Source organism: Trichoplax adhaerens, genomic scaffold (genome assembly GCF_000150275.1).
Source record: "Trichoplax adhaerens TRIADscaffold_15 genomic scaffold, whole genome shotgun sequence".
Classification (NCBI taxonomy): Eukaryota; Metazoa; Placozoa; class Uniplacotomia; order Trichoplacea; family Trichoplacidae; genus Trichoplax; species Trichoplax adhaerens.
In genome coordinates, this window is record NW_002060957.1 from 459,948 (window position 1) to 600,286 (window position 140,339).

The following is a 140,339-nucleotide window of genomic DNA, read 5'->3' on the forward strand; positions in this document are numbered from 1 at the left end:
TTTCGCCAGGTTTAGCTTTCATTGTTTAAAGAATCAATTCTGTTGGACTCATTGTTATTAAGTAGAGGTACACCACCTCCTACTTGATTTAGCGTTGTTAGACTCTTGGGCATTAACATACACATAAACTGATACAATTATTTCATATTTTAAGACTTGCTTATTATTGTCATAAAGGTAATAGAGGTTGTTTTTGTTCATTTACTTGTCTAACATAATCGTCCTATGCAGTAACACCTAATTATGTACTATTCGCTACTAGCCGCGCAACATATTTATTGCGTTAGTAATTATGGTAGAAATTGACTAATGTTAACACCCTTTCCTCACAGCAAAGTCAATATGGTCTATCGTAGTGTTATAAAAAAATATTTCTCCCTAAATTTAATTTCAATGGATGCCTATGGGTGGCATAAAACTGTTTACTTTTAATAAAATTCCACCTGCACAGTATGGGGTAATCATGTTATGCAGAAGACGGATGTTGAGGTTAAATTCTTCTTTATTATTATACAGTAATATAGACTGATGGTGAATTTTAATCTACTTGCGATCTATAGTTATTTCTACACCAATTTAGAATATCTTTATATAAAATATACGTATTAAATATTGTTGAAGTGATTTCAGCTAATTATAGTCATAAAAGGAGTCGAGGAGGAACTAACAGCTCATAAAAAGGCACTACAAGGCGTAGTAAATCGCTATGCTGAATAAAATAATTGTAGATGATGACTTAGTGTATATAGAGGGTTATAAACCTATTCATTACTATAACTGTATAAAGAAAACTTTGCAGTCGATAGGTGGATATTGATGCCTTTTAGAAAGTTAATATTATGCACGTACGAACGTTTAGTACAGACAGGGACTAAAGATATTTTTTATATTGTAGTTCTCGCTATAGGATACACAATTGCACATACTTGCTTTCGCTATGCCATTAATTCTAAAGCACCTATGGAAATAGTGTACCTTCATAATATCTTAAATAAGGAAATTCATACTAAGTGTAGAGGTTTTTCCTAGTTAAAAATCAGAAATTACTATTCTATCTTTTGCTTTTTGCCGGCATTTGGCAGTCTACCTTCTTGATTAATATAAGCTCAATTCTGTAGATCTTAAATATATGAGTTCATTTTACTGTAACCAAGTTGTCTAAAATCAGACTTGAGTCATTAAACAGAAGACTTCTCTTCGAATAGATCATTAATATGGTTTACCATACAATCCATTAGTAACCAGCAATTTCTAATACAGTAATTAGGCATCATCTAATGTTAGCATCACGATCATATTCAATCTTAGAAATCTGACTATGTTCGTTGTAGCTATTAATGCAATTAAATATGAGATACATCACTACGATACGGTGGCGGAAGGAACTTCAGTTGAAAGAAATTGTCAAAATAAAGTAATTGTTGAGCATGCTAATTGGCAGTTATACTTATTAATTGGATAATGCCACCAACTGGGTTAGAATGGATCAAATAGAATACGTATATGATAGGAGTACAATAGCTGTTAGTTTACTAATGTCTATTTTCAACGTCTAAACATCATTTACTCGTATGACTCTTTGTGCCCGTAAATAAAACTGTAGGAGTATATTATCTGGTTATGGAGCTCCATGAGGTCTGTTATGAAAGGCTTAAAATTGTTCTACTTGTTACTAGGACTGAATAGCTTCTAAAAAGCTTTCTGCTCTGGGAATTGAGCAAATTCCCAGAGCATTTACTTTAATCCAATTTTGGTAAATTAAAACAATAGGGTAAGGCTTTTCAAATTATTTGCGCTACAGGAAATTTTCCATAATTAATGGCTCTTTTATTCAATAAAATAAGATGCAAAGTCTAATCACGTAATGCATGAAGTGATGTGATTTGAATATATCTTTTGAGAAAAATACGATCCCTAGGGATAACGTACAGGAGGTACGATCGGTAGTAAGGATCATTTGAAGAAATGTCTAGAAAATAGAAACTAAAGCCTTAGATGTTTTAATAGTAATATAGGTAACTATATTCTTACTGTATGATACCATTACACATTAAAATTTTATTTCCTCTTGTATTTGGGTAGATACGGTAGTAAGTCGAATTTTTTTAACTGAGATGAATGTATTTAATTTTCTGCAGAGGTTTTTTAAAGTGCGTATAGCTCGCATGACCGTCACTAATGACATAAATAGGTTAATATTTTGAAAGATAAAGATATGATGGCAATTTAATTATCAAGAATAGTATTGATAAGATGACTCAGTGTCTTGGCCTTAATATGATATTCTAAAGATGGAATGCAGCAATTAACCAATTTTTTTACTTATAATATTAGAATTGCGTGTATTGAATAGTCACGATACGATAATTATGTAATAGTCTGGTAAAACGGTTAGAAACTACATGACCAGTTATCGAAAAACAGTAATCATTCTTCCTCTTGCGGAGAAATGAATAACTAAGGCAACTGACTTAAACTGCCAAGAAGGTATCAAGGATCTATTGTGACTACGTAGTTTTCAAGTGTTTTAAATAAACTGTCGGAATTATAGCGATTTCTGTTTACAAACTTAGTTTAGTGTTATTTATTATAATCATTGCAATCCATTAATATTGGAGTGAAGTATTTCGTGCATTAATTTGAGACTTTCCTTATAAAGAACAGACTGTAGGGTTAACGTGTATAGAAGTCACTAATTCTCACAGCTAGAGTCATATGAAGGATTATTGCTAGTACTAGTAAAAATTACCCATTCATTATCGCAGTCTAGGAAAACATAACAGTATATTATAATTTATCGATAATAAACGGTCACATTCCATCCTTCTTCTAACTTTCTTTACTCGGCGGTTCTTGTAACCTACTGCACATTTTGCACAATTCGCTCGAATACAGTAAGAGCTTACTTGAGTTTGCTATTTTTTACTTTTATAAATAAGCAAGCGAATGAAGGCTTAAATATAGACTTTAAGGTTAAGATCAGTGCTGATAATGTTGCAATCTATGTAATTATAGATCAGAGAGAACTTAAGTTTATTTTTTGGTACTAGTTGTAGTACGGATATTATTTGTAATTAGCACTATATGTTTCTTGTCATCCATTTTGTGATTTACGTTCCATAAGAACGTATTACTAAGCGTCTAGTTAGGGGTATTAATACTGTAAACCGCTACTGTCATAGGCGTATGTCCTTGAGACCTTGATAAACTTACGGTAAAGTAAATTCTTCAAGATACCTAATTAGTTAATAAATTGAACAAAGGGAACGTTATAATCGCTAAACCCTTATCTTAGGGATGATTGATTAGTCTACAAAATTAAGTTATCTAGGGTTAAGATACGATGTTATGATTATCTCCGTACGTTAAGTCAATATTTTCATTGATGTGTGTAATGGTTTACATAGAGTAAAGTATGTTAATGGGCCATAGCTGATGATGAAACGCTAAAGTACGCTATTCACTCGTATACTAAGCACTGAGAGTTGGGACTGATAGCTTATAAACTGTACCCAAAATTGTGCTAGCATCATAAGTTACGAACCTAACGCAGTAGCAGTGAAGCTGTTACCATATAGAATTGGAAGCATTGGTGGAAGTTATTAGCTATTTATCATCAAGTTTTCGATGTACACTTATTTTATTTCCAATAGAGGACTCTATTGGCGTGAATTTGATGAGTAATTTTCTTGGGGCAAAATTGGAAGATCTTAAGTTTAGACTACTACATTACACACGGAAATGATATTCAAACTCTTAAATTTTAGTGTTTACACGGAAAATTACTTTCAAATTCGAATATTGTGATCTTATTCAATAGGTCTCTAAGTGCACATTCTATTCCGTGTTTAAGAATTTTGGTTCGTATCTTACTATCTATGACGCTGTATGCAGATACTAAGTTGTAAATTTCAACTGCGGGCGACGTAGGGTAATTTATAGAGTTACACAAGCTAAGTGGGTAGAAGCCTTTTTGTTACTTTTTATAGCGTGTCAACAGGGTTGCTTTTGAGAATATTAAGAAGTTTCTTCGAAGCAGCGCTTGTAAACCTTTTCTTCAAATCTAATTTGATTTAATATAATTATACGATACTTTAAAGTAGCAATAATCCTGCAGTACCGAATTTGAATGTATGGCTTATATGATAAGACATACCGGTAGTTTACATCTAATTGCAATGTGATTTATTCCATTAACTTATGCTTTCCAGCATTACTATTAAGTTAGCTAAATTTTATTGACAATATTCTGGCTAATGACTAATTAAACATCTGATTAATCGTAGCTTTATATTTAGGATATGAATAATGATTATTGCAAGGTCTCAAAATTTCTGTCGGTTGCTAAGACTTGAATAATTCATTGTGTAGGCTCTAGACTTATTCAAATCACAAAGATAATCTTTAATTAAAGAGTGAACAGCAAAAATTATATTAATCGATAACAATAACTCTAAATTATGAATAATAATAGCATAAATAACTTGTTTTGATAAGTAATTTTTCCTATATAACTGCAGTCTTTCATGAAATAAAATGTTATTAAAAGTATACGAAATTGTCGTAGCGGTAACTATTGATCCTGAGTTTAAATTATCAGAAATTCTTTCTTTTTAATACTTTGAGTTTTGACATTCACACAGCATTAACTGCTAATCATTCTATACATAATAAAACTTGAAACAGCATCTTAGAATAGCGTTATCCCTCGTTCTTCAATCCAGTTTCTTTAGATGTTTTCAAAATGGATATGTTGTAGACCGGCTATAGCATATAGGCTATACAGATATATTATGGGATAATCGAAGATGGAATTGATAGCATTAGAGTTATACGAAGGAATATTGCTATTATTGTATTGGTAGATTAATTATCGCAGTCTAGGAAAGCATAATAGTTTAGTATAATTTATCTATAGTAAAAAATCCCTTCTTCTGTCTTCCTTATTTGGCGATTCTTGTTACTAGATTTCAAACAATTCGCTCGAATGCAGTAAGAGCGTATATATAAGATTTACTTCTATAAATGAGCAAGTGGATGAAGGCTTCTATGCAGGTTTTAGGGTTAGTGATAAACTTTTACTTCTTTATTCTTGAAGATTATCTATCTAGTACTCTCTCGAAAGATATACGTATACATAGAGCATGATTGTAGAATTTCTTATTAGGTGTTGATGAAGTAACTGCTTTACAGATTAATTATAATCTTGCGTTAAAGCAACTGTTTTAAGTCTTATAAAATTTTAGCAATAGGATACCATATCATCTATTAGGAAATAGAAGGAAAAATTTACTATCTGTACGCATGAATACAACTTATACAGTATAAATCAGTATATTGATTGTAATTTATCCAAGCTTATCAACGATTACCGTTTTCTGATTTTGTCGTAATAGCTACTATCAATTTGAAAAGTTGGGAAAAGGAACAAGTTTAATATACGATTATATAATAAAAATAGCTTCAGATATAGATTTTTATATGTGAAGTTTTAATTGCACTTACCGCTATAGGATTTAAAATGGATAATACAAGTGAAGTTTGGCAGCAGAATATCAATACAGTCAATATTGTCCGTAGTTTTGGAATAAACTTCTCATCGCTCGATTTTTGAGACTTTGGCTTTTATCGTATTGTTGCACAGCTGCTAAGCTTATTGTAATCTTCACTAGGCTAGCTTTCAAATATCTGAATATTACTGTCTATTAGATAAAGATTTGAATATAGCAGCTATTAGTGATTACAAAATGAATTATTCAGATCCTCATTCCTCGCTCATTTATCAAAATGAATATTAAAATGAATATTATATAGTACATGTTTGCTACTTCGTTATGAAATATACAAGCTTATCTGATAAATGCATTCTTGTCCTATGTACTGTAGATCTTTGAGGCTCAGTTATAATAGTCTTAAAATAATAAGAGTTATTGATGTTTTAACGTGTAATATGCACGCGTTAGACTCACCTTTGAAGGCTAATTTTTTGCAGTAGCCTCTGATTAACGTAGCTTAGAGTCTTGTATACTAGAGTTCGAAGTGATCTTTATCAGATTTTTGATTAAATCAGTTTTTCCAAACGGGTCGCTGTATAAAATGTCGGCATCATTATTATCGTCGATTCGGATTAGGAAACTTTCAATTTATGAAATTCTGGTTGTCATGATTATTATTAGTACGGATACGTATGTGCTTATTGCGATATTGTAGCTAGCAGTTATATAGATCATTATTATATAAGTGTAGTATCAAATAAATATTGGATAGTTTTTAAGGATCAGTCGCCTCGTGGAAAGGTACATTGATTTCAGTTTACAAATCTAAAGAAAAAATAAAGAATCTTCCTAAATTTAACGGCGGTTGAGTTTCAGTAAGTAGTGTTAACAAGCAAGGAACCGTAACTGGAGTACTTCTAGCAGAACGGCCGGATAGCGAGCCCTGCAGATTGTAACAGCTAGCAAAATAACTCTTTCAGACTACAAAAACTAATCCTGAATATTATATAATCAATTGAAAACTGTCAAAATGCAATGAAATCTAGAGAAAATTACTTAAGTATGAACTTAAGTTGTATCATAAATTTACAATAAAAAGTCTTAATTACTGGAACATAATATTTTTTTAAGTTCTTCAATTTGGTGCTGGCCATATGTAGTTTAAACTATATTCATTTGCATAGCTTTATCTTTGAAATTAGATAACAACTGGTTAAATTTACACTTTTTCTTAGAAACTCTCAGTTACAGTATCAGCTGATCCTGGTACTTCTATAATTAAAGTTGTAGCAATGTGATAATAGCGATTAACATTTAATTTGCTATAGTACAATATTTTTTGAAAACGTTGCACTATAGATACATACGCTCGTATATTATATCACATTTTATGTCACTGTATATGTATGAGTAACTTATTACAGAATACTAATGTAAAGTAATAATGAGCAAGTAATTATTAAATTAAAGACCACTTCAAATTATAATTAAAGCTAAGTTTAGGAGAAAGCAGCAGTTTATTATAGCTTTAACAGAAAAATTGCAAGAAGCACTTAAAAAAGTAAGGAAGGGCCGAAATACCGCCTTAACCTATCAAATAATGAAAAATAAAAATGAGGATTACTCATGATTTCCTTCATGTACCTCTAGTCTTGCTAACTTACTAACAGAATTATTCAAAAACTAAACCACAACACCTTTGTAGGTTGCACCAAGCAGATCGTTAGAGTATCAACCGATCTCCTAAAGTATTCTAAATTAGACTAGCTATAAATTACATATGTTACGATAAATCTAGCTTCGATTTCTATCTTTATAAAATTAATAGTAATGATAATTAAAACTAAAAATTACGTCTGTTTACTGTATGCGATAGCACATAATTAAAAAAAACATTAAGACTAACCCTTATCCTTTAATTAGAATTCAAATCAAATGTTTGGGTTTACACTGTACCTTAAGGCGAAGCAATATAATTCCTACTGCTTATTATGAAAGAAATCAGCTACAAATTCATCATTATTAAAGCGCAAATATTATACTTAGTACGAGTATATCGGTTAAATTACAATCTTTATAATGCATAATGTTTGACAAAAACTACTCTATAAAGTATTGCTGCATCATAATCCGTATAAAGTAGTCGAGTTAAAAATATATTAAGATATTAAATGAAATTTACAGTCATCAGATTAAAATTAGCTACTTTTGAATCTACGATACATAAAACAATAAAAAATTTCACGGAAAAGTTTTAAAAGATTGATCTTCATTGCAATAAGATATTACGCTTTTGCTGAGCTTGTACATTTCCTAATTAATTAATATATGCCAGCAGAAATGCATAAAAATTGAAAAATAAATGGACAGTATGATAATAGAAACAGCCGCTACATGATTAGCTTTACTGTCGTTCAAGGTATATCAGTTAGTACAATTACAGATAAGATGTGCAAATAAGCAATATAGTTGGTAAAAATGTAAAAGAATTAGCAATTCATTCGCATTTAGAAACGACAATGCTGCATACAATAACATCAATGGATATTATTTCTATCCTTAAGGTTTAGTAGTCTACATATCCGGAGTACTTAGGAAGTTTAATTTGAGATCATAAAATTTACCGAGTAGATAATTTTGAAAAAAATACTCTAGCTTCTATATCGATATTCGCTTTGTATAATAGTAAATATCAGATTTGATAGCATCTCATTCAATTCCTCTATATTTCATCATGTTAATCGAGCTAATTTAAACTCTCAGACTGTATCGGTTTTAATAGAAAGCTTTAAATGTTTCCTGCTTTAGGCACCATTTATAAGCATCTACTGCACCTCTGTAGGTGTCGTCGTCGTTACAATTTTGTAATATTCCGTCAAGAACTTCGAGAGAAGCCAACGCTTTTTGTCTATTATCTTTATACCAGCATGCTCTAGTTAGTAAGAAATCTGCAAATTTTTGATTGAAATATTTTCCTGTATAAGCGATTGCTTCAATACCGCCTTGAATTGGCCATTGTATACTTTTAATACGTTCTATAATGTTGATAAATGCTAATAATCTTTCAGCTACTTTAGCCTCAATCAACTCGTTATCATGATAAATTTTCAAAATATTAGCTACAATATGATAGTCTTTTACCACAATATCAATGAACGTCTCATCATGTAGTACGGAATTGTCTTTATTCTTTATCGCTGTTTCAACGAGGCGTTCATAAATGAAACATTTCCATCTTTTGGTATTAATCAACAGCAATGCTTTCTTGTCTTCGTCGGATTCTTCTGCTAACTCATTAATGACATTTTCTATAAGATTCCATACATGCACTTTATCCTGATCTATTTTTATTTTTTTGACTTTTTCTTCCTTAATGATAATTTCGTGAGTATCATTTGACTTGATTACCGCGTACGGCATCTTTATCGATATCCACAATGCAAAAGTAAATTTTAGTATAAATTGTTGATAGGGCCTACCATGGATTTCATTAGGTATAGAATATTCAGGCAGCTTCCGAATTTGATCTTCTAATTGAGAAAAAGACTCAAAAATTTCTGAACGTACAGCTTTTATTAGAGGGATTAAACGCCCTGGATCATCATAATCTAACGCATGCTTTGCTAAATACTCTATCACTTTGAAGCATTCAGCTTTTACACTTGGCTTTGTGCAGTCTTTTAGCAGTGATTCGATAGCTTTCAGAGCTGGATTCCAGCGATGTTCCGGGTAGTTATCTATTCTTTCTATAAAATACTTAGCATGACGATAATTAAAACTGTCGCCGAGCAATGCCATTGCTTCAAAGCCTCCATCCATTCCCCAATAGTTCGCAGACTTTACTTTTTCGCGGTCTGCCTCAATTATTTCTTCAGTAATTATTTCAAATATTTTTGCAACATAATCAGGTCCCTTGCATTTCAGTAAATCTTTTGTAGAACTAATCACTATCTCCTTTTTTAGCAATTTTTTTTTATCGCTATCTTGAATTTGTAATCTTTCATTTTTAAATTTTGAATCGTCAAAGATCAATGGGCTGCTACTTTGATCTGTTATACTGAATTCCTCCAATGCTCGAGAGGATTTTCCATGTTTATCAAGTTCTTTGAGTATCTTTGTAGAGAATCTTGTATCTTTTACAATCTTTTTTAAAGTTTTTTTCATCTTATTTGAAAATTCACACAAACAATTTTGAAGCAACTTACTTTCTGCTGCTCCTAAGATATCTGCCTCATCACATAACGCTTTCCAAAATAAAATTGCATGCTTGTCTGCAACATAACCTGGTATAAGTTCAATTTCACCTACACTTAATTGAGATGCTAATGACATTATCAGGGTATAACCAGGATTATACCGGTTGTCCATAATTTGGCTTTGTACCTCGCTTCTGAGTTTATCATCTAAAATAAGCCCGTATAGCAGGCATAGAGCGGCTAAATATTCTTGATAGGTTGAGTGGTGAAATTTGAGCCTCAGGAAATGATCCCCATATGCAGAGTCTTCATCTGGATAATCGCTTACGGTGACAAGCCCGGTATCGCCTAATTCAAGCACCATTTTGTTAGTGAAATAACTTCGAGCAAGAGCTAAATGTACAAATTTTGGAGGTAACTGAAAGGCTTGCTTAAATGCTAAAACGGCTAAAATCAAAATATAGTTAGATGATACGTTGTAAATTCTATGAGCAGATTCTGATTCGTTCTTAAATGATATTTTGAGATAACGTAAAGTAAAGTCTTTCAATTTCGTGAATAAAAATTCTTGATAGAGATTTGATGTATTTATTTTAGATCGTTTTTCATGGACTCCATAACCGTTATCTATGCAATCAGTACCATGAATTGCAATCTTTGAGGCTTTCGTTTCACAATATATATAGCATTCTAGAGGTATACCTATTAGGTGTTGTACCTTTTCGCTGAGCTCCTGATCAATAGATTCACATAAATTATTAGTTATTTCGGTTATTTTATGTTTAGGTATATCTTCAGTCTGCGATGTGTTGTCATCTGATTTCTTGTTTGCTTTTTCTAAAATTTTGGGAAACATCCTTTTAATATATTCATTGCGTAGTTGATCTGTGTACTTGCCGAGCGTTAAGTAGAGGCCTAGGTTTCGATTTCTAGGCTTATTTACTTTATGAACAGCGTGCGGTCTAGTAGCAATTACAACTGTAGTACTAGTTGGAATCAAGGCAAGTAATTTATTAAGGCTGTTAATTTTGTTTTCATCTTTAATTTCATCTAATCCATCAAGAAAAAATTCAACACGACCTTCTTTTTTCATATCATTTAATAGAGCCTTCAATTGCCAGTCTTTATTTATAAAATCCCTGACTAATGGCTTAATGGATGTCTCGAGATCTAGAGAGTTGTCAAATTTCTGGCTGGGTAAATGTATATATAATTTCCATGATATAATCGACTCCGAATTTTCATCTTCAGCCCATTCATTTAGTCTATTAATGAATAAGGCAGTTTTTCCATAACCAGCATTTGCAGACAAAATTACGAAATTATTGATTTTAGGGAATATCGCTGGAAGGGAGTACCGACGCTCTTCCCCCCCCCCGGATTGATATATTCACTTGGAGTTGGTAATATTACATTTTCTGAATTAGTTACAACTGAGATATTTTCAAGTTGGTCTGTATTAGGATCTTTCGGTTTAACGACGACATGTTTCAGCTTCCTATGTTCTTCGGATAAGGAGTTATATTCACCAACATAAATCATAATTTTATTCTCTTCAGGGGTAAATGGTATTCGATCAATGTCGGATTCTTTCGTCAGCAAAATGTAGATGATATCGGGATCAAGGGGTGTAACTATTTTAGCAGTAAACTGTGTTCTGTTCTCGGCCTTATTAAACCAGCCATCAAGCAAACTTTCCAAGGTATCAGATTTTTCTAGGCCTTCAAATATAAGGAGTGGAAAATTTTTCTCTTCTAATATATTTCGTAATTTATAGATTGGCATCATCTGTATAATTGGATTTTCTAAGTAGACCTTGCACGGTAGCTTAATAGCTAGTGGATGTTCAGTTTTACCTTCTTTTATATCATTTAGCACTATAGCAGTATTATCTACGTCTCCAACAAATTCATATAAACTGCTAGTTGTATCTTCAAGAATTTTGAATAGAGGATAACTTTTACCGGCCAAATTGATATACTTTTTATTATGATATTTATATAGCTTTTTTAACTTATCAGAAGATAATTTACCTAACTCTTTACAACGTATCTTAAAATGGTTTGAATCACGATCAGGTTTAATATTTCTATCCATCTCCGATATTTTTTTGTAGCATATCTCTTTATCGTCTGATTCTATTATTAAAATAACTTTTTTCTTATTTTCAATAGCTGCTTTGAGTACCGTTTGTGGCATTTCAAATGATGATTTATTTGGTAAACGACAATCAATAATTAAGAATTTTAAAGTATCACCTTCAAGGATTTTCAGTAACCTTTCTTGCATCTTCCATATCGATGCTATCTCTAAGAATGACCATTCGTCAATTGTATATTTATTGCTAAATTGGATAACGTTTGATATATTCTTAGTTGGATGCCAACGCCATAAAGCAACATGACTAAATTTTTATGATCGGTATCAATTAAAAATTTTTCTAAAGCTTCGATTTTGATCTCTTGAATGCTTACTTTATGATCTTGGATCAGTTCATGATATTCAGTCTTAAATGTTTCTGTGTGTTTTAGTAAATAAAAGCGACTTTCTTCATTTTTGGAGGCTTTCACAATTTTATCAAATTCATCCGATTGCAGCCAGCAGACTTTATTATCCGCTAGCCAGTCAATCATGCATGCTCGTAAGGTACTATAAACTTCTGTAGCGGCTAGCTCGGTCTTAGATCTAACCTCGTTGTAGGTCAAACGTTCTAATTGTGAGGTATCAGGTTGATCAAGTTTTACTATGAATTCTTCGAAAAACTGATAGATTTGCCTTAGCATAATATTGTTAATTTTGTCTTCTATTTCTCTACTACGTTCATCAAATAAAATTCTTTGACCTTTTTTCATTTTTTCTCTAAACTTACTTCGCATCGGATCTTTTGATGTAATTATGGCCATGTCCGATATCAAAATATAATGATGGCTGTTTTGTTCGTAAAAGTGATTCCTCGCCTTTTGTAGGTCATTTATAACATTCCTTAATATGCAACATGCATGATTCAAAGACTTTGTAAGGTTTTCTTTCGCTTTAGTTTTATCGGCAGCATCTAACAATTCTTCTAGCTTATTAGCTTGCTTCTTTACGTGAGTGAATATACATTTAACAAAATCGCTATCTTTAGGTAATTTTTTAAATCTGAAGCTACGTCCTTCAAGACCTTCAAATAAATAGCCTGGAGATATGGTTGCTTTTTCGTACAAGTAACTGGGAATTTCAACTTTACAATTCGAAAAAAATACAAATTGATGAGTTTTATTTTTGCAATTCTTCATATAATCATCAGAATTTTTTATCCTCAGCCAGTAATCAAAATACAACCACAATAAAGGACACTTCTTGGCTTCTGATTGATTTATTGAATAAAAATCTTTTTCTTTGTATGTATGATCCAATCGATGCTTGACTTGAATGTAAATTACACTTGTGCTAGTGTAAACAACTAAGTCATCAAATTTATCATATCCTTCTGCTTCGCTTGCTAAAGCAAATTGATCTCTCTTTGCATTAGCACGAACAGCTATCAATGCGATCAAGGCTATCTGATATATGGTACCGTGAAAAGTCCTTTTTAAACCTTTAGATGGTTTAGAACTTGATATGATATTTAAACGCTCATCAATTTCATTAGAATCACTAGGTGCTTCTTTAAACGACTGGCGAATCGGTTTAGTTATAGTGGCAGCGCTTTTACTTAGCGTCATTACGTAGGTTAGTAAATCTTTCAGATCTTGCAACATCTTCGGAGAGGTAATTGAATTTTGTGCGTTCAGAGTCTCAAATATTTCTTTAGCCTTTTCTGGATTAGGAATTTTAGCTGATCTATCTGATTGGGTTTTTTCTTTCTTCTCGTATTCACTGGTTGACGAGTTACTTTTCTCAATGGAAGGCTGCATATCATTTTTTGTTTCAAGCTTACCATATTTCTTTATCATTTCTGTATAAATTTTTATGTCATTCTCCTTTTTTTTTTTAATAGATGAACTTCCTGTTTTAGAAAACTCACGAATGGAATATTTCTCGTCGGATTGTAAATCTGAATTTGGAATTTCGATTTTCATGTAATCACGAATATTCGTAAAAGTAATAGGTCCACAATTCGAGCCATTGTTACCTTGTTGATTAAATGATTTAGAACTCTCCGTAAGCTTAATATTTTTACCGCAAAGTAAATTCAATGCCTCAGTAATTTTATTCCGTGTTTGACGATTCTTTTTCAGGTTTTTGATTAAATCAGTATTTCCAAATGGGTCGCTGTATAAAATGTCGGCACCATTATTATCGTCGATTCGGATTCGGAAACTGATCCAATGATTCTTAATGATTATTGGTATGATTATTAATTGCGGAATATTTGACCATCGGTTATTTCTAGCCGTTATGTCATTTCCATCTTCATCGCGGTCATGTTTTCCAGCGATAGTCTTTATATCGTCGATAAAGGAAATATTATTAAATTGCTCTATCGAAAATGGATCGGTTAGAAGTATCTTATTTGCGTTTTCTCTTGTAGGGGAGTATTCTTGCAGATCTTTTAGTGGAAAATTCTCGCCGTCGTTCATTCTATAATTTAAGCGTTTTTCACGTATCTTCATTAGCAGATATATCCCATCATTCAAACTATACCAGTAGCCTGGTTCATCGCCGTGCTCAGCCAGATTTTTGTCGCTTCCAGAAGCATTTAGCTCGGTCAGGTCAGTGTTATGAGCGCTAAAAGGTGCGTTGTCGCTCATCTTTTTAAAAATAAACGAAATAGAATAACGAAATCTTAGGATGTTCTAGCATAAGTTGTGCGTACACATAAATTAAAAAGTGATCAGAACTAGCCGTGTATTATCTGATTTTACGACACTTACCATTTAATAATTAAAAATCGTTATTAAGTAGGATAGCAAAGTTCGGGCTACAAGTTGTTCCAGAATGGCTGGCAATACAGGAAATTATTCGATTCTTTATCTTAGCCGTTAATATTGTTTTCAAGCAAGGTACTAATTCTGTGTCTTGATATGAAATTTATTGGCAAGACGCCGGCAGAATTACTTCATAGCAATTTTACTTAGTGCGATAACTCTTAGTTTATATTGATTTCAGCAACTATAAGAAAACCAGTGGCTAATGTAGATATATTCAGTACAAGAGCCGCAGGTAAATAATTGAAAGCATAAAACCAATTTGAGGCTAGCGCAGAGGTTATGAATTCTAACTTAATACCGAAAATGCGATAATTTATAGCGTATGAGCGTTGTTCTGTGATGGTACACAAGATTGGCTGAAAGCTATTACGAAAAAAATTGGGTTTATGCTTATGGGTTGAGCAAAAGTATTATAGAATTTATTAGATTAATAGTTTATTTAGAATTACTATACGAGATTATAAATCATTATATTTTCTTATACACCATAGTTTATGTTAATTTATGGTAATACTTGCTGATAAAATCATAAACTGGAATGTGCTTAAAGCAATTTAACAATCGAAAATGATCATGCCACTGGTAGCTTACTATATAAATAATTGTATGGATGGTGTTGTATCGAATACTTTCGGTAGCGCAATCACAAATAATTTACTGCAGTAACAATTAATATGTCATGATATTAAGTAATCTGGTTACAAGCTATTTCTACGGAAACCTACAATAATTAGTGTTGATAGAGGCGTGCCTCTTAATGTTTTCGATTCCGCTGGTATTTTCTTAAGATCATCAACGGCAATTATGTATGTACCTAAATATAAAAATATTTTTCTACCAGTTTGGCCTTTGTAATATTGAACAATTCGATGATGGGTAGTAAAATGTAAGGAATTTATTTGGAATTGAGTTAACCATTATTGTGTTTTAAATTCCGCAAGTGCGCTTTTGTATCCTATTGAGTTAATTCGGCTATCGTAAATATCCAGCTTTATTGACTTTTACGTTTGATACTATTGTTATAAATTGTTCTTGTAACTCTGTTGGATATGTATTGCATATTCGTGTTGACAAAAAGAGACGGAAGTAAATATATATTATGAATCCTTTGATCACAAACTATAATTCTAGGACTATTTAAGAAATAGATGCAGAAAATCATTCTTATTTGAAAGAAAGTATTAAATCTGGACATTGAAGATTCATTTCATAAACTAATATACTAATCTTGCTCAAATTGAAAGCATATATTATGACTGTACGACGCAATAAAGTATACGACATTATTAAATTATGGTCGTATAAAGATATGTTGGGACTTTATTACTTAATATAGCAATTAGTATTAGGGATATTCGGTAGGATTGAATATACAACACATAGTCTGATAATCTAGCAAAAATTGGAATGATTGTGGCGATATATAATGATTCGAGTTTGTAAACTATCTGCTAATAAGTGGATTATTAGTGTGGAATATCTGCATGTAATTACAGAACTATACTGAACAAATATTCTACAATGGATTGTGAAAAATAGATAGCTTGGGTGTTTTACCTCCCCAAATAATTGATATTCAAAATAAGCTAGATTTAATTGACTTGCTAAACTGGTAATAGATTGACGAACTAGTCAGCTTTCCTAATTGGTCTTTAAAATTTATGTCTGCAGTTATGAGCACCGCTCATCTCACAGAATATCTACCACGCTAGTCTAGCCAAGTAACATGATATTGCCCGTAAATAACTTAAATACAAGTAAGCATCAGAATGTAGCTAATTTATTGACGAAATGAACAAATCTGTTGCTTAAGTTAACTGTGATAATCGTTATCCTTGGACCGCTCGTACTTTAAAACGATAACTAACATTTATCTTGCTTCGTGTGTCAGTCCTAATAAGTATATTATATATTTATGTATATCTATCAAAATTTTCCTTTTAAGAATTTACTTTTGGTACACTGCCATAGCCAATTAAAAAAATTAAAATTAACCACGTCTCGAATTTTTTATTAATAAAAAGTTAGAAGACGACTATATGCCACTATTTTACTGATAACATTTTCTAATTGATTTATCAGTAAACTTCAAGGCTACCCTAGTTATTGCTCATCTTCATATTTTCTATACTTTCTAAACACTTTTTATAAGATTTACCTGTTTTTTATTTAAATAACACAATAATTTTAGCTTCAATTCGACAGTTATAAATGTTGGTAATATCAGATAAATATAAAACTTTTACCTCATTATCCTTTAAAGAACATTTGCCAAGGCTCTAGCTGGAGGAAATTGTGTGATATATTATTGTAGGACTTCAAATTGCAGAATTATTACAGAAGTACAGTAATTGTTTATAAATATCAATACAAGTCTCATAATATCTAACGTAGAAATAAATGTATAAAGTTGTATGAGAATTTTTAAAGTTGTATGATGTTGTCAACATTGAAAGACTATGAAAAATTACAGCGAATACTTATGAATCATCTCTTAGATCGTAAGCCTTCCAATCTTATTAACGACTGCCGCTTACTGATTTTATTCTAGCGTCTTCTAATAGTTTAAAAAGTTGAGAAAAGAAGAACGATGACTTGTACCTATGTAAGAAAAATTAGTATTCTCGATTCTAACATATAACGTTTTCTGCCAAACTAGCTTCTAAGACTAAAATAGGCATTATACACCTTTGGCTTCAAAATGTGAATTATCTATGAGGTATCTGTATATTTTTTATTAAAATGATGCTACTTTGCTAGCAATATCCTTTATGCAATCAGCATTGTCTGTATTACCCATAGAATTTATTTTTTCTCAATCTTTTAGCTTTTTGTTAATTCTACCCTTGCTCTTCTACCAATCTTGTTGAAATTCACTATTTCAGTAAATTGTGGAGGGAAACCAATCAGAATAGAAGCTACTACATCAGTTTTCGAATATCTAGTAAAAGAGTTCAAGAATAAATAAGCCTATGACTAAGGATATATTTGGTGAACACACCCGTAGAGTAGAATACATGATTTACATACTTTCCAAAATATTACATCTAAAGGGATATAAAGTTCTAGAAATATTTCATCAGCCAAGTCACTAAATCAAATTAATGCCTTCATTTAAGCAGCTCGTAAAGTTATTCCTCTGTCAGTTAATAGCAATTATAAGTACCTGATAGTTCCATCAAGACAGAAAAAATCGTATTAAGATGATTCTCTGTCAGTTTGATACTTCAGATAAGTTCCTTATTTCGACATCTACATTCGTAACATCGATTTCAGTTCTATAGCCTAAGACATTAGCTGCTATTCTTACTAGTTTCTAAAATCATTGATCAATACTAGAACAGTTAAATTGAATTGAGTCCTACATCTTACCTTCAAGCACGAAGTTTAAAATTTCCTAGTCTGGACGAACGGAGCAAAAAAATTAAGAAATAATCAGTCGTCGTCATAATAGATATTGTGGTTTCATATCATTCAAGCAGGAGATACGACGGTGAAACTCGGTAATTTTCTCTGCGAAAGAATTTGCTATTAGGTAATTGGAAAATATAAAAATGTTAAATAAGCCTAAACATAGTCTTTGGCAATAGTCCTTGAATTGAAATAAACAGTAATTGGCTACGCAATATTGCCTTATCAACTTTTATCAAGTTACTGTAGTGAACATTTGGTTTGCTGTATCTTGTCATAATGTCCATAATTCCAAATGAATGTACTATAACTAAAATTGAGCTATAAGAAGTATATTAAAATTAGGGAAATGCTGTCGATTTATGATGATTTCATGTTTACATGGGATTAATTACCGATGATCAAGGGTTATTAGTTATGTTTTGGTTACCGCACTCTACAAATAGATATTCTTCTGGCTAATAACGATATAAGAAGAATGGCAAATATTGAAAGACAACCTTGCTACTTTATTAAAAGCGGTCCCCATAAGACTTCCATTCAATGCTGCAAATTCATCTTTCATTGCATGAATGAGCAAATAAAATTATGAATAAAATACTTTTGATAAATATAACACCGATTGCATGAAGAATTCGACTTTTTTCCTAGTGACTTTTTGGTTATGGGGAGATCATAAAATGGTGGAACTCGTACTTGCTCAGCTTATATCAATTCAAGCAAGATTGAGTAGCTGATTTCGCCCTGAAACTTGTAGATAAATAGAAAAGAAAGGCAGCACTATTATTCTCATGATCAATTCTTCGTGGATTATGCATCTTTTAAATTAAAAGGGTGTGCTATGATAATAAGCTACTTTGAATCAGTATGTAAGCGTATATATGTTACGGCCAAAACCCGAAGTCCGGCCAATACGCGTATTGCCCTAATAAGCAAGTTAATAGTAAATTATAGTAAATAGACTTTATCTTGCCAACAATTACCCTCTTGGTTTACATTTCGGAAGTTTAGGAATAATTCAGACGTAGCTACATAACATAATCGTAGTTGGCTATTAATCGCTTCGAATGTCAACTGTATTACTTAATTTATTATTTCATTGATAATTTTTTATATAGTTCATATCATTCATGTGTTATCTGAAAATAAACGAGTTCTAATTGCGATTGCAAGAAGATAGTTACCAATCTCCAAGCTCCAGGTAGCTGGGCTATAAAAAAGACTATGGAATAACAACAGTATTTTTCAGCAAGTAACATATTGAAATCAGTTTTAGTATTTCAAAAGACTTCGTTACAGTGCCGCCATATCAGTACTAGTGAAAAATATCTGATGCATTTAGATCTACTTGTATAGTTAAATTTCGCTGTCACATTGCCTTATTCATTTTAGAATGAAAATCTCGACGAAATCCAAGGATTATTTTTATACTGGGCTTATTCAGGTAATGAAAAAAGAATAATTAAGGCTTGAAAATACGTATCTTAATAATGCTATACGCAGGCACGTATGATCCTCACAAAACACCTATCACTGGAACTAGCGTATCCATTTGAATTTAAAATACTTACATGCTGTAAATCTATCTTATCAATTAATAAAGCTGTTTTAATTATCATAGTCCATCTATACTCAATAAATATTGTATTTATTTCATATTCACAGTCAGAATGCGCTATTTTGGATTCAGTAATCCTATAGAGTTAATGCTATGTCTTGCTATTTATCCATTTCATAATCTGCATACATTAACAACGTATTGCAGAATATCTGATTAGGGGCTAGGTACTAATAATGCATATGCATTAATTTCACATCATGCGACATTTGAAAGTGAATAATTTTTGGGGCTAAATTTAAAGGAAAAAGTATCAAGTGTTTGCCTTGCTTCATATGGTGAACATAAGTACATTGCGTTACCTATCATGTGATGTAGTAGAAATAATAAATACTCTTTCGAACACTTCCGGGAAGGATGTAATTATTATGTATTGAACAAACATAAACTGCGCAAGACTTTCGAATTGCTTTCTGTAAATATACCTCGTGCTATAAACTTGACTGCTGGCTACATGGATAGATTCTATTCGTATAGATAGCCAAAATAGAGTAGCTAAAAGCTTAGAAAAGTAGGGCAAATGTACGTAACGAAATACTTTAATACAACGTTGGATTATTTCTAGAATTAAAATTAGTGGTAATGTAGAAAATAAAATTTTAACTTTACACATATCAGCAGAAGTTGTTAATTACATTATTAAACACAAAACATATTAAATAGCCCGCATGATATACTTTATCAGTTTAATTAATATTCTCTTCAAAGGATTATAGTCGATAATTTCTGTTGATATATTAACTCCTGTATTTCAAATAAGCTCTATTTTGTAATTAAAAATTTCGGTAAAGGTAATCCTAAGGCATGTTTTTAACCACGTTGCATACGAATGACGTATTTCCAGTTAGATTTTAGTCAAATATTATATGATTTAGTAGAAATAATAAATACTCTTTCGAGCACTCCCAGCAAGGATCCGTCCGATATATTATATTTATAAAAAACCCAATAAACTTCGCAAGACGTTTGAATTGTTTTTTTGTAAATATTACTAGTGCTAGAAATTTGACTATCAACTATATAGATACGTTTAATCGTATAGACAGTCAGTATATAGTAGTTTAATCCTTGAAGCTGACGTTAATGCCTATTTTTACAACGTTAGATTGTTTCTGGAATGCAATTAGTTGTAATGCACCAGCTTAACTTTTAATTGCTCATTTTCCCGACTACTTTCTGACTGGAAAGTGTTACTGCGTTTTGTCCTGCAGTGTGAAAGGAGACAGAAGTAAAATTTGTTGAAAATATCAGATATTGGTATAAGCTTGGTAATCTACGTCATATTTTCTCATTTTTCTAACTGAAACTCTGCTTACGCCTCGTAGAAGTAGTAAATGTTCTCTAACCAGCTAAATGTTCTTCACCTATACCAAGTATTAGAATTATAAAATGCAAAGAAATCGCTTTATCAGGACAATATCTAGTGCCTGTAGTTTTAATCGATGATGGTGTTGACATGATGGTAGGATCACTATGGGTCTAAGCCAGCGTGTTATCGACGTTATTACTAAATATTCAACAATAATTTGTGAAGAACTTCCTCTTTTGGACATTTTAGAGGACTTAAAATGTCAATGTGGCCTATCTGATCTTGAAATTTACCTTATAACAGCTGGTCCTACTCGAGAAGAACGAAATGATACCTTCATACAAGTGCTACAGTCTCATAATGATACCGATTTTTATCACTTTTGTCTGCTACTTCAAGATCATCCATACCAATGGATAAATGAATTGGGAATAAATTTAGCATGTGAAGGTTGTAGCGATGATCAAATAAGTAAGTAATCTATAGTAGAGGTTAATTATCATGATATATAAATACGCTTATACGGTGCTTTGTAATGAACGCAAACCACTGTCAAGAAAGGATTCTTCGACATATTATGCAGTAGCTAATATAATTTTTGATCTATTACGCTATTACACTATTACTTCTATTCCAATGGTCTTTAATCAAAATTGATAGGGGTAATGTAATTAGTGCATAGGCGGAATTTAGTGTTGGAGATGTATCGATGAAAGATTTGGCTATAGCATTATTTACTTTTGATATTTATAATCGTGATAAACAGACTTTAAAGTTCATTGATTATGTTTTATGCATTGAACAACGTTTCAATTGTGATCAAAGTTATTGCCTTATTGGTATCAATTAGTTAAGCTTGATTATTCTATTGATAGGCATAAATGATTCTAGGAAAGTACTACCAGTAGCGGTAGTACACGCTAGTGATGGTATTACCCCCAAATCCTCATGTCTAATTAATTCGTTCTTTTTGAATTTAAACTCAATTCAGGCACGGAATCTCAAGAAGTAAGAGCCAGTAGTGAAATTGATGACAGTGCTTTGGGCGCTGTTGCTTCCGGCAGAAGTTCAACCACTTCTTGTTAGTGTGTGATGGAGCTAGTATAGCTAAAACTGGCGAATATCTTCCATTGCTTAGCTACTGTATTGTAGAAATTATAAGAAATCATGATACTTGATATAAATTACCATCTTTGTATATTAATATTTGGTAGTCTTTTTATTATTATGCTATAGATATTTTTTAAAGTGCAACCGCTCCGTACTTTATGTCACTCAAAGTAATAGCCAAATTCAGTGAGATCTGCACCTATGACCTGCATTATGTATAGTCGAGCTATATACAGTTTGTACTGATTCTATAATAAAGCACGAAATTAAGCATTGCCTGTTCATTTTATTATTTAAAAGGTTTAAGGGATGCAAGTCTTGAAAGTTCGAAATCAAGTAGGATTAAGTTTTCAGACTTTTTCGAAGAACTTCAAGGCATCGACTCTTATGATGACGCAGATTTGTATGGTAAGTTGATCTTCAATTGCAATCTTTTTTGATTTCATTGCTGATACTGTACCAGGTATGTACTACAGTTTATTGGATAAACTAGGTTTTATATAATTATGATATGAAAATTAGACGTTGTTAGTTTATCATTCAGCAGTATTCCTTCCGCAGTGTAAGCTTATGCCTTAAACTTAGTGTAAAGATGATATGTAATGCATATGCGGTGCTGGTTATTTCACTGAACAGGGTTTTATATAATTATGACATACATTAGACTTTATTAATCTATCGTTCAGCAGTGTTTCTATTCCAATGTGAATCTTATTTTCTTAAACTTAGTTTAAGAATATTACGATAATGTATAGGTAGAACTGATAATTCCGTCAACTGAGAGTAACACTAATACAATTATTTGACATATAACACTGGCTTTTGATCTCTAGGATATATGACCGATAAATGATGCTTATGCATCTAAGGTTTATAGATAGGCCTAAGATAGCTAAATAAATGTTGAAATAGGCTATTCTAAAACTCTTTTATTGAGTATTTAATATTGAGATTTTAGCATGACCGATACTAAAGCTTAAGTAACATACCGTGAGCAAGCAGTATAAAGCTACAAATTAAGTCTGTGTTATCCACAATATTTATGCTTTCTGTTTTACTGCTATTAAACTTAGTTGTGCGAAATTAGTTGCGTTTGATAGCAATTGTAGCAACTTTACCGACGACTTGTAGGCTATGATAGCTGTATAAGTAATATTTCCTTACTGTCAGTTTGAAGAATGATAGCAATTAATAGTTTCATCGATATTGATCAATATGAAATAACGGTACTAATTTTAGTTTATATTTATAGGCCCTAGCCAAAGCCAAGAACAGGTTGATCCCTCCTTGGTCATCGTAGATACTAGCAATGGTAACGCAAATTTTCAATATTTTAGATTTACTAGTATTTGAGAAATAGAACCAAAAAGCAACAAACGATATGAAACGTCGATTTAATATGTCGTGCTACAAATGCTAATTTATAATATATGATTATAATTATAATATATTATCGACTTGATTCTGAATTTGTTTAGGTTTAAACAGTATTAGAAACTTAATTCTACTGTCTGAAAATCATAAAATGATTTTAGAAGACAACTATGAAAAAATTGTCGATCATTGTGCATCTATTTCTTTGCAAATATGCATAGAATTACGTACAGTAAATACCTTTAAGGAATTTGAAATGGAAACGATAGAAAATATGCCAAATGATTCTCTGTAAGATAGTTAAACTCTAGCTTTGTGGCTTTATTGTATATTGGAACACTTTGTTTAGATGTATGCACCTGTAGTGTAATACTTTCTTCTTCTTATAATGTATTCAATTCGTATTACAGGAGAATGAGTACATTATTAGATATACTAATTGCTGGCACCGAGGATAGCTTTGATAAATTCTGTAAATGTCTGCAATGTATGAAACCGGAAGTTGCAGAGCTTCTAAGAGCTAATAATATCGAGGATGATGTACTGCAAGTCCAAAGAAGGCCGAAAGATAGTGCTGAGACAATGAAAAAGTCTCAGTTCCATAGCATTGGTAATCAAGAAAGTTCAGAAAGACAAAGTGAGAACAAAAGTTATGGTGAGCGAACAAGTTATAGCCGTAATAGGAATGACGAAATAGATCCTTGTATCATTTTATAGATTCCTATATATCGTCGCCTCTAAAATCTAAATCCTTCTGACTAATGTAGGGTGTATTATTCACCTTGGGAACTTGATTCAACGCTGTACATATAAAAGTAATAGTAGAGTTTTATGCTAATTATTTGATACCAAGATTTTTTAATATACAATTTGCTATATGGCTGCTAATGATTAGGGAATTATTTCAAGTAATGACGTAGATGCATTCACATGTCCTATACTATTAGTAGTAAATGTTAGCTATACTAGATCTACAAGTTTGAAATCCTAGTGGATTTTGTAGCGGCTAATAAATCTTTACCAATTGTATATAAGTCAGTGTTAAAATTTATAAAATAAATTAATAAAATAGTGCGAAGCAGAATCGATCTGCTTGGACTTTTAATAAGCTGGATTAATAACTTTTGCTAACTTATAATTTTTAACATTGCTATGTTCTGGTATTTATTGGTTAATAAATATATGCAATATATTCAGGTAAGATATTATTTATTGCACTCTGTCTAGTGGTGTTCGAGCTACAGATTAACTTCTTCTACTCAATTAGAGGAATTAAATACTGTAAAACCTGTAAAAGCTATAAAAGTAGCTTCCATTTCGGACTGTAAGCAGTCAGAAAGTTAGCTCAGGCCGAGTGGAATTCTCATGTACAGCTCAACGGAAAATCATTAAATATTGTATGTAATGCAGCATTTAACTTTCACCCACTCTCGATAATAAATTATCGATTTACCATAATACTGATGCATGTGACCTAATAATTCTAATAGCTATTAAAATCCGGCATACTTAATTGCATACGAGTATGCTCGTTCAATTTTTAAATTGAATTTTAAAAGCCGTTATCAGCTAAAAATTTAAATTGCGTAAAAACTTCATACGTAAAGGATATTGTAGCGCAGCCCCCAAATTAGTTCTATGTTACAACTATAAAATTGTGTAAAAATAGGTCAATTGGGTATTAGATTGTAAGATAGAAATGGATTACACTAAGTATGAGAGAACTACCAGATTTGTATTGTGACGCTTTAATTAGAAGTAATAGTACGAATTATGAATTGATCCTACGATAAAAAACTTAAAACTGATCTTGCCACTTAATTGGTAGGGCAGGATTATGTTGCTAAATATATCACTCTGTAATTAGATGACTATTACCGTGATAATTTAGATAGTCTGATTGCAGGTAGGTAGTCTATGGTCGTTGTAAGATAAATCTAAATTTATGTCAGAAAGTGAAGAAGACAAGAAACTGTTGTTATTTTATTACTTTGAAGATAATTTATCGCATTTGGTTAAGCAAAAATTAATAATGGCCATTAAAGCCTGGCGTATGTCATTACATACGGTTGGGCTCGTCTACTTTCCCATTAAATTTTTAATAGCAACGAGTCCACGACCACCAATAATATTAAATTGTACAAAACTTTATTAAAAATAATGTAATGTGGTCCCAACTTAGATTAAGATTATAATTATAAGATTGTACAAAAATAGATCTATTGAATGTTAGATTTAAGATAGAAATAGGTTAGGCCAAGTATGATAGCATTGTCAGATTTATATCGCGACGTTTTAATTATATCTAGATAGAGGTACAAATTGTGAATAGATCTTTAGATAGAGAATTTAAAACTGATCTTGCAACTTAATTGGCAGAATAGGATTACGATGCTAAAAATCACGCAGTAACCGAAAGTATATAGACAATGAATTTTGCTGTAATAATTTAGATAGCCTGGTTACAGCTAGATAGTTCTTAGTAGATTATTATATACGAAGAACCGAACTAAATTGATGTGTAAGTTTGTAACCAATTGCAGTTGTTCTATTATCATGAAGAGAATTTTACACATTTCGTTAAACGAAAAAATAATAATGGCCTTTAAAACCCAGCATACGTCATAAAATACGGGTACACTTGTCAATTTTTCAATTAAATTTTAATAAACACGACCACCTATAATACTAAATCGCATAAAAGTCCATAAGCCAATACATCACAGTAGCTTGTTCTCCACTGATTCTTTCCTACATTCTATAAGAACTCATTCTCCTGTCCTTCCGACGGCGTAGTTGTACATTGTTCGGAGTATGATCAAACAGTTTAGTGTACATAGTATGTTCTAACTCTTCCTAATTGGATATGCAAGTAGATGAATAGCATTTCAACAACGACGTTATTTAAGTGATAATAATTAGATGTAGTAGAAAAATAATAAGCTATAGTTACTTTGATAAGCCTACTGTTTTTGCGAACGAGATGGGCAATAAAACAATTTTCTGTCCTTCTATAATACATTTTAATTAATGATTATTTAATATAGTATAATGCAGTTATGCCTTAGAGTAAAGTAAATTAACTAGGCACATTTGCGGATGGTACCAAATTAAGAGGCGTACACTTTTACATTACGATATAGGAGTCGAAATTTAGATAATATTTAATACTGGGTTGTCATGTAAATGGATACTATTAGATGAAATAGAGACTGAAAAGAACTTTTTGACTTCCCTTAACCCGTTACGCAGTAGTAGAACTTTCTGTTCTTCTATCCAGTATTACATATGATATAGGTTTAAATCGTATTCATTACACGTAAGGCCCAAGGCGAAGCAACTTCTGTTTCAAAATTCTTTATTCGTGGAAATAATAGATGCTGATCAAAGATTAACTATAACAGGATTATTATTAGGGAATTAAAATATGCATTTTTCTGAACATTTAGCATACAAATACTGCTTAAAATAGCATTTTTGAAAAACCTTTATGGTTGATATGATTATTCAGTCGAAGTAACTAATTAGCGATGAATGAAGCAATAGCTAAATATTAGTGAGAAATTATGTAATAATATACCATTCATTACTTGACCCCCCCCCCATTTTGCTGTAATTAAAATAAATATATCTTAAAAATATTCTCTATGAGTACAATAAATATTGAATTTATCGTAAATTAGTGTCTATTAAGAGGGACGTCCATCCGCATCTAAAATACAGATATTACTCTATGCATATAGTATCTAGTATGATCAGAAACAGCTGGGGAAAAGTCTGATTATTACAAATCAGTTATCAAGTATTTTATCTTGAATACTTGATTTATATGCGAAATTTATTCAGTTTTGACATCTAACGGGGAATTTGGAAATTAATTAAATAACCTTTAAATTCTAGTAATTTTAATAAATAAAGAAAACATTATCGACGCAGCCCAAGTGTGGCTTCACGTAGTATCGTCACAGTTACTCAGTCCAAAATAAAAGATATAAAAGCAAATCGGGAATCATCGTTGGATGATGAATTTAACGAGCAATAGAGAAATTTACTGAAACAAATAGAATTAGCCTTTGCAAAGTATTTTGCTAAATCTATCCTATTAATGGCATACGCGTATGATATTAAAGGTAGAAGCAACAGACAAATTTTTTACTCTATTTCTAATAATTCGTTTTATTCTATAACAGTTCACACGCTGATGTTAAAAGAAATCATAGAATCATATACTCAAAGCAGAGGACATATAGGTTATTGGCATTCTTTGGCATCAATCAAGAACTAGTCGATATCAGTCGATATGATGAAGATAGAGATTAATACAGAAAATTAATCTACTGTAATGGTGATTCGATTTTATTTGTTTTACCGACGTATTTGACAGGTTTATTTACCATTTCTCAATTTGAGTTTACTTTTATATTATCGCTTTAAACAGTCGTGGCCTTAAAATTTTATTTAATGTACAACTGATCGCTTTTTAAATTCAATTGCGGTCATTAACGTAAATAGCATATAAGTTAACGTCTTTCATTTGGAATACTCTTGCAAATTTAGTATATGGTATTGGATTGCTAGAATATCATTTAAATTACTACCTATAACAGTTGTGGATGAATGTGCCTTAAATTTTTCGAGTTAGATTAGATATCAATGCCATATTATTTTATACCTATTTAAAATTGTATCCTAGATGATAGGCACCAGAATTTTTCAGTCTGTTTCTGAGTAGACTTATTGATAAATATATGATAAATACATACGAATGAACAGATCTAGACTTTAAAGCTATCTTAAGTATACTTAAAAATATATCCAAACTAAACGAAAGCTAATTAATTTACGGATTATTTCTCAATCTTTTTCTGTTTTTAACTCTATTCGAATCTTAGTTTATAGTAACTAACCATAGAAAACTTAGTATAGAAGACAGACTTACAAATATCGATAATTTTATTGTAAGTTACTGTATAGTTATAAAATACGAAGATTCTACAAGTAGAAGAAATCTAAATCGGAGAATAGCAGCGTAAAGTAGATATAATAGAATAAAAACTCGAAGTGAAGCCACTTTTTATTCATGAAATTGCTCTCATGAAGACTCTTTATCTCAGACTTGTAATAAATAAAGACGGATAAAAATTGCCTATTTCCAAGTCTTCCACTGTTGATTATTGCAAAAATAAATTTCTTTCAAAACATAAATGATATCGAATGAGCTGCCTTTAAATTTTACTCTATTAACTCATTCCAAACTTCTAATCGTAATATATAATATTGACTGTGATATTTCGCAAGATTATGTATTCGTCATAACAGCAATCTATTACAAGGGATAAATTAAAGAAATGATAGTCTTTTTCAGCTTTTGCTAGAGAGAAACCGTGTAAAGTTACAGCATGAATGAAAGACATAACCTGGTAAAGTAGGAGAGGCTAAGCAAGCAGAACCAATTAACGATGTAGATTCTTAAAAATTACTTTTATAACGTAAAATATACAGTAAGAGTGAAAAATTTTAAAAGTAAAAGAGAGATAAGAATAATTTACTTCTATGTCGGGGTATTTCGTACGATCGAACTAGAGCCTAATTAGAATTGAATAGAATAAACCTTTTAAGTATAGATCGTACTTGTATGGAATTATGCTACGTTATAGAAAAAATTGACTGGAACTAATAAAGAAATATCCGGTTAATACTATGCGATCATACTAGAACATAATAGAATTGCACAGAGTAAATTTTTAAATACAGATTATACATGCTGTAGATAGAATAATGTCAGCAAGTAGTAGAAATCGACTTGAACCAAGAAAGGAATATATCGTACATAAAATCATACATTAAAACTAATAGTGCTTTAAATAAGTACTTTGATTAAAAACAGAATTAGGTCGATAAAATTGAATACAATTTTCCATAAGATATTGTTATTACTGTAAATGCAAATATATGAAATATTAGATTTAGTCTCTTTTGTTAATATTCGATTGAAACTACTACTAAATTAATTATCTATATTAATATTGGTTTTTTTACCTTGTACGTTATTGGTCATTAGAAGTGGAGAAATGTGAGAATTAATAAAGAAATCATTTAAATATTCCAATTAAAGCTATTAATTGATAAGAGTGTTTTCCTCTTGAATTTGCTACTAATAATTACTGCGCAATAATAAACGTTCAGTGACCTAATCAGATGCCAAATTTTGATTCAATTAAAGTGAATAATAGACAAAATTTATTTTTATTTAGATACAAAAACCATTTGTTGGATGTTACCGTAATTGATTAGGGAGTATCTTCTCTAATCATAAATCGAAAATCTGTAACTATTTTCGTATTGATAATCAATTAAAAATGGAATTGCAAATATTGATCGATAACATTATACTTTGTGTTTGCTTCTCCCTGAGAAATAAAGCATTTATCGAAATCACATCAATATTCTGCTGCTACTATTTGGACAATTTATTTATAATTTTTGATAATCATTTAAAATTGACGAGTGCTTAATACTGCTATATAATACACTTTACTAAAGCTTTATGTAAAAGGAGCAATGTATAAATTTAACAGATTTTAGCGATTCTTCACTTGATGCACTCGTTTGTTAACTTTTTCCGAGAATTTAGAAACTATTGATAATTTATTGTAGGCGTGAATTACGCAGCTTCATGTTTATAATGGGTTCCCCTCCATACATGAATTAGCCTATAAATTTATAAATACCGAGAAAAATAACCCTTCATCCGTTACTAATCCGAAGTTACTATGATACTTTGGAAATGGAACTCTTTATGTTGCTCCAGTCTCATAGCTTATTCTTAAGAACATATTGTAGAAAGAAATATATGCGTAATATTTAAATCTTCATCAATATTTTGTCGTTGCTATATTATATCTCGAGGTTGTATTATTCGCGTTAATACAAAAAAAAAGTAAGAAGTTTAGTTCATTAAATATCAGTTAACAAATAATTATTGAACTGATCTCCGATTGGACGTTGCCGTAATTTTGAATCACTTGCCTATTTCTATGATGGCTGATAAATGATCCAGCTTAGATTGAAATGAAAATTTAACCATATCCAGTAGGTCATAACCAGGAGCCAATTGAATAGCCTTCTAATGATGGGAGATATATTTATTGATGACTAGTAGGAGCCAGTCAATGAGTAAAGAGATAGACTAGCTATTATAATTATAATTACTTAGATACTGATTGGAAATTCTCAAAACAGTTAGGCATTTTGAATTAATTACTTTAGATAGATCCAGTTCAGATGTTGGAGATACATTTCGCATATTATACGATTATCAGAAAGTTTGTTGGACAATTTCACAATTGTTGCCTTTACATATATTCCTTTATCCCAGCTGAAAAGTGTACAAAGCATATGTTAAATAATGCTTGAAATTGAAATCATTTAGAGATTCTACTAAGAATTTATTTGATCACGGTAAAAAAGCCAAGTTAAAGAATTAAATCAGATTTCATAGTATTATATCACAAATTGAAGATCGATTAGATAATCTCATACTATTTATTAGCATCGGTACTATTTATTAGTATATTTTTCAATTACTCCAAAAGAAGAAAGAGCTCATTATTTTGTACATTACATCGATAGTTGAGTCAACATTCCTATTAATTTACATTAGCATATTTCATTGATTGATACGAAAGAGCCTGATTGAGAAATAAATCGTGGCTATACTATACCTCTTCATAGAATCTTGAATATTATGAGTAGAGTCAAAACTGGGCCAGCATTTTAAAATTGTATATGAAAGATATTCAATATCTAATTTTTATATACTGCTAGCCAATCTAGTTTAAAATTAGACTGTATTTGACTATTGGAAATCCCTAATAATATTAATTCTCGTAGCTTGCTCATATGCCTGTCTTGGTAACAAACGAATAAAGTTTATTCCAAATTATAATACTGCATATCCGTAAATATACTAGCCAAGCCTACATACTGTGATGTGCAAATAAGATTTCTGAAAACATCAATTGATGTTATACTTAGCATTCACAAATTAGTCATCTAATTCATTCTTGTGAAAAGTTCTATATCATTACATTTTACTAAAATGAAATGAGATTTTTCTCTTATATTAATAAGCTGCAGCATCGTATGCTAACAGAAATAGGTTAATAAATGTGGTATCGCTTTTCGCTTGATTATTCTTTACTTAGTGAAAATTTTGTCAACATCATCATCGAATGTACATGACACGACCAATCTTAAATATAATTAATATTCACACATTGTTTCAGTCATTCAGCTAGCTCTTCAGTTTAGTCTTTAATACTAAGTCAAAGGCATATAAATCGCCAAGATTGCTCAAAACTAGAGACAGCTATGTCCTGAACAGACTTTATTGTCCTGATATGTAGTCTAGAAGAAGATTTGTAGATTTGACCTTGCTGTTATCTTGTCACAGAGTTAGTTTATGACAGCATAATTAAGTTTATTGTTTCTCTTTCATCCTGTTTCTAATTTTACCCTCACGTAGGCGTTATCTACTTTATTTTGATCATTGTTTATTTGGAAAGAAAAAATTTCGTTTTCAAACATATCTTAAAAAATTGTTTTGATGCAATGACAAAGAATGAAAAATATTCGCTCAAATTAGATCTTGTAAGGTCTTTTTAACGCAAATTAATACCAAATGAAATAAGCTTCACCCTTATAATTCGATGAACGCCGCTACTTATGTAAAAAGTGAGCTCATAATCGAATGATTTGATAAGAAAAATATCATTTTATAAGTTTGACCTTGAAGGTAAGTCAAGGTAAGTGAATAATTAATTTAATTATAATCTATAAAGAAATTGTTGTCGAAAAAATTAACAATGTTCAAATGATAAATAAGCGTAGCGACACAAATAGTTGAAACTATAATCGTCATTATCAATAGCTGTATTGTTATGGCAGGAACACGTTATATTTTAATATTAACTATTGCGTTCTAGCTATAATAGAACGTTTCGAATGATTAGATAATTATTTCCTTTATAATAGATAGAATGGAACAATTTGTCCTGTTTTCAATAATTTTATTGGTGTCATAAATAATTTCATAGTATTAATGAGTATTGGAAATGATACTTAATCTTCAATTTTTGGCTTTGTCTTACTAAATATAATAGCGGCTAGATAATTGAAAAAATTATCTAGTGGTAGAATAGACTCTTCTTGAGTTATCAAATTTAATTGGATGTCTTTGCTTTTTAAAGTTTTTAATAATTTATGCGACCATTACACTACATTATCGGTAATTTTGGTTAGAATAATATTACAGGTAGAATATTTGAATTAAATTGATTAGCATAATTAGATCAATTATAGAATATTACTTAAATCTATGCTCACAAAGTTGGAGTGAATTAGATTTGTATAATCTAGAAAAGCAGTAAAATTAATATTGAAGTCCTTGGTAGACATTTCAGTAAATGATATCTTAATATTAAAGCAATAGAAATAAAGTATTTCGTATCCAAGTCAGTTAGAGAGAAAACATTTCATTCAGGAAGTAAAATTTTCACCATGGCCGTCAATTTATTGAATAAGTCTTCGATAAATCAAAGTCTTCTTAGTGATGAAGACCAATTTGGACGTGATTGGCATGTAAAACGTTTTATGCATATACTTTATGGCGTGTTAGCTTCTTTGGCCATTTTAGGTAATTTTATGGTATGTTTCGTTATCGTAACAACAAAAAATGGGAGAATGATGAAATCTGGATTAAATTTGCTAATTTTAAGCATGGCTATGATGGATGCAGCTACAGGAATAATGATGTTTGTTGTCCCTTCATTTGTTGTTCCAGCTGCAGATTACACCTATCCGAGTAATAATATCTCGGGAACAATATTTTGCCGCGTATTTGCTTCGCAATATGCAATTTTTTATTTTGGTTTTGGCTCAGTTTTTACCATTACCGCTATTGCTATCGAAAGGTGGATTGCTGTCGCTAGACCATATTCATACCGAAATATTGTAACTATAAAAAGAACTAAACGATTTTTAGTCGGTCTATGGGTATTCAATACTGTTATATCAATTGATATCCTGCTTCAACGAGATTATGATAGCAATGAGCAGCCTCCATGCAAATGGAATTCTTTCATTCGACATCCACCAGGGCAATATCTGTTCATTGTAATGGAAATTCTACGTTTATTTCTACCGTTTATCATCATTATAGCATGTTATATTGACATAATAAGGAGAATTATTACAGCGATACCTGGATTATCGGTGGCCAAGGCCAATTGGAACCGAGCCTCATCTATGTTGGTAATAGTCAGGAATCCCAGTTCAATCAGAGCTAGACGTAGAGTAACTATCATGGTAGCAATATCAGCTTTAGCTTTTATGATATGTTGGTTACCAAACGAATTCTATTTTACGCTATATGTTCTCAATGTTATACCTTATAATATTGATGTCATTCGATTTACCAAGACACTGATTGTAGTAAGCTCATGCTTGAGTCCTCTAATCTATTCTGCCACTAATGAAGACTATCGGCAAGGTATCTGGACGCTTGTAAGCAGTTGCGAATTTCGAAAATCACCGCGAATAGATACGAAATACCCCCAAAAAAGTATTTTAAATGTAGAAAATAGTAGGAATATTGTAACACAACAGACTCACGAAACTGAAGGAAGCAATTAAGTTTATGGCCCGATGTAATTGAATTATGCATGCAGTTCTTTTAAAAGCAGTGCTGGCGTAAGAATCAAATATAGAATATTGAAAAGAGAGAATCTTATCACATTGGTAGGTGTGAATCTGATCAATGATTGCTTTGCTGGCAAATTATGCAATAATCTAAAATAACTGATCTTTACTGTGCGATAGCACTATTATCCTTTGATAAATGCTTGCATAATAGACTCTCACAAGCACGAAGAAATTACTAATAGAAGTAGAAAGTGCTACTTGTTAATATTTACGGTAATTAAATTACAATGCGAAATTGATGCTTGAAACTGATTTCTGCTACTATTCGGAAAAGCTGGTCTGCTAATGCTATTAATTTTAAAGATTTCTAATGTATAAGTACATAAGGTAGATTACACTTTATATCTTCACATTTTAATTCAATCTCATTAGCCTTTAATTGTTAGTCAACTAATGATGTGAGATTGAAAATTTTGATGTTACTCTCCTGGTACTGGTAGTTTGAATATTTGGCAAATTTTACCAAAATAACATGAGCGATAGAAAGAATTTAGGTTATTACTGAAGTAAGTTAGCTCAGTTTTTGCATTTGGTGACCATCCATTTCTATAACAACGCCTCTTGTTTAAGGTTCTAAATGCTCTTACATGTAAGTCTATAATATCCTACCGAGGGTAAAATATACTTATCAGCTATACGTATATCGATATAGCTTTTGAGTTTTAATGATATTTCCTTGCATTAATTCTATTGGCAGCACTTGGAATTGACCAATGTGAATTATTTGTAATCTTTTCAAGGGCATCCTTCATATGTGATGATCGTATAATAAAACATTCTATACCTTATTCTACGCTATTATCTGGGCAGTCTTAAAAATTGTATTTTAAATATAAAATAATTCTTGTAGAACTATTTAACGTTATTTTACTTTGATTCCTACAGTTCAACGTGATATAACTAAATCTTGAAGGTGAAAAATGACAATAATAGTAAAAAATAGATGCTTGTGTTGATAGGGATTGATTCTGTTTATTTTTACTGCATCCTAGAAGTTCGCAATGTTCTATACAGAATTCATGAATTACAGTCGCTTTGATTTTAAGACGCTCTTTAGAATAAAGTTATCTGATGCAATATTTATAACTACATTAATAAAGGATGTCCTAAATTGATATTTACGAAATTGAAATTGATGCATTTGCGTAAAATCGACTTTATTATTATTCTTGATGGGGTTCATTTGCATAAGGTTCTAAGGTTGTTTTCTCTAAGCGGAAAATTGCTCTTCGGGTAAATCTCAATAAATTGTGGTAGAATTTATGCGGACACTTAACTATGAGATCGGGTAACTTTTATAAATCGCATTTCAGTCTATCTATAGTAATTACAGTAGCATCCGTTGTAGTTTTTGTAATTTCTACTGGATTCTTGATCCCAGTTTTTGAGGGCCAAATTATTCATTACAATTACTAACATATTGAAACAGATTCTAATTCAAAGATAGTATAAAGTTACCGTTTTGATCCACTGGCTTTATCCAAGTATCTATGAGCAAATATATATTTGATTAAATTTATCAAAATTATAGTCTAGTCTTAAAATTCTCATGCTTGTAGATTGATATAAATGGACAAAAAAATTCCATAGCAACTATGGATTTTATACGTTAAAATGCGTTCATGTTTAGCTTTACATGAGTGAAAGAAAATGCACAAATTGAACTTTACAGTAAAAGCTTTCAAGGCTTGATATCGAACCTCTGGCAGATGTAAATTATAATATTAACTAGCATTCCTTATTTCCAGCAATATTTTCAAAAGCAATTATTCGACGTAGAGATATCAAAACTATAAATAGCTGTAACATAATTAAAAAAGATACACACTATACAATGTGTGAATAGCCTGTTTTTGCTAATATTGCTAAATAACTATTACTTCCTCTCAACGGTAAAATTTCGGAAGTTATTTAGAGTAGCGTCTTTATTCTGTCCTTAGATGCTAAAATAAAATTAGATGCTTTTGATGTCTAGTATAGAAAGTACCATTAAAGGTTTAGACTCAATATTTATAATCTGTGTTGTATTTAGAAGGTAAAAGCTGATAAAATTAAAGATGATGTATAGATATATCGAGGGGAATTTACGAGATCAGTCATATTATGAAACGCCTAAGAGTTATCAGGCAGTGTGGCCTTTAAATTATGTATAAGTTATACACCCCTTAGTTACATTGTGGATCTAATAATTAGTTGTATAAGAGTATTGTAGATTGGATATCCCATATATTCCATTCTAAATCAAATACATGAGCTTACTTATTTCGAAGATTGGCAATAGTGGTAGCTAAAATTTTCACAATAGCTGCGTGATCTTTTAACTGTTCTTGAGATCTAAACAAAAAACCTACATCTGTTATTTTGCCTCGAAGGGGTGCTGCCTAATAGAACAGTAATACATTGCCACGAAATAATTTTAGTATCCATGAGTTTAGCCAATTTTTTTGCCTTCTATTGTCGGACAACATATGGCTTTAATGACCTTTAGATTAGTAATAATCGAATGATATTTATGGCTAAAATACCATATATTAAAAAAATTTATTACAAGGTTCAAATTTCTAGAGATTGTAATCTATTTTACGAGTATTTTAATACTATATCACAGAATAATTAGGTTCTATAAATGAAGTTTATTGCTATAGCAACGACTAGAGTATGACTTCTTTCATTAATTAAATTAATTTATAATATAGGAGGGAGTAGTATACCTATGATTTATCATTTTACATCAATTTTCATCATCTAGCGCGATCTACCTCAAATTTTCGTGGTATAATATATTGACTATGAAGAAAATGTGATTTTTTACGTAGATCTTCTTAAATTTCTATAGTTTGTGAAAATTATGCCATGTCATATCGTTTCTAACTTTCTATGATTCTATTTGAATTCTATTTGAATCTCTAAAGTTTTTACCGTTGTGTCATCGTATTTTATTTTACGATTGCATTTCAATACTTCTAGACAAGTAAAAGGTATTTTGAAATATGATTATAAATATATCACCACTCAAAATCTATATGTCGTCTAAATATGTAAATTATCCTAAAATGATGGGAGTCAATATTTGAATGCGATTATACCGTCGGTTTTTCTATTTTTAATTTGATATAAATGATCGAGAAGATTCAGATGATTAAATAATATTTGCGTAATTAGATCCTATTCATTGAGCTATTCGCTTAGACCGAATGATAAAGATTTATCTATTTGTTTAATTAAGATTTAGAATTAATAATCGTTCGTTTCCAATGCTTATTTGTATAATGTGTAAATTGTTTATTAAAATCGCCAGTTTGACACCGCTTAAAATAGTTTACTAGTATTAACAATAAATGAAAAAATGTAACTATACAGGCTAATTGATCAAAAATTCCCGTAAATAATAACCCCGAGTTACCGTTATTACCTCATTTTCTTATGATCACTTTTTTTCAAAGCAATCACTGTCTCCTAACCTTTATACAAGAATCTTTGCGCCCGTACAATAGCATGATATTTAATATTATTAATTAGAGAGATAGTTGGCTATTCTTATGTTATATCATTTCTATTTAAATTTATATATATGCACGGCACGATAGCTCACAAATGATGTCTTGGCTTCACCTTCTCGATAAAGTGATACAATACTTTCATATGATGGAATACCTCATCACAGATTAAGAAGCGACCAAACATAAGTTTCTTTGTAAAGGCGAGCATAAAATATTTTCCCATTTTTTAGCGAAATAAATTATATCTGTTCGCCAATGACGGCAAATTGAACTCGAAAATAGCTTGGATAATATAGCTTGCAAGGTGATAGACGTTTGCCATGATTGACTACATCTTCAGGCTAAAAACTAAGTAAGAATGTTAAGTTTTTCTGCTTGGAATAAGTTAAAGAAAAAAAAAGCTTATTAAAAATGTTAAGGGTAGAGAAGAAGCACTGAAATATATCGAGTTTTGTTTAGCCAGGCTAAATTCCGAAATTTACGATAGTACAGAATATTATTTATTGCAAAGAGATTGGAAAGGGAGAATAAAGGTAAACCACATTAATTAATTAAATATATTGGATACTAATGGTTATTTTATTTGTACAGAAAACAGCTAGAATATCTAGGCCAGTTCTCTAGTAGACGAAGTACTTAATATTACTATCTAGTTAGGTAATTTAACTTTAGACTTTTTAAAGTATCCTTTCTAGTGATAGAAACTGCCGTCATTCAATTGATTAAGGACAATAGTGACAGAAATAAAAATATTGGAAAATGCAAAGGCCGCATAACCATTGGCTTTTTAAAATATCTTTTATAGCTATACATTGCTTCTATTATTCAATTGCGATCTTGATGGAGATGACATTATTGTAATGCATATTAGTATTTTCCGGTTTCAATTATCCGCTGAGAGTATATTATTCAATAAATTCTATGCTGTAAGAGTTTCCTCTTCGAACACTTTATTCGATGTAGTATTTATTTTTTGCCCAAATGAAATGATCGAACGAATTTTCCAGCACAATAAATGACTATGGAAAAGGCAATGTAGCAAAATGAACTGAACACTTGCCTTGGCGCTATCTCACTATAGAGAACCACAATTTTAACAATTCTTAGTGACATAGTTTTATATAGATTAGGAGATACTGTAGTTCATACTGTGCTTTACAAAACTTATGCTGTAATATTTGATTGTGACTAATTTACATTGAATAACATATAAAATCTAGATATTTATGTTATTACGGGTTTTGTAAAATAACGGATTTTCATAATGACGGTAACAGTACTACCTGATTTTATAAGCGCTTTTGATACTTTTTCACAATACCATCATTATTTTAAAGTATAAATCTTATAATTTTGAACATTAAAACGTACTTAAGTAAAAATAGGCCTTAAAATAAGACTTTTATGCTTTTAGAAAATCGTTAGAAAAAGTGAGATATCGTAGGAAAATCTGTTTACATATTTATTAGAGTGATGAACACTAAATTAAGAAATAGAGATAGCAATAATATATTTACTCATAGACGTTTTCTATACAACCAGAGTTTCTCTTAAAATAAAGGTAACTGTTGGGAACGACTTTAGTTCAAAACTTGACTTTGTTTCTTAAGCTAACTTGTACTTTTCTTGATCCAACTACTGAGTTGAGACAATATTATTAAGAACCTTCTTGTTATTACTGTATAAAATAGGTCTATAAGGCCGGCGCTTTGTATAATAAAGTTAGTTCATAAGTGCAGAGCTTAACGTAAAAATCAAAGACGTACAAATCGCTAGAAATCGATAGGATTAGAGATAAGTGCTCTCAAGTGTTTCTTAGACAGATTTTAGTACCCTGATACATGGTCCAAAGGGAATATATGTAGAATTAGTTTCTTGTTATCTTATTAAAAATCTGGCTTGTGACTGCAACTTTACGCTATCATAAATCTTTAGTGAGATTGGTAGTTATTAGTCTTCAAATAGCGATATGGAAAGCTATGGAATTCAGGTACATTTATTATAATAATTTTTAAACCGATCTGTGAAACAAGATAAATCTGTACGTAATGCTAGATTAACCTATTTAGTTATTCTATGGCGTCGAAATATCTCGCTTGCATTATTGAAAACTCGGATAGCAACCATTACTCAAATTACTCAGATTGCTTACTATTCCGCAAGCATAGTGTGCAAATTAATGGTAACAGTAGGATATTTTAGGTCATAGTTTATAGGCTACCGATCATCATTTACGTATTTATTGTTCGCTAAAAAATTCGGTGTACAGGTTAAATAGATAGTGATCTATTAAATTTAGGAAATTGCTTCCATGAAGATCCTGTTGTTTCTGTTTTATGGTAAGCAGAATCATTTCAAATTAGCAATTTGCTTACCTGTTACTATAGATGATTGCATTTACAAATTTCTTTTCGACATACCAAGTACTGATTTCGCTGCTTTTGTAATGTTACTATATCATATCTGCTAAGCTTCTGATTGTCACTAATGATAGTAACAGAACATTAAATAATTACTTTAAAAATAGCACTAGATCAATAACAATATAATAAGAATTTCCTCGCAAGCTATTTTATTACTATAGATGCAAATTATGAGAAATTCATTAAACCTCTCTTATAAATATTGGGCTAAAATTAATTTTGAATGAATTCTTCCTATTTACAGCGTTTGCTTTGCCCTCTATAGCATTTTTTGGTAGATGTGAAATGACCAAAATTAATAAAAGCTTCATTTTGAATTGTTAGTCCAAATTATTTATTGAATATATTATTTTTATCTACATTGGTCGCTAAAAATTTTCGCTCGGTAGTTAATGTCCAGTAAGCAAATCAAATGCCAAATTTTGATGAGTTTAAACCGGTCATAGGCAAAATTCTTTTACTTCGATACGAAATGGCATTCGTCGAATAGTAGCTTATTAGGCATTGTAATAAAGTGTCTATCGAAACGCAACGACTTCCACAACTTGAAGGAAAATCACTTTATTACAATAATTACGTCTTCTACCAAGGACTAGATTATCTATGGCTACTCTGTCTTCGGAGATAAAATCTCCTGCTTATATACAATTGTGTACAGAGTATCTTCGTGACACATAAATCATTATCTACCTTAATAAGGCTAACATCACACCTCTAGCGTACCTGGAGGTGCCAAGCAGTATGACTAATAACTTTTACAATCCGTATTGCAATTACTAATACAAATCCTCACATATTTAATCTCACTCTACGATCTAGCACTTATACAAGGGTATCTATCTTAATTAGCCTAGTAATTACGTCATGCACGATATTCACACATACTGTATATAATCTTAAGCTATATTTGGGCTGCACTACAGGCATCAGTCTCATACCGCAAATCAAAATCTGTTGTTTCTTGCCATGCTGGTAAGCAATAGAAAATGGATTCCTAGAGACCTATCAATGTTATGAATCATATTCACTTCTCTACAGAAGCAAAAGTATTCATCAACACGGCTCTACTACATTTTGGATATCTTTATTTACAATCTTTAAAAATCGTTTCATGTTAGCTAGCATTTAGTACTGGCATATGATATCCTTCAATAAAGTGCTGTAGAATAGGAAGTATGTATCATTGAATAGATCCTAGCAATATTACACTTGCATGATTGTTCTGCTAATTTTTTTCCGAGAATTCAGATGCTATTTATAATCTGTTTGATATCTGAATTGCAATATTTCATGTTTACAATAGGTTCGATTTCTGTTAATAAATTAGCTTATAAGAATTAAAAATACGGAGAAAAGTAACCATTATCTGCTGTGATACATTTAAAATTGTGCCCTTCATATTCCGATGTCCTCAAAATTTTCTTTTAAGCATAAAATGTAGAGATATAAACCGGCGCAAGAATGAAATTTTTAACATTTATTCGATAATAGTATATTATTAAGACTCGAAGTTGCATAATTCGTATGATTACAAAAACAGTAACAAGTTCAATTCAATGCCAGTCGGGCAATCATTATTGAATGGGCCACTGATCGGATACAGCACTGTTGCAATTTTTAATCACTTTTGCATATTTTAAGGATAACTGATACATGATTCAGTTTAAATAAAGACGAGGATCTAACCGTATTATGTCGAAAACCGATTAGCCGACTAAGTATTCTGCTGGTTGCTAGAATATTTATTGACTGCTGGTTGGATCCAAGTAAGGAGTGAAAAGCGGTATGGGTACACTAGCCGTTGTGATATTCGCTGATCGAAAATTTTTACAGTTGTTAAACATAAATTAATTACAAACAACAGATCGGTCCATTTAAGAAAGTGAAGAATTATTTTATATAATGAAGGATAACTAGAAAATTTATGTAATAATGTTATAATTGCTACTGTTGCTACTCTCTATTTATCAGCTTCCACCAGCTAAAATAGTTCAGAAAAAAATATGTTAAACAATGCTTGAAATCGAAATCAGTTAGAGATTTTACCTAGAAAATGATTCGATCACCACAAATAGACCAAATTGCGGGTGGATTTGTTGTATTATACCATCATACTGAGAATCCATTTTATAATCTTTCGCTGTTTGTTGGTGCATTAATTCAATTACTCCGATAGAAGAGCGCACAAAGAGCTCATTTCTTTGCAAAAATAATTATATTGATAGTTCAATCGATATTTCTGATAATTGTCACCACCATATTTTTGCTGATCGCGATGAAATAGTCTGATTGAGAAATAAGCCAAAATTTTACTATATCTTATTATAAAATCTTGCATATTATGGATGAATTCTAAACTGAAATAGTATTTTAAAATCGCGTATAAAAGATATTTTAAATAATATCTTATTGTCTAAATATTGCCTATAGGCAATTAACTTGAATATCATCTTGAAATGTACTTTTAGGAACTTATAAAATATCAACCATGACTTGTTCACATACACGCCTCGGTGAGAAAGTTATATTTCATAATATACATAGAAAAATGTTCTTGCTAAATATTGATGCTAAGTTTATGATGCATCGATAATCCCTATCGATTAATTGCTTATACCCAAGGTAAATAAAACTATAGTATAAATTCGGTCTTTTAAAGCTAGAGAATTATATTTCTATTATCGAAATTTATAAATAACACAAGTTGCAGAAGGTGACTGTTGCTGTCTGTAATAGTAAAATTACGTATTTTGACTATTTACTTGCTGATACTATTATAAAAGTGGGCTATAGAAAATTCAGTAACGATGTGACTATGAAAGTTATAATATTACTTTTGCACACTCCATTACCCATGTTCACTTCCAATTTAATCTTTATTGAAAACTGTGACTACATAGAGTTATAAATGGTGGAATTTGCAATAATTGAGTAAATAAAGTTAAATACTAGGGAATATCTTAATCAATGCAATTGCATTTAATATTTTATTAACTGCAATATCTCTGGTCTATGGATTGTTGCAACAATACTTTATAGTGTAAATTACTAATTAGAGTCTAATTTCTAGAATTTAATTCGATTAGACAATTAATTTCTCTTTGTATTGTTATATTTCTACAGCTGTGATGAACTTGCGCCATTTGAAATTTATTTAAGATGATATATAATGGCACTAAATAGTGTATTTAGATCCAGTCGTGGGAATAAATGCTTTCCTTTTTGAACGAATGAAACTTGGCTTTAGTATTTGAAAGAAAGAAGTTTTCTTATTTTACATGGAAGAAATAAATAGTAGTAGGTTGTATACAGTACATTATCTTATATAGTTGTAATTTGATATACTTCGTATGATATAATGCACACTTAACTGAGCTTCCGAATCAACAATTTTCAATGAAAGCTTGATTAAGTTTATTCTTTCTCTTTTATCGAGCTTGTGATCTTAGTTCGAGCAGATGTTATGTACTTTATTATGATATCGAGTTGCTTTAAAAGGAGAAATTTGTTTCCTACAAATATTTTTAAGGGTAAGTCGTTCTACTATACGAATGAAATAATTGACGTTAAAATGTTATCCCTGACGGCCTTTATAATTAATATCAATAATTAACAACAAGGGAAATAAACTTCATCATTATAACTTCATTAAACCTATTTCTTACCCGTGCTAAATATTATTATAATATAATGATTCGATAAAGGATAAAGTCCTTCTTATATTCTAGCGATGAAGATAGTCTAATAATGCCAGTCACGACTCTAAGTACCTGAATAGTTAATTTAACAATAAAAGATTCCGTAACTGTGATTGGTGTCGAAAAAAATAACTAGCATTTAAGTGATAACTAAGCGTGACGATACAAATAATTAAATTCATGATCGTCATCGCAAATAGCTTTATTTTAGGGTGGGAAAAAGTTGTATTTAATGAATGTTAACTATTTTTTATAAGCAATAATAAAAAGTTTTGATAGACTGAATAACTATTTCCTGAATAATAGATGGAACAAAACAATTTGTTCTATTTTCAATAATTTTACTGATACTATTAAATGCTTTAATAATATTGAGTATTGAAATGATACTTAATCTTCAATTTCTGGCTTTATCTAACTAAATATATTAGTGATTCATTAGAGGTTGAATAATCCCTTCTTGAATTTAATAATTAAATTAAGTGCTATTGATTTTTTAAACTCTTAAATATTTTGTGCGGCCATTACATTGCAATAATAGTAATTTTGTAGAAAAGTGTTGCAGTTAGAATCTTTGATTTAAATTCTGTAGCATAATTAGGTCAATTATAGAATATTACGCACATTTTTACTCGCAAAAGCGAGGATAGATTAGACGTATATTATCTAAAATACAATAAAACTAATATTGAAGTCCTTCGCAGACTTTTCAGTAAATGATATCTTAGCAGTAAAGCGATCGAAAATTAAGTATTTCGCATCCAATTCAGTTGAAGAAAATTTTAATTCAGAAAGCAAAACTTTCACTATGGCGGTAAATATATTGAATAAGTCGATGAATCAGAGTCTTCTTGATGATGAAGATAAATTTGGTCGCGATTGGCATGTAAAACGTTTTATGCATATACTTTATGGCGTGTTAGCTTCTTTGGCCATTTTAGGTAATTTTATGGTATGTTTCGTAATCGTAACAACAAAAAATGGGAGAATGATGAAATCTGGATTAAATTTGCTAATTTTAAGCATGGCAGTGATGGATGCAGCTACAGGAATAATGATGTTTGCTGTCCCTTCATTTGTTGTTCCAGCTGCAAATTACACTTATCCGAAAAACAAAGTCTCGGGAACAATATTTTGCCGCGTATTTGCTTCGCAATATGCAATTTTTTATTTTGGTTTTGGCTCAGTTTTTACTATTACCGCTATTGCTATCGAAAGGTGGATTGCTGTCGCTAGACCATATACATACCGAAATATTGTAACTATAAAAAGAACTAAACGATTTTTAGTCGGTCTATGGGTATTCAATACTGTTATATCAATTGATATCCTGCTTCAACGAGATTATGTTAGCAATGAACAGCCTCCATGTAAATGGAATTCTTTCATTCGACATCCACCAGGGATATATCTGTTCATTGTAATGGAAATTCTACGTTTATTTCTACCGTTTATCATCATTATAGCATGTTATATTGACATAATAAGGAGAATTATTACAGCGATACCTGGATTATCGGTAGCCAAGTCCAATCGGAATCGCGCACCAGCTATGTCAATAGTCGGAAGGAATCCCAGTTCAATCAGAGCTAGACGTAGAGTAACTATCATGGTAGCAATATCAGCTTTAGCTTTTATGATATGTTGGTTACCAAACGAACTCTATTTTACGTTATATGCTCTTAACGCTATATCTTATAATATTGATGTTATTCGATTTACCAAGACACTGATTGTCGGTAGTTCATGTTTGAGTCCTCTTATCTATTCTGCCGCTAACGAAGACTATCGACGAGGTATCTGGTCACTTGTATGCAATTATAAATTTCGAAAATCCCCACGAATAAGTACAAAATACCCCCGAAGTGTTATTTTAAATGTAGAAAGTAGTAGAAATTTTATAACACAACAAACTCCCGAAGCTGAAAGAAGAAATTAAATCTTTAGATCCATCAGATCAAACTTTACAGTCCTTTTGAAAATCACTGCAGCAAAAATTGATGATATAGTATAAGATTGAAAGAGTCTTGTCCTATTAGTAGACGAGAATCCAATCCGAATGGCTCTACTTGATAAATTATATAATTAGCTAAAATAACTGATCTTTATGGTAAGATACCCTGTACCTTGTGCTAATAATCTTTGATAAATGCTTACAAGTCCGTATATAAAAGTAAATGTGGATAGATTATAAAATGCTAAATCATAATTTCTGTACTAATCCAATTAAATTATGAAATTGATACATGTAGTTGATTGCCGCTACTGGTTGCAAAGGTTGCTCTGATAATACTACTAATTTTAGGATATTCTATTTCATTGGTACATTAGATAGATCGTACTTAATCTCATCATGTTTTAATCCAGTCTTAAGAGCGTTCAATTTTCACTAATTTATGGTGTTGTATGATTTATAATATTAATGGTATTATCCTCGTACTAATAGCTTGAATATCTTATAAATTTCAATAATTAATGTAAGTAATAGAAAGAAGATAGACCATTAATTAATGAAATATGTTCATTCAGTTTCTGAAATGCAAGGAGGTAAATACTCAACACAACAGCTCCTATCTAAGGCTCCAATAATGCTCTTGCTTACAGAATTTATTGTTTAACTTAGGGCAATTTATGTTTATCCACAACGGGTATATCTATATTAACTTACGAGCTTCAATATTCTTTCTCACTAATTCTGTTGCTATCATTTAAAATTGATAATGAAAATTATTTGTGATTATCTCAAAGTGCATCCTTCATACGTGCTGTAGCATGGTACGGCACTATATATCATATTCTATACTTTCTATACTTTTTCTGAATAGGGCTTCATAAACATAGCATCAACGGTAAATATTCACTAATAAAGTATTTACTGTTATCCCATTCAGATTTTTTTCAGTATGGCATGGCATTGCTAGATATTTAACATGGAAAGAAGGGAACAATTGTGTAAAAAATGAATGGATAGACAGGAAGTAACTTTGTTCTTATTTACTTTATTGCTAGTAGTTAGCAATATTCAATCAAGAAATCATGCTTTACTATAGGTGTGCTATTATGATGCTCTTTAGAATAAATTTATCTAATATTCGTAACTGTATTTATGGGGGTATTCAGAATTGATATGTGTAGGACTAATACTGATGTATTTGAGTAAAAATTTATTGTGATATTATTCTCATTCGGCCTTACTGCGTAAAATTTTAAATGTTTTCTCTCTCTACGTGGAAAAATTCTTTTTCAAGTGAATCTCAATAAACTGTATTAAAACTTATATAGATGCATAAATATGAGATCGAGCAACTTTTGATAGGTCGTATTTTAATCTGTATCTAGTACGGTTATTATAATAGTTATGACTCCAGTTTTTATAGTTTCTAATAGATTTTGGATCTAAATTTTTAGGAGGTAAATTATCCTTAACAGTTGCTGATATATTGAAACAAATTCCAATTTTTAGATAGTAGTACAGTTGTCGTTCTGATCCGATGACTTCATTTAAGTATCTTTATGTTTATTGGATTGAAATTAAAATCATAGTCTAGTCTCAAAATTTTAATGTTCATGGATTGATGTAAATATGTTATATTTTATAATATAATTGAATTTATGCATTAACTTAAATAGATTTTTAACGCCTCATCATATAAAAAAGTGTAGAAATAAAGCATTAAAAGCCTCGAAGACTAGGTATCAATTCTCTTACATGTGCAAATTATGGTATTAACTAATATTCATCTTTTCTAGTAATTTTTCAAATATAAATATTTTCGAATATAAAAATACGATAGCTATTAACAACAATAATATATTTTAAGCAGATCCATAGCGCATAAAGCATAAACTGCCTAGTTTTACCAATATTACTAAATAAGCAGTTTCGCTCAATAATACCTAAGCTGTGGAATATTATTATGAATAGCGTATTTATTCTGGCATTAGATGCTGTAATGCAAACGAAATTGTTTCGATTTCTAGCTTGTAAAGCAATAGTAAAGGTGTAAACACTCCTAATCTATAAAATATCTGATACAGTAAAAAATTAGTGCAAATAATTAAAGGCCGTGTATACTTCTCTATTTTTACTGTAGTATCATACCGTGAAAGATTTACCTGATTGACTAATACTGAACTTAATTCAATTATATTCATTAATACTCTTTGCTCACAATGAATAGTGAAGACCTATCTACTTATTAAAGATTTATAATCGAAAATGGTTTGCTTCCAGTTCCGATCTGCATAACAAGAGGTCATTTGATTTGATGCTATTTTGATCATGGCCGTATGTTGCATACAGCTATTATTGTAATATCAGCTAGATACTAGTCAAAACTTTTCATTTGTATTAACAATAAATAACTAGATGCAATTACCTGGTTTATCAATGCTCCAGGCTAATTGTCTAAAAAAATCTCGCGAACAATAACCCTGAGTTGCCGTTATTATCTTAAGTTCTCGTCATCTCCTCTATTAAAACAATGGTCGTCTCTTGCCTTTTGTACTACAATCTTTAGGCCTACATAATAGAATGATGCTTAATAAATTGGGAGGTAGTGTTGCATACTCACGTTATATCATCGACGTTGAAATTTACATGTATAGACCGTAGTCTACAATTGGTGTCTCGAAATTTTCTTAATTCGCGACTGCTTTGCGGCGAGTAGATATACTACACAATCCCATTTCTTGTAGCCAATTCTACTTATTGCACATACATACATTCTATTGCGTTGAGTAAAAATCAGCAGCGGACAGGCAGTTACGTGTTTTGGTAATTTATTCACATGATTGCTAACCTCGCAGTAGCTTATACACGTAATTCTGGTCACTTATCGCTATCATTTTCAGTTTGAAAACCTTTTAGGAAAGATACTGTAGTCATAAAGATAGACAAATGTATAGCATGGTTTAGATAATGGGTATACTTAACAAATTAGATTTTAATAGTAAATTAATAGAAAATTAAGCAAACTATTTACTAGATAGTGTTAATGTAGCTGCGTAATGATATTGTATGAGGCGTTTAACGGTAGTGTTGTTGTAATTGTTGCAGTATAGAATTTATAGTACTGTATAAAGTAATGGTGACTGAAAAAAGTAGTAGGTTAATGGAGTCATTAAAGATAGTGATACTTGCTAGCAAGTGCGATTAATTGGCTTTATTTAACTTCCAGATAAATTAATTTCCCATTTGTAAAAAGCTACAATGTGATCGATAGAAAAGGAAAAATTTTAAGTAAAAATTATGAAATCATGATTACATTAAACAGACCAAAGTAAAACGGAATCATACACAATTTCAATACACATCCTAAAAATAATAGGCAGGTTGGATATATAATATTTTCCTAAATTAGCTAAAGTACAGGAGTTAGACACAGACTGTACAAATTTTGTACGGCTGCGATTAACGGCTGCAGAAAGACAAATTAATTAATCAGCATTAAAATGAGACGTCAGACCACGAATCTATTCCTAATACCCTCTTCAGAGTTGATTGGTACATAAAAAAAGGCCATTTGAAATTTAAAGAAATCCCATTAGACTGATTACAATTACATTACAGATTTTGGAAAGAAAGGTTTAACTCTACGTAACAGCCTATTAGTTAACATTTAGTAAGGTTAGTATATATAGCATTGCTACAATTAGATAGATTGTAGTTCAGCCATGGCATTAGCTAATTCTTCTTCAGCTTTTTTCAAATTTTCTTTTTCCTCTTGTAGTTCATCTACAATTAAAATTATACGGACATTAACTCCTGCAAATGCAACTACGGTACTATCACTGGTAGCCAGGAAACAGTGTTCCATTTGCACTAAAATACGTTATATCCTATCTTCATGACATTAAGCCATGTAACTATACATTATGTACATGAACTCTTGCATTACCTTCACGCTCATCTAAAGTCTTTTCAAGTTGTGTTACTGAATCTTCGGCATCACGTACTTCCTGTTCAGCCTAAAATAAATTATTTCCAATCAATAAATTACTAAAAAGAGTCCATTTAAGTAAAAGAATGATGCAATGGTTGACAAGCTATACCTCAGCACATTTTTCCTCCATCTCTGCTAATTTAGCTTTAGCCACTTCTTCTCGTTCTTGAGCCTAGGAAATATTTATAGTTAATACTTGATTCCGTTAAAAACTTGCTAAAAAATAAGTGATTCATTTTATCCTGAAATAGATATCGAAACTCGTCAGGATAGCTTGAAATTGAACAAGTCGCGGGCACAACTTCCATACATACCTTCATCATGCTGACTTCCATGCTCTTCTTATTATTTGTCGTTAAAATGAGATCGTTTTCCAGCTGCGTCGCGCGCCTGCATTAGTTCGATTAATTAACGAGAGATTAGTGATCAGAATCGTTGGAAATATAATCCAAAAAAGGACGTACGCTTCTGCCGTATCAGCTTTTTCTTCTTCTTCTTCCAATTCTTTTTCTAATTCTTCCAATTTCTCGGAAATCTAAAAAAGTATGTTCATGTCAATACGTATTTGCCGAACCTTTACTATTCTATTATAGAGGGCGAAACACAGACTATATACTATTCCGTTCGATGTCATATTAAACAACCTCTTTATATTTGGTTTCTGCTTCTTCTCGAGCAGCAAGTGTTTCGTTCAATTGTCGCTCCAGTTCCTCCAACTGATGTATCATAAATAAACAGTAGTAACGACAGAATTAAATTAATCATAATATAATTATTAAAGTATAGAAGACTACCGCTAAATTACATTTGGTGTTTGCTATAATGTTACCTTAGTATTGCTTGTGTTAGTTCTACTTTCTAGAACAGCTCGTGCCCTATCAGTTGATATAGATTACAATAGCCATGCATGAATCATAAAAATAAAATAAATCGTTCCATTTCTACGAAATTTTTAACACCAGCATTGCGTGCTGAGATATATAAATAATGTTACAATTTCATACCTTTCATGTTCATCTGTTTTAGTTTCTGCCTCTAGCAGAGTTTTAAGGGTTTCTGCCAGCTTACTTTCACGATCATCTAATTGTTGTTCTGTTTCTTCAATCTCCTTATTCAATTCATCAATTTTTTCTTTAACCTATAATCGCACATCAAAATTAATGTACTTGTTGTATAAGTATCAGCGATACGAAAAACTGATGTTGGCGGTATGGTTCTGGATAGAAATTATTAACGAAAACGATAATGGCATATTACTACAGCGTTAGTCTAGGAGTTACTAGCGATCGCAAGTGAAGTTAGAATTGGAGGAACTACGTCAATGGGTGGATTTTTAACAGTAATCACTTTTCAGTAAATTGTCAAAGTCTTGTTTATTAGTCTTCGGTTTAAAGGGCTGTATTTCAATTTGAAGAAATGATTTCAAAATGATGCTGCCGATGTTAATCGTATGTTGTTTACTCTTGAATGTTAACTAACAATTCTATAATTTGTTCTCCGATATATTTTTATTCACCTTCCGTAATCACTATGGAATATACTACATATCAAATTTAAAAACCTTCATTCATGCATCCCGTAGGTAAGATCCGGTGTTTGAATTAGATACGATTTCATTATTGTTAATAAACAATATAACACCAACCGCTACGCCTGGGTGCCATGCGTATCATTATGAATCTCCCCAAATTTGTTTGAAAGTATATTTCTATAATAGTGGTTCAAGTTTTACTCTTCTCAGGAGGCCGTTTTCTAGGAAGCATCGCGTACATTAATTACTGGCACTTGCGGCTTTGTTAAAAGGAGCCAGTATTAATTCCCCCCAAAGTCATGATGTACATGTAACAGCATATAGTACCATTGCAATTTGGTACGAGCTCAAGCTTTATTTTAAATAGAGCGTAATAATAGCTGTAGCTTTTCATCTTCTCTTTTCATAGCTAAGTAGTGAATATTTTGTTATTTTGTAAAGCATTGTAGATCATAGTTTTAAGTACAGTAATATATATTATTCAAGCGTGTATGCCGAGTCAATTTTTTGACAACTTTATAAAGTTCTGATAAGTACAGTTTGCAGAAGTTGAAGTAAAAATAAAGTACACGTCAAAAGCTTCTCATTTCAATTCATATTAAATCATAGCATTCTACTTGAAGGTTAGTCATTGTACATTCGAAATCGAAGTAAAACAGGTATGCGAATGTCCAATAGCACTGATTAATACCTTAAAATAAAATAAATACCGATTCGCTTGTTTCAACACACTTATCCATTCGAACTCGAGATGTATTGTTCAACTGGCCGTTCAAATACTGTATCATGAAATTGCTTCAATTTCGTTCACTTTAATGGGCAAGAGTTAATAGTATTTCAAATCAATACTACTGTGCCATGTAATTCCATGTTCAAGGGCACTATGCATGGCAATATCAGGAAACTGCGGTACACGGTCTATAAATTAAATCCTTTAGGATGAGCAAAAGTTTGATGTAGGGTTTCTCATCGCCTTTAGAATAGCTTTGAATTGTATAGTATTAGACTACCATGTCAGTTATAAAAGTGGTACGATTTTTGAAATTAAGTAGGGCGGTCAAAGTTGATACCTTTCAATATAGAATAACATGAGATTTGGGCTTTTTTAAACCAAGAATCGACCCTAAATATCGGTATTTCTATGGATATTCCATACATTGGCAATTACACGATTGCATAACGTAAGATAAAAAGATAAAACTTGCAACAGGCTAGTCCATTGAAGTGATCCGTCGAATGAATAAGTGCAAAGGTAAAAACTACAAGTCAATGCGCCGTGATTCATAGTCAACTGATGGAAAAAATAGTATATCAAGTTAATCCATTAATGAACTCATATTTAATTGACTTTATTCTGCTTCTATAGTATTCATTCAATGAATTAATAAGTAAAATTCGATTTTAATCAAGACACCGCTCACTGTATTAAGTTATTTCGTAGTAGGTGTGGAAGTAGAATTTCCACTACTACTCTCAGTGCGGCACCATCTTGCAAGTCAAAAGTGTAGTGCTGCAGATGTAGAGACTCTAATGTACATATTTACTATTCAAGGGTATCTGCTATTTGTATAGTGACTCATACACTGGATGTCAGAAGAAGTCCAGTATCTCGATCACGTAACCATTCGCGTCTAAACGACTGCCACAAAATTGGACTATCGTGCTATGCCGAAATCGGCAATAACACACCGCGAATGACCACCATTGACTAATATCGATGATCACCATGTGCATTTTAACTGTTTTATGGCTAATTGAATAGTGCAAAGACTGAGTACATATCATTGATAAAATGTTAGAATTAATCCGTACTGTCTGTTGCAAATTGTAGAGTAGTATGTTATCCACGCATCGTCGTGAATCACAGGAGTACGCTTAGGAAGATACGAGGAAAATTTGGAGAAGACCGTCAAGTTCATTTTCTCCATCATTCACTGTTGTAGAAACTGCTGACTGAATTCAACCTTAGCTCGATTATACAATTGATCAAGCGAAGAAGACTTTGAAATGACATTTCTACTTCTTTTGCCCTTGACGATAGGCAACGGTTTATCGTGGATAGTATACCTTCTTCAAGCACTCTACTCTTTGATTGTTAATATGGAATTTTGATTAGGCTAGATAAGATTAAAGAATCAGTAATGGATATTATTCTTAATTGACGGAGGAATTTGAATTGTCGAGTACAGCATAGTAATCCTATTCTAGCTTATAGGATCGATTGCTGGATTTTACGCATGTGTTGTACTTTTCAATCAGTGATGACTAAAAAATGATACACCGTTTGTAATATTGGATGCGATTTTGAACAGTTGATGGTAAAATGTAAAGGAAGTATTTTGACTGTAAGTAGTCGTCATGATTGAGCAAAGCGTTGGGTGCACTGCATGTGTTCAAACCAATACTAATTAATGAATCATCATCCTTTACGACTCAACTTGAGTTGGTTAAGAAATGAGTGGCAATGTAGCGCATCATGGAGTTTAGGCTAAGCTTCTATTCAAAAGCGTTAGGCTATCCGTGACGAGTTGAAGACAAGCTCTTACAGATTGAGCGAACAGCTCTACAAGGTGTAAGAAGAGAACAAAGGCAGCTTCTGTTTATTCGAGTAATCAAGGACTTGTACTAAGCAGGATGGAAGAGATAGGAGAGTACGGCATTAGCGTCGATTGCTAAAGAAGTTGCTCACCCGTATGACTTAATAAAATAAGTTTATTTTTTGACATGTTGGCAGCAAGACGGATAGAATTTTGGATGGGTCAGTTTAGTGGAGAAGGGTTTGACTTGCATGCTATCGACGTGTAAAGTAAAACTGGGCCAAAAGCAAGAACTGGGAAAAACAAAGAAGAAATGTTGATGACTGTCAATACACTGTAAATGGAAGGGCAATGAAAGTCTTTTGACTACTCTGCAACGGCAACATAAGAGAGTTGTCTGTTGGAAGTGATAGACGATAGTGAAATGGATTGGAGAAAAACAATTTATGACTGCATGGAGTCGATGGTACAGTAAGGACTTTGAAATGGCGGAGAAGGACACGCCTGATGAGAAAAATCAATTCAAAGCGTTGGTAGGATATAAGAAAGGATATTGAATTTTATCCATGCTGCAGGTGCCAGTTTGGATTGAAAGCTTTGTACAACAAGGCAGCAACAAGGATAGTCAAGGGTATTTTATGAAGCTATACTAGTGGATTTTAGCGGAGATAAACTAGTTTACCTCTTCCTCTCGTTGCACAGTGTCCCTCAATTGGTCTTCACACTGTTCAGCTCGCTGCAAGGCATCTTCCGCCTCTTTTCGCAAGCCTGCCATCTTCTTTTTCACAGCTTCCATTTTGTACTTGTTTTGGATTGTATTTTCAACTAGGATTGCTTGAAAAATTGACAAAATTCACTGCAGTCAAAGTGGAAAGATTCAATTTTTCCAAGGTAAAATGCAATCGTCCAATGTCAAGTTGGCCAAGAATGGAGATGGGAAGATCTTTGAGGAATGTGTGACTGGGTGACCTGACCCAACGTCTGACTTGGAAAGCAGACGACGCTACCTACAAGCAACGACCTACTGGGTGTCACTCGGGGCGTTTCAACCGTCATGGATTGTTTTGACATGCAACTGCACAAGTGCACATGCCAGCAGTCCACTGCCGCCTCCAGCGCTGTTGTTTCAGTCCTAACACAGAGAATACACTGCAGTCGGAGTAGTATGAAAGCGGAAGGCGCTGCCGGCCTTTGTGTCTGTGTGCGATCGACAGGACGTTGGTGCGTGTATCGTACCCTCTCCGCTTCACTCGACAGCACCTCAGTGAAGATGAGTGCTGACACTATTTGTTATGTTCACGCGTCGTCAATGACGCACATCGAGGACGTTTCTCGCCGCTGGAAGCTCAATGTGCAGCAGAGTAGAGTACATAGTAGGGTAGAAATTACAGTGTATTGTACTGTACACCACCGGACTGTATCGTGCAGTGAAAGCAATCTACAGTACTGTACAGTACGGTACTCTAGCCGGGCTTCAATCGACTCATCGTTGCTTTGTCAGTACAGTACACCAGTACGGTTCAAGTGTACAGTAGGGTCACTTTGTCCCTGGTCATGTCAGATAATACTGTACACCGTACACTAGGACAGCATACCTCAATCGCCACATGATCTGCACAAAAGATGTCACCCGTGGCGATTCAGCTACACTACGCCAAACGCTCACCACGTGTACTACACCCACTTCAGTGTTCGACAGGTGTACGTACAGTACGGTACTGTCAACCGTCCGCAGACGATTGTTGTGCAAACTGCCAATACACTACTGTACTGTATGGTGACGCAGTAACGATTCACACACGTCCACCACGGTAAGCGTGTCTGCGCGATAGCACTGACTGTGATTTCATCTTCACTCAATGACTGAGTTGGTCATCAGATTGACCTGGAAAAGCGGTAATGGCTATGCCTACCGCTTGTAAAACCAAAAACTGATTGCAGGGAAATTCTTCAATATCCTTGATATACTCATTGGATCAACATGGATATCCAAGCTTATTCATTATAAAAACAAAAAAAATAAAAATTTCACCCTATAGCAAATTCAATACCGTCGTAAAGCTCGTAACGCTCGCTCGTTCAACTCCTTGCAAATGATGTTGCAAGGAACAAATCGTTCTTCCAATTTCTTTCCAACTGTGTACTACCATGGACTCCTAGAAGAAGTCGTGGGCTTCACAGTTTCAACAACTGCGTCACCCAATGACAATAACATCAATCAAATAGGATCACAATTCTTCCTCACACCAAAAATTCGACGTGCAGTACAGTACACTGCACAGCGGGCCAGCAAATGGTCCAAACATTATTGCATAAAGTCGATCAAATTGAATAATTCATATTTTCAGTCAATTTGTAATGGATACGACCATCTGACTTTCCCACGTTAACCAAATTGGAGTCAGCGAATATTCCCTGACAGTGCAAATGTCCCTCAATGAAGCATCCCTATAAAGTAGGCTTCCAATTTGCTTGCTATAATGAAAGCAACCATCACAAGATAGGAATATTCATTCCAGTTTTAATAAGGGTTCATTTTTGCTGTCAGGTTGATAGTCAATGAATCACGTTGTCCCACTGGCTACTCTATAGTGTGTATTAGAATCAGCTCATATATTCAATAGTCAAAATACGATAAAGCTGTCAATATCGTACAATTAACCGAGAATGGCTGTATGTCTACTAAGACTACACAAGGGTAATATGAATTTTATATATCTACGGAAATACTCCATCCATGGATGCCGATACACGTACAATCTGTACAAAGCTGATAACCAGAAAGAGATTGACGACCGACTTAATTGCACGCTGTTGACAATCATTAAGTAACAAAACAGGCTACAGAATAGGTAACAGTGTCTGCAAGAAGTTCTCCAGCAAATGTAAAGACAGCGCATTAGCAAAGCATAGAACCTTATTAAGACTTGTACATGCGAACTAATAAAATAGGACAGCAACGCTCATATTTAGAATCGATCATGGAATATTCTAGAACTTATTAGTAGTTATTACCACATAGACATACAATGAGTATTCTACAAGGTTCTACATGCATACGAGGCTCAAATACTTGCGCATCTAAGACTGAGCCTTACGAAATCGCTCTACTAATACGATGGCAGTTGCCAATTTAAGCATACTGTATTTCGACTTTAAATACCATAATGGAACTTATAATTCAATCAATTATGGTGATCATTGCCATTGCTATTGACACAAAATTATAATTCAACATTTGCAAATCAACTCATTTAGTCCTTCTCTTTAAAACTGGGATTACACCATGATTATAAAGCAAAGTGTACGCGTCATTGGCAATACTGAAATATAAAAAATGAATAGCGATTAAATGGCGTGGCGTCATTATTTGCGTTCATAATTTTGAATCATCAACTAATAAATATTGGATAACGAAATAAAACTTGATATTAAGTAGGAAGAGTTAGAATGTATCCACCATTACAATTGTATCGCCTGTTGTTACAGGGATAATAAATAAAATTGCTGACATTTCTCTTTTCATTTTTTGATACTTGCATTTACAAGAGGAAACATACGAGTATGCTATACTGAGCGCCAGAAATACAACTTTTCTACTAGACTTAAAGAATCCACAAATAGAAAATGACTATACCTACGGCATGTTTCCTATTATTCAACTTTCCATTAGTATACCTGAAATGGACCAGCTGTCAAAATGTGCAACAAGGACATATTTCATAAATGCGCTATATAGTCCCTTTACATACATCAACCACGATCCGAGTCAATCAACAACATTTTTCAATTGAATAATTGGCTCCTCAGTTTTAAGGCAAGTTATAAAGTAAGAACTAAGACTTTCTCTCAAGGCTAATGGATCCTAAATGAATAAGACTTGGTAAGAAATGCTTCTGTCTTTCTATTAAAATGTCAGCTTTAAATTTAAATCACACACATATACGAGAGGTACTGTGCTCTAAAATAGGGAAAGAACTAAAATCGATGCAGCTTTCTAACAAAGGAATTAGAATTACTACTACAGTATTTACGATTTGTTGAGCTAATGGTAGCTAGTTAAAACACCACTAATCATTTAATTAATGAATCACCTTAGCAATGATGTTATTAGTATGTTTTGACAACGGATTTTCATATTAATAATATATTACGTAAGCGTGATTGATGCATAACAATGATCCCATAGTCTCTTTATTTGTTACTAAAATGTTTAGTGATCTAGAATAATGCAACCAGTCAGCTATTTAGGATAAATCAATTTTACATACGTACAGTAGATTAACTTTTCATAACATTGCTATAAAATTGAATTCCAATTAAAAGAATTCTATTTCTAAAGCAGTCATAACGAGCTTATATTACTGATACTGCATATAAATAGATAATGGGCCAACAATAAAAGAAAAACTCCATTGAAGCTTTATTAAGCTATTTTAACTAAAAGAATTTAGCTTTAAAAATTCAGTTGAATTTTGTTACTTCGTAGAAAATTATCAGCATTTTATTCTCACCATTACTTCCGCAATTAGGAAAAATTGATTACATAACATATAGTATTACTATTATAGGCTACAGTTAAAGTCCAAACCGCGTACGGCATGGTTAACCATCAACCGCTGAATTCAATTATCAGGAAAGATATATGCAACCGTTACTTTGTATAACAAGCTTAGACGCTGGATATAACGAATCAGCAATCATCGCTTTCAATTTTATTGATCTGCATACACAATCATGCCTGTAATTGTCCGGCATGCCATCAACTTAACAGTTTCAAATAATAATTTTAGTTATCATTCTAATGGCATTGATTACAATTTAATCCACACGTATGCTTCTATGGGTGCAATTCCGATCTTTTTACTCGGAGCAGTTGCTAATATTTTCATTTTATATGTCATCGCCATTTATTCCAAATTTCGGAAAAGAATTTACAATTTAATATGCGTTACGGTAATATCTGATATACTATCAACATTGATATGCAGTATTAGTTATATTCTAGTAGTAGCAATCAATGTTCAACACTTGCTTGGTAGAGTGCTATGTAGAGTACTCGTATTTATAGTCATGACATCCTATGGTATCTCTATCTTAACGCTAAGCGCTATTGCTTTAGATCGCCTTCAAGCTATCACAAAACCGATTACTTTTATTTACTGGAGGCGTAAATATAAAATCATGATCATCTCTCAAGTATTAATTTGGACTATATCGATAGCCGTATCATCACCCTTTTTAATCTTTATTGATACTTACCCAGATGAAGGAAAATTTTGTGATTTTCCAACTATTACAGCAGTTAATAGTCTCTTTTTTATTATATTAACATTATGCTATTTTGTTGTTCCTTCCACTATATTCATTGTTTCATACAGCAAAATTATCAAATACATGAAAAGTTATACTCCACCGGGCCAATTAAACTTTAATCAAGACCAACGTCAGAAAAAGAAAAATTTTATTAAAATGTTGATACTAATTACTGCTTCTCATCTTCTTATTACTTGGCCATATTTTGCTACTAATATTGGTATGGCCATCAATCGATATTCCTTAAGACAATTGCGTCAAAATCATTTTGTGTACTATTTGTTAGCCTTTTTCTCTTACGCAACAACGACGGCAGTTAGTGTGGCCAATCCATTCTTATTTTTGAAATTTGATGCGAATATCCGCGCAAAATCTTGGGAAATTATCAAACGACTTGCAATCGCTAATTGCTGCTATCCATCAATTTCAGCAGTTACACCTATTACAGAATGTCCGGTGCCCTCATAGTATTAAGTTCAGGAAAATTATTCTTGCCTCTTTTTCTTAATTTCTCATTTCAAGTTTTACTGTAACATCAGCTATAAGTACTTTGTGAAATTAGTACTGAATAAGGTATTATTACATAAATATAGAAATAATATGGCTATTAAATTCTAGAAAACAATTGTTTTTCATCTTATTATATTATGGTTAATATTAGATGATTCCGACGCTGACTTCACTGCCCTATTTACAAGTAATTGGCAGTCTACTCAATCTCAAATCATATATTATACTGCATTACTTTGATAACATGATTGGAGATTAACCCAATCACATAATTAATTGTGAAGAAATTAATCGGGCTCTTATTAAAGCGAAGTAGTTGAATGGATACTTTCTTTGTTATGTTTAATGAAAAAGTTCGAGTAAATTAATGCGAGTTACATTGATACCTAGAAAATTGAAATATACTGTGACAAGTTAGATTAATTCAATCAAATTGTGAAATGTAACCGTTTTCATAGAATAGCTCTGCTAGCTATCTAGTGCGTCTTTTTTTATAATACTCAATAAAATTTACTTTAAATTGGAGATGGAATTATTTTTAATCATTTTTTACAGTTTTCATTAGTGTCTTTAAACGTATTCTATTACATCAATCAAAGATAATAATTACTACATAGAATTATCTTAATAAGAGTTCATCATGATTGCTGTAACAGTTAAATGATGTTTGAATCATAGTAGTACAAATAATTGGACCACTTGGATTGAGCTTGTTTTGACAAAGTGGAGACGAAAAGCCTTATGACCTTTTCATGCTTTCGTGTTACTCACACATAACGCGATAATCATCGATGATTTCAAATAGCAACATTATAGATTTAAAAGTAGTAATTTAATGTATTTGATTACAAGTAAGACGTTAGTGAGGCTAAGCTCATACTGTTATTTCCTAAATAGCTTGTAAGCAACTTCAGAATGATCTACTAATCCAAATTATATTTTTTTAAATTTAGATTGATTTCAAGGGTAGCAAAGCAGATTAATTAATTTATCAGTTAGACTTGACATCTTGATGTTAATGAAATTCATAAAAATCAATAACAATAAAAAGCGTTATGATTACATTCATGATGCAGATATTTCTCGAATGTTCTAAAATCAGATTGTCATTTCTGATTCTTGCAACCGATAAATCAACCATTTTAAGAGAACTTCCGTCGGGTACCATTTGCCGGTATCGATATTATATCGTTTGTTGCAAAAATACTGTTACCTTTCTAGCTAAATATCCTGTGTTATCTATTTATGGGTCTCTTTATATTATATTTAATCACTAGATTGTATAAGACGATCATTAACGGATATAAACTGAATTAAATCTCGTTAAGACCATAAATACGATCGATATGATTAAAAATTAAGGAGTTTATTATCCTTTCTAAGAATAATAATAATAATTCATTCTATAAGCGTTAATATTTTTACTGAATATACAAGTAATTACAAGTTTTTAAGAAGCGCTAATATTTGTAGTTAAAGAGTTTTCGAAAGTAACTGGAAATAAATTGGATAAAATATTTTCATAAAGTGATGGGCATCTCCAGCAGGTGCATTCTATAGCATTTTTAGTCCTATAAATTTAACTGCCATACTCACTATCCAAAAAATGTTACAGTATTTATTATTGAAATGGTTTTGTATTTCGAATATAAATTGGAATTGTTTGCGTCATTAGCGTTGACATACTGTAGAGTTGGTATAAGAAGGATGATAAAAGTGATAGATTTTACTGTAGTAAAATGAAAGCTATATAGAGACAGACAGCACAGATTAAGCATGTGTAGTCGGATAGTTACTGCGAGTTAGGTTTAGCGCGGATGCTTATGGTGAGACTGGTGAAAACTTGCTAACTAAGTATACGTTAGGTGCATCATTTTTACACCGTTCGATTATTATATATGCGATAATATCATTGATCACTATGAAATTAGATAACAGCTACAATGTAGAATATGACAATCATGGCAAAACATATAGGTGCCATAATCTAGGAACTAATGATACTTATATAATGTATCGTACGTCTATGAAAATATATTCTGCAGTATAATATTAGAGCAAGGATCATACTCCGTTTAAAGCATACAATATAAAGTTTTGCGACATAATGCAAACAATCCGCGTATAACTTATGACGATTACTATATCTTTATAAATTTATCGAAGCATATGAGAATTATTAGTAATCGCAGTTCGAGTAATTAATGTGATTGCAATAAATTCTACAATTAAAACGTGCATAGCGCTAAAGTTGTATTAGTTGCGTATTTTCGTTTGCAATAAGGTTAGTTGTACGTCATTTTCTTTGCTTTTTTATTTATGCCTGTGAAATAAAATAAAAGAAAGCTTACGCGTTTCTAATAGCAATGATTGAGATTTTTATAGAAAATCCTTTGATAGCACTACAAGCCCTCTGTCTTGTGTCAATTATATAGGGTTTATGATTTTAATATACGTATATTTGTAAATACGAAATTTTTTGACTTGGTGTTAGAAGTGAACGCTTAAAGTGTTTTTATTATATTTAAAGTTTCTACAAAATATTATTCATTAACACTCTGGAAAAATAGTAGGGCTGGGTAGCACTTACCACTGTTTCAGTACGTACATTGTATCCTAGTGTCTTAATTTAAAAGATGAGTAGCATAAAGATAAATTACATTATGTAGTAACTATGTAATTAAATGCTATAGGATAAATTTATAAGCAAAGGCGATTTCTTCGCTTTAGAAATGATTTCCGTTGCTGCATCCTTTCCCACGAAAATTAATGGCTACCATTACAATCGCATATAGCAAATAGTTTTATAGTAAAAAAAATAAAAAATTTAGGCTACTTGAGTGCAATAACACTAGTAATGACCACAGTGTCTTATTTGTTTTCTATTATATTCAATTACCAGCTGGATGAAATTAAGTTAAGTAAATCTCCTTAATGTAAGTGTAGTAAGGATATAATTTAATACCTTATCACTAATTGCTATCGTAGCATTACTTTGTGATGTAATCGTAATTTTAATGGCGGGTACGAAAACCAATTCCATTATTTCATTTTATTGATTTTACCAAATGTAATCAAAATTGCTATACCTTTAGTGCATTTTGTCCGCTGACAATATTAACTTTTCTAAGTTAATAATTTATGATAAGAGAAATTTTCCGAAAGCGGAGACAATATTTAACTTAGACAACCAGTGGTAGCCTGAATAGATTGTATATTAATGTATTAAAATATTGACAAAGATATAAATATTTTATTATCCTTTATTAACAGGATTTCATAAATATAACAACGGCAATTGCTAGCAGTGTCGAATGAAGCTATGCATCGTATCCTTATTCATTTGTCAGCTAACCAATAAACATTTACTATTCCAAAGGATACTAATACCGTAGCTGTAATATGCACAAACAAAATCTCAAAAAAAGACAGGTTATAATTACAGTGCTGAAAGTCGAAATAATCATCATTCTTTCAGTACTATTCATCCTAAAAACGACTGCAATACTATTCATAGACGTCATTAATATTATACAGAAAAGTAACACTATACAAATTAGCCTATTTTCTTTGTCGTAATTATAGTATAAGAACGCTATCATTCTATTGCAGTCTGCGACGATCAATTCGTTTAATCATTACAAATGGTACAGAAACGCCTAATTAAAGAATTAATAAACCAGTCGTTATTATCTTTAAGGTAAAGAAGTCATTTAGTAATCTATAAGGTGTAACTGCCTAACAGCAGCAATAATTTATTGGTACTTAGATAAGTTTTCTATTATATTCCGGTGGTGCTGTTTCATATTCCGAAGTTAGAAATATAGATTCATTTCGATGTATATACCTAAGGTGACGAAAATGTATACAGAATTTCAAGTTACTATTTTATCATAATAACTACTACATATGCAAGTCCATAAAGGCAGGTGTCGATTAATAAGCATTAATTGCATAGATAATGTAAAAGTAAAGGTCTCGCTAAATTTTTCTCTACGTACTGTGATGTATAAACAATTTACTTACATAAGTATATCATCGACGAAATGCTGTACAAGGTTTATATTTTTTTCATCTAACGTTGTATATGTCATCACATTACCAAGCTTGACTATAAAAGGTAAAGACATTGCATAATAATATGAGTAATGCAAGCTTATCAATTCAAAGTGCTATAATCTGATCACTGATAATTCTATCCATCATTGGCTATTTAACTATCATATTACTATAGCAAGTAATCTTAACATACCAAACAATCTTAGAAGGTGCTCTGCGCCGTAAATCTGTGACAATGACGTATCTTTAGAGTTTGTCTTTAAAATCTAAGTGTAAAACAAAATAGCGGTAAATTTTTGTAAAACTTGTCGAATATTTACCGAAAAGTATGTCAGATTAAAGACTAACCTCTGCATATTGCGGACGTTCAAATTTATATAGCAGTTGGGATCCTAACATGGAATTGAAATAGGTTCGAAGTCCAAGAGTAATCTCTCTTGCTAAGCCACTACGCACAAATAACGTATTAATCAAAATATTACATCCATAATATTCACGAAATTATTATCAAGGACATAATAAAAAGTCGAAAAATTTTCATGTGTATCCTGACCTTACAGCAGCTGGTGATCCACGCTTTTCCTTTATGTAACTGTCAAGAATGTCATCAACTGCAAATTTTCTAGGCAACTTGATCAGCTGGGTTTTAAAATATCGTATTAAAAAATTGATTGGAGTAAAATGAACGTTAGCAGAGAGCTTAAGCAACCTTCAAGAGTCGTTTTCTTACCCGTTTCTGTCTATTAATGAAATCATAATCATCGATTAACCAACGTTTCATTTCTTCTGGTAGTTTAATTTTGATTTCGCCTTTCGCTGTTACCCCGTCCTCCTGCAACATAAATAGTACGTACGATATATTTAGTGTTTAAGTTAGGATATTATTAAGCTATGTTTACAGTTATCCTATTGGCAATACGGTATATATAGATATCAAGATTTTGTAAAAATTAGTCTATTAGAAGATGAAGCACTGAAATGTAAAAATATAATATCATAATACCACTTTTTACACAAACACCAGTAAAAAAACTATTGAACGTGAACATTACCGATTCTATGGACTGTTCATTTCTTCCTCGTTTTCTTCTGGTTGGCTCCACTCCTGTTAATAAAGTTATAAATATCTTTAAACATTACAATATAATTAGTCATTTACTTTTCTACAGTTCCTGTAAAAACGTGTAATAAACGTCATTGGTACGGCATACTGGATGTAGCTTTATCGATAGCGGACGGTGTAGAGGCACCTTTCTCCTTTTCGCCCATCTTTTTCCTTGTTCTTCTAACATTGCTGTATAAAACACATGAAATATATTGCATATAGATTATACTGTGACGGCGGTTATGGATTTCAAACTAAGCCATCGATCTCTATAGTTAACGCTAGTCAATGGACAAACGATAGTGTAACCTACGATGTCCTCGTTTTGCCTTATAATTTACAAAGCTACACATTCAGTATTACGGATTTACAGCATAACAAGCCACAGTTAAAAGCATTGACTTACGGATAACGTAATTTTAAATCCTTCTGAAGTTGTAAATTTTCGTCGTTGTATTTTAAGACACGATCTTCCGGCACCCATTCGTCCCAACTGAAATGGGATCATTAAAAGCGTAAGCTAAACTGATACATTATACCATTGACATTTAGCAGCTACTACACTGAATACTGGGTCGTAAGTAGGGTAGTATTCTAGCGCAGACTGTATTTTAAATTTTGCACAATATCTTTCCATTGTAGAGTTACCACCTCGTAGATTTACGAACTGTGCAAGACTAAATAAGGTAAGATGATGCGTTATTTTACTCTGGCAGTCAGGCAATATATTCAAGTTACAGTTAGGGCAACGATTTAGATTAATGTTGTATAGAGCATATTCATCGACTCAGTCTATAGGACGGTAAATATCATGTACGTACAGCATAAGCTATCGCAAGAAACTGATAATCTATCAAGCGTTCCATAATATTACACGTTTACATCACCCATGTTATACTGAGTCATTGTACGCGTACTGTCCAATCCTATAGAATAGACTGTCAAACTATGTGGAAAATGTGAACATGCCTAGCAGAATCAATAGTGGTTTACAAGTGACTGCAGAAATTACAACATGTATTCAAGAATGCAAGGCAATCTGACTAAGTAATCCATTTCATGATCCAATTGCAGGCATAGGGCTATACAGTATTACTTACTTTTTATTCCAACCATTGTAATGGATCAAGTATTTCATTTTACCATTATTGTCGTCGATTTCAAATTTGATACACTAGAAAAAAGATGAAGGATAACATCATTCAATAGCAGTAGCTGATACCATGAAGGTATTCCTTTTCAAGTTGTACATGATTATTGCGCCATATTACTGTACAGTATATCCATCATTAACCGATCAAAACTGACAACGAATCAATTCAATTCACCACCATCATCCAGCTGCATGATACAGATCTATCAACGATGATGAATAGAGTTACGTTACCTTCGATTCATAAAGAAGCGGCCCATGATAGCATAGCACTCGTTCAGAATCAGCAAACATTGGCTTCCCGGTGTCGGCCATCCTGGAGTGCAGCTAAATTCAAGTTTCGCTAACCTGCCAACCAGTTGATTACGACCTAACTAAGGGTACAGCAGTTGAAATGGAGTTGGCCAGCGGTCATCTTGTACGTGATACCAATCCAACTACTGTACTCTACGGAATCGTACGGTGTATCTTCAATGTGTATGGAGGTTGGACTTTTCTCTTTCTGGCTTAATATACCAATGTCCAATTGTCCATACTTCCGTACGATCTTGGATAGATCTTGACCAGATCTCTTCACCATGGAGACACAGTCTGATTTTTCGTGTAGTACTGTACAAGAAACGCTTTCTACTGTAGCGGGACGACAGTAGACTGTACCTGTAGTCAACATTGTACAGCATTCGCGACTGCGCGTTGCTGCATGAACTATTTTCCTGTTTCAGATGGCGGATATGCGATATGGCGTTATAACGCGATGTGCTATAGTCCGATTGGACATAAACTAGAGTACAGTTTATATCACCTAAAATGGATCATGAGCCAATGGACACGATAGTCATTGCGGTTTGCAATGGATACTTGTCAGTTGTTTTCATCGCTAGGTCGTAATGAAGAGCTCGCTGAATGGGCATGATTTGTTATTCAATATTGGCACAAACTAAGTTATAAGAGAATAAGACATAGACTCGTATAAGCGTATATTTATTAGAGGTGATTCGAGATCCATATTCTGAACTAAAAAATGAGGTACGGTATCGATGGAGGCATAGGTAGCAATTATTTATTCTGTAACTTTAAAGTATGAAATGACTCATAATAAATTCCTCACTTGCACCAAGTCCGTTGCTGCACCATGTACAGTACAGTACACGATTTTACCTTTATTTTTTTAAAGTTATCTGAAAGTACAAGATTTTAAAATCAAACCATCAATAGCAGAGGACCAATTACTCGTACTACGAATGGCAGTCTTCCAAATAATCGGTAGAACGAATATCGTAAAATCAATCATATATCTGATTATATTGCATACGGACTGCTATCTTGCACTGCAGAAAGTATGAAAATGGTCACTGCACACGCATAAATAACAGTCCGCTGAAAAATGTTGCGGCGCTTTTTGAACCACGACGATAGACACAGTCACAAAGAACTGCTTTGGAACGTTAAACGTTATAATGAGTAATCACTAGTTCATTCAAGCTCTGCACCACTTATTGTAGATCTACGCTCGAGGCGAAAGAATGTCGCTCTAGAGTTTAACAAGAGTAGAATTTGACTTTCAGTTATTAGACACATTACGTCATGTTATATGCAGTACTAGTGGTACCCATTTAGGTTTTAGGTTTTCTACTGAGGACGATATAATGAGTAATAAATACACCAATATCAAGCATGAAGTAAAACCTTCTCAGGGTGTGGCATAAATGAAACTCTAAGAGTAGTAGTGAATGAGGAGAAGACCTCTTCCGTTTACTTAAAGGAGACTTGATGATGAGTCATTAAACTATTGTATAATTATATTGATTTATTATTCATAAAATACAGTATTACTTTACCGACTATAGTATATTGTACTCAGTGTCATTCTGTAATTACTATTATTATTTGGTTTCCCGGATACAAAAACAAGATCGAGTATTTTCTCCTTACTTGTGGTAGCAACATAAGCTTCTGCATAGTAAATAATAACAATATAATACAGTAGAACTATAGTATGTGCGGGAACATAGCTTAGGTCTGTCGATCTCTAGTCCCGGGGTATCACGAAGTACTTCCTACGTATACTGATGTACATACACTGAAGGATTTGGACGGCCCATTCTATATCATATACACGCACACATGATTTGTCCGTAATTTGACGTAAATTACAGTCATTGCTGGTAGACGTAAATGCTGGAGGGGTTCGATGGAAAAGACTGTTAATTCGGCTGACTACTAATTTGAGTGAAATATACAAGTTGAAAATGATGCTAGCAATAACGCCATAAACCTTACGATGTCGATATTATACTAGAAATAGACAGCAACAAGTAATTTAGCGGTAAGAAGTAATTTGGGATAAAATAGCCGCGTACGAGTGCAGTACTGCAGAAGTCACGATAGAAGAACACGATCATATCGTGAATGATTATCGCACTGTACGAGAAATACTGAGCACTGCGAACATCAGTCTTGCGATTATCATCATATGACATGAATCGTTTTGTTATTATTGCATCTGCATTTTTTTGGATTTTGTAGACTAAATTTACTTACAGTTGGTCTAAATTACTTTTAAATCAAATAAAAACAGACCCGTCTTAGTTTTATTTTATTTTATTCGTTTGGGATCAGAACATTTAGACTAGAACACCATTTTAATACAGTACACGATATTCTGCTATTCTAAATAAGTTGATGCTATACTATGCTGAAAAAAAACATATACTCTTATTTGCATAATTTTAAGTCCGGTTTAAAACGTCGACTGGTACCGTAACTATGGGATCAACACCATCGACAACCGTAAAAGTGATCAAAAATAATCATAATACCAATCATAATGGGTAAGTTAGATAATTTTAGACATAATTGTCATATTTATCAGTATATAATATGCTTAGATAGACGTACTTTAATATTAAAAACTCAATAAAGTAGTAATGTCATTAATACATCGGTGTGTACAGTAAAGTATTACATACCAGTATGCACATATGGTAGTCGTAGCTTCGATTGTATGGATTTATAGCTTATCAAATCAAGCTTGGAATAAAATTACAATTTGATTATACATTCATTTTTTATCTTCTATTTAGAAATAGTGCTTCGGAAGATAAAGCTAAGAATACTTTGCCATTTGAGGTACCAATAATCAGACCAATTAATCTGCCTTTCGGTATACTGTATATATAACATAGTTGTCATGTTATTGATATTTTTGGATAATGAAATTCTAAAACTGTTATGAACACCTGTTGCAATTTTATATTCAAATTCTCGTAGAGACAAGCGGATTGGCAGATGCGATTAGTAAGTGCAGAGGTAGAAGTATCTGAAAAACAGCTTGATCGACTGGAGGTGGATGTAACTCGTCTTAAATCTCAGGTACATTAATTACTCAAATAGAAATTTAAGTCAAACAACGTTTACAGTGATATCTTAAGCTACGAGGCATTTATATGAAGTTTTGGAAATATTTCTTGATTTTCTTGAATTAAGTTCAAGAACTTTGCAATAATTTCAACTCTAATTCGATTCTTAATCTATACTGCTAGTCAATCAGTGTTTCGATTAAATTGCAACATACTAGTTTCTATTTATATCGCGTAATCACAAGGTGATTTTTCTTAACGATCCAAATAAAAATCGAAGACATTAGTCCAAGGGGAAACTATCATCTATATTGTATCATAAAATTGGAGCTTGAGCAGAAAGCTAGTGCATAATAAAATATACTTTGAGTCATGATACTCCTCTAATATAGTGCTTTTGTTACTACAAGTACTTCACGAAATAGGTAACAGAATAGTGATTTTAACGGTCTATCTGTATGCATATATTATTAACATTTTACTGGCAGTAGCAGAATTTAATCATAAAGTAATAGTTGATCAAAGAGTATACCGGCTATACCATTCAATTTTAATTTTAACCGTATTGAAAACATAAGAATAGAAGAAATAGAGCTAAATTTTGTATTGCTCATTTTATCCCAGGCTTAGAGTACCTTATTGCTTCTCAATTGATTAGAGATGATCAAGATATAATGCGATCTATTAAAATTTACTCAAATTTATCATTATTAGAATTTTTCTTCGCTAAGATATCAATGTATTTTCGACTGTTAGATAAATTGAAAGTTGATGTTTACGTCTTTTCCTTATTAAAATTCACATTCATGATATGATTAATGAGCCATCAATCCGAATAAATTGATCTAATTCAATTTAAAGCTACTATGTATTACCTTATAATTTCTACATTAATACCTGGTAGAATGTAGAATTACAAGTTGAAAACGAAAATTTACGGCAAGCTCTAGCCAATGCTGAAAGGCAACTTGAAATTGTCAAAGATGAAAATAGTGACTTCATTTTGGAAATCAAAAGAAAATATGAACAGCAAATTACTAATAAAAATCACGTAAGAAACAGCATTTCTTACTTTGAATCGTATTTTCATGCCATAAAGTGCTGTATTCATTGTTCCGTTCATGATTCTTTGATCTTATATAATTGCAATCGAAATGAAATTAACCCATATGATTGTTCATCTCTGTCTTTCAGAAAATAGATACATTGACAGAGAGTTTACGGCAAGCTGAATCAACCGTAGTAAAACTTGTAGGGATACTATTTAGGCTTCTATTCGGCTTTCAAATTATCTTGCAATTAATCAATTAAATAATAGTTTTCATGGGGCATCATTTGTGCTAGTAATAAGTGCCATATATTGGCATTTTATTATATATTTAGAAAGAAAAATATTCAAAAAGGATTGACAAGATACGAACGAATTCCGCAAAAAGCAGACAAGAATCAGCGCTGCAATTAATGTCTAGTAAAGAAAAGGTCACTCGCTTAGTTGAAGATAATAACAATTTGCAAGGTATGCTATATATAGCAAATTTAGAACTAAATTTATTAGTGAAATAAATTATAGTATGAGATTCAGTACGGTACCTTATTACTACGCGAATAAGAAATATGGGATATCATTAAATCGTTGAAGGTGTATTGGGCAATGCTTAAAAAGGTAAATACAAATCTTACGATTTAATTTTGTACTTATTTTTGGGTTTTTAGAGCAAATCAGACAGTTGATTTTGCACGGGAACAGTAATGATCCGGCAGAATCAGGTAGTGATCCTTATAAAGATAGCATGATTATTTTGGAAGAGAAGAGAAATACCTTGGTATTGCAACTGTCTGAACAAATTTCTGCGCTAGAAGATGAGAAGAGATTACTATCATTCGATTTGCGAGCAGCTTTAAATAAAATTAAAGATTTAGAAGTTGAACGATGATCTTAAAGCTACAAGGAGATATAATATTACTGCCAATAATTTGAAACGAAAAAATATCTATATCAGCTAATTAACACATTCAATTGGCTTATTTGCTATTTTTAACATTTTATGATAAGGCTCTCCGCAATTAATTCAATTTTATGTATTAAAGACTGCTGCACTTAGTGTTCATAATATAACGATAAATAATTTAATTTTTAAAAGATTTTACAAAGAGATAAGCTAGTTACTTCTTATTTTTTTTTATTATTCATCGATCACTTTCAATGAGAAATATATAATTAAGTATGATATTCTTCGCAAGTGAAATATCAAACCACGAAGTTATGCTTGGAAACTTACTCAATGGATTATAATCTGAACTTTGCACTGTAAAGTCTTGCATATTCGTATCTATCAATTTCTATAAGTTATCAAAGTTACTATTGCTGAGGCAACTGTGCTTAGATATTATCTATCTGTGCTCCATATAGGTAGCTAAATAATGGAACTTTGTCTGTATAGGTGTATGATTCCAGTTACTTGCCATCTTAAAACGAGTTGCATTTACTGTACTACTAAGTCTATTTTAAACTTAATCAAATCAAACTTGGGTAAATGCTTCCATTTTAAGTTGTCAAATAAAACAAAGATTTCTATTATGTAAATGTTGCTATATCGATAAAAATGCAGTACAATTGCAACAAATAAATTTGTTACGAGATAAATGCAAATGGTGACTTATTTCATACATCGAAGGAGATGATAAGCAGAGCGGACTATTTCAGATTATCTCGCTATCAATCAGTCGTAAAACCGTTATATACCGAAGTTAGGTACGATTATTTAATTATAATTAGTTATCATACTAATCGATCGGACTGTAAACTGAGGCTGCTTAGGATTCGATCCAAATATGTTAAATTGAAGGATGGACGGCGGAAATGCATTGTTAGTTATACCATGGATTACTAAAAATATTTCTTTAGCAGTCCATGATTATATTTAGACCTAAGTAAGATTTTCGAAAATCTATTCATTGGAGCTTGCTCATTTCTGAGCACATTATGAGAAGCAATTCGATTTGAAGTTCTGTTACCTTGCAAGAAAACGCAACAAATTACTTACTTTATTATTGAATCTTCAAGGTAAGGATGATGGTTATTTATTAGGATATTATTTCAGTGTAAATTATTAATTAAAAAAAAATGTAACATTCAACCAGAAGAATAATTGCTAGCTATTTGTTAATAGTTCGATCTCAGATAAAAATTGTAACTAAAAATCAAACCATTTTATAAGTAATAAACCCTAACTACAGTGTCGTGGAGTCTTCGAACCAATGATTGCTCAAGCTTGCTACTAAAATAGATGGATCAATGTAAGTATTAAAAGTACAAGGATTTGCACTCGAGCAAGGTTGCAGTAAAAAGTTATGCACTATATACGAGTATATCGAAAGAATCTACCAAATGCACACGTGAATGATAGAATCTTTCAAATAAAAAATTTATTTCTGTTATGCTGCTTATTGATACACAGGACAAATAACCAAATCAGTACTCATTTATATTGCTCACAGATTATGCCCAAATCATAGCTTTTTTTCTTCTTCTGAAATTATTCGTAACACTACTTCCTAATATATGCACAACATGTATTATAGCATCGCCTTTGACAGCAGCAAAATAATAAGCAATATTCGATATCATGCCATCACATTACACTTAACACTTTTTAGGTCATGATTACACTTTATGGTATATAACTTGCGGTAGCACAGAAGTTAGCTATCATTTATCAACATAATTAGCAGTGTGTTGTCGCATAATTGCTGTTACCAATTACAATGATGTTATGAACAAGGGGATTAGTTGATTTGTGAATTTCAATATTGAAAGAAATACTGCATTTGGATTAAAAATAAATTGAAATAAGCAAGAAAGCAGAACTATCCTATGAGCTATAGTCTTGCCTCGTACGTATTGTCTACTGTGCCATTCAATTTTTTACTGTGTATAACGAAATCGTGTTGATTATACTTAATTTTAATATTCCACTCTATACAAGGGCTATCGTTTTCGCAACCCGTTCGATAGTGCCGTTAGAGTAATTACTGCATTAGCTGTACATATTAATTATAATGACCATCTAAAAATTTGGACAAAAATTCTTTAGGCCTTTCCGGTTTAGTTTCTTCAAAGTATCTCATAATATGAGTCTTAGCTTTCCATATGCTGTTTATTTCCTGTAATTCCATACGACCCTATAATGGAAAGTATCAATACCAATTACAGTAAGGGATGTATAAACTTGGCAACTAACTTGATAGCTACTTAAGATACACGTTACATGCCATTAATGATGGATGAGAGCAAAGTAAAGTATCATAATGAAACATTGAAATAAAATGTAATGGCGCGAAGTAATTCATGAAATAATATGAATCTGTATGCTCTTAGTAGTGAACTGATCGGTTAGAAAACATTCAATTGTTATTTGATTGATTTCACAAACCTTGATAATCAGCATGTCGATTTTTCGCAAGTCATGAATTCCAGCATTTCTCAAAAACATTTCCCTAACCTTATTTCTGCCTTCATCCACTGTAATATCAAGTTTATACGTTTGTATAGCCCGTGGGACCTACAAAAAGTGCATCGCAGGTTAGTCAATGAAACAGTGACCAATTCTATTCTGAAATGTTACTTCAAATACAGCAATACTGATGCTGAAGCGGAGTCAACAACACTCAGTGATGATCTATCTTTTCTGACATTGATATTTTAGCTGTCTCTACTGTATAGTCTTATGAATGTGGAAGCGTCATGATCAACTTCGGGTAAAGAACTAACTGAATGATGCATGCTATCTTACGTGCACGACAGCCATTAGCAACAATGTTGTCAAGACCTTACAGTCAATTAATATGACTCGAGACGACAAAAATATAGATCATTAGAACAGATGTAAGGAAACAAGCCGATCCTATACCGATCCATTGCATAGCTTTACCATATCATTCTAGTTACACTATGAAAAGGTTGTGTTTCGACAGTAAACTGGATACTAAGCATTATTATGTGATTGAGATGGCAAATGATTGATAATTATTATGAAAGAATCTCCACTGTCTACTTAAGCAACTCCTGTTCAATTTTGGGCATGATGTGTTTCCGGCATAACATTTAGACTAATTTCATCTGTAGACAATTTTACCTCTCTATACCATTCTCTGTAGAGATTAAAGACTCGTCTTCTAGCTTCGATAGAGGTAGATGATAATAAAGGTTTGACTTCGGCTACAGCTCTGGCCGCCATCTTGGTGGGGAGATCAACGCGATCGACGTGAGTGTACAGTACAGTGCGAGTGGTGCTTTGAATTTGTATAGTAAAACACACGTTGAGCGTCCCTGCCGCTGGTTGGTACTGTACACTCGGTGCACTGTACTTCGTGTCCAGCGTCCACTGTCCAGTACGTACAGAACAGATGTCGCAAGTTCAAGTAGTATTGTTATGCAATGTGAAGACAAACTACGACATCTGTTAGACACCTCTAGGGAATGGAAACTGGACTGGGCAACTTCTCACTCCAATTCCATTTCTTGTCTTGCAGTTTTCTCTTGGACCATCGCAGTTTCAACTCGTTTTCAACCTTAATAATGACGGTGCAATGTAGTCGGTGAATGTATCTTAATGGTACATACGATATGAGGTAGAGACGGGTAGTCAAAAAGCCTCTTGTACAACCAGCAACTTGCAAAATGACGAGTGATGGCATGGAGCCATGGACTACTGCGATACTGTATCTAGTAGTCGAAGATCGACGATCTACTGTACACACAAGATGCAAAACATTGCATAGCAGATATTCAAAAAGTCTCATGTGCAACCAGCAACTTGCAAAAAGACGAGTGATAGCATGGAGCCATGGACTACTGTGATACTGTATCTAGTAGTCGAAGATCGACGATCTACTTTACTATACTGTACACGCAAGATGCAAAACATTGCATAGCAGATATTCAAAAAGTCTCTTATACAACCAGCAAACTTGCAAAAAGACGAGTGATAGCATTGAGCCATGGACTACTGCGATACTGTATCTAGTAGTCGAAGATCGACGATCTACTGTACACACAAGATGCAAAACATTGCATAGCAGATATTCAAAAAGTCTCATGTACAACCGGCAACTTGCAAAATGACGAGTGATAGCGTGGAGCCATGGACTACTGCGATACTGTATCTAGTAGTCGAAGATCGACGATCTACTTTACTATACTGTACACGCAAGATGCAAAACAGTGCATAGCAGATATTCAAAAAGTCTCTTGTACAACCAGCAAACTTGCAAAAAGACAAGTGATAGCATCGAGCCATGGACTACTGCGATACTTTATCTAGTAGTCGAAGATCGACGATCTACTGTACAGTGTACACACAAGATGCAAAATAATGCATAGCAGATATTATCGCGGAATCTGAAAGAAGTTTTGAAACATGCATAAAAAAGGAATTCAGTCTAACGATTGATTTATTAATGTAGGATTAGGGTAATGGAGGGCATAAGTAAGACTAATAATAGTATGAAGTGATAAAGAGCTGTGGTAATATTTGTCTCGGCAAATTGACTAGTTGAAGGCCTAAAATTGCTAAACTTGGACGTAGACCGGTGCCGAGTGCATGCATGTGTTCTAGCCCCATGCACGCTGATAATATCGCGTATCGCTATAATAAAACCGTTGGGAATGGACTGCAATTGGATCGGCTGGCAATCAATGAATTGGATAGCTTTCTCGTATAATCCTTATTCTAGTTGAAATGCATTGATACGCATACATGCAATTATAGAAGTATGGTACTGTAAAGAGAAGCAAGTACATTAACATTCTACGCGTATTTCAAGTTTATACATATATAGTCATATACGTTGTAAGACGAAATCAGCTCAATACAAACGCTAAAATAGAAGAACTGTTGAAAAAATGAAATAATCCAATGCGACGTTAGACTGCAAGTGATGATTAATAGCTGACTTTCGAGAACTGTTGCTTAAAATGTACTGGATAATGCATACGAAGTTCTAATGTACAATCTATTCAGTTTTGGCTCGGTATGCCTTAAAGTAGAAATAAGGCTTTCAGTAGATCAAATGATAAAATCCACCACGATACCGATATCTGAACTTTGATAACTATTAATATATAATTAACACCGTATAAAAATTAAAGACATTGCGATATTTATAGCTAAATCTCGAAAAGCATACAAAAGCACATGGTTTCAAAATTGAAACAAACACTGGTTACAATTCTTTTTTTTCTAGTATCACAACTACAACAATGATAAAGCGAAGCTATTTTTTTAACGTTATTTCTAAGTTAAAATAGGAATTTGTCTTAATCAACCACGAAGTAAAGGCATTTAAACACTGTTACTGTTGGTAATAAGGGACGGAAATAAGTAGGCGTAATTTAAATGCCCATCCGCTACGTTTTGTAGGTTGGTAGCAATTAGACTAGCTTCTAAAGTACTGGACTGAGCAGCAAAGCTGGTAACTAATGCTTGTGCTGGTGGGTCTTCAATGTCAGCTCCATAGTCAAGAAGGCTATCATGGCGTAATGTAGTTTGCAAATTTGCAAAATTTACTTGAGTCTGTAACAAGAAATTGAAAGGATGGTTTATCATATTCGTAACGTTAGTACGACTGCTACACATCAAAGTTTTATTGGTTACGCGTATAATCTCTTACATTCATTTAATCTTTATACTTACGATAGATTGCGAACCAGTAGGGAATCGTTCTGGCTGAAATCCAGCAACACCATCGACATCGTAATATTTTCCAGGCATATTAGGCACAAAGGATGCATACTCAAGCAGAGGATAATTGACAGCCGCGTGCTGACCAGATGCAGTCCATAAAATCAAGTGGATGGCATTGATCAGTTGACGTCTATTTTGAAACGCTGGAGGAAAATCTTTTATCTGTTCAATAAATTAAAACTGAAGTTGTTATTTAACGTAAAGGATAAAGCAAGAATTGAGCTTATAACGAAAATGGGCGCCTATTTACCTTGCCATTTGCGGAGTTTGGAGTGCCTGTTGCCTCATTGGACAACTCATCAGCCCAGGCTTGTAATTCAAAATCGTTGACAACATCCGCATCGCTATCATAGTATCTAACAAACGAAGAATATTATTAGAATGGCATGAATAATTTCAGCAATATCATATTTGATAGCATATGAATATACAAAATAGGATACATATACGAGTATTTAGCTAGCCCGTTAGACCTACAGAATCGTAACGTATTATTAAGAATTGATAAAATTGAACGAAAGTAGACAACGATTGCCAATTAATTGGATAAGTACGTTATGGCGTATGAATTTTCTTAATTAATTTTAAAGCTACTATTAATCCTGAATTATTTTTAGTTAGCACTTTACTCAAAAATAAAATCATTAAACCAAAGATTTCGTCATTATCAAATTAACCGGTATATCAGTATGCTATGATAATTCACACTAGGCATCAATACATTATACCCGTATACATATTTATTAACATAGCACAAAGTGATAGTGTTATGAATTATAAATTTAAGAATATGAGAGAAGTATTGTACCATATACATCTTAAGTTGTAAAGTACTTTACGTATATATTAAGAACAGCATACTATAGCTAGTAAATAACTTACAATGAAATATATTGTTCCGTAAAGTCTCGTAACAGATCAAAGACTTTCTTGCCGTCATCACGATATGGATAATAAGGTAAGATAGTTTCTGTTGCTGATTTATCAATTCCGTAAAGCCTGCAAAGCCGGCAGTGGCTATATTGTCATATTGGCCAAATTGAGGGATATGACTTAGCTCTACAAATTTGTTCAAGGTTAACGTGCCAACGCAATGACGGCGTAAAATTTGGCGTAACGGATGCTTTAAGGGCAAGTGTCGATTACCAACAACGCAGACTGGATCCATTAAGAATTGAGTTTTTAAGAGATGTTCAACAAGTTGACTGGAGACATATGTCGCTAATTGAGCTCGAGTTTTAGCAATAGACCAGTTATCGCCATCAGCAGGGGTAAAAACTGAGGACGTTGGTGTGCTATCCATCTGAATTGCAACTGGCAGTAATTGACCATTATTGACATCGGGATTAGATACGAATATAGCAATTGGCGATGAGGTATTTTGCATTGTTCTATTATCAGTGGGTACTTCGTTGATGTCAGGTCCTTGCGGAAGTGCTCGTAATTCTGGAAATTGCATTACGAAGATACGACCATCTTCCAAAGCCTAATTTATTTTATGTTTACACAATTTACACAGTTATCATCGATGACAATAATTATCCAAGGAAGCTCAATTATCACTACAATAACAGTAACATGATAAATTACTTTCTTACTTGATTTACAGTATTACCAAATGTTTGCGAATTCAATTTGGACTCAATAGCATTCTTCCAACCAAAATCAGGATTTAAGAAAGGTTTTAACTCAGAAACCTTAGTACCATCGAAAATAGCATCTAAGTAAGACCAAATGTTTATTTTTTGAGCATTATTAAAAGGAAATATTAAGAGATATCCATGTATGAAAGATATAGTACGGTATATCTTACAAGTATTATTCGCTCCGTGTGGCTCTATCAAGTATATTGTACAGGGTATATCAAAATGGAATTATTTATTTCTGTCTTACCTCTCTGACAAACAACTTTCCAGACAGGCTTAAAGCAGCTAGTATAAAACAAGCGCAAGCCATATCGCGAAAAACGAGCTGATAAGCACTTTCGGAAGTAGCTTGGTGTGTTGTAAGTATTTTCAACGGTAGTGCCATCCAGCCACTTACCATATTTTGCTCCCACATAGACACGTGAGTACCATGCTTTGAAGTACTTATTAACAAGTTTAGCTTCCGTAGGATCCGACAATATTGGTAAACGGCCATGATTACATTTGCACTTATATTGAGCAATATGCCAGTTTGTGTAATGATATGGACGAAAGGCTTTATAGCAATGTTTACCAATTAATTTCCAACCCTGTGGACAAGCTACATGTACATACAAGATTTAATATTTTGGTTGCTTAATTCAAGTTACCATTACCGGTAATTAAGATCTGATTAGCAGATCGGGTAATTTTGGAGAACGTGTTATTATTAACAAATTACTCATAAATAATGTGATTAAAGCTACTTCAACTTACATGATTTGAAAACTCTGGATAGCTGCAAGGGATGTAATCCTGCCAAACGCTGCTCTGCAAAGACTTTATCATCCGAGAAATTATCAATGATTAGATCACTAGGCATCGTGAGTTGATTTCCTAGTGCCTAAAGTAATGAATTTACAAAGCATGAATAGGTTTAGCTAAGTTTGCTATCAGTAAAAATTTCTTGATTGATAGTATGCTCTTAAAATAATTACATAGTATATGATTATACTAAAATATAGCATCCTATCAAAGTCGTTAAATCCAATTAGCTGACTTATCCATTTTTACCAATAAATTTCGTGGTGCAGCTAATTACGATCACTGCATAAACTTATTTTAGCATGATAAATTATAACTCAGTATTATAGCAGTATACCATTGTATGTGATTATGACTAAGTCTAATAGTATCAGAACTAATACCTATGTTGTTTCTTTATCTTTGCTTGCATTCAATTCACATTATATGATGCTTATGTACTTTATATTTCTGCATTGCATTTGTACTATCCTTCACATAGGTTGCACTCTACTGTTGATTAGTACAACAGTAACTCACATTCCCAAATTACAGTTTGAGACTCAAAATTCTTTGAGTTTACCATTAATTCATTACAGCCTGTCATCAATTGATTTCAAGATTTCAATCTTAGCTGTATACTAACTTAGATGAATTTAATCAACAAAAAAATAAAATTAAAATTAAATTAATAGCCTGATCGACACTCGAGGGCTTAGCCACACCCGAGATCATAATTCGAGGACAATTTAGTATGCTGATTATTTTGACGCATGCGTCCATTAAGCGGAAGGTATATTTCTTTTCACGATATAGTTCCGCAAATTTTCCTTTCTAGATATTATTTGCCAGCCGGACTAGAGATTTCTCCGCCTTTACCACTCCCATCTATTATTTAAAACTAATATTGAATGCGATCTGCTTTTCTTTTTTTTTTGTCACTTAATGAACAGTAAAAAGGATACGTCCGCGCATTGCAATCGATCGCTTAAAAATTGCAGAGCTATAATCACCTGGAATGATTTCAGCTAATTATGGCACAGTTGCCATGTATAAGGAATAAAGTGATAGTATGCAATGTAGAACTGTACGTCTTAATAAAGTAACTATTGATTATAGCTCGTATGATGAAATGGCTCACCTACCCATATGAGCTATGTAAGGTCGTAGCTGATAGCCATACTAAGTATTATTGCTATTTGAGCAATCTACTTTTAAGATTAATGACTCCTATACATTATCTAGACGAGGTATAGAATTGACGGAAAGGAAAAATTGCTAAATAGTACTTAAATTAAATTCAGAAATTAAATTAATCAAATCATTCTTAGCAAAGTGTGCCAATATTTTTTTATTACTATATCATCATTCAAATTTTCTTGGTTATTGTACAATTCAGCTAATGACGAACGTCACTGATCGTAACTAGTTGCTTAACCTATAATTTTTTTAGAAATATTTATTGAGTAGTGCTTATTTGCTGTTGCAAAGTATGGCGATGTCTTAAAAAGTCACGCAAAGAGTCAAAGGAGTAGGATGCAGCTGCCGTTAATATAGACAAAATTTCATTCCTCAAGGGATGTGTCCATTTCTGTGATGCTAAAGCTTATACCTATTCTAGATGTGCAAATTGGCAAAGACTGACTAAAAATACTATTAGTCATAGGTCGCTAATTGCTGTACAAATTTTTTGAGGGATCTTATTTTACATGGAGTGACTTTGCCAGTATGAGAATGCATGGATGCTAATAGTTTTTACTCTGTTAATCTTTCATATCAACAAAAACTTCCAATTATACTTTGCTATTAGCAATGCTGATATTGATTTGTTGATACACGTAATTATTAACTAAGCATAATATGGCCTAGTGTTGGCTTAATATTTACTTTCATAAACATAAAATATCTCAAATGCTATGATAAGGGTGGAGGAAGTAAAAGGCGGATTCGGATATTGTCGGTGAAATTCTCAATTAAATACTTTGCACCTACTTCCCGTAGTACTGAGGCTTACATTCTTTTAGAGTACCATGTACCAAATTGAGTCTATATATATAATGCATGGTAGGAAGTGCAGTACACTCAATGAAGAAACTGTTAATGTTATACTTCATATAGTCAAGATGTTTGTATCATTATAATATCTTTACAATAAATAGTAAAATATCCTTTCGCGTTAAGTTTAACATAACTTAGATAAAACATTTGCTGCAAGTGAGGACTTGCAGTTATTGAAAGAAGACAATCAATGATTTATATAATTATTAATCTCATCTGAAATTCTGAGTCAGATACGCGAGTAAGATTAAATTTTAGAACGCTAACGTAATTATAAGCTAGTGCGTATATATATTTACGAAGAGAATTTTTATTAAGATCAAGGTTCAGTTCTATATCAAAAGCAATACAGTACATAAAGTGACTTACCAACTGCGCATCGTAAAAGAAGGAAAACAACGCCTTGTAGTCTTCAATAACGGTAAAGTCTCGAAGAGAATTATTGCCAGTGGTAAGGAAAGTGGCCGCTAAGTTAGCACTGTCCTGTAACGTGAATTGATACGAAAAAAACCATGGATTTTCCAATGGATCACTAAATGCAACACCGAATGCTGTGCCTGGATCGGCATCCCATAGTGGTGGAATTAACACAGTTGGATCCCGCAGAGGATTATTAAAATCTGGTGTTTGACGTAATGCATATATAGTTTGACTTTGGGCTAGTTCAGTTTGACGATCCGCTAAACATGCTGCACTAACGAATTGTGGTATATCGACTGGACAAGTATGGTTACTACGAGGCAATCCAACCAATTTATGATCCTTTTTAGATTCGATAAGTAAATCAGCTGTTTATAATTGTAGAGATAAAGAGCTATTATTAGATAAAAACACAGCAAATTGGTCTTTGATACGATATTAACCAATTCGGAGATTGTTAACATAATATATTGTTTAAGTACCGTGATGAGTATACAACGAATACGAATATCAATATATGATTAGCGCATCTCTATATATTCAACAGGTCTAGATAGGATAGAGCCATTTCTTCACTTTTTAATAGCATGATTGATTGTATAATCAGGGTCATTGCATAGTTACTGTAGTCACTTAAAATGAAACAATCAATTGGTTTTGCTATAGTCTGATACTATCTTAAATTTTATATTTATAAGGGTGAAACGTCAACATTGCATAGAGTTTACTTATCTTATTTTAAGCAAGCAAACGATATTTTAACGATACTGCCGAGTTAGCTCGACGATGGATAAAATGTAATAGACTTTGCAAATTTGATGTAATGATGTTTAGATAATTATCATACGCGCAAAGGAGAAGCCTTCTATTTTACTTCAGTCAAATTAAACGCTTAAGAAATATAGCATAAAGCATATACATATGAATTTATATAAATGAATTTATATATAATGGCCTGTAAAATCAATAATTATTAATATAAACACTGAAAAGGACAATAAAAATTAATTAAAGTAAACGCTGAAGTTTCTAACTGACCTATTGGTCTATATTCTTGATCAGAAGAAGTCACATCACTTTTATTTTACAAGGATAATTTAAGAAATGAATTAGGTAACTAGCTCCAAGATCTATACATATAATAATTAATCTGATAATTTGATAAATGGATTATTTAGTTAGGGACCAATCGTAGCATTGAGAATGAAATCGATTGATGATAACAAATAATTTATAGTCCATAATTTATTATAAATCGTATGTAATCATTAAGAACTTCTGTATCGCGTATATCGTCTTTAATATTATTTTTACTGATTCTGTTTAGTGTTGCAATTGAGATAAATCAAGATTGTTACAAAATTATGGAGGAGTCATGATCAACGTGAATATTTTAAGTAATGCTATGATTAAACTACAAATTATAGACAATAATCACTGCAATTAATTATTCCATTGCCGAAGCCTTGTAAGGATATTTATAAATCAAGTACTATGATTGTATAGTTGGCCAATATGGCATTCTACTTACTATTATCTTGGCTTTTGAAGAATTGGCTGTTAAAGAAGCAATCTGAATAAATTCCAACGCATAAACATGTTTCTGGTAAGATGCAGAATTCACCTTTACCACAACTCTGACGGCAAACAGCTAAATAGATTGAAATTTTAGTTTTCTTAAATTTCTTGAATTAATACACATAAGGCGTTAAAATTTAGCGGTTTGGGAATTCTAAACTGCTAGCGATGACAAAGACTACTACATGCGTAGTGATAATGGAATGCTTTAAATTATTGACTTTTATAATCAAGATTAAATCAACTATGAGTTAATATTATCCAAATTTTTATGAATTGTTATAAATGGCTTTTCTTTATACGATTAATCAGGTATAGAATGGACTGTAATGTACTGTACATTAAATGCTCTATCATAAAGCAATAAGGTCCGCACCAGCTGTGTTCATGGCATAATAATATAAAGGTTCAGTTTTCGATTAATTTAAATTTTCTACTAGATTAATTGCTAGTATGGTAACTGTTACAGAGTAAGTTAACTTTTCAAATAAGTTCACGTTTAATCCATGCTTCATATTCTATATAAGTCAAATAAATTATAGACAGCGCCATACAACTCCTTCACTATAGTTTTCTTGCACCGTTATCGTAACGTCTCTTATATTACTTTTTAATTTTACAACAACATTTTGCAACGAATCCCATAAATATTACATTGCAACTTAATACTACAATGTCTGGCAATGCATATATAATACACTAATTTACAGCAAATCGATCAACTACAACTATCCTGTATCATATAGTCGGTACCGGATAAAGTGCAATTATGAGCTTGTGGCAATTTAAAGATCATAACGGTCACTTACAGAGTAAGATCATTACATGAGGTTAGCTAATTTATGAATAGTATCATGTCTTTGAAAAATTAACATATCGCATGCATTGCTATTCAAAGTGCATGAAATATCACTGCCTTGACATAATGACAAATATATTCTGTTTCTAAAACTACTTACGTGTAAAACAAGGATCTTCGCCATAAATTATTCCATTAGGCCTTGACCAACCTTCACAACATTGAGGATCTTTTTGATTTTTTATGCTTAAGTTCTTAATGATGCTATTTAGTCTTTGACCATCGCTGATTTAATTTTAAATGAGTAATTAAATAATCATAGGATACATAGGATCTGGCATAGTATCAAACTTAAAACACAGAAAAGATTTTTACCTCTCCACTTCGCAAACATTGTTATTGAGAAAGCCAGCGATGATACTTGCAATAAAAGGAACATAAATTATTACTTATTCCATATATCTAATCAAACTGTCTATTTTTCTAAGGATATTTAAAAACTGATATAGAATTAGCAACAAGTTGTTCGTACTTCATAAAATGCCCACAATTAAATAAATCAGCTGATCACAATGATGTAACTAAATTTAACAACGGGATCTATGTAGAGATATAGATAGTGTGTTTCGTGTCTCTTTAGTTTTTAAGACGTGAAATGCAGTTTTTACTCGCTTTGGCTTAAATCTCCAATTATATCACAATAGAAATAGTATGAAACACTTTTTTTGCACCCTTCTTTTTGCTGTATAGCTTCCCCTACCTTGTTAAACGCTCGTATTGTGATGAGGGTAGTGGCAAGATGGCAAAGATGGCTATAAGAGCCAATACAGACTTCATTTTGAGACAACGAAATGAATCTGATCGTTCACTGTGCAACCTAATCAATTCAACGTGAGAATTATTAAGAAGTATCAAGTTGTTTATCAGTTTTTGACAGCAATGATTAATCAGCCTTAATTATTTGTTAATAGTGCAATAGATTATGATGACAATGTGATTGACTTAAAACAATTAATAAACAATTATTCATCATTGTGCTCGACATCGCTTCAATGAACACTATGTTAATATTGATCTAACTTTTCTACAATGCCATGCATTTTTCGATCTTATTTGATTCGCTGAAATTATTTTGCTTGACTTTTTGTAACCAAAAGACCACTTCGAAGAAGATTTAGATGGTAAATCTTATAAGCATTAATAATATCAGGTTTAAATAATACTTTCTTAATAAATACGTAGCCTACAGGCAATACAGATGGCTAGACTGCTAGAATTTAAGATAGATAATTGAATCCATAATTTTTATATGCCTTACTTCAAGATTTCGTTTAATTATCATCACAATAAAATTATATAATAACATTTACTATTATCAAAGATACATTTTCGGCTAGAGAATAAATAATGGAAAAGACTAGATTTAAGAAATTATTATTTATCAAAGTATGATTTACAGCCATTAAAAATTATAAGCGCTAAAACATAACTACGTAAGATATGGTAATGCACATGGAGCATAAAAATTATAAAGAATTTTTGCCCCTATTCATAAAAATGAATATTTAAATTAAGGGATCATTAAAGGATCCTTATATTGATAATTCATTATAATTAATTGGATTATTAGTTTTGTTTCACTAATTAATGAATGCTTTGCTAAATCACAATTGTTACGGTAATAATGAAAAAACCGTTCGGGGGCAACTAAATGCGGCAGTTAATATTTAAAATAAGATGCATCGTCTATAAACATATTTTCGAAATTTGAAGGTTAGGATCCATTTATTTTCCTAAACTTAAAACAATAGAAACTACGACATTAAGTCACTAGGAATGATTCTCTTGGAGCAAGCCAATGTGCTATCGTTTCCAAAATACTTCTGATAGTAAAAATACCTTAGTACGACTTTTTACAAACGATTCTAGAGGTATAAATTGGGGTATACTTTGGAGTGGGTATAGTCTGGGCTGTTACACAGGTTCTCATTTTTTAGCATCCTTTTATAATTGGTGATATTATAGTCATATCATGGTTTTATATTTTAGCTAAATATTTACAGCGGTTAATTGAAGCTATAAAAGTATAGCTAAAGTAAAATTGTTGCAAGAATACAGATAATTTTATTAATTTAATCTAGCTTTCATTTTATGATCTATTCTTAGTGTATGGTACTGTTTTGCATAAACGTTGTATAATGGAATAGTATCATAATAATTAGTATCACTACTACGTAGTTACTAATAAAGGAAACATTAGAGTCGTCTAATGTTTTAGAGGAGAGCGAAATCATTGTACAGTAGATTATAGTTGACTTCTATTACCCCAAAATACTACCATATTAGTTGCGCTGCCAACAATTTCTAATAAATATTCAAACTTAACAAGATTTATTCATTTGCTAGATTTTTCGTTCTAATCAATAATTTTCAGAGCTCGATCAATTTAGCTAGCGCTAGAACCAGTTATGTAGATAAATAAACGTGATTGGTGCTTTTAAGACTCTTGAGATAATATTTTGTAATAGATATCCTAAGATGATCTTATTCTATAATAGCCTAGTAGTGACTAAGTCATGGTGTTATGATATATGAGCAGTATTAACTAAATATCATTCTGATACCATTACCTACTATATTTGCTTTTAAATATTAGTGGGCTAATAATTATTTTATCAGGTAATTCATTCTGATAGAAAGACATTAAAGAGATTTCGTATAATGCTATTTATACAATGTAAAATTATAGATTATTGCATGTAACGATAGAAATAGATCTTAAAACGCAAAGCTTAATGGCATGAAGTTGGTTGATAATTTATTCCCAAATCTAATAAACTTTCATTCAATCCGTCATACCTTTACTTTAATCACACTCTATTTTCTAGTTTTAATCACTCTGAATCATTTTTTAAAGCCTCCTTTATTTCTTTATGCTTATGCTGAAATATATCTGAAGATATTGTTACTGCTGAAATACTTTTTCTGTCCACGTAAAACGAAAGGCAGTAATTTTAATTAAACAATATCACAGATATCAATCTAATCTACGAGACGCTATAAAAATATGAAGCTGTGAAGCTTACTCAAAATATGCTTTGACATCGAAGTAATATAACGCTAATTCTATATCTATCAATACATCTATCGATCATCACAAAACTTGACTAAACTACATTGCTTTTCCTAAAAGTTCCAATAATAGCTTATTTTTGAGTTTGTAGCGCCAAAATTTTCATCATTTATTTCTAAGAGAAAAAATTAAAAAGAAGTATCAATGCGTTGTATACAATAAAATATTTGCTTTTACCATGTTGTACTAGGACTTTCGTTAGCTAATTTAAAGGTTAAAGGTTAATATTTCATAATGCTTGTAGTATTTTCATAATGATTTCAGATACTGATATGGAAAGACTGGTAAATTTCTTTTTTACATACCTTTCCCTATAATACGTATGATTAGCTCATTTGGCGATGATAGTAAATAAAGCATAAAATAAAAGAATTATTGTATTTTATTCTTATATAGCTCTGATTCGATAAATGATATCATAGTGAATACAGATAAATAATGAGCCTAGGATGGGTTTTGTAATTTTTAATTGAAGTATTGAGGCCAAAAAGTCAATATATCTAATGTTGACTAAGAGATATATGGCTACTAATTGTTTCTACGAGACAATGAAAATATTTCTTAAGTGCAAAGCTACATAAAATTGTCTGCGTATTCTGCCTTTAGTATTATATATTCAATATGAATGTGCTATGGGAATTGACCTTGGCCTCTAAACGATAAGCTCAAGGACAATATTATAAAATTGTGAACGACAAACTGATATGCTATGTACGGTACCGAGATCTCGGAACAGTAGGAGTTAATTAGGTGCTTGCTTTGCTAGCCCCCATCAGGCAATGCTCGCTTGTTTTGTTCTTAATTCTATGACGGGATATTGACTAGATTGCTAGAAGAATTCTTTAATTTAATAGTCACTGAAAGTAGTTTGTTTACATAAAATTCAATAAATATTCTTGAGAGATTAAATGTTATACCAGGAGATCCTACGTTAATGATTAATTAATTAATTAATTAATTATGAAAAAAATAAAGTTGTTGCTAAGTGTCACTAACCAGCTTCGTGACAAAGATAACGTAAAACAAATCTCTAAATTACTCTAGTCTCCAGGATTCAGTATCCCTAAACTACCTCACAAGAATTTAGACGCCTTTGCTTCTACGTTAAAACAACTATATAAGTCTTCTTTTATTCAACTATCTGCCGAGCTTAACCCTTCGGCAGCAGCTATCATGTAGGAGTCATAACGGTTCATGAAATTTAGCTCATATTGGATAGCTAAATTAATACAGAAATTATTCATAATTTTGGACATGTACCGAACGATTCTAGATAATTAGACTACAGTATGTCCACACGCAGAATTATTTATAGTATCACCTATAATTGAATATCTTCAGGATATTCATCATAAGCGTTACAAGACATAACGCTATAATCAATTACTATTGGTTACCTTATAAGAACTTTTACTACAATGCAGCATAATTTACTGTAACAAATAATAACTACCGCAGTTCTTACTGTAAGTCATCATTAGTTATCTCCATGTATGAATGTTAAACACTAAATTTAGTCATATACTTTTCACAGTGGCTCGTACCGTAACACTAAGATATTACGTTTAAACCATGTGTCACAATTTTACTTCTGCGACAAGGTAACGTACAGTAAAAGTCTATAAGTAGCTACTGACTTAAACGCCCTTCTACCTAACTTTAAACACACACAGCAAAATACTGTAAAGATAAAACTTTTATTAGCAAAGACACATCTACAACTTTTTACTACCCCACTCAACTCAAATGTTCCCGTTTATATAGGAAAAGTCTAATTTGTAAACAACAGTATTATTATTATACCTTACTAGGAGAAACATCTCGAAATGAGATGTTCGTTACATAGCTTTTCTATCAGTAAACATTTTGTATTTCTTACTCTTACTTAATCTTAATCTAAGCACGTAGGTTGTCTAATTCAACTATCATCAACTAGAACTTGAATCATCTTACTGCTATTTATCACACAATAACAATCAATATCAAATATGTAATGAACTATCACAAACAACATCCACGTTAAGGCATTACTTATCTTACCTAGAACTACAAATATGGATATTCTCCGTACTAGCTACTACTGTACTTATTAAACTATCCCAATGACAAGGCAACACCGTAACACCATGTAAATATTAGTGTTAACAAGGCATCTCGAGTAGTTGTATCAATTTGCAAGATACTAATATCATTTCTAGATGAATGCCCAATATCTTTTTACATCTTAATAGTTGATGGATATCATAAAATTGAACGAAAGCCTTTCACATTATTACCAGTGCCATAGATAAATTCCAATTCTCTATTAATTACTATAAATTCACTTCTAGACTTAATTATTTTCAAGCGCAGGCGACTTATGAGTTTCTGACATAAAATTCTAAACTTTTAAAAGATTAATAGTTTGAGAATATCGACAGTACGAAAAGTATTTCTTGATATTTCGGAAATAAGCTAATAGAACACCTGTTGCTAAGTAGTACAGTTATTCTTTTAAAATAATTGCTAATAAATTGCTTGATGTAATCTCTTATTTCAAACGTATATGTTACGGTCAGTGTATAAGCTATTATTGCCATGGAACGATTCATAACTCGACAAACTCCGATATAATTTGCTACTAGGTAGCAAATAAATGGGCTGCATGAATAACCCGTTCGTAATACGTACTTGTTACGGTTCATCATTACCGTAAATAAAAAAAGAAATATTTATTCATATTTTTTCTAAAGTAGAGTTGCGATATGTTAAGTCGTTAATGGATTTCCATTAATGAATGTGTGATAAAGATTGCCACACTTGATTAATGAGTTATTAAGTAACATGTCTAGTTGATTTGTTAACTGGAGTAAGAGTGGTAAACACTCAATATTAATTTACATATATCTATTCTATACTGACTGTCATAAATATATGTTATACAAAATCAAGTATATTGTAAATAGAATTATGCTGATAGAAAATGGCATAGGTATATAAGAGCGTGCCTTTAATCATAGAAGGAGTTCTCTTATTACATTGCCTAGTAATATATGTTATCGTTCGAATAAAGAGGATTTATGAAGTTATCCGGATATACACACTGCTGAATAAGGTCTTATACTAAGCTGGTCGAGTTAGTGAAGCTTATTAGCAACGGTATATTACGGTAGAGCGGTTACGTTAGGAATAAAATTAGTTACTTGTACCACAAACGACGTTACGACAGAACTATATATTGATAGTTTTTCTATTACTCGTAAGTAAACAATTGAGCAGCCTAAAATTTGTCATGTAACAACTGTAAATTGCTAATAATAAGACACAACCAAGATTGGGAGAGAAAAGAGTTCGAAATAGCCTGTTATTAATTCCGCGTCCGTTAGCTCAAGGAATTTAGCTTTTTTAATGAATAACTTAACATGGCAATGGAAGAGGCGAAAAGAATATATGCTTCTGTTTATTCATTTGCATATATAGCTATTTTTACCTATGTTCTTGTATTTATACAGCTCGTCAGGATTTCTATTTAGTATCTACTAGGATAAATACATAGAATTTGCTCTTTAACTTCTTAAGTTCACTTTACTATTCGTGGATTCGACTGCCACTTGATTGAAAGTTGTAAAGAATTTTGTTGATGTATTTACTGGGGCCTGATTGTGGCACAAAATATACCATTGTTTCGATGCTTAATAAGCAGCAGTCCTATTATTTCACTGTAGATCAATGTCTATATTCGACCAGAGAATTAATGATAATTTACTTATATAATTAATCAAAATGGGGCAAAAATTTTTTCATGCACCGACACTGATGTCATGCAATAGAGCCTACAAATATGATGTACTGGTATGACAGTATTCATTTTAGGAACTAGTTAGAGGTGATTGCATCCGCAAACAACTTCAGGCACTGAAATTCCACGGCCCATATACAGTATTGAATAGTTACTGGCCCTTAAAGGATGATACAGTAAATGATAACTTATAATTACGGCTTAAAAGATATGCACCACTTGCAGGAGGTATTAACTGAAATATCAGCTTACGCCCCTCTAGAATCATACAGGCACGTAATTTTCTCAGCATCTATCATTATCATTATTGATTTATTTATCTTGGCTAACTTTATGAATGGCTGAGTAAAGATTTTAAGTTTCGTCCTTTTGGACAACATTACTTGAAACAGCATTTTGTAGGACTATTTCTGGTAGTCATAAAAGTACACAGAATCCTGAATATTATATGCTCTTTATATTTTATTTCATGCGAATTATCTTACTCAGTTAGGACAGGTATATATTTGTTTATGATATAGGTAAGGTTAGAGTCTGAATTTTTATTTAGGTACGTAGTATTCTCCATTATACTGCGGTATATAATGATTATTTTGCTAAATGAAATATCTAAAATTGACGGTAACATTCTCGTATAAGCGAGTAGCAAACAAGTAAATTACAAGGATAAAGTTTTACTAAATATAATTTAATAAAACTAATGTCCTCAAGCTGCTATAAGAAAGAAATGGATACCTTTATTAGTATTAGAATATATGGCATTAAAACTAGTCTATTTAATTGTCTCTCACTTTTAAACTAACGACAATTACCAGGTTTAGGACACTAAAGCAGATTTTGTCATTCCGATTGTGACTAGGAGGAGGTAAAACTAGTAAGATCCATGCTTTGACGTTTTAAGATAAAGATATCCATGACAAATCATATGTTATCGTATGAATTAAATTTTACCTTAGGAAAATCTAACATCTTAGCATAATAAATTATTAAATTAGGGATAACGTCAATACGATATGGTGCTAAGTAACTGTCCATATAGGCAATTAAAATATATGCTTGTATTGCGATACAAGGACCACAAGTTAATAAAATTACGAATTCGATGAGAGGAAGGAAAAAATTTTACGGCGGACTAATTATACTTGAAGAAATGATGGCATTTACCAGTTAATACAGAAAGTGAAATTTTCTACGAAATAATTGGATGCGCACTATTCATACCCAACTAAATTTTGCAGTAATAGCGAATGAATAAAGAAAGAAACTCAATAAATATGAGCGTATCTGTTATAATATTAAGTACGGTAATTTTGCGTAATATATTAGAATTAGATCGATATGATGTTAATAATAAATCCGTGTCTGGAGCAAAAAGGATGCCATACGGCAATTTAATAATTATTCTGTAATATCATAGTGAACTGGTAGATTACATCGCAAACGTAGAGCTATAATGCATAATACACTATCATTCTAAATTAGATAGTCTATTTTAACCTTATATGATTTGATAATTTATGCTTAACTTAGATAGTTCCTACATTTTAATGAAGTAAATTAGCGAAGGTAGATAGTTAGTCTTATTACAAGAGTGGAAGCTTGTAGTTTTTTCTGAAATATCGCGGTCTATATTCTGTTACTTATTCATAAAGTAATAAGATGTAGCTTTAACTGATATGTGAAAATAGCAACAATGCTACTGCTGATTTTAAATATGCCCGTACTATCGATGTTACAATGTAAAATTATGTTATATTGCTGTTAGAATCCATATCTGAAATGGTCTTAACTACTAATGCTATTTGGTACATTTTTTGGATGAAGGTACTTATAGCTCAAATGGCCATTGGCAACATTGGCGTTATTTCTAGCCACTAAATTAGCTTGAATGGTATCAATGCGAGCCTTGAATTCGAAGACCAACTCTTCAGCATCGCTATCTGCCATGCTAGCTGCATAATCGAACAAACTATCGAAATGTAATGAAGCCAAGTTGAAGCCAACTTCTACATGAGTCTAGGATAGAAGAAATAAATATTAGAGATAAATTTGTTATTGCGAAATATTAGTACTGGAAAGCTAATGAGGTAAAGTAAATGATGACCCTATAGTACTTTAGCTGTGGTTAATTATTATTATCTTGTTCAAGAATGTAGAGTGTTACTAATTATAATTGTAATTATCCTGAAAAATTTAGTATCAAACCTTGTACTATTGTTTACAGTTAAACTCATAAAATTTGAAATTTTGCCGATATTGTTTGTCTACTAACGTCGCAGATTCTAATGATAAATGCTTATTGGATAATTATACTTACTAAAGATTGGGTCTTGGTTGGGAATTTTATTGGGTCAAATCCTGTTACACCGTCCACGTTATAAATTTTACCAGGCATATTAGGTAGAAAAGTGCCATATTCAATGACTGGAAAATTAACTGCTGCATGTTGGCAAGAAGAAGACCAAACGAATTTATGCAATACATCGATGACTTGAGCTTTTGTAGTGAAAGATTGAGGGAAGTCGCGTAACTACATATTTAAGCGAGACGATACCAGTTTAAGTAAGTAAGTAATGATAACGAATTATAGTTTTTTTGTAGTCTCTGAATACTATTAACATCAGTTCATATATTGCAATAAAGTTTAGCTTTAAAATACATAGCTCTAGGTGACTCAAAATGACACTGGATACAGTTATTACTCACTTTGCCTTTGCCTGAGTCTGGAGTACCTGTAGCACCTAAAGCAATTTCGTTTGCCCAACGTTGCATTTCATGATCGGCAACTACAGTTGCATCATCTACATAATATCTGAGAAAATTAATTTGTAAAATTAGAATCGAAGGTTATTGTATTTGTTCCTCCAGGTCAGTTGTCTATTAAACTTACAGGTTAACGTAATCTCGTATAAAATCACCAATAGCTTTATATAATTCTAGCCCATCATCTCGGTAAGGAAAGAAAGGAAGTGCTTGCTTATCCAATAATCCAGATTTCTAACTCATGATAAATATAATATATAGCGACTTAAATTAGTATATACTACAAAACGTTGTACTCAATTAATGGTAGACTGTTCAGTGATTCGATAATACAAATTTTTATATCATTATAAACTAGATATTGCTGCTTAAGTGCCCAGAAGGTGATGCTTTTAACCAAAGCTAGCAGAATCGTTGTCTTACTAAGCAATTACTACAAGCAGCTTCAGTTATAATTCTATTGCTTAATATAACAGTTAGGTCAATTTTTTTCGGTAGTGAACGATAAGTACTTCAATATTTTGCGTTTAATATATTGTAGCACAAAATTTATTCAACTCGTTAAAAAATAGTTAAGCTCAAACCTTTAATCGATAATTAGGGTCGTGATTATTAAATGACCAGGTATTAAATCCATTATTTATAACGTCATTTTGTCCCTTGAATCCAACAGTCAGGATTCTGTCCACTCTACCACCGAGTGGTATTAAGCTTAATTCGCCAACTTTATTCGTAGTCAATGTTCCTCTACAATGTTGGCGAATAAGTTGGCCCACAGGATGTGTTATTGGTATATTTCGTTTACCTGATACACATAAGGGATCGTTGACTAGATGAGTATGCAATAAATGTTCTAATAATTCAGCGGTAGTAAAAGCGGACATTTGAACTAAAATTTTAGCAATGGTCCAGTTATCGCCATCATCTGGTGTATATACTGGCGAATTTTGAGTACTATTGATCTGAATAGCAACAGGCAAAAATTCTCCATGGTTGACGTCCGGATTTGAAACAAAGATTGCAATTGGCGACATTAAAGTCATCATAGTTCTACCATCATTTGGTATTTCTTCAAAATCGGGGCTGGTTCTTATTCCTCTAAGCTCAGGAAATTCTGATACGTATACCCTACCATCTTGCACAGCCTTAAAAGTATAAAAAACAGCAAATTATAATTATGCGCAAGCATACAATTGAGATTTAGATAGAACTGATAGGGAAATACAGTAATCTTTATTTACTTACATCAACAAAGGTATTACTATAATAAGGCGAATTAGAAGCCAGTTTGGATCGAATTGCTTTCTTCCACTTGAATGATGGGTTTAGAACGGATTTTAAGGTTGAGATCTTAACGCCATTTAAATTAGCAGCTACAGATGATACATAAAAATATTAATAGAATCCAATCATGCTATCAAAAATCATTGAGAAATAGCATGATACCAAAATAGCCCTTATTTTTATATCAAGTAGTCACCTTTTTGACATAATATTTTTCTCAAAGGCCAGAAACAGAAACTGTATCTTAATTTTAAGCCAGATTGAGTAAATCCAGCTGTTAAACATCGACGGAATGCACTAGGTTGATTGCTGGCACCCACAACTGGAGTGCCATCGGGCCATGTACCGTTACCGCCGTCAACATAAACGGGGACAGAAGCAAATTTATATCGCTTATTTACTTTAGCGGCTTCCTGTGAATCCGATAGATCTGCTAGATGGCTGATATGGCATTCGCAGACATGTTTTGCAGCATTAAAATTGCTGTAAGGGTATCCACGGAACATTCTATAGCAATTCTCTCCAATTAACGTCCATCCTCGTGGACAAGCTAAAGAAGAACAGACATTGCTTTAAAATTGATCGTGCTCAAGGCTAACTGAAAATAATTGAAAGGCTAATATTATTGTAGTAAGGCCCAAACTATACTTTAAATGAAAATTCTACTAACTACCAATACTTTGGTTAATGTAAAGAATGTTTTTGGTTATATATCAGGCAGTATACCGAATCTATACAGTCACCTAAAGAAGATCAAGAAAGCATGATACTTACGCTTGCCGATAACGCGCTTCACGGGGAATGGATTTAATCCGGCAATTTGCTGCTCTGCAAATACACGATCATCTTGCCACATATCAATAATTAAATCATTGATATTAGTTGGGACATTTCCTTGGTCCTACGTATGTGAGAAAAGCATTACAAGAATTGATTCTCAATCGATAGAAAACATTACAATCATTGTCTATTATCAAGTGAGAATGTCGTAAAGGTTCCCCATTTTAATACTGATATTAGAGATTACTTCTATACACTTACCACATGAAACATATAGAAGAAGAAAAATAATTCTCGCCAATCTGAAATACTAGAAAATTCCCGGACAGAATTATTTCCTAGACTTAAGTAAGTCTGGACTAATTGTCCGTTGGTTCCCAATATAAAAAAGTATTGATTTAACCAAGGTGCTTCAAAGGGGTCACTGGCTCCAACACCAAAAGCCGTTGGTGGATCGATGTCCCATAATGGAGTAAGTAATACATCTAAATCACGACCAGAGTCATTAAAATTAGGCGTAGTACGGATTTTATAAATAACACGATTAGTAGCTAATTCTGTTTGGCGCTGGATGGTACAGTTGGGGCTAGCATTTTGCGGCAATGCTACTGGACAGGTTTGGCTAGTCGATCTTTTGCTATGTTGTTCAGCATCGCGATCGAATAAATTATTGTCAAAATTTTCTTCACTTCCAACGTCGATATCCGCTGCCCAACGTGTGAATTGATCAAAAGGCGATCCTAAAGTTTCAATAAATTCAAGGAAAATTTTGCAGAATGAAAAGTTGATGCAATCCGTCTTGAATTATGATACTCTCTATCTGATCTAAAAATCATGATCTCTGCATCTATATCCGTTCGTTATAGTAAATGAAATATGACTGATATCGCCGCAATACTTAAATTAACAATTACTGACTTTTGTACCTAACGTAGTCTAAATTTAGATAAGATGAATTATGGAAGCATCATACTAGAAAATAGTAGAGATGGAATATGAATTAAGAGTGCAAGTTACTTTTTTTTCCATTCGTCGCATTATAAGTTGTTGATTGACATCCTCTATAGCCCAAGACGCATAAGCACTTATCTGGCTTATAACAAGATTCCTTATTGCCACAGGGTACCTTGCAAGTTGCTAATTATAGAATAAATGAATCAATAAATGACTAATGAATTGAGCACATTATTTTAGAATCATTAAGCAAGTAAATTTCAAGCTATTGAGATTTTTGATCGCAAAACTGAGACTAGAAATAGTCCTACGCAAACAAAAATGGTGGAAAGGATTGAATCATGAGTGTTAAAAGTTGAGGTAGATTATATTACAGTTACGCTTAATTAGACGAAATTACACATAAATCATCTATTTTATCTTAAATACCATAGCTTACAGGAAAAAGGAGATCGCAATCAATACGATACAGAAATTTAACGCTGCACAAGATTGTCTATTTTAAGGCTACGCTTTTGATTGGTAATTGAATTTTAGAAGTACAAAAATTTTGCACTATTGAGACTGAAATTCACTGCAGAGTTTAGTCATCTATTTTCTTCCGGATTATTGTACAAAGTGTGAGCACCGCATACTATTGCACTTACGAATAAAGCAAGGTGCATTTCCTTCTCGATTACCGCCGGCCCTTGTCCAGCCATCGCAGCATCGAAATTTTGTAGCCCTAGCAATATAGTCTTCCTCATCAAAGAATCGGTCGCTGATGCTATGGTAAGCTCGCCTAAAATAAATTTTCAAAGTATGACATTTATATTACTTTCTATTATTAATTCAATGCCAATCAATATCACGAATTTCGCGTATTATTTCCCACTCCACTAAAAGTAATTATAAATACTTGGCAAACTGTAAGCTTAAATAAATCTCGATATTAGGATTGAGCTCAGCCTATATGTACTATAGAATGGAAGTTTAAACTCTGAGATATTATCGAAGGTATTCAATACTAAATCATATCTGTGTCATGATAAAGGTAAGAATAAGTTGGCCAATTTTTCACAGGATCCTATTACAACATACGATTTGACTTTTGCTAAGTGTAATATTATAATTAGCATGTTACTCACACTGTAACGCTGTAATATTTATTTCTTCTTAGTCTAAACTGTAATTATTGTAGTGGTTATCTACCTAAAACTGAACTTACTGCTTGAGCACATTTCAGTAAATGATCACTTTTGTTTCACTAATGATCAATACTACCACAGTTATTACCGCATTCATTGCTACCGCTTATCGATGTCTAATCTTAATTATACCGGAAGCTGTCCAGTTTACTACTGCCATTAAAACTAGATACATCTAACTTTGCAAAATCTGCGATCCAATTTACTGATTAACCTGCCAATAGAATGTATTTTAATCATGATTGATTAAATACTAGAACAAGATATTTTACAATATCATTAGTACTATACCACTGTGCAATCAACTCTTGCGACAATTTTAGCCCCTTTTCTATACAGATAAAAGTAAATAATTTGGAATGGTGGTTTACCAGTTTGACGCCCATGCTAATAAATTTAGTTTAGCCAGCATACAATGGAATTATTTACATGGATAGTGTAATACGTTAAATTTTAGGTAATGTATGCACATATTTAGTGAATTTTATGGCATTTACCGGTATTAATGCATGTTGTAAACTAATTACGATCGATAATAATCGATACCAGCGCGGTATAATATCCGCATATGCTAGTTATAATTAGAATTATCCATTAAATTGTTTTCAAATTTTAATAATACTAAGATTAATAACAGTAAAATTATAATTATTAACTTTTATACGAAGAAAATCAAGAAGAACATTAAAGCTAACATCAAAATGGTTGATAGCTTCAGTTGAAAACTTACTTGGCAGTATAAGAGCAGACATTGACATTGACGGAACCACTACTGTTAAGACAATGAATAAATAGATGCTATTATTTAACATTTCCATCATCTATAAATAATAACTTTGTCTTCTATTTGTAATAGACCAATTTTAATTGATAAACTATAAATGAAAAATTATTCTTTGCGTCACCATTGAATTATTAAAATAGGCTATTTTATGATGAAGTTGAGAAAACAGTCGCTTATAAAAGCCTAACAAATCTGATAACAGTCACCAATTTTACAAATATACAGTATTCACAAAAAGATCGTTAGTAATTAACATTCAATATCATTATTTATTGCTAATGTGGAGCATTAGTAATCAAATAGATAAATTCTACAGTATTGCTGTTATTTTGAACGGTGGTAATTACTTATTCCGGAAAGCAGAAATTATTTGGCCGATGTAACTAGTTATTTGCAAGTATAAGTGGCGTTTTAGCTATTATTACTGAATAAATCCAGAATTTTCTTCTATGATGTGTAAATTAATTGGGCCAATGTAACAAGTTATTTGAAAATATTTACTGTGATTTCACTCTTATGATAATATACTCGTAGGATCACTATTTTTCTTCCATGACAGGTAAATTAATTGGCCAATTGAACTGGTTATTATCCGCAATCCATATTACTTTTCAAATTATCGTGTTTTCCATTTTATTTTGCTGATACGTCCTTAATTAGCGGTTTTAAAATTTCAGCTGTATCATGACGCTGCAGCAATTAAGTGAACAATAATACACGGATTTAAGCTATGCTTTAATAATTTTAACCACTTTCTACAGTTGGCTTTAGTAGTAGTTTTAGAGTTCATTCCACGTACTTGACGACTGATCTTGATTTGATTCATTACAATTTAATGTGTTCTAGAATAATACTTATGTATCATTTACTACAAATTGATGATAGTTATTATTTCGAAGTATTGTTTGAAATAAATTATGAATAATGATCTTGTATCATTTAAAGTAATTGGATGATAACTGTTGTTCCAAATTGTTTTTTGAACGCGTTATACAATAATAATTATGAATTATTGAAATCATAAATGCAATGACTGCTGTTTCCAAATGTTGTTTATGCACATTAGGGAAAAATGAAGATAACGGTATAGACAATCATAACATTCTATGCATAATCTAAATTTAGTTATAATTATTCTCGCATCGCGGTAAATGATGGAGTAAGTTAAAAATAATCTTAATAGATTAATATGAATCGACAATATATGGAAATATTATGTTATGAATAAATAATGTTAATTTGTTTCCATGATTTATAAAGGTGTTGTGATTTCAGCTAATTATAGTATTATTGTGTTTTGAAAATGTAATATCGATATGTAGTAATCACTATGTAGTAGAGAATAATCGTTTATGCTTAATAAAGCAACTGTGGATGATAGGGGTTAAAACCATTCATTAAAGAAATTAAAGGAATTCTAGATGACAGGGTTAAAACCTTTCATTACAGAAAATTTTATTGTTATAACTTATGCTCGATGTAATTTCAATTTAAAATAATGTACTGGTAATTCGATGATGTCTAGAAATACCTTGATGCGATGTAATAAATCCAAATCAATAGCACTGATTCAAGCTAAGGATAGTAAAAATCTCTGAACTAATAAATTAAGTAAACTTTTCGACTATGTCTAATTTGCACAAAATAATTTGCATTAAAAGTTTTAATTGCGATCGATAGATAAAACATTTATCTTTCGATTTCTCTTCTCTGGTCGGAGTTATTACTTTGAGCTTTTGATCATTACATAAGATCAATTAGTTCACAATTAGAATGTGATATTTATTATCATTAATTACTCATAAGAATTGGTTTTAATCACAAATGATCTCAATTAAAAAAAATTTACTGGTCTATATTAGTCCAGTTTGACATGATTGTCATTTGCAAAAAAGTTATCTAGTAGTGATTTAAAATCTTATTTATTGCCTTCAGACTCAAGTTGGCTTTGATCAAGTACGATACCTATCTAATCAGACTTGATATAATCTGGCTTTTTAGACATTAAATGATATTAATTGGATGCATTTTACTATCATTTCCTTATCTGGTATGAAATATCCAATTACAACTTCTACTATATTTAGTGGGCAAATAAAAAAATGGTAGTTCCGTATGCTATCCATATCAATACCTAGCTATAACTTCTACCTTTTTAGCTATCAATAAAGCTATTTATATTCGATTTATTCACTGGCCTAATAAAAAATAGGATAATTCTGTATGCTATCCTTGACAGTAGCTAAATATAAATTAGATGATTATTATATAATCGAGAGGCCAATTATACGCTGCTTTGATTTCATTTTGAAGACTACCTCATTTCTGTTTTATTGTCTGCTTTTACCAACAAAATTATCTTTTAGCCATAATATAGTCATCTTTCAATAAAAGTTACTGTTATTTGGAACTGTGTTAACTTTAAAATTACCTTTTGTGTAAAAATTGGTTAGTTAAGAAGGTATAAAAATAGGATAGCATCTTAAATGCTATCGCTAGTTGTTATCATCGTGATAATTTCTAATCAAACTTTCATCCAGATTCGAGTTCTTTTTATTTGCTGTTATTTTCCTACTAATTTCTGCTTTCGTTATAATATTAAGGTGCAATTTTAAAATAAACTAGACCACAATTTTGCTTTGGTGTTAACCACAGCTACATGTATTAAGTGATTAGACTAAAGACGCTTCTAAAATGGGGCTATTAACCTGGCTACAACAAATAAGAACAATCATACTAATATAACCAGATCGATCTTTCTAAGTAGACAATTTGATACTGTATAGTAGACTTTACCTTTGGGAAGCAGTGGCTAAGGCTACTAAGAGTAGAAAGTATCCAAGATTCATGTTATCCGTTATTTTCTCGCTGAGTGCTTGCTATGATGACCAATCACCCGGTCGTTGTGGAACAACGCAGAGGATGTTTATGAAAATGACAGTGGTTAGATCCTGTATTTATAGTGGTAGATGAAAATCAGCGTAATTTATTATCGCCTCTAAGGGCATTGATGTACGGAAGTTTACTTTACGCTATTTCTTCATTATCATCAATAATTCATAATATTGACATTTAATTGTTATTCCGATCTGTCAGCAATGATTTGTATTCTTGATATCTTAATAATTCATTTTAAGATTCAATTTGATGAAAAATTATCTTGATCAATTTCTCAGAATTAATGACAAAGTTGGTCTTCCTATGCTGGCAAAATGTTTTACCTTCTTTTTTCGCATTTTAAGTTCATTGCTACATATTATATAACTTTGGAAGCTGTAATTAAGGTGCAGATAATTGGCAGTAGCCTATTTTGATTTCTTCCTGTGTTTCTGTATGATTTGAATGACTATTCTTTATCTAATGCATATTATTAGCTTATTATCGTTATGATTTCTTCAATAGTCTGATCATGACGGCTTGCTTGCGTCCTCAGATGGATTCTGCTTTAATTATAAATTAGAATCTGGATGGATTAATTGTAGCTCAGTCAATATTGCATTGGGGTTGTCAAGCGGATGCAAAAATGAAAATTTAAATAAAAAAATCCTCCTGGTCTTTCATTTAGCGTGTAAGAATAAGTAGAGTCTGACCTTTAAGCTTTGTGGCGATTTAATTGCTATGCTAAGCTAATCGTAAATATTTCTTGACGACATCATAGGTGTGATATTCATCTGACGAATATCGTAAAAGGAATCCAATATAGCAAATAAATAGAATAGAAATCTCTTCATATCGTGTTGTCCCTACAAAGAATATTAGGTATACAATTTTAATCGAATGAATAGTAAACAAAGCCTCGCTTGTGTGCTATACCGCTTAGGCTTTGATGGTAAGGAATTGCAACAGATTCATGCGACTTATTATATATCATTATGCATTATCTTGAACAATTAATGCCAAATATAAAAAGATTGCAAGTATATTAATACTTATTCTGATTTTGTAAAATCTCATATATAAAGTAATTAACTTCATGTGAGTAAAATTTAAAATCTGTTTAGGTGTTGGAGTGTGAGCTAAGATGTATAAGAATTTTAAACTAAAAGTTAGTTATCTCGCTTCAGTAGTTAAAATCGCTGATTATCTAGATTTAAAATAGTTGTTATTCCGGACAGTAGGCCATTCATTAATAATTTACCAGATAACATTGTTACTTAGCTACTAATAAAGGATTCAGGCAGTAGCTCACAGTTAATCTACTCCTAGTAATAAATCACATTTCCAATAACTTCGATCAAGGATTGCTTTATTAATCGCATCTGCGATCGTTATTTATTTAAAATATTACTATGCAAACGTCGTGGCATCGGTGATTATTTCTTTAGGATCTTGGTAAATGAATAAACATGTTTATTTCTGTAGCAGAAATAAATGAAGTGGCAATAAGTGAAAAAATGAATATTATAATAAAATTTAGTGTTAGTGAGCAGCTATAAGTTATTAAGTAGAGAAGTATATTTTTGCTTAAAATAGATTCATTGGTACTTGTCTAAGTACTCTGGTTCTACTCAATGAATTATTCGGAAAATCGAATTAGTTTAGAATAGATAAAATAGCATTTGAGTATTGAAGATTATTCCTGCAGGTATTTTATATTTTGATTGTGTAATAGATCAAACTATGTGAGTAAGCTACAATTTGTTACCATAGATATCACAATATAAGTGTAAATAATGAATAAATCTGTTAGAAATAGCTTAAAATGCTATTCCAATCTGATATTGGCCTAAACTTCTGGAGATGTAATCGGTGGATTACATTAAGATCTGTCATGAGCCTAAGGCCTCGATCGATGTTGACAATTTTATCCAGATATACGTGCTATTACAACAATTACTTTAAGTAAAGAAAGAGAATATTGTCTCATAAAACGAAATTATAATTAAAATGTAGAAAGCATGTGAAAATATTATCTCATACATCTAAATTATAATCGAAGTTCAATCAGAATATGAAATTCATAAGTATTTAGTATAAGTCAGGGTGCAATTTAATACCAGTTTGATTGATCAAAGTTTTTGCTGTAATTTGTCTTGCTAATACTGCTATAAGTCATAACTTAGAACAGCTCTTTCATACGCAGTCAACTTAAAGATATTTCGTCTACTTATAATTACACATAATATCTAATTTATGTGATGTCAAGATTATTCTAGTTGATAATAGAGAAAAATTGTATGATCTATAATTAATTACTGTCTAGCGATCCGATAACATAAATATCTAGTTTTTTTGGTTCCTATGCATAGAAGTTCGATTTTGCAGTCTGTTATCATGAATTGTATAGATCAAGATCCACAATTTTTTATTAATTCGATAATCTCCCTTTCTTTTCGATGCATACGTGTTTGTGCATATTGCTTTTACGATAATATTGCTAAATTTTAACTACGGACTGATTTGAGACTGCTAAATTGACGATAGTTGACTTTAGAAAACACAATTCTATTCAGAGGATCAATTTTCTCGTCTCTTTCCTCTCTTTTTCTATGTATTGTCATAAATTAGATATAAGTTAATTTTTCGATATTGTACCAAGAAACAGGGAGATAAGAAAATAATTTATCCATTTTTGTTTCTATTTCTGTTACATTCGTACTTACGTTGATCGGTTATACTAACGAATATCTTGCTTAATAGTGCCAAACTAACTCAATACCGTATGATACTGTCGCAATTAGAATCCAAGATAGAAATATCTTAAGAAATTTTTATCTCTTTTTGGGCTAATTATTGTTTTCATTTACAGATAAATCTGCTTATTTCTTCGATAAGTGGCTTTTTGTAGCTTTTTTAATGTATCATCGTCTCTCGAGTTAATAGTAAGGGAGAAATTTTATTACGTACGCCTTAGACGATATTGCGAGCTGCAATTTATCGATTAACCAATTAATGAATGAACTAATCAATCAATTCGATTTACTTTTAAAAGCCATCTAATTGAAGCTAATTTAAAATTAAATGATGCAAATCTGAAATTGAAAACGTAAGTAGCTACAGCATTTTCATGAATATTAATATTAGGCGTAACAACTTCTTTTCGAATACTTTAATTGTTCAATCGCTTTGACCTGTAATTAACTGCCTTATTTTCAGTCTGTAAGCCCTTAAAATAAAATAATCTATAAATAGATTTATCGAATTGGTGAATAAACGATCTAGTTAAAAATTAGAAGCCTTGTTCATAATATTATGGTACTGCAATTTAAAAAGGCTTGATTATTAATCTACTAAGGTCATCTAAATCAGGAACGTAGCTTATGTAGAATCTACCATCGTAATAGGATAAGTTAATTTGTGTATGAGATGACGTAAGATAGGATGGTTTTAAGACCTTGACAATTGCTAGCCAGCTTTGATCATACTGTATTTTGATATTTAGACCAAATAGCAATAATAAATAATGTAATCGATCTCTTCAGAAGAGTAATTTTGATTAGAGTTGAAAAGTAGCAATAGTAACAATGTTGTTAAGATCGGTCAATAGCCAAACTGCTCTGATTATCAATTATAATTTTATGTCAAGATAAAATCGCAATGATAAATTGATCGCATTATAAAATGCTATTTAGATCCATTAATTTTACTCCAATACCTTGCTATCTACAATCAAGGAAACTGAAATATGAACTTGATTACTTTATAGCTAATTGTGAGCTGTTTAAATCCTTTTTCTTGAATGATTTAAAGATATACTGGCTTATTCTTTAACGGTATGAATCTAATGCCATTGAGCCTATAATGAAATTTATATAAATATTTTAAACCAGCTTTCAGTCTATCATGAAGGCTCATTTGATTTATGAAGCTAAGATAGAATAATATATATATATGGTTATATATTATTGATAACTTTGCTGGCATATCATTTTAAGATTGAACGATTGTCAAACCTGTTGTGCTCTACATTAATATTTTATTCGTGCTATCGATCATCCTTACCTTTCATCATTAATACTTATTAATCAGTTCCGGTATGGAAATTTACAGATTTAATTGGCAAAATAATGGCAGTATCTCTAATTTTCCTTCAAGTTAAAAAAGAATTAGATCCGGATGATAATTAGATAGGTCGAATGAGGATAATTAACGGCTTAGATTAACAAAATCCTTTATCTTTACTTTATAACGGAAGGTGATCTGGAATAACCTACCGTATATTTCGTCCATTTATCAAATGATTTTACATAAAATAACGTTAAGAAGGAAATTATTGGTATTAATGTTTACCAATAATATTAATAAAACGATCTAAAATTACCATGTTGATATTATTTAACTTATTATTTCATGAACATCGTACAAATTTTAGACTGATTAAATTTGACTGATGGCGATAGCTGATATGTAAACCTGAATAGTACTAATTTTCATATTATGCGAATGTTATCTCACGAGTATTGATTCCATCAACATGGTTTATTTGAGTAATTATTTAGAAGAAAATCTATATATTATGCTATAAAATTTGATAGATTGCGCTAATATGGATAAAACTGGTTGCAAGATTATTCTAATTGGGCTGGTAGGTGCCCCCAAATTTAAACGTTTAGATTTATAGTTTTTCTAGTCCTGCCCATCAATGCAGATTTGATGAGTCATCAAGATTCACGTAAGCAACTATTTTAAAGGTAATTTATATAAACAGCTAAAAAACTTCACAGTTTAGTGTAATTGGGATACTACTGCTTGCAGATTGTTCTAATTTTGCTAATAGATGTCCTCCAAAATATAAACATTTCGATTTATTATCTTTCTAGTCCTGCCTCACTGATGTTGATCCGATGTGTCATCAGGATTCATTTAAGCATTTATTCGAAGGGTAACCTACTTAGCGAGTCTCCTGTTACTTAAATAATACCAATTTCAATTATTTACTACTGTCTAAATCTCATATTAATTTTTTATATTCATTAAAGCAGTCGCTGATTGTCGTAACTAAAAATTTTGCTTCATTATGTTCATCAATTTATTATATATCACTTTTTGCTCATTAAGATCCGTTTCAGACTAACGCAAAATTATTCAATCAATTTTGAATATTAGTATTATTTAGTTTTATACATTTCATATGCTTTTAGTTCCCAAATGCAAGTATTAAGGCGGATAATCATCAAAACGATCTTAAATGTATTCTTTCTGTTAAACTTACTTGTAGCGGCGACTTTAATTAGATCATATTTCGGATTAATTTCTTCTATAAGATTTAATAGAAGAACTTACATCTTGAAAATAAGCTGTTAAAGATACTTCCGATGCTAAATGATCTTTAATTTGAACCCGAGTGAATTTTATTTTATTCTTATCTCTTTTTACAAAATTACATCATAGACGAAATGCAAGACTTTGCTACCGTATTTTTATTAATTTATAGTGATCAAGGTCTGAAAGTGAACAATAATTTCTTCTTGTCTAGAATATTAATAAACGTTTTCAATAAAGAAAATTTCATGAAATAAGTCTGTTGATTTAGCGATAATGCTAACTTGTTTAGCTTATATTCGCTGCTTAATTATAGGTTTAATTATAATTTATCCCACAACAAGAATTAAATACTCTATTCGCTAAATGTAGGTCTATCTCATGATGATATTATAATAAGTAACTGTTAAATTTGACGGAGAAAATGCAGTAGATCATGCATTGCTAGGGCTTGTTGATGCTTAGTTAAGCAGTCTCTTACTACCCTTGGCGTAAAATACTATTTTGGTTTTGCAAAATTTTACTTTAATTAATTTAAGATCTATATCCACACTATTAAGGAGGTAATTGTGGTGACTTTTAGACTTAATTGATCAAGTTCTGCACTTATTATTTCATATTTTATCAAGTGATCTACATAACATATGACTTTTATGTAATGTTAGGAATGATACAGCAGAAAATGTAAAACTTTTATCGATTGAAGGGATAACTGCCAAGTAAAAATGAACATGGTAGACTATTACTATCATGGTAATTTGTATGTAGTAATTGAAAGCTCTCTCAACTTACAAATAATTTATAGTAATCTCATTATCAAGCTTAAAACTATAATTTCATCATAACTGAAATAATATTATCTAAGCCCGGTGAAATTGTTGAATTAAATCAGAATAAGTTTATTGTCGCTTAGTATAACTAATCTATTTTAGGGAAATTCTTCAGTTATAACAGTAGAAAACATCAGGCATTAGCTGACTCCCAAGGTCTCTGATAAACTGCATGCCATTAAATTTTTAAAGTTGAAACATAAAGGCTAATTTAAATGATAACGCTGACAATAAGATATTTGTAAGCTTTACTGGTATCGACAATTCATCATTGGATTCATTATATTGATGTTATTCTTAATAACTTACCTTTTGCTTAGTCAAGCGGAGTAATATCATTAACAGTTGACGGCAGATTGCAATATTCCAAAATATATGAAGATCAACCGGATAAGGCACACCTACAAATAAGAATAAATTCATTTTATGTAATATAATGGAGAATTAATAGCCAGACTGCAATTGAATTCAATGTTTTTAAATTTAATCTTAACTGCTTAAAAATATGGCGGTTTAAATGACCACATAAATATATGATACAGCTTAGCTAATAAACGGCTTTTGTATGCGTTACTTCAGCAATATCTATTTCGCAAGCTGATATTTACCACAATATAGGATAGTGTCTGAAAAAAAGCATATGTGCATATTGCAGTATTTGCATTGCTTAACGGTACTGGTAAGAACTGAGAAGAGCTGAGTAAAAGGCGAAATAAAGTGTGACTGCATATTTAATTTTTAAATAATAAATATACGCACAAGCGAGTCGAAAAATTTTCCTTTCATCGTTCATTTTATAGCATAAGAATCAGATACTCTGATCATGAGATGTGATATTCCCTATGCAGGTTGCTTAGTCAGAGAAATGGAAACAGGGACAGTTTCTAAAAGATTACACTGCGTATTTTTTTAGGATAAATTCTTAAAATATTCAATACAGATTCTTTGTAACATTATAGGCGAATAAACCGGGCGCTTGATTTGCTGGAATCATTCATTTAGCAGACTGAGTACAGTGGCAGCTAAATCGGAAGTAATAGATATACAATTATTCGTGTGGGCCAACATTTCCTGTATCTAATAAAATCTATATTTTACTCAGATTAAATGATGGAAGCAATGATTAAAAATTCGGCATTGACCAAATTTCCGATAATTTCCGATTCTTAAATGATTGAAATAAGGAAAAAATTCTTTAGAACCATTTAGGTAAAACACAAAAATTGAATGAAATGATGAAAACATTTAATTTCTAGCCTGTGCAAGGATATTATAATTATAATTTACTCAATTCTACGCTTGGAATATCATTTGTCGTTTTATATATATGGTAAACTTTTGATATTGGCGATTAAATGTGAGCTGCTAGTTCATACATAATTAAATACAGTATGGAACAGTATACGAATACTTTAACATACAGTATATCATAGCGTAGGTATTCCTTATAGCAGTATAAACTATCATCAGTCAGGAGGAGTAAAAGTAGTGAGGTAATTTACGATGATTTCATATAAGTTAAATTTTTTATTGAAAGTAACTTATCGGTTTCAGAAGTGAGCCTGATAATTTGACTTCTAAATGGAATGAGGCAATACCATCCAAAATCAAATGGTGACCATCAGGATTTGCTTTTACTATACAGTATATGGTCGTTCAGTAATGTTACGTATAGTTTAAAAATTATTTAAAAATATGATTAATACACTCAGCAGTAAACTGAATAGCAATTTAAAACCAGTTTAACATGGAATATTTCAATATAGCAAGCAGCTAGATTAGCGCAAAATCGCAATGTTTTGGCAGTTACAGATATTAAAAATGAATAAATTGATAAGATAATAGACGGGAGTTCAGAATCGGCTCATTATGGATTACTTAATTAAGCAAGCAGCTGGATTAATATGAAACTGTAAGATATCATGGACTGCAATGTTTTAAGTAATTCAAAAATTCAAAATTGAAGACTGACTAGGTATTAATCATTCTCTTAAAATCATTTTAAGACAAATTACTTTAACTTAACCAATGACTAGATTTATGGGAAGCTACAAGGTTGTGTACAGTTCGAAAAGATATTTTAAAAAAATAATAAATTGATGACGTACTAAACCGCATTTCAGAATCAGCTTCAATAGATTTTCCAGCAATTATGTAGGACTTGAATGTGACTTAGAATTAAATGACTGTTTAAAGACGTTCTATGGTAATTTGCACAGATAAATACAGCTTTATAGGCGAATCTGTGATGGTCAGTAGGATTGTATCTTGATTTTTGTTCCACGATAAATCGACATATTTTCCCTAAGCATATTTGACACATAGCATAAGAATTTGATTTATTGTGAAGTTCCAGTCCCCACGCATTGATGTGCAAATCAGATTAAACTTGTAACACGTGTAATTTTATAACAGCTACCATCAGTCGATTAATTATTACATGCCTAAATGCGCGTACGTCGATGAGATAAATTTTAAAATAAAAAATTTAACGACAAATTGTTACGAATAAATGTTTATCATTAACAATGAAATTTAATCATACATATTAATGCTAACAATACCAATACTATGACAGCACTAGAATAGCGTCTTCTATATGCTAAATTTACATCATACTAGTATTACAGTTAGATTTCATGAAATAAAAATTGATACCATAGTTATTAATATCTCGGTACGCTATTTTACACATTGTCACAAATTTAAACTTTTTAACATTTAATGGGAAGATTAATTTAGAAGCATTTATGCTTTGCAGTACTTACAGCATGGATTACAATTTTTCTGTTAACTGTACCCAAGTCATCATTTACTATCATTATAGTTATCTTTATGAATTCGATAGAATTGCCTTACAATTCTATTGGCTATATCGTAATAATTTTATACTGTATCGCGTGTTCTACTTATAACTAAATCAAACAGTTTCATCTAAATCACTAAAATATCGTCTTAACCGATAATATTACAATATGGTCATACACAACTGTGTTACGACTACAAAATAGGAGATTATTTAGCATGATTGTTATAATTTCTATTACGTTAATTGCCATATCATTTTTAATAGTAATTGAAAAATTTGTATTCTCTTTTAGATTGCCCATAATTTAATACATTATATTATATTCTTAGCAAGTATATACTACAATAACTGTTTCTTTAGAACTAAAAATAGATTCAGTAAATCTTTTCAGCGATATAGTCCAAGATACATACAATAAATCCATACAGGTAATGCATGAGAGTTATCATATTAACGCCAACTTAGATTTTGCTGTGCATTCAACTGTCCAGGAGTGTTCGCGTAGATGTTGCCTTGCTGTTGCACAGGAAAATTACCGTACTGTTGTGAAGTTTGTCCAGTCATGTTTCTTGCAGACGAATCACTTGGCGAAGATTGAGCTGAAAGTAAGAACAGTATCATTTCATTAAAGGGTTTCTAGTTTCATATAAAACATATACCACACATTTTCATCATCAATATAGATTAGTATATTACGAGTGAATACTTCAAAACGTTGGATAGATACCTACCTTCCTGTACAAATTTACTGGCATAGGCAAATACTGCTTCATAGCACATGATGTATTGATCCTAGTAATAAAGTATATAATTTGGTTGATTACAACAAACTACAAATGGACATCTTTAATTCGTTCTTTTTTCTAGGCGAGATAATAACACATGTAACACGTTGACATCAACATACTCTGATCATATACCTTAGTTCGAACCATGTAATTTCGACGTTGGCGAAGGGATTGAATCAGCTTTGAAATATTTACTATGCAGCAATAATTTAATAGGTCATTAAAACCTAGATTCAGATACTAAAAATGCTACATTAGCAATAACACATCGCATACTTAATCCATGTCCGCCTGCCATTTCTTTGATAGCAGTGTAAAGGATACAGAATGCTCCTGTTCTTCCAACTCCATCACTGTAAGAGGACACAAAATTAATCTTCGACTAATCTATTATTATGAGAAGAAGCTGTATATGCCGCTCTTACCTGCAATGCACCACAACAGGCGCTTGCGATCCAGGGTCGATCTTTTGTAGGTGAGATGTGACGTCTTCTAAATAGGCCATGAGTGGCTTGTACGATGTTTGATTGCTACAATAGAATAAATATAAGAAGTGAATAAGCTTTTATTAAACTCCATGAAATAGCGTATTTTGTATTTTACTTACAACGGCTGAGGCCACGTAATCAGTTGTAACTGAGTTATTGACCTACTTTCGGTATTCTAGTAGTAAAGCAATAAGTGTAGGTTATTTTAACAATCAGCTAATTAAATAAAATATTATGGTATAGTATCTTGCTCTACTTCAAAATTATAAGAACCTTTTTAATGGTTATTATCCTCTTGAATCCATAAGGTTGAGCTTCTTGGCTTGCTAAAGTTACAACAATAGCACCGTAGGTAACTGATGATCCTACATTTTCCGGCCAATAGCGATCGCACACACGCTAGCGTAAGTGATTAAACGCACATATTAATACAGTATAGAAGGTAACTGAAGGTGTCATTTTTTGTAGAACTCTACCTTGCAGTTTTCAATTTCAGCTACTAACATAGCAATAAATAATGCATTTGTTTCCCAAATCATACGCCAGAAATCAGTAAAGGATGACGGCAAGGGAGGTTGTGTAGCAATATATCGTGATGATAACGTAGTTAAATCATCAATCAAGCTCGAGTTTATATATCCTTCATCGCCTTCATATTGCGGGCTCAATATTACTCGGGAATAATCATCTAACGTCAATAATAAGCATAATTGCGTTTTAGTTATCAAATTAGTATCGTAGCTTCAGACAATGTTTAATATTCTTCTTACAAGGTAGAATAGTTTCATCGCGATTGCCAATTGGATGCCGGTGAGCTACGTTACAAGGGTATTTGCGAGAGTCCGTAACACGGCTCTCTTCTAGAGCCTGTATGTAAGAAATATTCATCGTAAGTCAGCCATGAAATGAAAACTACAAGAATATAATTTTATTTTTATTCAAAACGCAAATCTAAAACCTGAAACTCAGTAGTGAAACCGTCACAGTTCTGTTGGGCACTGTAGCATAAAGACTGCATGTTTTGACCAAACTGCATTGTATCAGAGCGTAATTTATCTATGTACTCTCTGGAGAAACTTTGAAGAAGTGGCTTCTGCTGAGTTGGAGCAGCTGGTTTACTACCCGCTATCACAGGCGATAAAATAGTGCTCCCGGATGTTCCTTGCAAATTAAATTGATCTACGCTTGAGGTAAGTAAATCAACGGGCTGATTATTGTTTTTCGCCTGATATAACCGTGGTGGAAATTGCTGATTCTGCACCGGTTGAAGAATTTGAGGCTTTTGTTGTTGTGCTGGGGGTGCTCCATTGTATTGTCCCTGCTGTAAAACAGATTCGTTTGAATTATTTCATAAATTGTATACATATTTGCTAACAAATTTATTTTTCGGTTACCTCATGAAGTTGCCTAGAATTTGCCTGCGACATGTTTGCATTGTATGGCCTAACTGGTCCCTGTTGATTGACTTGCTGCAGTGGAGTAAACTGCTGTTGTTGTTGCTGCTTGGCAGTACTGATTCCACCTTGTACTTGGCTGTTGCCATACATATTTTGACCTTGCGAATTTGTTTGATTATACATATTCATGCTTTGTCCACCTTGCTGAGTGTTAAGCATTTGCTGCATTACAGGATTAGAATGAACATAGACAGTGCTCTGCGCAGTTGATTTAGCCGATTGTGAAGGAAGATTATTTACCATAGAAGGATTATTATTTACCGTTACGTACGAAGTTTGCGTAGTAGGTCGAGGCCCCATTTGTTGCTGTAGTGGCTGAGCACTCATAAAACCAGTCGGACCTTGATTTTGGCTCTGCTGTTGTAGACTAGGCTGCTGCTGATTACTGCATATCCAAGCGGTATTATCACCAGCTGGTTTAGAAGACTGATTTACTATCCCTTCATTTCGCCTTATGTTGAAAGAGCTATTTGATGGGATATTTCCTTGAGAGAAAGTGCCGGGATGCTGATGTTGAGACACCGCTTGTCCTGCACTGCTTTGCGATTGAATAGTATGTGCTTGTTGATTTTGGGGCCTTGATAAGACCTGTGTCGGCTGCTGAGCTGACTGAGACGACGGAAGTTGTGGCTGGTAAGTCGGGTAGCCAGAAAACTTCTGATCTAATCCTTGATTCGAAAATTGATTTTGTAAGGCAGTAGTTGATTGAGGCAAATTTGATTGAATATCTTGGCGTTGTACATTGGTGTGAGGACCCAAAACGTTACCCGAGGATGGCTGCTGAAAACTCACGTGTTGTGAATTTGGTTGGTTTAAATTTGGATTTGATATTTGTCTTTGTATCGCATTAGGCACTGCAGTACTATTTGACTGAGAAATTTGACGTTGCGGATTAGGTGCTGTATTACTACCGGATTGAGAATTTTGATATTGTAGGTTATCATTGAATGCTATTGTTGCATTACCACTCGTCAACTGTTGAGACTGATAGTTATTTTGGGGTAGCATACTTCCACTAGATACTTGCCGGGTAGCCGATAATTGATTTTGAGGATGCGATGGAATGTTGGCTTGGTATGGCAGTGAGACTGGAGTTGATACATTGCTTTGGGAATTCATTGCTGCAGAAATCTGGTTTACTGAAGATAAAGGAACTGGACTACGCTGCTGCGACAGTAACGGCTGTGGCGATTGTGGTTGCATCGGTAACGGCTTCTGTTGTTGTTGAGAGATACTTGCGGGAGTTGGATGTGGAGATTGTGGAGATACTGGAATAGTCGATTGGGAATACGTACTGGAGGGTAGCGATTGTTGATGCTGAAGTGAAGATGGAGCTGCATCCGTACGGCCTTGGAAAAATTGATTATCATCTCGATTCGGCAAAGGTAATGCAGTAGGACTAGCGGTATTAAAATTCATGCCTTTGTTTAAGTTTTGCTGATTTGTTGGCGAAGTAGGGGTTACTTGGCCATTTGCAATTAATCCCCAACGCTGAGTGTTTGCTATTGGCTGTAATAAAAACATATAATTATTTCAGTATCTGAGATAAGAGCATAAAACTATTTATCAAATCTTAAAATGAAAAAAATGTACAGTATTATTGGCCATTAATTCAGCATTTTTCTTCGCTCTTCTTTCTGCAACAATTTCCCTAAGAATACAATATGTAGATGAGATGCTATTTATTCGAATATGATTTGGCTACATTAAGGCTCTACCTTGCTTTTTGCTCCCGTTCTTTCAATCTTTGCTGTATGACTGGTTCAATTTTCTGAGAGAATTTTTCGATATCATTTGCAAATTTCTTATAGAATTCAATTCCATGCCTAGAATAATAGAGGCGAAATAATACCGTCCAAGTCAGAGTCTGCATCTATTAGAACGTAGAATACTAACAATACGTAAATACTTACTCGGCTTTTGAAATTAATTCATTCATTACGTTGTAAGATAGCATAAGGGATTTAATATAAGCATTTCGCCTATGATGGAAGCAAATTTAAAACATTAACCAAACGGTCATAGACCTGTAGCTTCAATAAGATTAGCATTTCGTTTCTTACTTTGCGCTAGTTTTGCATGCTTGTTCACGTGCAGCTCCATATTTGGCATTTGCATCAGTTAACACCCTAGTTAAAGCAGAAAAAGAGAGAAAGGACTATAGCAGACTATCAGGAAGTACCCCAGAGTTATATCTATATAACAGCCACAATGCAAGCGCCTTACATTATAATTCTTTCTTGAGCCGCCAAATTTTGGCGAATTACGTTAACAAGACTATCATGTTTCTGTATCTGCTCGTGAAAGATATCAGTACTATCTTTATTGGTTTGAGTGACAATCATGGATGTAATATCATCCTCATTTAAGGCTTCTCTCAAATTTCCCTCTAGATTACTTCTCTGTTTTTTCATTTCTTCTACTTTTGCCTGCAAGCCACGTTATGATATAAATAATCATGCATGAATCTAGGAAAATAATATAGTTAACACTATTGAATGAATTCATTTTACCAAAATTCTTCGAAGATTTGTTTCAGCAGCTTCATCAATAGGTATATCTAATAAGTTTAACTTTGGTAGAGAAGCCATTAAAGCATCCTTCGAACCATTTAGCAATTTTAGATTTTCAATATTACTATCGTATGCATTGAAAACTTCATCATTGCACTTCATCGCTTTGTCGTTTGCTTCTTTTCTTCTTTCGAATTTAGATTTCAATTCTTCAAATACGGCTGCGTCATGTACTATACCAAATTTAGACTACAAAACACCGAATTAGATGGCATATCGCAAATCGAGTTCGAAACTTAGATAAAGTTTGACAGGGAAGGCAACTGGAAATAGTACGTAGTTTTACGTAGATACCTCAAAGCGCTCTGCAGCTTGGTTTTCTTCATTCAATTTTTTGTCAGTAGCGTTAATTTTATCTTCGATATCTTGGTATAAACGCTTTAACTCTGAAATTAAATAAACAGACTAAATTAAGACACCTACATACCGATCTATAGGGCCTTGAACAAAATATTACCTTCGATTAACTCAATCAATTTTTCTAGAACATCAGGATTGCTATTTAACTGTTGATTAATTTCAGAAATTTCACCTACATCACATCATTTGTATAATCAGATAGAGTAATTAGTAATGGCTTTCGGTATATATCTATTTTTGATACGTATATAAAAACCTTACTTGGCAATTCCATTTGTACTTGCATATCGCTTCGGTTTAAGTTTGGTAATTGGAGTGACGATATCACTTGGCTTAAGTAATTTTAGAAATTTGTTTCAAATATAATCAAATATAAGTCTTAGGTCTGACTATGCTGCATATGCCAAAATATCATAATCATTAGGAAGAAATTGATCCATACCTTAGCTCTTCATTTTTTTGCTGAATAGAACTAGTAACTGATCGCAGGAGTTGAGCCTTTTCTTCACTATGGTACATAGAATATTAAACAAACAGTCTAGATTAATTTAATCTAGTAAGAGTATTAACAACGATGTCATGGTGCTGTGCTTACCTATACATTGATGACTGTTCATGTGCCTGCATTGGAACAAGTTTTGCAAAGATGTCATCGCCATAAAGATTTTTATCAGTTGGGCAAAAGGCACGAGGTTTAGAGAGAGAAAGTCCTAAAGAGATGTATCAACATGGCAGTCAGTGACGATTTATGATATTAAGTAATTTAAATCTTTTCCACAAGTACTAATCGATTTAACATAGTATCATCTCATGCCTTCGATCACTGGCAGATTAGCGATTGCAGGTATAGATTCATGATACACAAAGTCATTATCTTTGATCGCTGCTTTTAACCTGTTTGAATATACAAGTTTAGCATTGGCCAATAACGGCATAAAAATATACATATAATAGGTAAAATATTGACTTATAGAAAGGCTGATTTATCATCAGATGTATCAAGCTTACTGATAATTTATCACGTCGTAGGTGTAATTATAGACATCTTGGAATTTAGCATCAATTCCTTGCTGTGAATTTTCATAAAACGAAATTGTTATTAATGACATTTTTCAATTAGAAGGTAATTTCGTCTTAAAATATTACCGCTACCTTTAAAAGTTTTGAACATTCTTCTAGTTTTGCAGAAGCAGCTTTTAAATAACCAACCTTAAAATGAAAATAAACGAAGTAGAGAGAGCTTAGTGATGCCGTTATCTAACTGTATTTATTATATAACAATATATATGTCATTGTCAATCTATAGATTATATACAACGTTCCATAAAATTTTAGTCGCATAGTCATCCTAACTTACAATGATAAAAAGAAATACTTACTTTATCTCCAAATCTCGAATTTTCATCGGAAGAGTTTGCCATATACAACTGTTTAAGTAGATTGTAATTGTTAAGAAATTAATAAATGCACTCGGTTGAGCAAATTAAATGGTCCAATACATTACAATTAACTATACGAATTACTCACATGCGCAACTGCGTCATAGTATACAATTTTAAAGGTTAGAAACTTTGACCATACCTAAAAGAACAAAGTAATGATTATTTTAACAACTATATAGTATTTACTTGCATTTCCTATAGTAAACAATTTCGTTCTTACTTTGCATCTTCTTGAACTAATGATTTGTACAGCAGCTTCTAATATATTTTGGCCAAGTCTCAGATAGCTAATAATTTGCGCTGCTATTCGAGCAATTAAGGAGCCCTTTCTGTTGTCTTTGATCGATTTTTCCAATATGCATTCTTGCGCTTGACCCTATTTTCGCGACAGAATGTTAGGTAAAAAATAATAATAGATAGGCGAGATTTCGATCATCGGTATACATACCAGCATTAATTGTATGTAGAAGGAAATAATAGCATGGCTAACATCGGGAGTATAATCCCCCCCAACTTGATCCTATAAAGGATTAAGAAGATCTTAGTGGTTATTAACGATCCGTGTTTCTACAGTATTGCAACATATACTAGCATTTATTTAACTACAAAATCTACAAATATTTAAGATCGATTACTGACACAGTTGATGTGACTAGAATGCTATTTGTATCTTAGCAATAGTATTTTATTTAATTAAGAAAGTTTAATTTAAAATGTACAGTTAAGTAGGTGAATATTCCAGCAGCATCTTGAAAATGAGTACAGGATGTTTTCAATGCCTACAGTGCATAATTTATGGCAGATCAGCTTATATTAATCTTTTCATACCTAGGCTACTTTACATATAGGTATTATAGCATGTCTTACTTCGTCAGTCATTCTCTCATCTTTCGCACCTAATTCGGCATGTAAGGCTCCCAAATTGTGCAATATGCAGGCTTGCTCGAATTTAATATCATCATGACATACCTCCTTTCCATTATACATGTCAGTCCTATCAAAGTTGATAAAATAAGAGCTCCTTGAAGATAATAAAATTTTCAGTTATAAAATTACGTAAAGTATGTCATACCATGTATACAGTATAGCTGCTCGTTCACCAGATCGCATAGCGAATCGCGCTGTCATCATATTTAATTGGCAAAAATAGCGCGCAAGGAGTAGGCATCCATTTTCCCCGCATGGTGGAATAATAATAGACTGAAATGCAAGATTTTTGAACGTCAAGCAATTACTATTAAACACTGCTGATAAGCCTGAAGCGAAAAAGCAAATTTCAGTACAAGCTTATAGGTACGATTATTTGTTCTCCATGCTACGTTAACAAATTAAGAATGCTGCAGATCTTGCTGCATCTGCGCTACTGAGATAATATATGAAAGATATGACGAGAATCTATTAGATCTAGGTTGTGCGAAAGTTAGAAGATTTGGTTTTGACAGCAAATTACGTAAAAAAAAAACATCCAAAAGAGCATTCTTTGAACCAAGATAAAAATATCATTTTATCCTAAACCAAGTTGGTAAGTCTAAATTTTACAAGTGTAACCATTGATAACCTATAGCCAACCCGTATTTTCTATTGACAACTGTTGTGGCTCTTAAACAAAAACTATAAAGCAGCGATGCTCTCTTCAGTTAGTTTTCGGTGCTGCGTAAATGTGTATCAAATTTAGGTAAAAAAGCAGTTTAAGCAGGATTGATTGTCTAGAGACTATTAATATTGTTATCGTATATTCATAACTATCATGCTTATTGACTTTTTGATTCGTGTAATTATATCAGCGCGAGTGTAATAAGATAGTGCCAATTCATAAATAGATTGACTAGTGATCAGAATAGAAAAGTAAATATTAGAATTCAGGGATTCAGTGACATCTGATAGCATTCAATCTATGGTACGAATATTTCTAGAAAGTTACTGTTGAACTCTTCAATCAAGCGACGATACTACTAGTAATCAACGTTGAAAAATACTATCATTTTAGCCCCAGCATAAGCAATCAAGAGTATTACTTAAATGACATACAGTATCAATATTTGCTCAAGTCGCAGGAAATTACTAATGAAAATTATAGGACATGAAGCGTAAAAGTTTATACAGTAGTTCTATGTTTCTATCGCACAATAACAAATTGTGGAGGTGAAATCCCCCAATTGTAAAGCGATTCGATTTTTTCAATAACGACAACGGCACATTATGGTAAAAATATTATCGATTAACTACAGCAATAAAGGGTGGAAATAATTGATCACATTATTCTAACAGCAATTGATCGATTATAATAATTGGAGACTAGAATGTGTTATTCTAACCGAAATGATCAGCAACGATGAATACTGTATTAATTAAACAGCGTGGTCTATATACAGTATAAAAAGTAGGCTACTCACCCTATTAATATAAAATTCATAAATAATAATATCGAAAGATTTTCAGTTACCTTTCGTAAAGCTTCTAGTTGTTGTATCTCGCCATTGTAGTTGTCGCTGTTTTCTTGGTAATTCTCGCTAATATACTAATTATCAATGGTTATAAGATAAAACTTGTCATTAGGAATAAACAAATAGCATTACTAACTCAAATAATAACTAGTTAGTACTGTTCTACAAAACTGGATTACAATTAGAAGTAAGCTTCAGAAGTTGAATGCTGTTTTAGGCCACGTTTCATCTGCTGTCTAACTGGGATCATTTATGACAACTTTCTAAAGTATGATTACACTAAGTCTTGATCAATGCGTGAGTGACAGAAGTACAGAAAAGTTTAAAAGTGCAATTCGATTGAATTTCAACAAGGATCGACTTGTACACTTTGCAATATTACTCGTATAAAAAGTCAAGATTAGAAGTCAATCGCTACTTTTATCTATCGACATGATCGATCGAATTGAACATCAATACAACATGGCGAATAACGGGTAAGGTATTGGAACTGATGTATGATATTTTCACATTCATCGATCCTATGGCAATTTCAAGTTATGTAGAATTGAATATCCATCAAAGATGGCTACTATCGGGTTAAAAGTACAATTTCATTGAATTTCAACAAGGATCGACTTGTACACTTTGCAATATTACTCGTATAAGAGTCAAGATTAGAAGTCAATCGCAGCTTTCATCTATCGACATGATGGATCGAATTGAACATCAATACAACATGGCGAATAACGGGTAAGGTGTTAGAACTGATGTATGATATCTTCCCATTCATCAATTACATGGCAATTTCAAGTTATGCAGAACTGAATATCTATCAAAGATAGCTAATAACGGGTTAAAAGTGCAATTTGATTGAATTGCAACCAGGATTGACTTGTACACTTTGCATTATTACAGGTATAAGAGTCTCGATTAGAAGTCAATCGCTGCTTTCATCAATCGACATGATGGATCAAATTGAACATCAATACAACATGGCGAATAACGGGTAAGGTGCTGAAACTGATGTATCGTATGGTAATTTTAAGTTACGTAGAATTGAATATCTATCAAAGATGGCTAATAACCCGTTATTAGCCATCTTGGTTAAGGTTGCAATTTGATTGAATTGCAACCAGGATTGACTTGTACACTTAGCAATATTACTCGTATAAGAGTCAAGATTAGAAGTCAATCGCTGCTTTCATCTATCGACATGATGGATCGAATGGAACATCAATACGACATGGTGAATAACGGGTAAGGTGCTGAAACTGATGTATCGTATGGTAATTTTAAGTTACGTAGAATTGAATATCTATCAAAGATGGCTAATAACAGGTTATTAGCCATCTTGGTTAAAAGTGCAATTTGATTGAATTGCAACCAGGATTGACTTGTACACTTTGCATTATTACAGGTATAAGAGTCTCGATTAGAAGTCAATCGCTGCTTTCATCAATCGACATGATGGATCAAATTGAACATCAATACAACATGGCGAATAACGGGTAAGGTGCTGAAACTGATGTATCGTATGGTAATTTTAAGTTACGTAGAATTGAATATCTATCAAAGATGGCTAATAACGGGTTATTAGCCATCTTGGTTAAAAGTGCAATTTGATTGAATTGCAACCAGGATTGACTTATACACTTAGCAATATTACTCGTATAAGAGTCAAGATTAGAAGTCAATCGCTGCTTTCATCTATCGACATGATGGATCGAATTGAACATCAATACGACATGGCGAATAACGGGTAAGGTACTGAAACTGGTGTATGATATCTTTACATTCATCGATCCTATGGCCATTTCAAGTTGTGTTTCCTGTTAGTCACAATCAAGATGGAATTATCAACAATCTCTACAAGGATGTCAAGACTCAAGAAGGTAAAAATAACATCTTGACGTCATGATTCCAATCCATGCAATATGGAGTAATCATCTGGAGAGTGCCGCCATGATTGCATAGTAACGAGTGTATTCGTCAGTCCTGATTGTGTCATCAAAGATCAAAGGCGATCGTTGTACCAGTAAGAGTTTGGCACAATATTGGTCAATGAAGCCATAGTGAAGGCATCGCTAGACGAACGACAATACTAATGTATATATCGAAATGGATTGAAAGAGTAGCATGACTGCGATCGTATCCAACATCAACAGTAGAAGACGAGAGCTATTTCTCTTCTCCATTTGTCCGTTGAACACAGCATCATTGATGAAGACTGGACAACTGATCTACGCCGATTTTCAGTCCTATTGGCAATGAAAATCGCCTTCAATCTAGCAATGAAATGATTGGCAATTTGGCTGCACTATCGCTTGATAATACATTGTCCCCTACAGTAGTATCGCTAGCACAACAAGCCATGTTATGTCATTGTCGATATTGTACTTTATGACGACTTACTGATTTCAAAGTAAGGCCAAATTCCACAGGTTTTGTCTCTTTTAAGCCAAAAGATAACATTGGACACCTTGGGCAAGCATCCATTGCGAAAAATCGATGAGGATACAACCACAGAGAAGATTGGACAAGTTATCCAGGCAAAGGTAGACGAACTGAGTGAAGTTGAACAACGTAGTACAGAGAAGTGACAACACCGTGGTATGACACTGGTATACGCATCATTCGCTGCTGGACTACACTGGCCTGGTAGGGTCAACTGGACACTAGTGAGTGTACAGTACAGTGTCACCCTCCACTGCACCACTGTAGCAGTGTCACTGCTTTTGGCATTGACTGAGTCGATGCGTCATGATCGCATCCATGATGTCATCCAGGTAAAATGACCGTCCTTATGACTATGACATCATCAATGATACTAAGTATAGTATGTAAAGATGCCATGCAGATAAAATGGCCCTCCTTATGACTATGAATGACATCATGAATGATACTAGTGGTAAAGGACAGTACTGTATGTAAAGTAGTGCTGTAGAGTGTAGACGTCGAGCGATTGGACGTCCAACGGACGTTCGATTTTGGACGTTCGATTTTGGACGTTCGGTATGTACGTTCGTTGTCAGATCGGACGTCGACGAACTGTACTGTACAGTGTACAGTACAGTGTATACAGTCAGTTTGTATAATCCCACCCCAATACTATACTGTACATACAGTACAGTACTGTACAGTAGTACAAACGTCTTTTACAAGACTTTGTACAGTATTTCAGAGTCATGACTACAGTATACTGTACGCTGTTACGTACAGTATAGTCTTACCGTACTGTACACTGTACAGTGTACACTATATACTGTAGTGTTAACACTGTACACTGTGTACGTTGGTACGTTCAATGAACGTCCGACGTTCAAATTGGACGTTCGTACGTTCGTTCATTAAAACTGGCTAACGTCCACAGTACTAATGTAAAGTACAGTTATATACAGTACACACTACAGTACTTACCTCCTATAGTACAGTACAGTACAGTACATACTGAAGATCTACAGTACGGTGTACAGTACTGTACTGTACTGTAGTTTAACTCTTTACAGTGTACAGTTTACAGTACAGCCTTTATGTACTGTACTGTACGTACGTACTGTACTGTATAAGTGTTATACGTACCTTCATCGCCTCGCCTCTGCGCAGAATCCCATAGTACATCAGTGAACATCTACGGTGTACAGTGTACAGTACTGTACCTCTGAACATCTACGGTACAGTGTACTGTACTGTACTGTTGTTAACTCTTTACAGTGTACAGTGTACCGTACAGCCTACATGTACTGTACTTCACGTACTGTACTGTACTGTACTGTACTGTACTGCAGAGTGCACATTGGGCATTCACAAGTCACAACATGATGGAGAATTGGACGATCAGAGCGGCTTGCTGAATTGAAATCTTACATCTGCAATAACAAATTAATATTGGGCCAAAAATCTTCCGTAGTGGGAGGCGCTTGCAATTGCCTAAGCCTTTCTTACAAGCCTGCTACCTTGAACGTGTCCCACTGGACCTGAACCCGCAACGATCATTCGTGCAACCGTTGCCACAGTAACATTCAGCGAATCTACTGTACAGATTGCAAATTCATTCATACTGAACATTGATTGTAATTAATTACTGGCCAAGTGGGCAGAGAGGATTTAGCAGAGGTGCTGTGACAAATGTCTGGATTTCACCATGGCTATTCTATCTGGAGTTTATTTTCCATGTTTTATTGTGTTCTGCTCGCATCCTGTTTAGTGGTGGTATCAGCACAACCTGGCGATGCAAGGAGAACAAGCCAACATCCGTGGTCTTACAAATCCAAAATTAATTGCAGCCCTGGCCATTATCCACCAGATTATTGTACATTAACCAAGGCTTATTTTCATCATTCTGATCGCATTTTCTATCTCAATACCACTCATTCAATTCCTAATCCTGCATGGAGTACCCAATTGTGGACGACTAAAACGGTCAATATCAAATCCGATATTCAATGCCATCACCTTTACCATAAAGCTTTTATATTTACATTTTTTTTCTATTATGGTCATTCCAACAATTTCCATCTTCATTATGACACCTTAATACCCATTTACAGCCAGTTGAGATTTATTGAAAGTAGCAATCAACTGCCTTTAAGCAATCAATCAATTGTCTTAATGCCAACAGTGGAAAAAAAACGAATGGAAGTACGTCTTTAATTTAAATTTGTATTCTATGTGAACAGTATCGAATCGATAGCATGTGATTCCTATTATGATATCTAAGATAGACGGATATAGAATAGAATAAATTAATCGGTACAGTATTCCTTTAATGCATTAATCATGCACACATGAGAATAGGCTACATAAGCCATTCTTGATATCTTATAAAAACTCATTCAGTATAAAATGCAATGACCTTGCTTTGATACTTTGACTCAATTGAGTGGCACAGCTGCCATGCGCTTGCATTGTTATGTAGTCATTCTGGGACTGTGTTTTAAATCCATATCCATACAATTCTAACCCTAAAAATCCCTGATTCTATTGGTGTAGATTCTAGATTGGGACACCGATGCTTTCACAAGTACTTATAAAGATAGCTATTTTATGGAAGCGCTGAAGGTTGGCTAATTCATAGTTGAAAGTGGATAAAATGATAGAAAATCAATTGATACTTTGACTGTTCTACTCAATACTGTTGCAGTGATTAGTGATACACGTATATTGGTACGACATGCTAGGGATATGAATGATTAATTATTATTGTTTACTATGGTTAAAGCTAAATTTGCTAATTAATCGTTATCAAGGATTAAAATGACTTGCTTCCAATACAAAGGTATTAACTGGTCCTCATGCCTTCTTACCCATGTCAAAAGCTTCATTTAATCAGTACCCTAACGCTAAAACGTGCTTTGAAGAAGCAAAACTAGGAGTGAGTACAGTATAGTAATATAATGAACTTACAGGAAACTCTTGTTATTTGATTCGTTTCAAAATTTCTTCACTGTGATAGGTATAGTTGAGGCTTACTTCACTGTCATTCTACAACTGACAATTTACAGTATATAATCTGTATGATATTGATCTTACTCAGAAATGTTTGAGAATGATTAGTATTTAAACTCATATGTTGATACTCTCTTTAGACTCCTAGAGTTGAATTTACTGATAAAAAACTCATTCGAGGATATATAAGCTTTATTCTTAGGAGGTTACGTATAAAAAAAACTACACCTAAGGCTGCTCGAATAGCTTTAATTAAGCGGTAAGTCTTGAAGAGCTAAAATGAAGGGCATGCTTGAGTTTCTAGTATTAATCAGTCTTCGAGTATTATATTTGTAATGTAATAAAATCTTAGTTTTAAAAACACACAATGCTATTCTTAGAACCAATCGCCGATTAATTCTAAATCAAGATGAACTCATCAATTCTGTTAAAAGCTTGGCTAATATCGAGCTAGTCGATTTTAATGGAATGACATTTAAGCAGCAGGTAATACAAATTAGTCAATCTCAGAGTACAGTTATTTATTATTCATTGCAATAAATTGTATCAGACTTTCATAGTTGACATTAAATTTGCATGTACTGAAATATCCAGGTAAAATTGATGCGGAAATATTCGGTGCTGATTGGTATGAACGGAGCTGGTCTAATGAATGGTTTATTTTTGCCAAAAGGTGCTGTAAACATTCAGCTTGTACCATACAAAGCTCAACTTAACTTCAAGGAATTTGGCTCATTGCTTAGCGTTCGAGGTCCTTACTTAGAGTGGCATAATCAACACGAACATTTGAATCATGATGTTCCTGGTGATAATTATCACGGCCAAGCAGATACTATAGTTAAAGTGGATGAATTTGTAGAACTTATAAAAAAAGCGTTAAATACAGGTCTTAACGCTAAATTGCAAAAACGAGTAAAGACGGAACTATGATAATACAAGTAATTTCCTACAATTTGGTCGAGAGCTATAACATCTTCTCGTGTTATATGTATTTGTACGTCTTTAGACTGATAAACTAAAATACTGTGGATGTATATATAATACACATATACACGACATCTCATGAAGTGTACAAATAGATAGTGTTAAAATGTTCAAGTAGAGCAGCCGTTAATCCTCTTTGTAATTCAGTTGTAATTTTAAGTTGTATAAATTGTGTGCTTTCATACTTAAAACTTGAATAAATCTCATTTATCTTAAAATTTACGCGAACGTAATAAATAATCTTATATAGCAATTACCTGCTTGTGCCAAAAATTTTATCGGCATTTTTCTATATCGATCTGGATTATATTTACTACAAAATTATTATTCTTTTGATGGGAATTCGAGATACTGAACTTGATTTACGGGTTTATGAATGGATTGTTGTCAGTTACTCTCTAAGTAAGTAATGCGGATAAATTTTTTCATACTATCAAATCCTCATTTATTCACGAAATGCACAACATCGACATTGCCATCTGCATAGTATAACATATTAAATCTATGAGGCCCTGCTTAATATAGGACAGTGATAGAACGATGCTATCGCAAATAAATTTTGCGTTACGAAAGACTTTTACTTTAAAGAGTCTCCATCGGTACGGATTAAAAGTACAGTCTAATTTTATAAAATTTACCGTCTTAGTATTAAATTAATCAATTTCTAATCATAATTTAGCAAATATTAAGTTATGTAAGATATTTCATCGGAACATATAGATATAAATAAAGTGTTAAGTTTAATTCTACTATAAATGCAATAAAACCTGCTTATAAAAACGTCAAATCGAAACTTTAATCTAGAATATTAGTACACGTGAATTCTTAATTACTGAAATAAAAAAGTGTTATAGTTGCACTAGTTAGTGTAAGAATTCTTACTTAGCATTTGGATAGATTGATTTAAATTTTCCTTTGAATAAGTATGTTTGAAAATTATTCTTAGGTTGTTCATAATTACGGCAGATGGCCTTGGCTATTGGTCCTTCAGCAATATTAGTATCATCAAAAACTGTTTGATATATAACTGCCACTTCACGCTACTAATCATATAGTAAATCTTGCAATCAGTAAAACATACTTTTAGTGTATTTAGTCGAACTTTATTTTCTAATACAAACATTATATAAAACGTAATTGAAAGAATGTCGCTCTGTAAGTCAAATTCGTATTTTAAGAAATAAAAAATAGAAATGAATACTTTTAACGTTATTACACTTACTGCAGCTTGACATAGTTTAAACCATGCGTTTATTCCTAGTCATAAAGCCCTTAGACTTGAGAGCTAACAGTAACTTGCGAAGCTAAATTGAATACGTTCGAGATTAATGCAGATAAAGCCGTATTTGTCTACCGTCAAAGTTTAGCAAATGCTGATTTTAGGGATAAATTTATAATTTAAAATAGCTTAAAAGTATCCTAATGCTGTTATTAGAAGTGTAATCTTAAGTTTATAAATCTATATTCGCCGCGTCGATAAGTTGAAAAAATTTAAGCGAAAATAGATATCGTAAGACAGTTAACAAGACTTACAAGTTAGCGTAAAAATACTGATAGGATACAAAAATCAAAATGATTCATTTTTCGTTAGAAATAATCGATTTAAAAAAAGTGCTATACATTGGAAGATACTTTACCGTTTAATTTGAATTTCTGTCCTTGCATTTCATGATGTTTGAGGACCACCGATATTGAGCTTTTTAGTGGTTGGCATATAGCAAAATGTCAGTGCATCTAGGTCGGATTTGATTATTTACTACCGGGTTCAGTAATTAATTTGATGACAGTAAACATTTCCAATCCAACAGTAATAAATGCGGACTGGTCACTATTCCATTTTATAGCCTTAATATCATACGAAGGGAATGGTAACTCGTACAGAAATTGCAGAGATTTTGCATCATAGATGCAAATTTTTAGTTTTTTCTCTTCAAAGTTGTCATCAAATACTAAGAAAAATCGATCCGACCATAAATTTTGCACATTGAAATAATTACATCTCTTAATCAAAATCACTTTGTCCTTGTAGCCTTTCTTAAAAACTTTCTTTTTTACATCGAAGCACTACAGATGAATAAATATTCATGATTACAGCAAAGTACCAGTGGAAAAAGGTTTTCTAATTTTTTTATGCATCGTCTTACGTACCGTGACATGGTCTCCCTTTTTGACTAGAAAATAGGCGTTATAACGAAGATCAAGACAATCCACCTGATATTATTAAATTACCAAACAAACCAATATTACAATGAATAATATTAGATTTATTCTTACTTAAAATAGTAATGGGGTTAGTAAACGAAGGAATTGATTCATATCAGTACGAGACTTGCCATAGTATTTCCATCATTCTCCCCCCACTTTTCAAATATTTCCTCATTTTTCTCGAAATTAGGATATAAAAATTCAACCTCGGGATCAGATGTTAATGGATCATCTGGTAGAATTATTCTACCACACAAACCAAGGTCTTCATCGTATTGAAATGCTTCTGTATATTCTGTTTCCTTCGTTTCATCACCTATTTTATACCGCTGTATAATCAAAAATATTTTACTTGAGGGTACTTAATTGACATAAAATATTGAGCATTGCATTGATCATACTTTAAATCAATGATAAAGAGCAATTAGCTGTATAAATATATCAGTATTTTGACTGCTTTCATGATAACATTATATGCATATATAGTCTTTTCAGGAATTACCGCTACTATCAAGTCCTCGGGTCGTTCTTCCATGCAAGTTACCAGATAGGAATCGTCGCAATAACTGACAGTAATATTATAGCAAATGTCTTCATCGACGAAGATATTCGTATGTCCATTATGGTAATTTATGGTTATTACCATAAGTTGTTTTTCGGTCTCAAAATCGAGAGAATCATCAGTAGAAGGTTCAAGCTAAGGTTAGTAAAAGGAGAACACAGATAATTATGCTTTAATATCATGTCTATAATTACTAAAATGAATTGATGATTAAGATCAACTTAAGTAGTCCTCTAAGTTTTTTTTAACAAATAATGCATTCGGACGTCATTAACATAGCCGTATCATGAGACATTACGTACCATAATATAGGGTTCATAATTACCTTTGCTATAACTACAAATATTAACGTTTCATCGCGCTTTCTATATCTTGCCTCCATAACGAACACAGATTTAATTTTGTCAGGTATTCTAAAACGGTACTGGACCTTCTTCTGGTTGTTTGGAATGGTATGCTTGTTTAATATGTCGATCAACTAAATATATAAATATAATTATGAATGCAATAAGCACATTATTAAAACTGATATACCAATATAGTTATGCGAATCTAATTTACAATTATCTACGCTTAGAGAAGGCTAAATTTATCTATGTATCCGAAGTTACAGAATCCTTTCTAGTGCAGGCTTATGTAATGAATACGATTTTAGCCCATAATGTTCACAATTCGCTATCGCCAAATTTGAGTTGTCAAAATATCATCTTATCAACCATAATCCATGATTGCTTATAAAGAACAGTCAAATCTTCTACATCACTTAATACTTTATTTCATATTAATATCAAATTTTCAAAATAAGTAACTGCTGTAACTCGTTACAATCACTATAGTTACTTAAAGTGCGAATATTTCTATTCCATTACACGTATATTATCACATTTTATAATTTAGTTTTTATTTAAATAACTTTAGGATCTACTGTATATTTTTTTATCATCAATGCATATTGAAATTGGCCATTACCTCAGTAATTAAAAGATGATCATGGATCACTAAATCTTCTCCATAGCAATCGACATGATTACATTCACATCTTCCAAATAGAAAAACTGATGGGAAATCATCGCATATTGCACATGCATAATATTCTTGATCCAAATCATGACATGATATTGTTGATAATGTCTCTCCTTGATAAATCTAAAGTAAAGAATTGGATAAAAAAATTGATAGATTAGTAAAACGGTTAAAATAATATTATAAGCAGTCAACATTAATCTCTTACCTTTAGCTGATATTTGTTGAAATCCTCATTAATTTCGGTTTCGATTAAGTGCGTAGCAAAGGGAATATTGTTAGCAAATGCTATATTTGCCTGGCAATATTTATGGTAAACTTTTCGTTCTAAATAGCTTCTGTAAGAATCGTTACATAAATTTTGGTGAGCTTCTCTGGTCCGCCATGGTTGATTTTCAGCTATGATAAAATTTCAAATCATATATGCATAAAAGTCGTCAATATTGATAAAAAATAACTAATAACTGCTGCATGTTTGCTCAAAAATAATGATAAGCTTACTGTCTAGATTATATTCGTATAAGGATAAATAATTGGATAAGCAGATTGGAAGAGTTCCATAAGCAAGCACATGATGAGTTCCGGGTATAAACATTTTCTCATGCAAGACATTAGGTGTTGTGATCTTCAAATATGATTCGATTTCGCCATTTGTAACATTAATTATCCACATCTGCAAGGATAAAATATTTATGTCATTAAGTACAGTATAGCAAATCAAAATGATCATATAACTGAGATCGTAAATTATATTATGAATTGTGTAGCAGCATGCTTACTGAGTCTTCGGTCATGCTAATTCCTAGGTAATGATGATCGCTTGAGCTAATGATTTTTCTTATATTTCTAGATGACATACGTTTACCTTCAAATAGAAGCTTACAATGCTTAACTAGCTCTTGACTTGAACTAGTATTCTCATTTGTTAATTTTACAAGCGCCAAATTTTCTTTATAGGCTAAGATTATCCATGTATCATCATCACCTCCAGGTAGTACGATTTGTAAAGATTGACCATGTTCAAATTTAGAAGATATTTGGAGAAAATTTTCTGAGAGATAAACCCAATCAGGTACCTGAAATAGCCATAGGCATTGCCATGTTTCTACATCCCAAATCTATTTCGTCGTCAATATAATATTATTTTTAAAGATTTGGCGGGATTTATTTTAACAACTCCTATTTCATATACTTTCTTAAATATTCAGGAAATTTATTTATTTCGGTACTAACTTCTATTTGGCATTCATTTCTCCATTCCATGGCTTTACGCTTATTGCTAGAATCATATTCATAATTTTTAAACCATAATAAAAGTTTCAAGCCATTTCTAATAAATTGGCATGATTGTATCTCGTTTGTATAAGAATTTTGCTTATTCATCGCTTGAATTTGATTATCGCGAATCTGCCAGATCTGTAATATAGCATAAATAATTCCTGGTATCGTCTATTTTATTTGATAAAATTAATAAGTAATTTTAGCCCTTGCTACTTATATTCAGGATGTATCTCTGACCTTAACGGTTTTCTTATCCATGGATTGCGTCATAATAATACAATCATTGCCCGGGTGAAAGTCTAAATTTCGAAATGATAAGCTCGATTCGGTAGCCTCATTATCGTCCATAAAGGAAAGTTGCTGTTTGGTATCAACGTTATAGATGATCCAGTTCCAATCGGATGTCTATCATTAAATATGAGCTCAACGTTATATACCAAAATATTGATATTTGGCCAGCAATATAGTAATAATAGTATGTTTAAAATTAGATTTATTAGCTTTTGCAGAGGATCAAGTAGATCAACTGTAGATGAAAGAATACTAACTAAAACACTCCGAGAGCATCAGAAATCTATTAGCACGATAAATGACGATAATGAAATTTAATATGGTCAATTCCAACATGCTCATACTTAATTCGTCATATATTATTACGCAAATTAAAAGCTTAAAATAAATAATCGTGTACTGAGACTTCAAATTTATAACAATTAGTTTAACTTGATTTGCAAAGCTAGTTTATGCTTATTTTGAACAAAAACTAATGAAAGCAATGTTTAAAGAATAACGATATTCGCCAAAACTGAAAAATTTAATTTTAATTAAATGTAAAAGAATGAATCTATCTACAGGGTAATTCAATTTGAGTAGCATATTGCATTCTTAACATTGGTTTACAAATCACCTGAACATCAGCGTAGGCATAAGCTATCAAAGATCCATTTGCAGAAATTTTTGTACTTTGAATTGCATGATTAGCGGGAGTTATTTCAAGAATAATTTTCGAAGAAAGATAGTGGCGGACCTGTATGAGCGCATGCTTTTATATACTTCGTCAAATTTAACATTTTATTCATGTACAAATAATACAGATAGGCAAACTAAAATCAGATAGAAATTGGCTTTTTAATTAGTTCATTTTTGGTTCTAAAACTGCCTACCGTAATGGAATATTGTTTTAAATCAATCGTGTTGGCATGGACAATCCTTAAATCACCATATTTTGGACTAGAGCAGTTGATAATGTCCCGAGTATTGCTACTGTCAATAATAGATCTATGTCCAGTATGAATTATTTTTCGATCTATCCATTTACAGTCTGTCTGCTTGATTTCATTGTTATTACTAGAAGTGGGTTATGCAAAGATGGGATTAATTATTTATTAATTGACACTATTCCATATTCGAATTACTTTAATTTACATGCAAATAGGATACAGCGTAATAAACATAGCTTACCCAGTAATTTTCCACCCTGTGGCTTTCCAATAATCATTATCTTGATTTTTCCCATTTAGTTCAGCTAACTTCATGGCTTGTTTGTTAATCCAGTTGTCTTTTCTGTTGCTTATTAGTAAAAATTGTACTATATCCATTGTCTTAATATGCAAGTAAGGTGCATTTGTATTTAGTAACTGGTACAATTCTTGAATATTGAACCATTTCTAGACGAGCAGAAATTATCGACGAAATTAATTATTTGTAAAGCAGGCCTATCACTCTCATATAGTTCTGATGCAATCTATTTAAATTAACCAGAGAGGTTATTTAATAGATCTAACAGTAAAAACTGAAATTTGATTATATCAATTATAAGATTGACTGTACGTAGCAAATTAAGCAAGTGGTTTATCGGTGTGATAGAGTGGAAGGGGAGCAACAACTCTAAGCTGTATTTCGAGTAGTGAGGTTGCTGACAGTAACTATAAATGCGAAATTATCGAATTTATGCATTCTTGTTTTCTGGCAAAGAATGATTTAACTTTAAGAATTACATTTGAAGAACGATTAATAATTTTAGTATTGATTGCATACTAGCTAATGCATTTTAGATATTAAAGAAACGTTTAGAATAAATTTAGAGTAAACAAAAAAGGTATGTCGGTAATGAATTTAATAGAAGTCATATCGTTATAGATAATCATAGAACAGTGATGTCCTTTAAATATCCTGTAATCGATCAATTTGCAACAGAAGATCCTGTAATATTACTGAAACTTCAGTGCAAAGTTGATGGTGTAAAGATTACGTTTATTTATAATCTCTACATTTTAGTCATGTAATTATACTCTAAAGTAGTTGATGTATTTACTATATTTAAATGCCCAAAATATATAAACAAGTTAAGTGTAGTACCTCTATTTCTCCATTAAAATAAAAATAATCCAAGCATTTTTGAAGATCTGAATAAAGTTCCTTGGCCAATTTACACGACCTAAGTTTATTGGTTATCCAATCAAAATCACGAACAATTTCCTCTAAAGACACTACATCTTCTGCTTGCACAACATGAAATATAAGATATTGATAGAAATAGCCGTCATCCGGATGCGTAAACCACTTCCTTTCACATCGATGAGCATAACCATGGATTAGTGCTTGATTGAGTATTTTATTATAATCTGAAATTGATTGATCTGATTGTAATGGCTGTTGCAGAAAGTCTACCATAACTTCGGTAAGAATACAGCAGCTTGATGAATAACTGAGTGTACGCATAAACAAACAACAATTAGTTATTAAGATTTGACTGAGATATGAAACGATAAGCAATATGATTAAATGAAGCAAAACTAAAACTTATGATTTAATATTTGGCGTCAGTTATGTTTTGTCGAAGTTGATACTTACCTATAATACATTTATATATTTGTGTAAAGTTTAATTTCTACCTGTTTTCTTCTCTATATCGTAGAAGAGATTTCTGATGGAATTTCTTTAATAATGAGACTGTTTCGGATTGGCTGCACTTCCATAAAGATTGGATAGAATCAATCGGTATTGGAAGTTTTTTAAATGCTCCAAGTGAGCGAAATAAGTGGCGATCATTTTTATCCAACTGTTGGATACTTAAATCGAAAATTCGATGGAATTTGAAGTCGGTTGTGCTTGATTCATTATTTTGTGCTTGATTGTCGATTATAGAGGCAACTTGTTGCCAATCTTTAACGTTCCTTAAATGTAGACCACTAATGATATCGATTGCCGAAGGATGATTTTTGCAAACTTCGATAACCCTAGAAATTTCCCGGTTTTGACGTGACTTTGGTAGATTGCTGTCGTTTTGATGTTGGGCTAATACTTGTAATGCATTATCGAATGTAAATTGTTCCTGACAGAATTTAGTAATTGCATTAATGAGTAATAATTTAAAATTTCTACTTAATTTTACAAAAATTTATGATAATAAGCTTTGTGATAGCCTCACTGCTACTACATTACTTCACCGTTTCATCATCAGCTACGGCCCACTGACATCCTTATTTTATACAAACCATAACATGCCGCTTTAATTTATTTAATGTAATTTTAATATATAGCCTCTTTTTCCATAGAATGTGGCTTTGATGAATTAGCTTCGCAGTCAAGCTTGATGTTTACATTGTTAATAATTTTTACGATAATTTTTGTTTACTGTGTATTAAGCAGTTAAGTATTTAGATCCTTAAATTGATGTAGCCTCCTAGTAATTATATTATAGAGTGGAAGATGATTTTTATTTTGATCAGTATAGAGATCGATATTTTTTTGTCAAATATTTCTAACAATGTGACACATGTATGATCACATTAAGTTGATTTGATAGCACATTGTGTCTAATAAACTTTAGATTTTGATAATAATCTTTGTTAACAACTCAAAATAAGTGCTTGACGTTAGAATCATAAAATTTTCCCTGATTAGTTCGTGATATAGAATGATAGTCATGTCCTACAGTATAGTTTATAGATCATTAGTGGTGCGGACTGCTTGTTGCTTTTGGATTATAGCAAATTACTTGAAAAGTTTCTACACACACTTCTAATTCTTAATATTTGAGATAATCTGTGTACAATACTGTAGTAGATCTAACAATATTTACTGATAGAAAAGCTACGTAAGAAACATCTCAGTTCGAGATGACTCTCCTAGTAAGGTATAATAATAATACTATAGTTGTTTATAAATTAGATGGCTCCTATATAAACGGGAACATTTGAGTTGAGTTGTGTGATGAAAAGTTGTAGATGTATTTATGCTAATAAAAGTTTTATCTTTACGGTACTTTCTGTGTGTATATAGTAAGAAAGCGTTTAAGTCAGCAGTTATAGACTTTTACCGAACGTTTCCTTGTGGCAGAGTTTAAATTATAACATATGGACTTCTCTCTACTTTGAGGTATTTGCAATCGCGATCAGAATACTGTATATCTCTCTTCCGCGATTAAAGTTATTCTTACAATTAGAAATGCAAGCGATATCAAAAATATATATATGTTGTGATTTTCTTACTATTACCAACGGTATCAGCAAGTAATAAAAATATTTATCTGCAGTATAAACACATAGTTAGCTAATTCCATAAGGTAACAAAAAATATTTCTACGATTGTGATAAATCACTTGCAAATTAGATGAAGTAGTTTCGAAAAAAATACTAACCGGCATTTTATAATATTCATATTTATCCATGTTTTGAGGTTTTGAGTATTGTGATGTGACGATCGATTTCTTAACAAAATCCAAGAATTCATAATGATGTTCTTTGCGGATATCATCAAATATGAATAACGTGTTGCAGTTTTCTATACCTGGAATTGAAGACATTTTGTCACAAAGTCATTATTGTAGCCAGATTGAGTAAGAATTTTTCGCCATTCGTGACAATCAAGTACCAAAAATGAACGATCATAATGATTCTAGGAGTAATGTTGTTAGCGTTACCTTTATGGAAATATTGCACTTTCTTCTTGAAGGTTTCCAGATCATCCGGTAAATTATCCTCGCCCCATTCCAAGTCCAATAGTAAATGGTTCAATTTGAGAAACAGCTGAAAGTCCGAAATGTTTCCTAAATACCATCAAAAATAAGAATTATTGTACGACTTAACAATGTAGCTATTTAGAAAAGTTTATTTACTATACTAGGCACTAAAGGAGAATTATCGAACTAGACGGAAATATATTTGCTAATTATCGATATTACAGTAGCAGAGCTATTACTAAACGAACTATCTTTAGATATAAATAGATTAAGTGTTCAAAGTAAGCTCAATGAGAAGAAATACTAGTCTACAATATTTTGAAGTGACAATGAAACTTGGTAAAATTTAGTATATAAATCTAATACACAAAGTAAAGTGGATGCTATCGCAGCTAAATCAATAGCAACAATCTATTGATGGAGAACCGTGGAGTTATATTCCTAAAAGTAATGGTGTTTTTAATTACTGTTAATTTAAGATCTATTATAGGTAATTATTATTAATTGCGTCGATATATTACAAATATGAGTTGATTATACGGTAGTTTGGATGTATGGCCATTGTAAGAATTCACGGTAAAATATAGTTCTAAAGTCTCTTAATAACTTCGATTATGATAAGGATAAATGCTAAACGTAGTAACGAAAAATCTAGTTTGTTATGTTACATTAATATATACTAGGTAGGAAATCTAATACTACCAACTCCATTTCAATTTTATTCAGTTAGAAATTAAAGTGCGACAGAAGGATTGAAATTATTCGTGTCCTAAAGGATCTGGCATTAGTATGTTCTGAATATAAGTATAAGTCACAGTACCAATTCGAAGCCAATAGCAGCTATAAAATTTAAAGCAGCCTTCATTCTCAATAGCTCTTTGAATAGATTGACAGACAGCCGTAGTTTTACCACTTCCAACACCTCCATGTATTAAGATATGACCTCCATCTTGATCAATTCTCTTCAATTGTTTACCAATATTCTTAGTAAATTCTTTGTAGAGAACGTTGTGATGATTGGAGATTATGGGTATGTGTTGCAATAAGTATTCTATAGCAATTAGATAAAACGCAAATCCTTCAATAGGTATAGTAATTTTTAATATCAAAACTTTCTGACAGAAAGTAGTATTGTAATTTTTTTAAATTTTAAGATGATTTGTTTGCAATATAGCAAATTGTACATGTTAAAATTGAGATGAAATAAACGCTAAATTTAAAAAAAACAGCTGATATAAATGGGTTAAGGTTTAATTATAACTGTATTTCTAATACATCTTGATCGCACCTTGGTTACCAATGCGTTTTTGCTCTTTTTCCCTAAGGTCAACTTGGATTGAATAATAACAGATTAGGCTTGAGGTTTATCTACAACAGGTTTTGATATTTCAGTCCATAATAATTCTACGCAATTTGTAGATTAATGAGATTCTATCTTGTAGTAAATTAGTAAGTCAATTACTTTTCAAACTATAAGGTGAACATAATACTTATGCTAATGTACATAATGGAATGACTGTAGACATTTAGAAGATCTAGCCTTTTTAAATAGCTTAAAGAAGAGATAACTTAATTGTTTGCATCTATGAAAATTTGATGTGAAACATCTTACGTAATTGTTCAGCAATATCCCGGCAGCCTATTTTGATCATAATTTCTAATAGCTCTTTAAAAGTTTTGTTCACGACTTTGCCGTAATATAACATATAGGATGCTCTTGACTCAAAAGTGTAAAAGCTATCCATAACTTCATAGCAATATGTTGCATGATCTTTGCATACTTCATTACCAAGAGCCAACCATTTTCTACCAATGTTTTTTACTATAATTTCGTAATATTTCTCACATTCTATAAAATAGTTATCGTGTTAGTAGATAACATCAATTTAATACAATAATAGTGGCGTTACTGGCCATTTTATTTGCTGAAATCAATCTCAAAAATTCGGTTAATTAAAACAGCCATATATGTGTTGTCTCATGTTTATCTACCTTAGTAGTACAGTTAAATTTTGTTATGTAGTGAAGATCAATATGCAGTCTGCATTTAGTAGAATATTCTGATGAAATTTCATATTTTTTGTTGTCATTAAATGATATATTTTTATTAAAGGCTAAATAAGTACTTGAAATCTATTTTGGTCAAAAGGTGAAGAAATCTGTTTGCACTTCAGAAGCTATATTAAGCCAAAAAATTGTAGAAATTAAAGCGCTGTTAAGTGATTCTAGGATTTTAGAATGTATCTTACAGATACTACACAAGCACTATAAACATTTGCAGAAACCCTCATTTCAGCTGGAAAACCTTGATAATATACTGGCTTGAGACTCTAGAAACTGTAAATTATAAACAAAATTTACTGCCTGTAAGTTTTTTAACTGCTCTTAAATTAACAATTAAATTGCAATTTTAGTGTAGCTAACATATTAGTAATTAAAGCCCTTACCTAATACATAAGGATATTCATCTTCTACGATAGCCTGTTCCATATCAACTATATTCCAAGGTTGTGATAAAGCCGATGAATATTCTGTTGCAAATAGGATAAAATGTAGGTCCGATAGTTTAATATCAGATGGTTTTCTGTAGCGGCGATTAATGGATTGAACATAGAACTAAATTTATTCTAAAATAACCTAGTGTAAGATACTCTGAGGGAACGAGATTGAATATTTTGAGCGAAATTGATAAATTATAAAAGTGTTATATTGGTTTCAGGTTAGTGCTACGCAAAATTAGATGGATAGCAATGTTATATTTTTAAATAAACTCGACTAGTACGACATAAAGAATGAGGTTTTGCATTATTGCAACTGTAATAAATCTGTAGCTTAAATACGTAGGTTTATCTCTGTGGATCTTTAGCGATTTATAGCAGATTTTCAAGTTTTTAATTCGGTTATTCCCTTGGAAAGCTTTAATCGTAATTAAATGTTTCATAATACAATTACAAGGGAACATTATTTCCTATAAAAAGTGCTGATAGAGCCGAATAAATTTTGAATATGTCATGAACTTTCGAAATTATGGTGGGTAAAAAACTTAGGTCTAGTCTCGGTGTTACAGTGTTAAATACTGTATTACAGTAGAAATAACTATGTTAGGATAATTCTGTTAGACTATCCTTATTTAGTTAACTTCTAATTTGGATATACTGTATTTTAATATAGCACTGACTTTTTATGACAGTGACACTTATACACATACTGAAATTATAATAGTTATAATAGGGAATGCAAATCATCTGCTTACAGTTCGAATCATTGTGATTGTAATTTACTTATGGTAGACTGTAAATTATCATGGAAATGTTCCGTGATAGGACATATCGTAATCTGACTATTCTGTATTAGTCATTACATGTCTATGTTCGTAAATACTGTTGTCTGCATTAAGGGAGCAGTAGCTAAAATTAATATCTAATTCAGTAAATGATTCTAATGTTAATTGTATTAACTATGACTCATGAACTATGAGGA

The 140,339-nt window shown here is 32.1% G+C and overlaps 16 protein-coding genes across 16 annotated transcripts; 5 read left to right on the forward strand and 11 right to left on the reverse strand.

Annotated features, from left to right (window-relative positions):
* Positions 1 to 8,270: 8,270 nt before the first annotated feature.
* Positions 8,271 to 11,788, reverse strand: TRIADDRAFT_60378 (uncharacterized protein; the record flags this gene model as incomplete). The annotated part of the gene is made up of 3 exons (XM_002116412.1): positions 8,271 to 10,138; positions 10,394 to 11,035; positions 11,086 to 11,788. 3 exons carry the CDS (start codon positions 11,786 to 11,788, stop codon positions 8,271 to 8,273), a joined length of 3,213 nt encoding a protein of 1,070 aa, XP_002116448.1.
* Positions 11,789 to 12,000: 212 nt separating this feature from the next.
* TRIADDRAFT_60379 (uncharacterized protein) lies at positions 12,001 to 14,427 on the reverse strand (the record flags this gene model as incomplete). Its single annotated transcript, XM_002116413.1, has 1 exon — positions 12,001 to 14,427. The coding sequence occupies one exon, from the start codon at positions 14,425 to 14,427 to the stop codon at positions 12,001 to 12,003; it is 2,427 nt and encodes an 808-aa protein (XP_002116449.1).
* Positions 14,428 to 21,109: 6,682 nt separating this feature from the next.
* On the forward strand, positions 21,110 to 24,146 carry TRIADDRAFT_60380 (uncharacterized protein; the record flags this gene model as incomplete). The annotated part of the gene is made up of 7 exons (XM_002116325.1): positions 21,110 to 21,416; positions 21,821 to 21,874; positions 21,937 to 22,026; positions 22,356 to 22,463; positions 23,308 to 23,367; positions 23,534 to 23,720; positions 23,840 to 24,146. 7 exons carry the CDS (start codon positions 21,110 to 21,112, stop codon positions 24,144 to 24,146), a joined length of 1,113 nt encoding a protein of 370 aa, XP_002116361.1.
* An 8,844-nt stretch (positions 24,147 to 32,990) lies between these two features.
* TRIADDRAFT_60381 (uncharacterized protein) lies at positions 32,991 to 34,124 on the forward strand (the record flags this gene model as incomplete). Its single annotated transcript, XM_002116326.1, has 1 exon — positions 32,991 to 34,124. The coding sequence occupies one exon, from the start codon at positions 32,991 to 32,993 to the stop codon at positions 34,122 to 34,124; it is 1,134 nt and encodes a 377-aa protein (XP_002116362.1).
* Positions 34,125 to 44,622: 10,498 nt separating this feature from the next.
* Positions 44,623 to 45,753, forward strand: TRIADDRAFT_60382 (uncharacterized protein; the record flags this gene model as incomplete). Its single annotated transcript, XM_002116327.1, has 1 exon — positions 44,623 to 45,753. One exon carries the CDS (start codon positions 44,623 to 44,625, stop codon positions 45,751 to 45,753), a length of 1,131 nt encoding a protein of 376 aa, XP_002116363.1.
* A 3,715-nt stretch (positions 45,754 to 49,468) lies between these two features.
* On the reverse strand, positions 49,469 to 54,623 carry TRIADDRAFT_60383 (uncharacterized protein; the record flags this gene model as incomplete). Its single annotated transcript, XM_002116414.1, has 9 exons — positions 49,469 to 49,551; positions 49,715 to 49,784; positions 49,869 to 49,931; positions 50,074 to 50,149; positions 50,224 to 50,294; positions 50,404 to 50,475; positions 50,589 to 50,634; positions 50,764 to 50,897; positions 54,510 to 54,623. The coding sequence occupies 9 exons, from the start codon at positions 54,621 to 54,623 to the stop codon at positions 49,469 to 49,471; spliced, it is 729 nt and encodes a 242-aa protein (XP_002116450.1).
* Positions 54,624 to 63,418: 8,795 nt separating this feature from the next.
* Positions 63,419 to 66,285, reverse strand: TRIADDRAFT_60384 (uncharacterized protein; the record flags this gene model as incomplete). The annotated part of the gene is made up of 11 exons (XM_002116415.1): positions 63,419 to 63,500; positions 63,680 to 63,764; positions 63,906 to 63,978; positions 64,061 to 64,160; positions 64,266 to 64,351; positions 64,443 to 64,544; positions 64,765 to 64,817; positions 64,924 to 65,006; positions 65,224 to 65,310; positions 65,918 to 65,991; positions 66,205 to 66,285. 11 exons carry the CDS (start codon positions 66,283 to 66,285, stop codon positions 63,419 to 63,421), a joined length of 906 nt encoding a protein of 301 aa, XP_002116451.1.
* Positions 66,286 to 68,736: 2,451 nt separating this feature from the next.
* Positions 68,737 to 71,263, forward strand: TRIADDRAFT_60385 (uncharacterized protein; the record flags this gene model as incomplete). The annotated part of the gene is made up of 6 exons (XM_002116328.1): positions 68,737 to 68,801; positions 69,054 to 69,099; positions 69,241 to 69,342; positions 70,234 to 70,380; positions 70,713 to 70,845; positions 71,043 to 71,263. 6 exons carry the CDS (start codon positions 68,737 to 68,739, stop codon positions 71,261 to 71,263), a joined length of 714 nt encoding a protein of 237 aa, XP_002116364.1.
* A 2,116-nt stretch (positions 71,264 to 73,379) lies between these two features.
* On the reverse strand, positions 73,380 to 74,566 carry TRIADDRAFT_60386 (uncharacterized protein; the record flags this gene model as incomplete). The annotated part of the gene is made up of 3 exons (XM_002116416.1): positions 73,380 to 73,511; positions 73,763 to 73,891; positions 74,465 to 74,566. The coding sequence occupies 3 exons, from the start codon at positions 74,564 to 74,566 to the stop codon at positions 73,380 to 73,382; spliced, it is 363 nt and encodes a 120-aa protein (XP_002116452.1).
* Positions 74,567 to 76,672: 2,106 nt separating this feature from the next.
* TRIADDRAFT_60387 (uncharacterized protein) lies at positions 76,673 to 79,582 on the reverse strand (the record flags this gene model as incomplete). Its single annotated transcript, XM_002116417.1, has 8 exons — positions 76,673 to 76,903; positions 77,024 to 77,236; positions 77,325 to 77,430; positions 77,957 to 78,073; positions 78,157 to 78,560; positions 78,673 to 78,794; positions 78,968 to 79,321; positions 79,477 to 79,582. The coding sequence occupies 8 exons, from the start codon at positions 79,580 to 79,582 to the stop codon at positions 76,673 to 76,675; spliced, it is 1,653 nt and encodes a 550-aa protein (XP_002116453.1).
* A 1,320-nt stretch (positions 79,583 to 80,902) lies between these two features.
* On the reverse strand, positions 80,903 to 86,348 carry TRIADDRAFT_60388 (uncharacterized protein; the record flags this gene model as incomplete). The annotated part of the gene is made up of 7 exons (XM_002116418.1): positions 80,903 to 80,941; positions 81,931 to 82,349; positions 83,513 to 83,632; positions 84,519 to 84,643; positions 84,734 to 84,778; positions 85,119 to 85,235; positions 86,308 to 86,348. The coding sequence occupies 7 exons, from the start codon at positions 86,346 to 86,348 to the stop codon at positions 80,903 to 80,905; spliced, it is 906 nt and encodes a 301-aa protein (XP_002116454.1).
* A 6,706-nt stretch (positions 86,349 to 93,054) lies between these two features.
* TRIADDRAFT_60389 (uncharacterized protein) lies at positions 93,055 to 101,870 on the reverse strand (the record flags this gene model as incomplete). The annotated part of the gene is made up of 13 exons (XM_002116419.1): positions 93,055 to 93,285; positions 93,587 to 93,799; positions 93,976 to 94,081; positions 94,160 to 94,266; positions 94,617 to 95,177; positions 95,278 to 95,405; positions 95,513 to 95,866; positions 96,091 to 96,217; positions 96,358 to 96,836; positions 97,114 to 97,233; positions 97,698 to 97,831; positions 98,968 to 99,009; positions 101,818 to 101,870. The coding sequence occupies 13 exons, from the start codon at positions 101,868 to 101,870 to the stop codon at positions 93,055 to 93,057; spliced, it is 2,655 nt and encodes an 884-aa protein (XP_002116455.1).
* A 9,442-nt stretch (positions 101,871 to 111,312) lies between these two features.
* TRIADDRAFT_60390 (uncharacterized protein) lies at positions 111,313 to 119,101 on the reverse strand (the record flags this gene model as incomplete). The annotated part of the gene is made up of 29 exons (XM_002116420.1): positions 111,313 to 111,461; positions 111,594 to 111,654; positions 111,783 to 111,844; positions 111,927 to 112,003; positions 112,076 to 112,180; positions 112,258 to 112,313; positions 112,412 to 112,537; positions 112,615 to 112,826; positions 112,909 to 113,005; positions 113,097 to 113,459; positions 113,533 to 115,104; positions 115,189 to 115,246; positions 115,314 to 115,421; positions 115,509 to 115,577; positions 115,659 to 115,724; positions 115,822 to 116,024; positions 116,109 to 116,357; positions 116,463 to 116,554; positions 116,626 to 116,700; positions 116,790 to 116,860; positions 116,971 to 117,036; positions 117,537 to 117,598; positions 117,681 to 117,737; positions 117,908 to 117,955; positions 118,056 to 118,109; positions 118,191 to 118,346; positions 118,419 to 118,490; positions 118,838 to 118,991; positions 119,043 to 119,101. 29 exons carry the CDS (start codon positions 119,099 to 119,101, stop codon positions 111,313 to 111,315), a joined length of 4,599 nt encoding a protein of 1,532 aa, XP_002116456.1.
* Positions 119,102 to 123,258: 4,157 nt separating this feature from the next.
* TRIADDRAFT_60391 (uncharacterized protein) lies at positions 123,259 to 126,771 on the forward strand (the record flags this gene model as incomplete). Its single annotated transcript, XM_002116329.1, has 7 exons — positions 123,259 to 123,319; positions 124,601 to 125,034; positions 125,386 to 125,454; positions 125,672 to 125,767; positions 125,982 to 126,100; positions 126,222 to 126,327; positions 126,436 to 126,771. 7 exons carry the CDS (start codon positions 123,259 to 123,261, stop codon positions 126,769 to 126,771), a joined length of 1,221 nt encoding a protein of 406 aa, XP_002116365.1.
* A 1,803-nt stretch (positions 126,772 to 128,574) lies between these two features.
* TRIADDRAFT_60392 (uncharacterized protein) lies at positions 128,575 to 132,244 on the reverse strand (the record flags this gene model as incomplete). Its single annotated transcript, XM_002116421.1, has 11 exons — positions 128,575 to 128,889; positions 128,974 to 129,036; positions 129,237 to 129,359; positions 129,533 to 129,727; positions 129,918 to 130,070; positions 130,562 to 130,738; positions 130,824 to 131,014; positions 131,117 to 131,288; positions 131,395 to 131,733; positions 131,849 to 132,064; positions 132,134 to 132,244. The coding sequence occupies 11 exons, from the start codon at positions 132,242 to 132,244 to the stop codon at positions 128,575 to 128,577; spliced, it is 2,055 nt and encodes a 684-aa protein (XP_002116457.1).
* A 199-nt stretch (positions 132,245 to 132,443) lies between these two features.
* Positions 132,444 to 139,349, reverse strand: TRIADDRAFT_60393 (uncharacterized protein; the record flags this gene model as incomplete). Its single annotated transcript, XM_002116422.1, has 11 exons — positions 132,444 to 132,470; positions 132,804 to 132,923; positions 133,060 to 133,243; positions 133,358 to 133,563; positions 134,255 to 134,603; positions 134,791 to 135,230; positions 136,539 to 136,687; positions 136,821 to 136,946; positions 137,770 to 137,910; positions 138,472 to 138,708; positions 139,307 to 139,349. 11 exons carry the CDS (start codon positions 139,347 to 139,349, stop codon positions 132,444 to 132,446), a joined length of 2,022 nt encoding a protein of 673 aa, XP_002116458.1.
* Between the last annotated feature and the right edge of the window lie 990 nt (positions 139,350 to 140,339).